We start from the raw sequence: 127,258 nt of genomic DNA on the forward strand, positions 1-127,258 counted from the left end.
GATGTGATGCTGGAGACCTACCAGCACCTGCAGACTGTGGTGAGAGGAGTGTGGGGCTGACTGTGCCTGGCCAGACCCGCATGGGCACCCAGCAACCGTGCTGGGCTGTGTGTTCTACAGATTTTGTGATTCTGACAGGCCAGGATCATTGACAGCGATGCGTATCATTGTTTCTCAAATTTGTTTCTTTTTTTCTGTTTTTGTTATTTGGCCACACTTGGCAATTGTCAGGCCTTACTCCTGAGATGCAGGGGATCTTCAGGTCAGCCATGTGCATGCCCCCTGTACCGTACTGGTCTCAGGTTCCTCTAAATAATTCCTTCCATTGTAAAATCAATTTATTTCTTGAGAGGCTGGTTCCTCTCAAGGGGTCAGGGGAGATGTCCTGAGCCCCTGTAGGGAGATGTCCAAAGCCCCTCATGGCCCAGAAAAGAGGGTGTGGACAGGCCCTGACTCCCCACCCCTGTGTGTGTCTGCTCAGGACACAGTGACCTCCTCCGATGTGTCTGTGAACTTCACCCCGGAAGAGTGGCCTTGTCTGGATGCCTCTCAGTGAAAGCTGTACAGGGATGGATGCTGGAGCCCTACCAATAACTGTGGGCCGTGGGTAAGAGCCGTGTGGGGTGCACCCTGTGGCACAGACCTCCTTGCACTCCTGGGGTGTGGCCGGGTCTGTGTGTTCAACAGGGTCTGTGATCTGAGTAGTTCTTTTCAGTGCTAAATCCATTTGCTTCTTCTATTACAGATAACTTCAGTGTGTTCGGCTTGGTTTTGGTTTTATTTTCCAGCCAAGTACACATTCTACCTGGCTATGTAAATGATTGTTTCTCAGGGTGCTCAGGGACCCGGTGGCTGCTGACGATTGGACCTGGTTGCCAGCTCCAGTGGTCGGAACATTACCTCCAGTACAGTGGCACCATGCCCTCAAGTTTATCGAATGCGAGTGAACTAGTAAGATTCGCACATTCAAAATAAGTATTTTCATGCCAGCTAGATAGCTCAGTGGAGCAAGCATAGGATTAGAAAGGTGAGGGTTCAAGCTCCATCCTGCCACCATGTTTACAATCTCTGGATATGATAGGGAGGAACTTGGAACCTAATTCTGGGAGTAAAGGGGTTGTAGCCCCACTGGGGATAAAATCAGTATGTTCAAAAAAACTAAAGAAATTCCTATTTTTCACATTGGTGAAATACTGTGGTTTGTCATTTGATAGAAATAAGCACAAGCGTCAGATTGTTTCAAAGAACTGATTGCTTGACCCCTTCATGCGGTGGGAAGGACACTTGCTTTACCCAGGGATAGAAATCTGGGTTTCCAGCACAGGTGGTCCCCGAGCCCCAGCAGCATTGGTCCCTAAGATCTGCTTGGTGTGCCCCACCCCAAAATAAATACAAACAAAACTGAAAGAACAGAAAAGTCACTGGTACAAAAAAGGAATCCTCTTGTGGCCCCTGTCCTGCATCTTGTCTGTGTGGATGCAGCGTTGCTTTCACACATGCATCCCGGGCTTCACACTGAGCTTGAAGCAAACCCAGTTTCGGATCCCTTTTATTTTCACTGGAAACTGGTGCTTCCGTTTTCTACAGAGGGTGTTAATTCCACTTAGTTTATCTGTTCATTGAGATGAAAAAAATTTACACAACTTACGACACTGCATTGGTCATATTTGCAAGTCAGCCTTGAAGAAACATTATATCGTTTAATGGAAACTTTCTCCACATGTTGGAATTTGGATTCGTGTGTCTCAAAAGTCAGGAAACACAGCTGCTGTGTTGGAGTATAGTTCTAAGCTTCTGAGGTTTCACATTGGTTTGTTTTTTCTCCCATGCAGAGTGTTTAGGTTAATTGCATTCCACATACACGGTGCTCCCCAGGCACTCCTAATTCCATCATACTTTTCTCATACTGCCACACTGTCCTCTCGTTGTTCATCGGATTTACTTGAGTGGGCACCAGTAACGTCTACATCGTGAGACTTGTTTTTACTGTTTTTGGCTTAGCGAATATGCCACAGGTAGCTTGGCAGGCTCTGCTGTGTGGTGGGATACTCTTGGTATCTTGCCAGGCTCTCTGAGAGGGATGGAGAAATCGACCCGGGTCAGCCATATGCAAGGCAAATGCCCTACTGGCTGTGCTATCGCTCCAGTCCACTTTTTTCACGTGGGAATTAATTGACCCAAAAATATTTCCTTCTGGGCATCAATCGTATATTCTTAACCTCAGTTGCTCTTAGTTTCTAACATCCCAAAAGTGTCACAGCAGTGGACTTTTATGGAGTCAGGGCAAGCCATAAGTTACCGTGGTCTTGAAAGGGGCAGCCTAAGCTCCATAAACAGTATGATAAATTAAGAGCACAGTCATGGAACAAACTATTACTTTACCCAAAAAGAAGTAACTGATTAAGGACCCTGTTGGGATTAGGGAAAATTAACCTGGCGTGAGAAGTGTAAAGTGTGAATTATAGCAAGATGAACCCAGGAAAAGCCACCCTTTCAGCTTGATCTAGGTTCTAGATAAAAGTCTATATCACTTACTGGGTTCATTCAAAATAACTAGGAATATTATAAAGAAAATTTAATACAATTTTTTAAATGTATTATTAGCAAAGGAAAGAAGAAAGCATTTTACCTTTAGATGGAATCCTGGCCTTGGGCAGATCTCCAAAGAAGAATCTAGAGTGGATTCTAGAGTTCTGGATCCCCCAGATGATATTCTGTTCTTAGATGCTTCTCTTAGAGGAACTTACCCTAATGTTTCTTTACCTGTGTGCATTGTTTATGATAATGTCCCACCACACATATGTGTAATTGCTGCCCCGTAAGCTTTCATGATTTCTCTATCATTAACGATATGATAGGAATAAATAGCCCCTGATTACCAACAAGCAGTGACCCCATTTATCCGTCTAATGGGGTGTGACAGACACTCTTCGGCCCAGAACGTATAAAGGGGCCAGGTTACTACGAGATGCTGAAACAGAGCATGATACTTCCCAGCTGAATTCTTTTAGAAATGGAGACTGATGGGATAGAGCAATAATTGGAATCCTTCTTTGCTGTTCTACAGGGAAGCAGTCAGTCCCAGTGGAATGCCTCTGATCCTGCACACTGTGACAGACTCGCAAGTGAACAATCCTGCCTTCATCCCTTTGGGGTTGCTGAGACAGACAGGATGTCTTCTGAGGGTGAACAGAAGGAAAAAAGTGACCTCATGTCAAAGAAGCCCTCCCCTGGGAGAAGCTCCTCACAGTCTGTTCTGCACAAACCTCGAACCCAAAGTCCCCCAGTGATGCAGCCCATGGACTGTGGGAGAGGAGCACTGGTTATAGTGAGTCCTTCACGCCAACAGGCCCACAAGCAAATTAACGATATCCTGAACACATCCAAGTGTAAGAATTGTGGGGGAGCCTTCCCATGTTCTCGGCACCCTGGTGTTCCTTTAGAAACCCACAGTGGGCAGAAATTCCAGGAATGTCAGCAGAGAGGACATAAGTTGAATCAAAAGTTACCCCGTCGTGACCATTCACATACATGCAGGAGACAAATCACATTTATGTGAAGAATGTGGGAAGGTCTTCTGTCGATCCTCAGACCTTATTGCACATAAGAGATTTCACACTGGAGAAAAACCTTATGTTTGTAAGGAATGTGGGAAGTCCTTTGTTTATTCTGCAAGCCTTACTACTCATACGATAATTCATACTGGAGAAGAACCGTATGTTTGTAAGGAATGTGGGAAGGCCTTTGATTATTCCTTAAACCTTACTCATCATCTAAGAATTCATACTGAAGAGAAACCTTATGTTTGTAAGGAATGTGGGGAGGTACACGCAATTGTGGTACCTTGCTAAGCACAGGGGAATTCATGGTGTAGAAAAACCTCATCAGTGTCAGACATGTGGGAAGGCCTTCACTGTATGCTCTTACCTTGTTACACATATGAGAATTCATACTGGAGAGAAACCATATGTATGTCAGGAGTGTGGGAAGTCCTTTATTAACTCCTCAAAACTTTCTCTACATAGGAGAATTCACACTGGAGAGAAACCATATATATATATATAAGGAATGTGGAAAGGGCTTCACATTCCCATCAGGCCTTAGTAAACATAGAAAAATTCATCCTGAATGACTTGATCTCCTAATGACAATCCCTATGGTCAGAACAGGACCATTCAGTATAGCAAGTTTTCTTTAGACATTGGGATCAGGGGTGCTACAAAAATGCAGCCAATAAAGACCTAATCCTGCCTCCATGGGACAGCCTTTCCATGAGGTCAATTCTATAAGAGAAAGTCACATGCTGATCTTCACGAGAGGCAGCTATGCCAGTTGCTTTGTGCTTGGACTTCCGTGTATGTTAACTTGTAAATAATGGGTCTTGGTGATGGAAGCAGGAGGAAGGTGACTAAGTAAATAGGTACAAAATGCCCCTTGCTTGGAGCTGTCACGGCTTACCACTAAATCATTGTTTGCTCTCTGGCTTGGCCAAGATGAACAGGTTTGTGGGAATGATGACAGAGATCAACCATGATGCTGCAGTGAATCCGTTGAAAGTAGAAAAAGGGCAAATCTCCATTTTCCATGGCTTCCTGTGTTAGGTTTTGGGGAGTCACAGCCTGCGATCTCAGGCCTTACTGTTGCCCTGGCTTAGGTATCCATACTTATGGGGTCATAGGCTCCAGTTCCAGTGTCTCTCCAGCTCTCTGGCTGCTTGGCCAGTTCCTCTCTCAGTCTCCAGTGCTGGCCCGGAGTCACTACTTTCACCCCATCTCGATTGATGACTTCCCAAGAAACCCATTGTCCCCTGCCCTGTCTACTCCCTACCTGCCTTTTTTACCTTGAGTCAGCCAGCAGGTGTTTTTCCTACCACTCCAGTAGCTGCCTCTACACTCCTTTATCTTAATCGAATCTTAATCGAATCCAGCTGCACCACAGATTCACCTGGTTGGTAAAAGACTCACCACCTAGAGCCTGGCCCATTGAGGAGCCTTGTAGAAAAGGAAGTGACGACACACAGGGGCCTGTGATTAACTGGCTGGAAGGAAGAGCCCCGAGACCAGGGCGAAGAGACTTTTGCAGGTGAGGGTCTGAGGGCCTTCCCTGGCTCGGGCCCTGGGCAGTGTGTGGGTCCCTCATGTGCTGCTGACCCCAGGTCCCTAGGGCTCCCGGATGCATATTTTTGCACAGCAGTCACGCTGCCCTATGCTACCCTGTGTTTCGCTTTCTTCGCTTTGCTCCATTCTTCATTTGTTGTGCATCCATGAGATTCGGGACCCTTTGTTTCTAGTCTTTGCCTTACTAGCCTGGCTGCTTGCCTACAGTGTCAGGGCGCCCTTTTCAGGAGCAGCTGAACCCCGCCTTCTCTATCACCAGGCTTGTCTTTGCCCTAACATCAGGAGCATGGTTTTGAGTATATTAATAAATTTATTTTTTCCCTATTGGTCTGGAGTTGTTTGGGGGCTATTCCTGGTAGTCCTCAGGTGTGGAGAGCCTCCAGGACCGTGCTTTGCAACAACAGTTGCACTGTGCTTGTAAATTGCACCGCTCTTCGTAAACAACACCTGTGTGCTTCGAAAACAATTCCTAATAAGGAAACAGGATGTCTTGCCACGCCCATAAGCTGTAACTAACCTATCAGATGCAGACACGTGGGCGAAAACAAGCAGCGAGAGGTATATAAGGAGGGAAGCTGCCTAGCTAGGGTTCTCCCCCTGGTTCCTTTTCCTTCGTTCGTCCTTAGTCCCTGCTTCGTTCGTCCTTTTTTCCGTTTGCATGAGAAGGTTTCTTAATAAATAGCTGGAAGAAGAATGTCCGGGTTGCGTGTTTTCTTACAGCTGGCGTCCCTGGGTGGGCCCGAACTACCGACTAAAGGTAAGAATAAGCGTTCGGTGCACCCCACTCTAGAAGGTGAGCGGGAGATCAGGATTTTTTTGTGTGTGCTGCGGTTTAGAATCCTAGCAGCAATCCCCCACTAAGATGGGACAGATTCTGGGCCTTCCCAAGATCTTTCGTATTTTCTCGAGCCAGACTGAACAGGGCAAGTCATTTATGGATTTCGTTCAGTCTCTCTCCCGCAGAATAGGAAACCCGGAACTCTACATTTCCAGAGACCAACTCCGGTCCTGCCTTAAAGTAGTTTATGAGATTAACCCATGGTTCCCAGACGAAGGAACTCTAGAAAGCAAGATTTGGAGACGAGTTAGGAAAAATGTCTATAAGGCATTTGAGAAAGGGACTAAGATCCCCTGGGAATTCTGGACTACATGGGAGATTGTTAATTCTATTCTCCTATTTTTGAATAGTGCAATTGATGTGGAGAACATTAGGAATAATACGGCCTCAGCTCCTCCCACACCTAAGTCTCGAAAGGGTTTTCATAGGAAAAATACTTCTGAGGCTGGTGAATATAGCTCTACTTCCAGTGTATTAGATGGAAGTGATGTGGGTTATGAGTCTGCTGCCACTTACTCAGATTCTGAGTCCGAGAGTGACTCAGCCAAGCGGCCTCCAGACCGCTCGGGACATGCTCCCAATCGCCCAGTCCAGGCAGAGAAGAAGCAGCATCCATCTTGTCACAGGTTAAGGATGGATTCTCTCAGTCGTTTCAAACAGGCCTGTGTCTCGTACGGGCCTACATCTCCGTACTGTAGGGAGTATCTTGCATACTGGAGTAAAAAATCCTACTGGGTACCTCAAGATTTTCACATGGTTGCTAAGACATGCTTAAGCCGTTCTCAGTACTTGGAATGGAGAATGTGGCTCTATAATGAGGCCAAGGCAAAGCTTCAAGGCCTAGGCCATGCTGGACAAAACTTTTCAGGTATTCAGTTGACTTGTGAGATGTTAACTGGTGAAGGGAAATGGCGCGACCCAGAAAGGCAAGTCGCCTTGCCTCATGCTGTTCTTGCTCATGTCCATGAAATAGCCCTGCGTGCATGGGAGAAGGTTGATGCAGAAGCAGAATTTAAGGGAAGTTTTACAAAGATTTTCCAGAGAGCCTCAGAACCTTATGTAGATTTCATAGGAAGGTTGATGAAGGCCATTGAAATGCAGGTTAAAGATAAGGCAGCTCAGGAGCTGTTGACTAAACTATTGGCCTTTGAAAATGCTAATAAGGATTGCCAGGCCATTCTGCGCCCTATTAAGGAGAAGGAAGACATATTCGGGTTTTTGGAAGCATGCAGGAATGTTGGCTCTGCTAAACATAAGGTACAGGTCTATGCCTTACAGAGACAAGCTCAGAAAAGATGTTTTAATTGTGGAAAACCAGGCCACTTTCGTAGAGATTGCTATGCGCCCCCAAGCTGTGCTACTAGAGCACGTCCTGGGCCCTGTCCCAGGTGTAAGAAGGGAAACCACTGGGCCAGAGACTGCAGAGCCAGACTTGCACCTCCCGGGCCCTGTCCCCGGTGTAAGAGGGGAAATCATTGGGCCAGAGATTGTCGCTTTAATTTTGATGTAGTGGGTGACCCCAACTCAGGACATCTGCAAGGGGGCCAGCCCCAGGCCCCGCAAAATCAGGGGATGTTCCCAGTTTCAGCCCCTTTCCCCAGTGTGGAGTTTCAGAGCTCCAATCAGTATAATCGCTGCAGCCAGGGACGGCAGGAAGCGCAGCCTATTCCCTGCCCCGATAAAGTTACTACAACCCCTTTTCAGTATAGAACACTGCGGCTTTAAGCCCATCACCTCTGCATTTTTCAGTGGATGTATGCAATGTTAAATCAAATACAAAAAGGAGGTATTTTCTCAATTGAGTGTAGCGGGAAAACTCCTCATTCGAGGAAAAGGCTATGCTTTTGTTTCAACAGATGATAACCCCGCTAAGAAACTTTGGATCCCTTTACGTCTTATCAGAAGCAGAATTCAAGCACCTGATTTGGATCTCAGACCACCAGAGTTTCCTGATTCATCGCCAAACTGATTCCACCTATACCCTTTCTGGTGGATGGCACAGCCCGGACCCCGTGTTAACCTGGGCCAGGGGTTCTGTTTTGTGTTTTCCCACAGGTCAGGGCAGAACCAGTGTGGATTCCTGAATGCCTGACACGGAAGACTGCGCCTCCAGTAGACCAAGATGTGCAAACTGGTGCTCGTGCTCAGCCTGATTCCTGTGATATGAGCTGAAGAAGCAGCTTCCTGGGCCATTGCTACAACATGGCCTGCTTTAACGCCTGTGCATAGATTTCCCCCTTCCTTACCCATCTTGATAGGCCCAGAGTAGGAGTCCCCTCCATTTATCAAAGAGTGGGCGGGGGTGGGAGCAGACTATCCTTATTGCTTCTCACTGCTTTGGTTTTTGCCTGGTGTCTATACAAAATGCAGCAAGAACAACTATTTACAAAAGCGTGATATTTACAGGCATTCGTGGCCCTGGAGGCACAGCAATCCCCGCAGCTTTGGCTTGCAACTTTGAAATAATAATCTCGCTTAGAACAATCAGGTTAGCTGGATGTAGCAAAGGTATTATGCAGCTGAGAGCCCTTAACTGCAGGGGACCTCCTGTAGTTGAGGAGTTTGAAAGGGTGCACTATACCCCACCTGACCCTTGGACCAACCTAAGACAGGGACCTACAAGCGAGAGGGCTCCCAATGACGGGTAAGGCCAAGGGGGCCGAGGTTGCTATGCAGACTGGCTGTTCTAAAACAAAAAGGGGGAACTGTGGAGAGCCTCCAGGACCGTGCTTTGCAACAACAGTTGCACTGTGCTTGTAAATTGCACCGCTCTTCGTAAACAACACCTGTGTGCTTCGAAAACAATTCCTAATAAGGAAACAGGATGTCTTGCCACGCCCATAAGCTGTAACTAACCTATCAGATGCAGACACGTGGGCGAAAACAAGCAGCGAGAGGTATATAAGGAGGGAAGCTGCCTAGCTAGGGTTCTCCCCCTGGTTCCTTTTCCTTCGTTCGTCCTTTTTTCCGTTTGCATGAGAAGGTTTCTTAATAAATAGCTGGAAGAAGAATCACCGGGTTGCGTGTTTTCTTACACTCAGGGGTTCCTTTGGGCGCTGCTCAGAGATCAGCCCCTGTCACCCTTATGTAAGGAAGATGTGTTAACTGCTGTTCTCCCATTCTTCCACCTTTATGTTAAAAAGTGAATGAGTGAGCCCATAACCAAGCTAGAAGTACAGTGGGGTGGGCGCTTGTCTCACACGTGATTGATCAGCGTTTGAGCCACAGCCTCCCATCTGCTTCCCCAAATATCACTGGGTCTGGTCAAATACAAAACACAGAAAGCAAGTTTGGGGATTGCCAGGATCTTCTGCAATCCTTCCAAAGAACCTTCCCTTTCTGTGGGCCTGTTGGCACTGTGAGAGCCATAGAGATGTCTTTCATCTGCTCTGCACATTAAACCAAGTGCCACTCAACTAATTCTTACTTTGCTTTTGTGATCAGTTCCAAAACGCAAACCACAGCTTTAGGATTTGCTGCAATTCAAATTGCATTGCTGCACATGATCACTTCATACAAGTGAGCTGGTAAGATTCGCACATTCAAAATAAATATTATGCCAGCGGGATAGCTCAGTGGAGCAAGCATGTGACTTGAAAGATGGGGACCGTGTACCATTCCTGCCACCACATCTATGGTCTGTCATCCCTGCAGGGAGCTAATCCAGAGCCTAACACTGTGAGGAGAGGGCCCTTCACATCACTGGGTGCTGACACCCAAAGAAATTCTATTATTTTTATTTTATTATTTTTCATATCAAAGAAATGCTGTCGCCTGGGATGTCAGAGTTCCCATACCATCAGATTCTGTATGGGCCCTCTAAAGTAGTGGGGTCACAATCCAAAACCACCGAGACATAAAGAGAACTACATCTGGAGGAGTGTATTCACACCAGCTGGCAGGCTGTCCTTGGAAAGAGAAACAGCCTCCCAGCAGAAGCACAGGCTTTTGGTTAGGAAAACCCGAATCCAGGCGTACCTGTCATTTTTAAGCACCTACAAATTTAGTTTACTCATCAGACCCATATACTGGCACTCAATAAGTTTATGTAATCACAGTAAAGCAAGCATTGTTACAAACGCAAAAAAAAAGTGATTACACAAAACAACTATTGATCTTTAACCACCTGATTTGGAGATCTCTAACTCATGGTTCCTATTTTCACTCTGTGGTGAGCTAAGGCCTTCATGGAGCAATTACATTAAATTCAGTATATTTATGGAACAAATTCCACTAGCTGAAAAATAAACTTCTAAACTAACCACTAATCCTCATATTTTTACTATAACACATATCAAATCATCAAATCCAAACCATAGGTCAACACATCTGAAGAAGAGACTTTCTCCCACACATCTGCAGTACATTTGTTCTTGCCCACTGATTCACATTTTGAAGAATTTCATTCTTGCTGGATAGTCTATTATTAAACTACTGAAAGACTACTCAGCTGCACAGTGTGGAAGAGACTTTCCATTCATGTGTCCAATCCATGTAGAACCCTGTTGAATAACTGCACTGGTGAACTTGAGCACTCTTTGAAGAGTTGCTGAGCATAACTCTCAAGGAGTGAGTGGAGAGCACCAATGGCTCTGAACACACATGTACAGACATCAAAAAATTTTGCTAACACATATTTTCATCACCAATTCCTGAGCCCCCTCTGGGCTACCCCGGACCCCACTCTGGTCCACGTGGTTCACTTAGTTACTTCTCACTCCTGTAATTGTGGACACGAGCAGGTGAAGCTACTCAAGAACTGGAAGTTCAGTGAGATATAAACAAACATCGGGGCTCAGATGGTCCAGCTGGGACGTTGCTGGCGGAGGTTCCATCCAGAGTACCCCAGAGGGTTCCCTGAGCCCAGTGGAGTGCTCCCTGAGCACAGAGTCAAGAGTAAGTCCTTACCACTAGTGGAGTGGGGTTCCTGAAAAGATTGAGTAACCCAAACATTATAAATATCTGAATATTATTGCCCAGTGATTTCTGAACAATATGAAGTGAGGATGGGGGGAGATTGCTGGGTCATAGCTCTGGTGACTGTTTGCAGAGGAATCTGTGAATTTAATTCCCTTAGTGAAAATCAAAACTTTCTCCTCACTCTCCATCTATCCCAGACCCCCAGATGTCTGGGTCCTGATCCTACCCCAGAAACAGGGAAAAATGAACCTTTCTGACTACAAAGAAGCTGGTCAGGAATATTGGGAGCCTGGCCTTTTAAGGCTCAGAGGCCCTGGTTTGTGGGAATTATGGGAGAAATCAATTACAATGCTGCAGTGAATTCCACTTGGAAGTGGAAAAGCAGACAACCTTCATTCTTCAGAACTTCTTGTTTTAGGTTTTGGGGAGCCAAGTCCCAACGGGCTCCGGACTTTCCGCTGGCTCTGAGCTCAGGGATCCATATGGAGGGGACACAGGTGTCTTTGTGGGGGTTTGGAATCCAGGTCAGCTGTGTGCAAGCAAGCACCTTATCTGCTGTATCATTCCTACACTCCTTATATTCATATTTTTGTTAAATATACATATGCACTGGATATTAATATTCCCCCAAGTGATCATCTTATGAAAATGGCCCTGAAAAAGGCTCTTCATAGAGTGGATTAGAGATGTTTGAAATGGACTTTACTGTGCATATAAAAACATTTGCTACTTTTTTTAAACTTTGGAAGGGGCCCCCTGAGTCCAATGTTTTCCAGATGGTGAGAACATGGAGAGCCCCCAAGTTCCCCCGTCTCCACAGGCAATTTCAGCTGTGATGACTAATAATTAAGGTGGTCACATTCCTGGGTCTCAATCTTGGATCCTACTCTTCACTTCATAGTATTAGAAAACAAAACTTTTTCATTGGGAAGCAGTTAAATCTAAACCATCTAGTAGTCACCTGAATGATAAAAATGATATATTTAGATTGCCAAAAAGGCCATATAAGGCTGAAAGTGACCGGTATGGTTTGCTGCTCTTTTGCTAAATGTATTCCTCCATTCTTCTATCTGTCCAAGTCCTGAGATTTATTTGTTACACTATATGTTTGGGGATATGTCAGACACAGTAACAATAACAGGTCTCATTCCCCTGACCTTGAAAAGAGCCTCCAATCTGGAAAAACCAGTAAGGAGACACTGCTAAAATCTCAGGGCTGGGATGAATGGAGACATTACTGGCACCTGCTCAAGTAAATCGATGAACAACGGGATGACAGTGACAGTGATATGGTGATATTTGGGCAGCAGAGCATATATCTGGCTGTGATTAGGTGTTACTCCTGGCTCTGCTCAGGCCACCCTTTGGCATACAGGGATGGGCTCTGGGTGATCAATTTCAATACAGGTGTCAATCTTCTGGACTATCCCTCCAGGTTCACATGCTGGGTTTGAAACCCTGTTTCTGAAACTGCCTCCTGGGGTTTTCCTTGTCTTTGAGAATCAGCTGCTTCTGTGTTCTTAAGGCGGACCTGACAGTTCTCTCTGAGGTTCTTCCCAGCCTTTGCTCCTGTTCCATTGTCTCCAGCTCTGAGCTGCTGCTGGGCCAGTTCTTCTCTGCGTCTCCAGGGCTGGCTTCAGTGTCACTACTTTCAGAACCATCTGGATTCATTACTTCCCCGAGAAAGTCATTGTTCTGTGCCCCAGCTGGTATCTACTTGCCTGTTTTACCTTAAATTATCCCGCCTGCAGTTTTCCTGATGGACTTGTGTGTGAAAGCATTGGTTCAATGTTTGATTTAGGATTAAGGGAGTCTCCTTAATACGCCCCCCCCGCCCCCCCCCCCCCCCGCGCCCTCTGGGTGACTGAGCACATCAGCAGCTGCCTCTCCACTCCTTTATGCGATCCCATGCCTGTCGCGGCACAGATTTACCTGGGTGGCCTTAATGGTTTTGCACACACCCGGAGTCTGGCCCTTTAAGACTGCTTGCAGAAAAGGAAGTGACTTCACACAGGGGCCTGACTTCACACAGGGGCCTGACAGGTGTCCTGGACACGGGGTCCCCTCAGTCTCAGCTCATGTGGCGCCTCTTCTACCAGAAGGGCTCTGAAGGCCAGTTTGTGGGAGGACGGGGCAGCCCCCATGAGGGCCCCCCTGGACCACCATCTCACGCTCTTCTCCGCACTATAAGCAGCAGGGCTGCGCCAGCTTGGGGGCCCTTTCGCGCCTGTTTTTCACACGTTCCCGACACCCAGGGGGACGCAGGGCTTTGCGGGCAGAGGGGGCTATAGACCCTACAGTTTTCCTTAGAGGACCGCTGCGATGTCAGAGCACTCGGAGCCTTTGCTTTCCACGTTGCAGACCCAGGTTCCATCCCGAGCACCACCAGGACTGAATCCTGAGAGCAGAGTCAGGAAGACCCGCTTAGCGTCGGCTGTGTGGCCCCCAAAGGAATAAAATAGAAGGCAGATTTATTTTGCGGGGAAGGCCGGCGGGTCTCCAAAGACAGGAACTGTGCTGCTGTTATTTATTTATTAGTTTCCTTGATGTCCGGGGGTATCCTGAGGGCGTGGTCATCACAGGTAGTTAGGGTTTGCAAATGAAAATTTACTTTAGGCCATTTTGGGTGAGTTTTTATTTGGGGGGGTTCATTCCCTTAGCACTCAGTGCTTACCCCTGGCTCTGGGCTCAGTATTATTCCTGGCGGTGCTCTGGGCTCCATAAGGGATGCAGGGTTGATCCGGGTCAGCAAGGCAAGCATCCTACCGCCTTACTGTGTGTCCTCCAGTATTGGTGCTTCTGTACCACAGGACCCTGCTCTCTCACATCAGGTTGCAAAGCCTCCCCTACTTCTTACCTTTCCTGGACCTGCGACCCAGGCTATTGGGGTGAGTACTGCGGGAAAGGTTGTTGTTGTTTTTTCTGAAGTAAGTCCTTGAGTTTGTGGGTCTTTCCAAGGGTGGGGGGCTTGGTGGCCCTGACCCTCCAACACAGGATGCCTTGGTCCCTGCCTGGAGCTTTTGGCATGGACATCACAAGGGTCGAGCCCCTAAACTCACTCTGATGGGCTTGTAAAACTAGAGACCCAGTTGTCATCCGTTCTTTCATTGGCTGCCCTGATACACATAGCCTCTGGCCAGGTGAGGGGTTTCAAAATGAAACTCAGTTTTTATGATTGTATTTTTTTGTTTTAATTTCTGTACCACATTTGAAAATGTTCAGGGCTTTCTCCTGGCTCTGCACTCAGGAATTTCTGCTAGTGGGGCTTAGAGGGCCCTAAGGGATGCCAGGGATCATCTGGGTCTACAGTGTGCAAGCAGCTTCCTACCTGCGTTACTGTCTCTTCCTCCAGCTTTCTGTCTTTTTCCCCAGTCAAAAATATCTGCTTCAGGGGCCTTAGTGAGAGTACAGTGGGTAGGATTTTTTTTTTTTTGTATGTGGCCAGCCTGGTTTCGATCTCTGGTATCGAACCCGGATTGGCCGCATGCAAGGCAAATGTGCTATCACTCCAGCCCCCCACCTGTTATTTTAATAAGCACCTACAAAATTAGTTTATCTCACCAGGCCCATATCCTGGCACCCAGGATAAATTTCTGTAAACACTGTGAAGCAAGCATTGATAAAGAAGTGAGAAAAAGTGATTACACAAAGCAATCATCTCTTGATCTCTAAGCACCTCACTTTTGTGGACCCTAAAACATTATTCCTAATTTACTCTGTGACAGGAAGGCACCCTTGTGGAGGGGTAACAAGAGATTCAGTATACTAGGATGCTTATTGAAAACATCCACTAACTCACACTAAACTTCTAAACTAAGGAAATTTTATATTTTAATGTAACAAATATCAAATCATCATAGACAAGCAATAGGGTGACATTTCTGAAAAAGAAACTATCTCCTGCACATCCACTGTACAATTGTTCTTCACCACTGGCTCAAATTTTGAAGAATTTAATTTTTTCTGCATAATTCATCTACCACTAAGTTACTAAGTGACTACTCAGCTACACAGCACTGAAGGGATTCTTTTTGCTTTTTGGATCACACCTGGCGATGCTCTGGTTTTACTCCTGGCTCCGCACTCAGGAATTACTCTCTTGGTGCTTAGAGGACCATGTGGGATGTTGGGAATTGAACCCGGGTTGGCCACATGGAAGGCAAATGCCCTACCCACTGTGCTATCGCTGCAGCCCATGAAGGGACCTTTTTGTTTGTGCAGCTGATCCACGTTAGATCCTGTTTGAATTGCTGAAGTTGAGCGCTGTTTGAAGAGATGCTGAACACAGAGAGGAATAGCTTGAGAACACCAATGGCTATGAACACACACCAATGCACACAGGAATATTGCTTACATATGTAATACTTTCCCATTCATCACCAATTCCTGAGTCCCCTTCTGCGTCATCCCAGAACCCCATTCTGGGCCAGATGATTCACTTAGTTCCTAGCTCGATACTGTAACGGAGATCGTGAACAGTTTAAGTTACTCCAGCAACTGAAAGTTCAGTGCAACGTAAACAAAAATCAGGGCTCGGACAGTCCAGCATGGAAGTAGCTGACCCAGTTTCCATCGTTAGCACCCCAGAGGGTCCCTGAGCCCAGTGTGGAGTGATCCCCGAACAGTCAGGAAAAAGTCCTCAGCACTACAGAACATGCCCCCAAAATGAATCAGTAAACACAAAGCAGCATGAATATTAACAAAATATCTGAATATTAACACCTAGTTATTTCTGAGCAATGTTTTTGGGGGTGGTGTTCGGTGGGTCAGGTCTGGGGCATAGCCCTGGTGGGCGTTTTCAAAGGAATCTTTGTGTATTTTATTCCCTTCAGGAAAACAAAGACTTTGACTCCACATGCCCTCTGTTCAGTGTGTCACTCTCCATCTATTTCAAACCTGGGACCCTCCAGAGGTCCTGGTGATCTGATTCAAGACCAGAGATGGGGGAAAAATTAACTTTCTTGACCAGAAAGTACCTGGTCAGGAACATTAGCCTGGCCCTTTAAAAGACCTCATGGAATCCAGTTCCAGTCGAAGTTTCCAGTCAGCTGCGGGGGCGGTGTGTGTGTGTGTGTGTGTGTGTGTGTGTGTGTGTGTGTGTGTGTGTGTGTGTGTGTCCAGTCAACTCTGTGTGTATGAGTGCGTTCCAAGTTTAAAGTCTCTGTGTGTGTGTATGTCAAGTCAAAGTTTCCAGTTAGCCACCGTGTGTGTGTGTGTGTGTGTGTGTGTGAGTGAAACCTTCTAGTATAGCATCCTCACATTTTATAAATACGACTGCCTTAGAGTGATGTCTAGAGTGATTTCTCCATGTCAACCAGAAGGGCACATGGAGAGAAATCGAGGCTGAGGTTAGTTCCTCCTGAGGGAAAATCCCTGAGCCCCGTTAGCGCTCTGAGGAGTCCCATCCTCACAGCCTGGGAATGGGGTGGAGATGGGCCCTGACCCCCACTCCCCTGTGTGTTGGCTCAGGGCACAGTTTCCTTCCCCGACATGGCCGTGAGATTCTTCCCGGAGGAGTGGACATGCCTGAACACTGATCAGAGAAAGCTCTACAGGGACGTGATGCTGGAGACCTACCAGCACCTGCAGGCTGTGGTGAGAGGAGTGTGGGGCTGACTGTGCCTGGCCAGACCTGCACGGGCACCCGGCAACCATGCTAGGCTGTGTGTTCTACAGACTTTGTGATTCTGACAGGCCAGGATTATTGACAACGAGTGATGTGCATCACGGTTTCTCAAATTTGTTTCTTTTTTCTGTTTTTGTTGATTGGCCACACTTGGCAGTTGTGAGGCCACAATTGATTGATGTCCTTCATTCCTGAGATGCAGGGGATCTTCAGGTTAGCCATGTGCATGGTAAAGTGCCCCATGTACTATACTGGTCTCAGGTTCCTCTAAATAATTCCTTCCATTGTTAAATCAATTTACTTCTTGTACTACCCTTCACTTCAGTATGTTTGTTTTGATTTTCCTTTGTTTTTTTTTTAGCATCTTATTTATTTAGCTTTTGGGGTAACACCCAGCAATGTTGTTCTGGCTCTGCACTCAGGAATTACTCCTGGCAGTGCATGGGGGAACAATATGGGATGCCAGGGCTCGAACCCGGGTTGGCCATGTGCAAAGTAAATGCCCTACCCGCTTACTATCACTCTGGCCCTTCTTTGGGTTTTGATTCTGTGCCACAGTCCACATTCTTCTTGGCTCTGTACTGAAGGATCACTCCTGGCAGTGCTCAGGAGCCCATGAGGGTGCTGTGGACTAAACCAGGTCGGCATCTACAGTTCAGGTGCCTTACCCGCTGTACTCCTTTATCAGGCCTGCAACTCCATTTATTATTATTTTTTGTTCAGTTGATTTGATTAGGGGATTATACCCAGTAATGCTCATGAATTTCTCCTGACAGTGCTCCTGGCCATATGGTTGCCAGGGATCAAACCATATGGCTTGATGTATGTGTCACCAGGTGCCCGCCCTGCTGGAGTATTACTCTGAACATGAATTCATTTCTTTTTAGGGCCTCACCCTATCACGTGCTATTTTAGAGCTTGGAGTCACTTCCAGTGCTTTTTGGGGGGCTACAGCATGACTCAATTTCAGACTGAAATTAAAACCTAGGACTTATGTCACTGATGATTACCAATTTAGGCATATCAAAAGTGGAGATTCTATTCAAGACTTTTGAGGAATTTGCCTGATTTTGTTAGGAACACATGGGGTTGGCTTGTTATGTTTTCCTTGTCACTAATTAGTACCCTGTTTCTCTGGTGACAGGGCTTTCCAAGATGAAGCCTGCGGTGATCTCCTGGCTGGAAGGGAAGAAGAGGCGTGTGTGGAGGTGAGTGTCTGAGGACCCTTCCTTCCTTGTGCCCTGGGCAGTGTGTGGTGCCCTGAGCGCATTTCACATGTGCTGCTGACCCCAGGGGCCTCGGGGGCATCCTCCCTGCTGACCTATCACTCAGGCCCCCATCCAAAGAGAAAGTGTCAGCACCAGAAGGAGCCTCAGTTTCCTCGGGGCATGTGTGGCTTCCTTAGGCGTGTGTTAGCTCCTTCCTTCACAAGGATGGTCACAGGAGTGGGGGCAGGGGTCATGTGGGGAGAGTCCCCCGGCCAGCCAGTTGCTGGCTGCCTTTCATTCTTTAGACTGAATCCAGAATCAGGCCTAAGGGTCACAGATACCCTTATCAAAGGTATCTGCAGAAGCGTTTTTTTCTTTTTCTTTAAAAAAAGAAATTGTTCAGGGCTAACTCCTGGCTCTGCACTCAGGGATCTCTCCTGGTGGTGCTCAGGGGATCCTAGGGGCTGCTGGCTTCAGTCTGAGCAGCATACAAGGCAAATGTCCTCTCAGTGTACTAGCCTCGTGCCCTGTGGGGGTAATGGGATGCAATTCCTCACTTGCTTGGGGCTCAATATTGTTTGGTGGATCTTTTAGACTTTCACATGCTCCCCACTCATTGGTAGGATCGGGGGTCCCACAGGAAGCTTTACAGGATGCAGACCCTGGTGGCAGAGGGCGTGGTGCATCAGGGCTGTATTGGACCTTAGGGGGTCATGCAACCTAGTGTGCATTCTTAGCAAGAGTAACATGCACACTTAAGTGGGTGCCTTGAGCTCTCCAATAGTGCAATATATAGTCACCATTGGCTCCCTCACCTTTGTCGATTTATTTCAGTTAACTCATTTTTAGTAGTTTTTTTTTTTTTTTTTTGGTGCGGGACACACATGGCTATATTTGATTACTCCTGATGGTGCTTAGGGAAACATATTGGATTCCAGTAGTCAAATCTGGTTTTACTTCTTGCAAGATCTGCTTTGGAGAATTGAATGTGGTTTCACAGCTAGAAAGAAAAACAACCTATCAACTGTATTGTCTCTGCTAACCCTATGTAATTTTTTCCACAGATAAAAAGATTTTTTTGATTCATGTGTCAAGTTTCTCAGCACAGCCCTCCCCACTGTTCATCTCTCCTAGACCAGGTGCGCTAGGCGATGGTACAGCCAGTAGGACACTTGCCTTGCATGTAGCTTGCCTGAATTCAATCCTCATCATTTCATAGGGTCCGATGAACACTGCCAGGTATGGCGCAAAACTCCGCCAGAAAAAAGTCTCACTCCAGAATTTGTCATGACAATGAGCATTATTTGAACATCTTTTCAGGGCTTTGTAAATATCTCTCCTGCCTGTTCTTTCCTTTGCTTTTATTTTTTATTTTTTTGGATCAGACCTGGCGATGCACAAGGGTATTCCTGGCTCTGCACTTAGGAATTACTCCTGGTGGTGCTTGGGGACCATATGGGGGGATGCTGGGAGTTGAACCTGGTCGGCCACATGCAAGGCAAACTCCCTACCCATTGTACTATCGCTCCAGCCCCCTGCCTATTCTTTTCTGGTTTTTCTTTTTGCTACAGACTTGGAGATGGCCAGGGACTCTGCCCCTCTGTCCAGGTGTCTCTGAGATTCCATGTCCCCCACCTTCAAGCACATGCTCTGCCCTTTGAGCTCCTCTCTCTGATTCTGTCTCATTACTAGGGGAGCCGATGAGGTGGGGTGTGGCTCCACACTTGCCAGTGCTTGAGGGCTGCTCCCTGCTATCTGCTCACAGTATCAGTGGACAGTGGGTACGAGGGAAGGCCCACCTGGGCTTCGAGCTGGCCAGCATCAGCTCTAGCCTGGTGTGCTCTCTCCTGCCCTCTGTTGATACATTTGTTGTAAGTTCTTGGATGTGAACATTCTGGAATCTTTCAACTGTTAAGCCCAGAACTATGGGTTCCCAAGCAGCGAGAAGGAAGGAGACACTAACTTAATAATGCAAAAGCAGTAGGAGTGTATTCTAGTATACTATCTCACCATCAGAGTGATTTCTTTTTTTAAAAAAATTATTAGAGAATCACTGTGATGTACAGTTACAGACTTACGAACTTTTGTGTTTGCATTTCATTCATGGGCTGGACACATGCATGGGACATCTCTACAGGAGACCAGGGTCAGCCCAAGGTACAGCCCCAGGTCTGTCCAGCTAGTACCCATCCCTTCTGGGTCCTGATTTACTCTAATCCCAATCAGCACAACTGCATGGGCCTCACCCAGCACTAATTCCTGTCTAGCAGCAATATATTTGAGAACTGCCCAAACAGTGTGTTGTATAGCATAAGTATCCTATATCTGGCTGTCTACTAAGGACCACTCCTGAATGTGAGCTCAGGAATCTCTCCTGCTGGGCTTGGGGAGACCCTATGAGGTGGCAGGGGATCAAACCAGAGTCAGCCACGTGCATGACAAATGCCCTCCCTGATATGTTGTCACTCTGCTCCCAGACCTAATTTCCATCTGTAGTACAAAATTTCTGTTTAGATATTATAAATTTCTGTTTAGATATTATATATTCAGTTAGAGTGGACCCAAGGCACCTGAGATATGGGACAGCAGCTCAGCTGCTCCTGTCTTCACCATGGGTAGCCCAGATGCCAACCCACTTCTGCATCCCCTGGATAGGAAGGAGCATCTGACAGCATCTCCCATGGGTGCGTCTGTGAGCATGTGTTGCATTAAAGCTTATAGAATTGCTCTCCTGGGGCCATCTCAATCTCAGACTACAGTGCTCAGGCCAGATCAGTCTTTCCTATCCCTGGCAGGGTCCCAGTCTCATAATTACTATTGGATCATGACAGCATTTGTCTATGATCAAGCTCTTAACTTATAGTTAAGAATTAGGCACTTTGGCCAGGCCCATCTCGATGCCAGGGTAGCACATAACTCACTGCTTGCCCTGGATCCTTCCCGTCCCACGTCGGGGACCCTACTTTGGGGTGCTAGGAACTGAGGGCAACTGAGGCTTAAGTGGAGAAAGCAGATGCCCAGGAGGGAATAATATTCGAGGCCAATTAAGTCTTAAGTTATAAAAACATAATAGTCTTCTTGTGTCTATACAAAAAAGACATAGCTTTAAAGTAAATTATTCAAAAGGCATAAAGAGGAGAGAAAGGCAATGTTATAATATTCAGTGTCCTAGGAAGTTCTGACCTTACCAATTAACAGAGTTTGATTAAGGGAAGAGCAGATAAACTGGTAGAAATGGTTACAGATAAACAAAGGAATGGGAGTGACTCGAGAGCACTTTGATGGGTGTGACTGATAAACCTAAGCTCCTAGTGGCAAGGGGGAAAGGACAAACCAATGATATCCAACAAGCATGTGCTGAAGGGTGAGGCCAGTCAGGACATTTCTGGCGCCAGGGCCAGGACTTCTGGTTAGGGCCCTGTGGTGGTTCCCTCTCTGATGCTCACAGCTCTGATTTGTCATCCAGGTTTGGATTTGGGCAGAGCTTCATGCTGATCCTCAGGAGTTAGACATTGGAGACAGTGGTAACATGTCACCCTGCTAACTGTCCCCAGGTAGGAGGAGAGTTACAGATGACAGGATGCAGTGACAGGCTTCCAGGGCCATTGGTCTCTGATTTGATTCTAGAAGGAGCACTGGGATGTGTCTGCCGGTTGGAGTGCCCCATGCTCTGCTGTTTGATGACATCTTTGTCCCTGTTTGTTTTGTTGAATTTGTGTTTGGGGGCCATACCCAGGGATACTCAAGGAGTACTTGCAGCTCAGTGCTCAAGTATTCCTCATGCCAGGTCTTGGGAACCTTTTGATGTGCTGGAATAATAGGCTGATTTGTTAAGGTTTGTTTTCTAAGGTAAGGTGAGGTGAGGTGAGGTGAGGGAGGGTCAAACTCTGTGATTCTCAGGGGTCACTTTTGGCTTAGTACTCATCATTGCACCTGCAATGCGTGGGGGACGAGATAGGAAAGTGGGGATCGCCCAACCTCCCCACTGTCCCCGAGCCTGCTGTCCTGTTTCTCCAGCCTGTTGCTGTGCTTCTTTTCTTATTTTTTTGTCCCACAGGGGAGGTGCTTACAAGTTCTTCGTGGAAATACCTGGAGGAGAAGTCAGAGCCGTGAGCACCAGAGGAGCACAATCTCCCAACCTTGACCAGAAGTCCCAACAATGGAACTGGAAATGCTCTGACCAGTGGAAATAATCTGGCACCAGATCCCTGGCCCTCCTGGGGAAGACACTGCCAGAAGCTCCTTCTTCTCCTGCAGACACAAAGTGGGTTGGGATCCGGGCTGTCTAACCAGACCGGAATGTTGGGCTCAAACTACAAGAGAGGAAACTGAGCCCTGGACTCTTCCCTGAATCCCACAGGAAGGTCCACACAGGTGGGCACCAGGGGTTGACTCTGAGCCCAGGTGCTTAAGTGCATCAGCGACCCCTGCAGGCCCGCACCAGGACTGCCCCCCCTGTCCGGCCCCCAGTGAAACCAGCCCTGAAAGTGGCTCTGCGATGGGGACAGCCAAAGGAATTCAGCATGGACAAACCTTCAGTCACCCTCTGGCAGGGTGGACAGGGATACATGCGTGGGACATCTCTACAGGAGACCAGGGTCACTTCTACGTCCAGGTCAGCCCAAGGTACAGCCCCAGGTCTGTCCAGCTAGTACCCGTCTCTTCTGGGTCCTGATTTACTCTAATCCCAATCAGCACAACTGCATGGGCCTCACCCAGCACTCACTCCTGTCTTGCAGCAATATATTTGAGAACTGCGCAAACAGCATGTTGTATAGTATAAGTATCCTATATCTGGCTGTTTACTAAGGACCATGATATGAACTGTTTCTATTATTTAACTATAAATATTCTATTCTGGGGACAGAGTGATAGTACAGAATTTATCATCTGCTCCCCCAAGACCAGTACCCAGGACACCTTATGGGCCTCTGACCCCAGCTGACAGCAGTGATCCCTGAGTTCAGAGTCAGGAGTAAGCCTGAGCACTGTAGGGGATGGCCCAGAAAAACAGCAACAACAAAATGGAAACTAACAAAGGAGAGGAAAAAAAAGAAAGAAAAATTCACATGGAAAGACAAATTCTCAAATGAAATATTTAAAGAGTCAAAGAGGGTGTCCTTAAAACCCTGTTTAATGGCTTTTTCTATGCTGCAGAAGCCTATGGTTTCTCCTGAATCCTCATTCTTCTCTGTCTCTGCTCTCACATATTGTGTGTGTGTGTGTGTGTGTGTGTGTGTGTGTGTGTGTGTGTGTTGGGCTAGAAGCGGCAGTGCTCAGGAGTGGTGATTCCAAGCTCTGCACTCAGGGATCAGTCTTGGAAGGTATGAGGAATCCTGAGATGCAGGGCTCAGGCTTTGGTTGGCAGGTCCGAGGCAAGCGCCCTAATCTCTGTACTATGGCTCTGGCCATTGCTGAGTAAAATCTTCTCCAGCACACTAGAAGTGATCCCTGAGTAAATCTCCCCATCTCCACAAAACACTATCTGCCTCCAAAAACACAACCAAGAAAAACAAAACTACCCACTGTACTCACCCAGTGGCCAGTCTCCGGGGTCCCCTGGTTAGGGAGAAGTACTAAAGCCCCTAGCCGCCCTTGAATGGATCTCCTGAAAGAGGGAATTTACATCTGTTCATTGTTTATATTAATGTTCAACCTCACCTATCTCTAATTTGCTGCCCCATACCTTTCACACTTTCTTTATAGTAATCCTGATTTATTTGAATAAAGTGTCACTGGTTACCAACCTGTGGACATGTTCCTTTGTCCTTCTGCTGGGTCATCAGCCCCTAATGCACCAGCGAACCACTGTCACTGTGGGACGGGGACAGATGGCACCCAAAGGTTTCAAACAAGACTTTATGTAAAGTTACAGGAGTAGCTCTCTATATTCAACTGACAGAGGCAAGGATAGAGCCATCTTTCCCATCTCTACATAAACCAATGAGGATTAGCAGCATGAGGGTACCATGTGGTGTATTAGTCAGTGACTTCCTTTGGTAATAGCATGATGATATTTTTTCAATATTTAAACATACAATGTTGGCTAGAAGAGAATAAGAAAACCATGGTGAGCACCAAATCTGAATTATATCTATGTAGCTTCAGTAGTCTCATTGCATATTCTTAACAAAAGTTTAGGTGACTTATATGCATAAGTATGAATGCATAAACAAAGAAAAAAACAAGAATGTGAAGTTATCAGTTATAATGTGGTACAATATATCTTGATACTGGGAAGCCCAAACAGTGCTCAGAAGCCACACATTCCTGGTTATACCCAGCCCAGCTAGATGGAGCTGAATAGTCCTTGAATCTGGCAGTATTTGTGGCCACTAAGCAGGACTCGGCATAAAATTCCCGGTCTCTGCATCTTAAGCTTATGCAATTTTGTTAGGGAGGTATATTCCTAACCAAATTACATATATATGGATAATGATAACTTTATTATGCATATTCATCAAATATATCCAACCCCTCTCAAGAAATATAATGCATAATATGCCTGAAAAGTTAATTCTATTCATCAAAAATTTATTTAATTAACAGAACCACAGATTTTCACAATGTATTTGATAGAAATATATAAAAACTTTTATTATACAAATATTGTACATACAAAATAATATATAATGCTTAATATAATAAAACAAATCCTATCTACTATCCAGATTAAGACATTACGAATGCTATCTTTTCCTTCACAGTTGGTGTGGAGGAATTTTTTTTTTATTTTATTGATTCACCGTGAGATATAGTTACAAGCGTTCATGTCTGAGTTACAATCACACAATGATCAAACGCCCATTCCTCCACAATTGCACATTCTCCACCATCAATATCCTCAGTATACCCTCCACCTTTCTCACCCTCCCACTACCTCCAAGGCAGACAATAATCCCCATAGTCTCTCTACATTTGGGCATTATGGTTTGCAATGCAGATACTGAGAGGTTATCATGTTTGGTCCTTTAATTACTTTTGGCACACATCTCCCATCCTGACCAATAATTCTAACCATCATTTTCTTAGTGATCCCTTCTCTATTCCAGCTGTCCTTTCCTGCCTACTTGTGAGGCAAGCTGGTGTGGAGGAATGCTACTGGTATTAATAAATTAACATTGAACCTGGAAACCTTGCTGTACTTTTAAATATAGTTTTAATGATTTGTTGATTCTTTTAAGTTTCTATATAATTGAAAATGTCATGCTACCGTTTCACCTTTGTAGTGTACTATAGGTTAGGGGTGACTCACAGATCTAACTACACTTCAGAAAAGGGAAATCATCACAGGTGTTAAAATCAAGAGGTATACATGATGGGAGACACATCTATATTATGGAAGATAGATATTATGCGCTTTCTTTTTTTTTTTCTTTTTGGGTCACACCCAGCGATGCTCAGGGGTTACTCCTGGCTTTGCACTCAGGAATTACTCCTGGCGGTGCTTGGGGGACCATATGGGATGCCGGGGATCGAACCCGGGTCGGCCGCGTGCAAGGCAAACGCCCTACCCGCTGTGCTATCGCTCCGGCCCCTATGCGCTTTCTTAACTACAAGTTATCTTTCCTGAAAGCTTTAGAAGCCATTGCAGTGTCTTAAGAAGTAAGGTAACAATATATAATTACTTTAGATCATTCACTGGACACAGAGTGTAATTAAATTGGAAAGAAAGTTTGAGTTATGGAAATTGATAGGATGTTGTCGGTGTAGTGGCCAGAACTAAAGTTATTCTAAGTGGAAATAAAGACAGACACATTGGAGTTAAGGAAAACAATAAATGGGGCTTAGTGATATAAACAAATGGGGAAGAGGAAAATTTGAGAATAGTTCTGGATTTTTCAAATGGGTAAGTGGGCGGTACTACTACTGAGAAAAGGGCTAGTTTAGACAAAGAGAATAAAGACAGTTTAGTGACAGGATTAAAGTCAATAACCTTTATTTTTATTGAATCACCGTGAGATACAGTTACAAAGCTTTCATGTTTGATTTTCAGTCATACAAGGATCGAACACCCATCCCTCGACCAGAGCACATTCTCCACCACCAATGTCCCCAGTATACTCCACTTTTCAAACCCTGCCCCTGTCTCTATGGCAGACAATTTCCTTCTTACTCTCTCTTTCTACTTTGAAGCATTATGGTTTGCAACATAGATACTGAAAGGCTATCATGGTTGGTCCTCTTTCTACTTTCAGCAAACATCGTCCATCCTGAATGATTTCTACAACCATAATTGACTTAGTGATCCCTTCTCTATTCCATCTGCCTTCTGCCTCAGTTCATGAGACAAGCTTCCAACTATGGAGCAATATTCCTGGCCCATGAGTCTACTGTCCTTGGCTGTCAGTCTCATATTATGTTATTTTATAGTCCACAAATGAGTGCAGTTATTCTATATCTGTCCCTCTCTTTCTGACTCATTTTACTTAGCATGATACTCTCCATCATCATACACTTATAAGCAAATTTCATAATTTCATCTTTCCTAACATCTGCATTCAATTGTGTAGATGTACCACAGTTGCTTTATCCAGTTGCCTGTCTGTTCTCAGGTATTCAGGTTGCTTCCAGATTCTGGCTATTATGAACAATGCTGCAATGAACATATAGGTGCAGATGTCATTTCTACTGTGCTTTTTGCACCCTTGGAATATATTCCCTGAAGTGGTATTGCTGGGTCATATGGAAGCTCAATTTCTAATTTTTGAAGGAATGCCCATATTGTTTTCAAGAAAGGCTGGACCAGTCAACATTCCCATCAACAGTGAAAGAGAATCCCTTTCTCCCCAAATCCATGCCAACACTGGTTACTTTTGTTCTTTTGAATGTGTGCCAGTCTGTGTGGTGTGAGATGATATCTCATTGTTATTTTTATTTGCATCTCCCTGATGATTAGGGATGTTGAGCATTTTTTTCATATACCTTTTGGTTGCCAGCTCTCACCGCTCTTTTTAATGTAGTACTGGAAGTTCTGGCCATAGGAGTTAACCAAAAAAATATATGAAGGAAATACAGATAAGGAAAGAAAGAGGTCAATATATCACTATTTGTTGATGATATGATACTATATTTAGAAAACCCTTAAGACTCTACAGAAAGCTCAAAGAAACAATAGGTTTGTATAGTAAAGTAGCAGGCTGCAAAATCAACACCCAAAAGTCCATGGCATTCCTACACACAAATGATGAAAGAGAAGAAAAAGATATTAAAAAAAAACAATCCTGTTCACAATAGTACCTCAGAAAATCAAGTACCTTGGAATCAGCTTAACTAAAGAGGTGAAGGACCTATACAAGGAAAATTACAAAACACTACCTCAAGAAATAAAAGAGGATGCTAGGAAATGGAGACACATCATCTGATCATGGACAGGAAGCATTAACATTATCAAAATGTCAATACTCCCTAAAGCTCTATACAGATTTAATGTGGTCCGTATCAGGATACCCATGACATTTTTCAAAGAAATAGACAAAACACTCCTAAAATTCATATGAAACAATAAACCATCAAAAATAGTTAAAGCAATCCTTGGGGAAAAGAAGGATGGCATCACTTTCCCCAACTTAAAATTGTATTATAAAGCAGTAGTAATTAAAACAGCATGGTATTGGACTAGAAACAGACCTGCAGATCAATGCAACAGAGCTGAATATTCTGTCGCAGACTCTCAAATATATGATCACTTAAACTTTGATAAAGGATAAAGAAATGTGAAGTGGAACAAGGAAAGCCTCTTCAACAACTTGCAAAAAAACATGAACCTCTGTCTATCATCAGCACAAAAGTCAGAACAACATAGATTAAAGACCTCAATATCAGACCTGAATCTATAACATACATGGAGGAAAAGGTAGGCAGACCCCTCCATGACAGTGACGCTAAAAGCATCTTTAAGGATGAAACACCACTGAACAAGCAAGTGGATACACACATAAGCAAATGGGACTACATTAAACTAAGATGTTTCTGCACCTCAAAAGAAACTGACCAAAATACAGAGAGCAAACGGAATGGGAAAGAATATTTACCCAATACCCATCTGATAAGGGATTAATATTCAAGATAGGACAAGACACTAGTAGAATTGTACGAGAAAACTCCTCCCACCCCATCAAAAAATGGGGAGAAAAAAATGAACAGAAACTTCCTCATAAGAAATACAAGTAAGAGTCTATGTTGATGAACAACCTCTCTTGACAAATAATTTTTATGCCTTCAAAGAGGACCACCTTGCTCATATTTGTTCAAACTGGTCAAACAAAGGTTTGCAGTGCCTTTTACACAAATATTTCAGTATTAGATGACGTCTATAGATGCACATAGGACCAAGCATACAGCCCCTAAAATTAAAACTTTCAAAGAAAACAAATAATAAGCTTGGGGAAGGTGTGTGTGTGTGTGTGTGTGTGTGTGTGTGTGTGTGTGAGTGAGAGAGAGAGAGAGAGAGAGAGAGAGAGAGAGAGAGAGAGAGAGAGAGAGACACCTTGGAGAAGGCAACTATATGAGCCTGGGAAGGTAATGTATAACACATACATTAGAATATATACACACACATATAGGCATACATAGCATATATATGGAAAAATCCATATACTCTGACAGACTTGAGTATTCTAAATTAAATGTCTCAACAGCGCCAGGGCGTTATGGGCAAAACGTATTGTCAGGCACCGTTTCAGCTGCACTAACTGCGTTGTAAGGTGTCCAGCACTAACTCGACGACCATATACTCTCCCAAGAGGAAAGGAAGTCGCCAAGTGCCAGTTCTTCCCTTCTTCCAGCTGCGCCAGAACTGCTCCCACGGAAAGAGCAGGTCGGGCCCTCCCAAGGCCTTCTGGGAGTTGTAGTCCTGGGAAGCGGGCGAGGTTCCGGCTGCGCGCATGCGCGCCTCCGAGCTGGCGCTCGTTAGTAGTCTTTGTCAGGCCGCGGTGGGAGGTGAGTGGGCAGCTAGGAGGCCGCGCCTCTTCCCGCTGCAGCCGTCCTGGCTACCGTAGGGCTCAGTCTGTGCCAGGGCGGGGCGTCGTGTGTGAAAGGGACTTGCCCGCAGGCCATGCGTCCTTGCTCCCTACGCGCCGCGCCCAGCGGGCTCTCCTCCCAGGTGCGCGGCGCGGGGCGCGGGGCCGCGGGGGCTGCGGGGGCCGCGGGGCCCGCGGGACTTTCTCCTCCCCACCTCTTGGTACCCGCAGGGACTCCGCGAGGGGGAACTGGCCCCCGAGGAGCCGGCCTCAGGGATGCGGGACGCCCCGTGAGTGGCAGCCGGGCGCAGGGTCCCCTGGAGCAGCTCCGGGAGTGCGAGGCCGCGGAGATGTCCCATCCCGTGCTCCTAAGGGACTGCGGGGTAGCAGCGTCTCATCGGGAGGAGGTGAGCACCGAGACGTCCCCGTCCGAGGGACTGCGGGGGTAGCAGCGACACTGCGGGAGGAGGTGAGCATGGAGACGGGTTTGGCCGAGATGCCCGAGCGGAGAGGTAAGATCTCTGAAGTGTCGGGCTGGAGGGATGCGTTTGCTGGAGGGGAGCTGGCTCGGGACAGAGAGCCAGAGAGCTCGGCCCCCTGGGTTCGGGTGGGTGGGGTCTGTGAGTAAGAATAGGGGGCGTTGGTGTGGACTTGCCACCTTTTTCCTCTGCAGCCTAGTGCGCCAGAGCCCTTCAAAGTCACCCCCAAATGGGAACAAAGTGTCATCTTCTAAGGCGTGAGCATACCAACAGTTACTTATTCGTCCCAAGTGACTAGACTGTCCCAGCCTCGTTAGTGGGCCTGAAAATTTAACATTTTTGTTTGGCAAAATAATTTTCCATGTTTACTATTTCACTTTGTCTGCACATGATGCTGACTTCAGCAGCCCGGCTTTCCTTTGTAGTTTGTTCTGTGATCTCCTATATAACCCCCATGCTCATCTCATCTGTGTACTTTTTAGCTTGTTTTCTCAATTGCACCCCAGATGAAACTAAAGAAAATTATTTGGAGCTGGAATTCTACAATCTACCTTTTAAATAAAATTTCAGGGTGATTTTTGGAACCATTGAGCTCCCATTTGTTTTTAAAATTAGTTTAATCTAGGTTAAGCTTAAAAGTAAACTTAATTATTCTGATTTCTAGATCAGAGAATGCCATCTTCCTGAATGTATTAGGATTTAAGTTGAAGATCTGAGTAGCTTCATTCCTGGACTTTCTCTATGATCCTGGGATTCTGGGTTGTTTGACTCTTCTTACTATCACTCTTTACTTTTGTTTTTGTGGGCATTGGTTTTGTGGGGAAGCATTTTTAAACTTGTGGATCTGAATCAGAACATGTAGGGCTCTATCATTACTGCTTTCTTGCCCTTAGCAATTTCTCCCAAGATTTCTCTCTTTTCCCAAGAGAAGAGTACAGAAGAGGAAGAAATGGCTGCTCTCTGCCTGACAGCCAGACCCCAGGTGAGTGTATGTCTGCTGATTACTGGAATCCTACTTTAATTCTGAGTATAAATGCACTTCCTTCTTTTTGATGTAACTTTTTCTATCCTCTAAAGCTCAGCTTGAAAGCTAAACTCTACTTTTTAAAAAAATTTATTTATTTTTTAATTAGTGAGTCACAGTGAGGGTACAGTTACAGATTCACACATTTTCATGCTTGTTTTTCCCTCATGCAGTGTTTAAGAGCCCATCCCTCCACCAGTGTCCATTCTCCACCACCAATGGACCCAGTATCCCTCCCACCCACCCCAGTCCCATCCCCCCACCCCACCCCACCTCTGTAGCGGAGCATTCCAATTTGATATCTCTCTTTCCTTTTGGGTGTTGTGGTTCCAAATAGGGGTATTGAGTGGTCATTCTGTTCAGTCTCTAGTCTACTTTCAACACGCATCTCCCTTCCCTCACAGGATCTCCAATCACATATTACTTGGTAGCTAAACCCTACTTTTGAGAGATCAATCAAGGAACTCATGAACTTGATAGAAAATGCTTTCTGCTTACCCATGGTATCTTCCATTTAGTATATATTTTCACTCCAGAGATATGCAAGGAGCAAAATGTCATGCTGTAAATTATGCTAATTTCTGTGTATGGTGACGTAGGAGATCATTTTAAAATCAAATTTGTGGAAACCTCTTAAGATGTAGGTTCCTCTAGGGAAGACAGTATACATGTAATTACTAAGTGTGAATTTAAGAAAGACCATAAGTACTGATGTGAATTATAAAAATAATGTGTGTCTTGGGGCCAGAGAGATAGTGAAGGAGGTAAGGCAATTGACTTGCATGTGGCTGTGGCCCTGATTCAATCCCTACTACCACATATGGGCTCCTGAGCACCCCCAAGGGTCACTCTGGAGCACAACTGGATGTAGCCCCAAACAAACAAAAATAATAATGAGTATTCAGATAGTTTAAAGGAATGTTGGAAAGGGAAAGCCAATGAATTTAAAGAGTTAGAAGCCAGCATTCCATGACAATGGATGCTAAGGTATTTTAAAGATAAACTTATATCTGCACCTTTTTTTTTAGGTCAGATATTAAGAATGGTCCATTTCAAATGGTTTCACTACAAGAGTAATTTGTCTATAGTCTTTTTACTTTTGTTAGCTGAAAAAACATTTTTTCAAGATTTGTGGTAGGAGAACTTTTCTAGCTCTCTGTGCTGTATGTGTCTATCCACATTCTAATGATTGCTCAAGGGATCTGAGAGATAGTACATAAGGTAGGGCACTTACCTTGCACTTGGCCAACCGAGATTTAATCCCTAGCACCTCATATAGTCTCTTTAGCTGTTAGGAGTGATCCCTGAGTACAGAGCCAGGAATAAGCCCTAAGCACTGCTGAGCATGACCCCAAACAAACAAAACAAGAGAAGATTGCTCAGTTAACCTTTCTCTTTTCTACTGAAGCCAAAGATAGAGCACATTTGTATTGTTTGTAAAAATAACTTAGAATCTTATATACCTCCCTGTTGGTTTCTCATCTATCTTATCTATCTAGCATTGAAGAAGTTGCAGCTAATAAAAAGCTCAAGTTTTAGTTAATAAAAGCTTAATTCAAACTGGATTAAGCAAGAGTTACTTATTAACATAACTGTTATCTCACGCAAAAACATACACACACCCTCAGTTGAAAAATTTATATCTGAATATTATAATAATTTGATTATATATAAATATTACAGCTGAATAAATAGTCATCTTTTTGATCAGTTGCTGAAAACATAAAAGATCGACTAACATGTTTTGTGTGTTACATGTCTTATTTATGTGCTATATGCTATATTTTATTTTTTTGGTTGGGGGAAAGGGTGCCGCACACAACAGTTCTCAGTATTTACTTCTAGCTGTGCACTCAGGATTCACTTCCTGTTGGGACTTGTAAAACATATTGGGTACTGGGGATCCAACCTGGGCCAGCTGTTGCAAGAACCTTGCCTTGCCTAACCTGCTGTACCATTGTTCCTATATACTGTATTCTTAGAACAAAGTAAAATAGATAAAAGAAAATGTTATTTTGAAATAAAGGGGGCCTAGGATATAGATTTACAGAAGAGCATATGTCTTGTAGCATGGGACTCTATATTTGACCCTAGCACCAAAAAAGGAATAGGAGTAAAGAAAGTACATTTGGAGTACTGTATTCTATGTTCTATCAATTCCATACATTTTTATTGTTTCTTTATAAGAAAACCTGTGTGTGTTTATACCTGTGCACCTTTTCCTATGTTATATAAGGACAGTAGAAAATTTGTTTTTATATTTATTAGTATGCTCTAGAAATTAACAACTTACTCTTCCTTACTATTATTTTTACAAAATAAAGAAGTTGATATCAGTTAATACCATAACAACCTGCTGACCTACCCAGAGAAAGAGTATAGAGATTACATCACGTGGCTTGCATACTGCTAACCAGTTCAATCCCCAGCACCTTATATGCTCCCCTGAGCACTGCCAAGAGAGACTTTTGTGCACAGAGCCAGGAGTAGTCCCTGAGAGGCACTAGGTATAACCATAAAACAGGAAACAGAAAACAAAGAAAACCTTAACTTATTGTCCTTATTTAGATTTCCTCTCTGTCCTCTAGTTTTTCTCATTTCTGCCCCCCTCCTTAATTTCTCGTTTTTCCTATAATTTTTTTCTTAGTTTTTTTGTTCTTTTTCTAATTTAATTTATATGCTTTGGGGCTGGAGTGATAGCACAGCGGGTAGGGCGTTTGCCTTGCACTCGGCCGACCTGGGTTCAAATCTCAGCATCCCATGTGGTCCCCTGAACACCGCCAGGGGTGATTCCTGAGTGCATGAGCCAGGAGTGACCCCTGTGCATTGCTGGGTGTGACCCAAAAAGAAAAAAAAAAGATTTATATGCTTTGTTCACTTAAAAATGAAATAGAATTCTATAATGCTACAACATTTTCTGAGTATAATTTTAACAATCTGTCACTACGTGTGTATTTAATTATTTTTACTTCTTTTTTTCAGTTATAAACAGCTATTGTTCAATTTCTGTTTGGAATTTATTGAAATCTGCTTTATTTTCGCAAATGCCTCATACATATTTAAGTAGAAGGTGTTGTGCCGGAGAGATAGACAGAGGGTAGAGTGATTGCTTTGCACTTGGCCAACCTGGATTTGATACCGAGCACCCTATATGGTGCCCTGAATACCACCAGGAATGATTCCTGAGTGCAGAGCCGGGAGTAACTCCTGAGCATTGCCAGGTATGACCTAAACCCAAAAGTAAGTAAATAAATAAAGAAAAGGTGTTTACTATGCCAATAGAGCATATGGTAAATTTTTTCATGATAACATGTAATTTTTTAAAATTTGCATTTTAGTAATGTTGGCAAAAAGGAATGTAGAAACAGGTCATCCCTTACTTACAGAGTTGTGTTCCAGAAGTCAATTGTTTGGAATATATTTTACATGCATATTAAATATTCTGACTAATGCACCAATGACTTTCTTATCCTCAAATTTTATTTTATTAATGCACTGTGAGTTACAAAATTATTCATAGTTGGATTTTTGACATACAGTGTTCCATCACCAATCCCAATATTAGTGCCACTTCCCTCCACCAGTGTTCCCTGGTTTTCGCTCCTCCCACCCCTCCCAACCCCACAGCTCCTAGCCTCAACCCCAACTTGCCATCTGGACAGGCATTTTTTATGTTTCATCATTAAAGTTTGGAACCAGGAGTAAGCTCTGAGCACACCAAGGTATGGCCCTAAAACCAAAAAAATCATAAACACAGAGACCTGCTCAATAGTGAAATGTATCTTTCTCCTTAAAATTTTTTAACCTTTCTTGTTTTTGCTTTGTTTATTTTGTTCTGGGGCCCACATCAGCTATCTTCGGGGTTTACTCCTGCTCTGTAATCTGACACCATTTCTGCAAGGCACAGGATTACCCGCACTCCAGCCCAACTTTTGTATCTTTGACTTAATAAATTTAATCCTGCTGAAGATTTAGCCCAGTGATGGTAAAATACATGCCTTACCTATATGAGGCCCTATCTTGAAGCCTGGTTATAAGGAAAAGAAGAAAAAAGCTTTATATAAATTTATATATAAACAAATTTTAATTATCTATACCCATAATAACTTTGCCATAATTTTCCAATATAATGCTTTTTGCCTTTAATTACTTCCATGCTTGACTACTTACTGGATTTGATATTCACTAACAGTTTTTTCATTCCATGACTTCTTCATTCACAAGTTCTGAATTTCAATTCCTTTTCTTACTGACTAGATATTTCTTCTAATTTTTATCGAGGGATTACAGGAAGATTTATGCAAAGTTGGCTTTTTTTTCCACCAGCTATATTTTATTTAGTTTACCAAGTAACATTGTTGACTCATCGATTCATGTTTTAACATTTCACTCCTCACCCAGATTATAGTTTCTCAGAGGACAAAATATGATTGTTTATATTGAATCTAATTTGGTGAATCTGTCACATAATTGATACTTTGCATGGAATATTCAGAATCTGAACACTTAACTTATCACAATCTTCCCTTTTGTATTCTATCCCAGTTCTCCATGGCCAGCTGAAACTGGGAGGTTGGGGGAAGCTAATAAATGAAAGACAGTGAATAAAAAGTTTGTTTCCTCTTGTAGACATCAGTGACTTTCAAGGATGTGGCCATGGACTTTACCCCAGAAGAATGGGGAAACCTGGACCCTGTACAAAGGGATGTGATGCTGGAGAACTATAGAAACCTGGTCTCATTTTGTAAGCATGGGTTCTCTTTGTTACTCTAAACTCTGCTTAGTAGGGGAATCATTACTTTATTGAAAGTGAAATAGCTTTAGAAAGCCTTCATTTTTGCATTACAGAGTTGTAAAGGCTTCATATTGTGGAGCCTAATGAAAGTAGATTTTTATGCTAGGTTCTTGGCAAACTGGCTTTGTTTTGTGTCAGGATTCTTCAGATCCAAATAACTAAAACCTAATTCATGCTAGTTTAAATGGGAGGAATTATTTTGAATCAGGGAATTAACTAAAATTTCAGGAATTTTTTTTAAATCATGTGGTTTGACTCCCCCCTCCCTCCCCGACTTAGCTTTGTTCTTAAGATCTGCCCATGTGATACAGATGGCCATTGGCTTCTCAAGGATTACATTCTGTTCTATTTAGAGAACTAAATTTAGTTTAGAATACTTCTACCATGGGAATTTTGGCAAATAGGATCATGTGTTCATTGGTAAAAAATTATCAGACCTGGGAAAATAGATTTTTCTCTGCCTAGTTTGAATCCTTTGTATATATAAGCTTGTATTTGTATAAAGGGAGAAAGGAGTGTGTTGACCCTTCCCAAACTTCATGTTCTCAATTTTGTAACTGAAAATTTCATCTCAAATTCGTAACTAAAGTGGGGTCAAAGAAAATACAATAGAGGAGAAAATTGTAGTTATCCCAGTAACTGCAATTGTGCTGCTACTGAATTCCAGATTTTTTTTATCCAAAATTTACCTTAATCAATGCATTAATCTGCAGTGTCTCCTTGGAACTCACTTTAACAAGGAAATAAAGAAAACAATTGTCTTTTCAAGTGCATATAAACTCTCTTACAAGTGTTTAATGCTTCAGTCAGAAGTTCATACTTCCTTTCTCCCACATCTTCCTGTCATCTTTGCAGATCAGGGTGTTAGGACTATGCTCTAGAGTAGATATTTGTGGCCACCACAATAATTAATTCTCATTTCTTATTTTCCTTTTTTTAATAAGCAGGGCTTCCAGTTTCTAAACCTGAGAAGTACAATTTGGAGGATAAAAAGGAAATATTGATACTGGAGAGAAAAATCCCACAAAACAGCTATTCAGGTAAGTTAGATACATGGGAGGTAGAAGTCACAGCCAGGCCTTAAAGTATTAGAGAACTAGATATGGTTGTAGAGAGCCCAGAAATCTTGAACAGTATCAGATGTAGAGATCACCTATAACTTTGCTTGACAAGTTCTGTTTTCATCATATTTTAAAAACCAGAGTTTTCAACTGTTCTATAAATGGTGTTTACAGAATGTTCTGGAGTAGCAGCTTTCTGGTTAGATTCTGTTTTCTCTTCTGTAAGTTGGGATTCCATGTAGTTCCATGGTTGGAACTTAGATCAATATGATAATCTGATTTTTTTAAAACAGCATATTGTATTTTTATACTGATCTATGTTGCTTGAATTGTGTTTATCTTAAATTACTATGGAGTGTAGTTACCATTTACTACACTGTGTGCTTTTACTTACTTGGCACCAGGAACAGTTCTTTTATTTCATTGACTCCCTTGTTGGGGACATATAACTTAGAATAAGAACTTCTGACTCCAAAAGTGTCACATTTATATTTTTTCAGAAGATACCAGTGTTCCACCGCTGTCTTAAATCAATTGTTGATGCTATTAGACTATATAATTTTGGTTAGTTTGGTAGGTGTGGAATATTTTATATTTAATTTAATCCTTTATAAATTTGAGTATTTCATATTTTAAAAATTTATTCTGTAAATAATCTATTGATATTATTTTTGTTTGCCTGTTGACATTCTTTTCTCATTCTTTAAAAGATTGGGTCAGGGCTGGAGCAATAGCACAGCAGGTAGGGCATTTGCCTTGCACGCGGCCGACCCGGGTTTGATTCCCAGTATCCCATATGGTCCCCTGAGCACCGCCAGGGGTAATTCCTGAGTGAAGAGCCAGGAGTAACCCCTGTGCATCGCCTGGTGTGATCCAAAAAGAAAAAAAAAAAAGATTGGGTCATTTGTCTTTTTCTTGATTTGCTAGAGTTCTTTTTTTTTTTTTTTTTTTTTGCTTTTTGGGTCACACCCAGCAATGCTCAGGGGTTACTCCTGGCTTTGCACTCAGGAATTACTCCTGGCGGTTCTTGGGGGACATTATGGGATGCCGGGGATCGAACCCGGGTCGGCCAAGTGCAAGGCAAACGCCTTACCCGCTGTGCTATCGCTCCGGCCCCTAGAGTTCTTTTTTAATTGGTGAATCACCGTGAGGGTACAGTTACAGATTTAAATATTTTCGTGCTTGTGTTTCAGTCATACAATGCTCGAGTACCCATCCCTCCAACAGTGCCCATTCCCCACCACCAATGATCCCAGTATCCCTCCCACCCACACCCCTCTGCATTCCCTTTAGCTCTCTCTCTCCTTTTGGGTGCTGTGGTTTGCAATAGAAGTATTGAGTGGCCATCGTGTTCAATCTACAGTCTACTTTCAAGCACGCATCTCCCATCCCGAGCAGGTCCTTCAACGATACTTTACTTGGTGTTCCCTTCTCTACCTGAGCTACCTTTTCCCCCAGCTTGTGAGGCCAGCTTCCAAGCCATGGAGCAAACCTTCTGGTACTTATTCCTACAATTGTTGTGTGTTAGTCTACCATTCTGTTATTTTATATTCCACATATTAGTGCTATCTTTCTATATCTGTCTCTCTCTTTCTGACTCATTTCACTTAGCATGATACTTTCCATGTTGATCCACTTATATGCAAAGGTCATGACTTCATCTTTTCTAACAGCTGCATAGTATTCCATTGTGTAGATGTACCAAAGTTTCTTTAACCAGTCATCTGTTCTCGGGTACTCGGGCTTTTTCCAGATTCTGGCTATTGTAAAAAGTGCTGCAATGAACATACAAGTGCAGATGTCATTTCGACTATACTTTTTTTTTTTTTTGCCTCTATGGGATATATTACCAGAAGTGGTATTGCTGGGTCAAATGGGAGCTCAATTTCAAATTTTTTGAGAAGCGTCCATACTGTTTTCCAAAAAGGCTGAACCAGTTGGCATTCCCACCAGCAGTGTAGGAGGGTCCCTTTCTCCCTACATCCACACCAATACCGGTTGCTTTTGTTCTTTTGGATGTGGGCCAGTCTCAGTGGTGTGAGGTGGTATTTCATAGTTGTTTTGATCTGCATCTCCCTGATGATTAGTGATGAAGAGCATTTTTTTCATGTGCCTTTTGGCCATTCGTATCTCTTCCTTGAGAAAGTTTCAGTTCATTTCTTCACCCCATTTTCTGATGTGGTTGGGTATTTTCTTCTTGTAGAATTCAACCAGTGCCTTATATACTCTTATATACCCTTATCAGATGGGTATTGGGTGAATATCCTTTCCCATTCTGTAGATTGTCTTTGTATTCTGGTCACTGTATCTTTTGCAGTGCAGAAGCTTCTTAGTTTAATATAGTCCTATTTGTTTATCTCTGTTTCCACTTGGTTGATCAGTTGTGTGTCATCTTTGAAGAACCTTTAGCTTCAATATCGTGGAGGGTTTTGCTGACCTTGTCTTCAATGTACCTTATGAATTGTGGTCTGATGTTGAGATCTTTAATTCGTTTTGATCTGACTTTTGTGCATGTGTTAGGTCGAGGTCTAAGCCCATTTTTTTGCATGTGGTTGTCCAGTTATGCCAGCACCATTTGTTAAAGAGGCTTTCCTTGCTCCTCTTCACATTTCTTGCTCCCTTATCAAAGATTAGATGATTATACATTTTGGGTTGTGTGTAGGGATATTCCACCCTGTTCCATTGGTCTGCAGCTCTGTCTTTTTTCCAGTACCATGCTGTTTTAATTTTTACCGCTTTGTGATAGAGTTTTAGGTTGGGAAGGGTGATGTCTCCCATCGTCTTTTTCCCAAGAATTGCTTTAGCTATTAGTGGATTTTTTTGTTCCATATGAATTTCAGGATTGCTTGATCCATTTCCTTGAAGAATGTCATGAGTATCCTTAAAGGGATCGCATTGAATCTGTATAATACTCTGGGAAATATTGCTATTTTGACAATGTTGATTATTCCTATCCATGAGCAGGGGATATGTTTCCATTTCCTCATGTACTCTTTTATTTCGTGGAGTAACATTTTATGGTTTTCTCTGTAGAGGTCCTTTATTTCCTTAGTTAAGCTGATTCTGAGGCACTTGATTTTCTGGGGCACAATTGTGAACAGGATTGCTTTTTTCATGTCGCTTTTCTCTGTCTCATTATTTGTGTATAGGAAGGCCATGGACTTTTGGGTATTGCCTGTGACTTTACTGTACAAGCCTCTTGTTTCTAAGAGTTTCTTGGTAGAGGCTTTAGGATTGTCTAGATATAGTACCATATCATCTTCGAATAGTGAGAATTTGATTTCTTCCTTTCCTACCTGGATGCCCTTAATATCTTTTTCTTTCCTAACCACTATTGCAGTACTATATTGAACAGAAATGGTGAGAGTGGGCATCCTTGTCTTGTTCCTGATCTCAGAGGGAAGGCCCTTAGTTTTTCTCCATTGAGGGATAATGCTTACCATGGGTTTGTGGTAGATGGCTTTGACTATCTTGAGGAAAGTTCCTTCAGAATCCGTTTTGGTGAGAGTTTTCATTATAAACGGGTGTTGGATCTTGTCAGATGTTTTCTCTGCATCTTTTGATATGATCATAGGTTTTTATCTTTCCTTTTATTGATACGATGGATTATATTGATTGATTTCCAAATGTTAAACCATCTTTGCATCCCTTGGATGAATCCCACTTGGTCATGGTGTATGATCTTTTTGATGAGTTGTTAGATTCTATTTGCTAATATTTTGTTGAGGATCTTTGCATCAGTGTTCATCAGGGATATTGGTCTATAATTTTCTTTGTTGGTGGTATCTTTGTTTGCTTTTGGTATTAGGGAGATGTGTGCCTCATAGAAACTGTTTGGGAGAGTTCTGTTTCTTCAGTTTCCTGGAAAAGCTTGAGAAGAACTGGCAACAGGTCCTCTTTAAATGTTTGGATAATTCACTAATGAGTCCATCTGGACCTGGGCTTTTGTTTTTTGGAAGACTTTGATTACAGTTTCAATTTCCTTGATATTAATGGTCTATGGGGGCTGGAGAGATAGCACAGCGGGTAGGGCGTTTGCCTTGCATGCGGCCGACCCGGGTTCAAATCCCAGCATCCCATATGGTCCCCTGAGCATGGCCAGGGGTAACTCCTGAGTGCAGAGCCAGGAGTAACCCCTGTGCATCGCCAGGTGTGACCCAAAGAGCAAAAAAAAAAAAAAAAATTAATGGGTCTATGGTCTATGGTCTCTTGGTCGCACACCTGGCTGTCTTCCTCAGGGCCCTTCAGAGGGGATGGGCTCCAGCTTCCCTCCCCACCCTGAGCAGAGCTCCTGGCAGCCGAAGACCACCAGTACCTAGCCACAGCCATGCTCACCCCTCTCCACATGTTTGGACAAGCCTCACGCATGAAGGTACCGGCAGAGGAAACCAGGTGTGTAATCCCATCAACGGCCAACATCCAGAGACTTAAAAGCAAACTCCCAGAAACAAAGTGGCCGCGTGATATCTTATAACCTACTTCTTCCTCTGGGAGAAACTAGCAAGCTACTGAGAGTTTCCTGCCCACATGAGAAAGCCTCGCAAGCTTCCCATGGTGTATCCTTATGCCAAAGCCAGTAACAAGCTGAATCTCATTCCCCTGACCCTGAAAAAGCCTCCAATGCAGCATCATTGGGAAGGCCAAGTCGAGAGAGTCTTCTAAAATCTCAGGGATAAGACGAATGAATAGGTTACTGAGACTGCTCGAGAAATTTGACGATCAACGGGATTCTGTGATTTTATGATTGTGTATGAATGGGCCTATTCAGGTATTCCAAGTCTTCTTGGTTCATTCTTGGGAGATTGTAGGAATCAAGAAATTTATCCATTCTTTTAGGTTCGCTTGTTTCGTGGCATACAGACTTTCAAAGTAGTCTCTGATGATCTTCTGAATTTCATTGGTTTCTGTTGTGATGTCCCGTTTTCATTTCTGATTTGGTTTATTAGGGTTCTCTCTCTCTCTTTCTTTGTGAGTCTTGCTAGTGGTTTATCAATCTTATTTATTTTCTCAAAGAACCAGTTCTTGGTTTCATTGACCTTTCAGATTGTTTTTTGGGTTTCCATGTCGTTAATTTCTGCTCTAAGCTTTACTATTTATTTCTTTCAGTCTGGTTTGGGTTCCTTTTGCTGATCCTTTTCTAAGATCTTGAGCTGTGAAGTCAAGCTATCTATGTAGGCCCTTTCTTCCTTCCTGAGGAATGCTTGTAGAGCTATAAATTTTCCCCTTAATAAGGCTTTAGCTGCATCCCATGCTGGGCCAGCCGACAGTCGAACCGGTCGAGAGGGAAGGTGAGGATTAAAGAGGCAATACAAGTGATGAGAGGGCTGAGTTCTGATGGAACAGCAGCATTGATCTTTATTTCAGGCAGCCTTTTATATATCTCTATCAGGAACTTGGCAGGTAAAATCATTATTCATAGTTATTCATTATTCTTACAAAGAGCATATATTTTTGATCATAACAAAAGCATTATTAACATTCTTGCAGACTTTGAGAATAGAGCTAGTAACTTCTTTACAGGCTTAGTTTGGCGACACAATGGCCACTCCACTTATTAGGGCTGGTGGGACAGAGAGCTATGCCAACTCTTGGCCCTCATAGGAGGCAGCTCCCAGGGCTATGTCCATTTTAGAACCCTGCATAGGCAGGCAGTTCCCCACAGTCTCATAGGTTCTGGTAGCTCATGTCTTCATTCTCATTTGTTTCAAGATATCTTTTGATTTCTTCCTTGATTTCCTTCCAGACCCACTCATTGATCAACATTGAGTTGTTTAATTTCCAGGTGTTTGATTTGGTTCTTCATGTCTGTGTGTCATTAGCTTCTATCTTCAGCACATAGTGGTCTGAAAAGATAGTTGATGCAAATTCTATCTTCCAATTCTATTGAGGTATGTTTTGTGAGCCAGCATGTGGCCTATTTTGGAAATGTTCCGTGTGCACTGGAAAAGAATGTGTATTCCTTCTTTTTGGGGTATAAAGCCCTGTATAGGTCTATTAGCCCTCTCCCATTTCTTCCTTCAGAACCAGTGTTTCCTTGCTGAGTTTTGTTCTTGTCATCTATCCAGAAGTGATAAGGTGGTGTTGAAGTCTACGACTACTATTGTTTTTGCTAGCGATGTCCTCCTTAAAGTCTGTTAGCTAGTCCCTCATTAGGTGCGTATATGTTTAAGAGTGTGATTTCTTCCTGTTGTACATATCTCTTGATAAATAGAAAATGACCTTTGCTGTCCCTTCTAATCTTTTTCAACCTGAAATCTATGTTGTCAGATACTAGTATGGCCACCCCAGCTTTTTTGAGGGAGTTGTTTGCTTGCAGGATTGTTTTCTATCTTTTGACTTTGAGTCTGTGTTTGCTCTGCCTGTTCAGATATGTTTCTTGTAGGCAGCAGAATGTTGAGTTTAGTTTCTGAATCCATTTTTCCACTTTGTGTCTCTTGATTAGTGCATTTTTTTTTAATTTTTATTTTTTAAAAAATTTTATCACCATGTGGAAAGTTACAGAGTTCTCAGGTTTATGTCTCAGTTATACCGTATTCAAACACCATCCCTTCACCAGTGCCCATATTCCACCACCAAAATCCCCGGTATACCCCCCGCCCCCACCCCAACTGTATAACTGATGAACCTCACTTTATTTTCTCTTCACCTTGATTACGTTCCATATTTCAACACAAAACTCACTATTGCTGTGGGAGTTATATCCCCAAACAAGATAACACTAATAAGGAGGCATTTGATAATTAGTTTTCCATTCAAAGATTGTATATTTTCAGGTTTTAGAAAAGGACCACTCAGAGTTTTGGGCTGGCGCCGCCCCACTCCAGTGGCCCCCGCGGCTCGGATCTGTCCCAGTCCCGAATCCTGGAGCCGTGTTAGTTGCTGCTCAGTGTCGCCAGGGTTCCATCTGGAGAAGGTGTGCTGGCGGCACCTCCTCCCTCCGGCCCCCCGGTGTTGCTGGCCCCGATTCGGGTCCGGAGCATTGTCTGGGCCGCGTTGCTCACCAGAATGCCTGCCGCTTCTCTGTGGATTGTGACATCAAGATGGTGCCGAGGGTGGGTCGAGGGCGTGACTTCCGGCGGCCGGGACCACTCAGAGTTTTGGGCTGGCGCCGCCCCACTCCAGTAGCCCCCGCGGCTCGGATCTGTCCCAGTCCCGAATCCTGGAGCCGTGTTAGTTGCTGCTCAGTGTCGCCAGGGTTCCATCTGGAGAAGGTGTTGATTAGTGCATTTTGACCATTGACATTGAGAGAGATTATTGTCATGGGGTTTTGTGCCGTCTTTCTGTAGGGTTTATTATTCTTATAGGGTTTTTCCTTGTCTTACAATAGCCTCTCTAGTCCTTCTTTTAAATTTTGTTTTGAGTCTACAAAGTTCCTGAGCTGTTGTTTATCCATGAAATAGTGTATGGTTCCTTCAAGTTTGAGTGAGAGTTTAGCCGGATAAAGTATTCTTGGTGAGGCATTCATTTCATTGAGTGTTTTTCACTATATCCTACTATTGTCTTCGGGCTTGGAGGGTTCCCTCTGATAGGTGTGCTGTAAATCTAAGGGATGCTCCTTTGTATGTGATTTCCTTCTTTGACCTTGCTGCTTGCAGTATTGTGTCTCTATTTACAGCATCCATTATTCTGACTATGATATGACTTGGAGTCTTTTTTTTTTAAATTTATTTTATTGAATCACCATGTGGAAAGTTGCAAAGTTCTCAGGCTTATGTCTCAATTATACAATGCTCAAACACCGTCCTTTCATCAGTGCCCATATTCCACCACCAAAAAACCCCAGTATACCTCCAACCCCCCGACCCCCACTCCCACCTGCATAACTGATAAATTTCACTTCATTTTCTCTTTACCTTGATTACATTCCGTATTTGAACACAAAACTCACTATTGTTGTTGGAGTTTACCCCCCAAAAATACAGCCCTACTGACAAGGAAGCATTTGATAATTAGTTTTCCATTGATGAGAATGAAGAGACATGAAGTCGTGCGGCCACGGTAGCAGCAGCGTGGTTTAGGATTTCTGTATTTTAGTAATTAAGTCCAGGGAGATTTATGTTGGAAATTGCATCATTTCCCTTCCTGGGGCAGCATGGGGCTGAGGCATAGTTCACAGTCTAGAGACATGGCTGCAAGCACTTGCTGGGACCAGAAGTAGTGTAGCTGGCCTCTGGATCTTGGTTGTTCAGCAGCAAAGCGGCCATGCAAAAGCATGGCCACCCGGGTCGAATCTTGGCAGAGCATGAGCCGATATCGGCCCTAGCCCGAGACTGCCCAAGCATCCCACTGTTTCAAGTTTTTTTTTTTAAACACATTTTTTTTTCCCTCCTTCCTGCGCCACCAAGTTCATACCTGCTTAAAAGTCCCATAATATGGCGGACACCACGCTGCTTCTTCCCACAAAGGGAAGAAAAACCAAGGAAGAAGGATATTTCCCCTCCTCAGCCAGCATGGGGCAAAGGCTTGGTTCACAGTCTAGAGACATGGCTGCAAGCACTTGCTGGGACCAGAAGTAGTGTAGCTGGCCTCTGGATCTTGGTCGTTCAGCAGCAAAGTGGCTGTGCAAAAGCATGGCTTGGAGTCTTTTTATTAGGGTCTCTTTTAGCTGGCACCCTTCTGGCTCCTTGGATCTGGATGCCTGCATTCTCCAGCTCTGGGAATTTCTTAGCAATGATGTCTTTAACTGTGGTTTTTTCATTGGGGTTATTTCCCTGTCCTTCTGGTACTCCAATGATTTTTATATTGTTCCCCTTGAGGTCATCCCCAGGACTCTGATTCGCCCTAGAGCTATATTGAGGTCTTTTGCCATTTTTTGATGTTGCCTGTAAGCTTTCTGCAGCTCGTCTTTAAACTCACTGATTCTCTTTGGCTGTAGCCATTCTACTGTTGAGGGCACTTACTGAGTTTTTTATTTCATCTGCTGATTCCTTTCTTTATGTCACTTCTGTTTGTAGCTTTGAAATTTCTGCTCCCATTTCTCCCTGTATTTTCTTAGTGGACCACTCCATTGTTTCTTTCATATCCTCCCTTAATTTATTGGATGTCTGTTCCATGGTTACTTTGAGTTCGTTGAACATCTTCAATATTTCCTCTCTGAATTCTTTACCTGAGAGATTGTATTATGGGTAACCCCTGTTGGAACTTCTGGAATCTTTTCTTCGTTCTCTCCTCGTGGTGGGGATTTTTGCTGTTTCTTCATATTGTTATGGAACTATAGAGGTGGAACCTTCCAGTTCTCTATCCCTATTCCCTCTTGCTGCAAGAGGGGATTCTGGATGAGCTAAATCGATAATGGTAGCCTTTTTCCCCTTCTAGAATACTTCCTTACTCTCAGGTGCTCCTCCTGGTTTATGTAGGGCCTCTAGTGAAGACTTGAGGCTAAGCTCTCTTTATAAAGGGCTTTGTACAGCTTCTTGTGTTTACTAACAGTTTTTGTGAAATTAGAATAGGCTAATGGACTATTGCCATATAGTGATCAGGGTGTTCATCAAAGGAATAGGTTATACAAATTGTGACCTAAGTCCACAGAGCTGGGAAGGCGGGAAAATAACTGCGGCTGTGCCGGCCCCTACAGGAGGCCATGCCCCTTTGTTGAGGTCACACCCCCTGACATAGAAGTCACACTCCCCGCAACTTGTTAGCGGGGAGCAGGGCCTGGAGCCGGAAACCGGGGTCCTGAGGGGCTGCAGGGATACTGCGCCGGCCCGGCAGGACAGCTCCGTCCGGCTGGGCAGGGCTGAGAGGGTCCCACGCACCTCTTCTTCTTTTTACGTATCTTAGATACTAATATTATAGTTAACATTAAAAATAAGTGAGAGCAGCAATGGGACGCGAGGGTGCTCTCGGGAAGGTGGGCAGCACCCGCTCTCCACCGAGATGTGATCCTGGGGGCTGTACGTGTGCAGCCTCACCACAGCTGCACAAGCATGATTTCAGAGGCCAGCTAAACTACTTTTGATAGTTTAGCTATCAAAACTATCAAAAGTAGGTTTTTTTTTTTGGACTAAAAATGGACTATTTGCCAATAGTCCATTCGGCAGCTCCTTGCAGAATGTCTCCAGACTGAGAACTAAGCCACGGCCCCATGCCTGCCCAGGAGGGGAAAGGTTTTTCTCTCTTGCCTTTTCTTTGTCGGGGGGAGGACATGGTGACCTCCATATCATGAGGACCACAAATGAGAGATACAAGATTGCAGTGATCCAATTTCTGGAAGAAATTTCCCTGGACTTAGTTGCTAAAATACAGAAATCCAAAACCTATCTCTTCACAGCAGGTCTGACTCTAGTGGGGAACTCCTAACAATAATAGTTTTTTGTTGAAATATTGAATGTAACCAAAGTAAAGAGAAAGTAAAGTGAAGTTTATCAGTTACACAGGCGGGGAGGGGGGTGGGCGGAGGGATGGGAGGTATACTGGGGTTTTTTGGTGGTGGAATATGTGCACTGGTGAAGGGATGGTTGTTTCAGCATTGTATAACTGAGACTTAAGCCTGAAAGCATTGTAATTTTCCACATGGTGATTCAATAAAAAACATATATATATATATATTTAAAAAAGAAAGAAAATAAGTGAGAAAAATTGATTCTTTCAACCTCCACATTTTTGTTAATTTTTTTTTATTCTTATGAAGAAGATAATATGTACTTTATTCTGTTCCAGTTTTGTCTCACATTTAGGCTTTTGTTTGCAATCTGTGAAATAGAGAATTTGTTTTATATTTATCCGTGCTTAAAGCTCAGCATCTATTGAAGAAAATCTTATATTACTGATTTATAGTGCTGACTCTGATAAATCTAGGTGTCATTTGCTCTTGGGTTAGTTCAATAACTTTTCGGTTTACTTGTCTTATCTGTGTTCAAGTACAGTAGTGTTTTAATGACTGCATTCCTCCCCTCTGTTTTGTGTATATTCTTCCTTTTAATTGGTCCTTTTTTAATATTACAGAAATATTTGCTTCTCTTTAGTATAGTTGTCCTTTAATTTTTCCTTTAACTTTTTTTGTGTGTATGGGATTATATGTTGAAACTAGAGCCTCACAGTGCAAGGCACTAGCACTGAGTTAAATTCGCATCACTTTCTTAATTCACTTAGAGTTGTCTTAGAGATTCAGAAACATTGATAAATGGTATAACCAAAAAAAAATGTACTTAAGATTTGAAATTTAATAGAACGATGTTTACTGTTTCTTCATCCTTCTGTTTTGAGGCAGGCAACCTCCGATGCTGCTCCCAGATCGGTGCTCAGGGGACTCTGAGTCCTAGATCAAACTGATCTCCAGCATGAAAGCATGTACTCCAGACCTTTGAGCTATACCCCAGTCCAATTTCCTCATTTACATTTTTTTGCCCTTGCCCTCCTTAGACTATGGAGTTTTTAGCATCACTATGGCACATGTGGTACACCCTGGTTCGAACTAAACTTTGGTATGCCAAACGAATGCTTAAGCTACAGAACCATCTTCTGGGCTCCTTTAGGCTTTTGTTTGTTTTTGTGCCACACCCAGTGGTGCTCAGAACTTAAACTTGGTTTTGTTCTCAGGGATCACTTGTGGTGGGACTTGGAGATCCCAGGGATGCCAGGGATCAAACCCAGGTCAGTCATGTGCAAGAAATGCACTCTACCTGCTATACTTTCTTATTGTGTGCTCCACCACTACCCTTCCCAACCCCCCCTTTTTTTAATAGTACATGATTGGGCCAGGGATATACATAGGTAAGGTGTTTTCCTTATGCACAGCTGACCTGGGTTTGATCCTTGTCACCACATATTATCTCCTGAGCCCTACCAGAAGTGATCCCTAAGTGAAGAGTATAAGCCCTGAGTACCACCAGGTGACCCAAAAAACAAAAAAAAAACCAAAAAAATGGGTAAGAATAAAATGCAAACCTTGATTTATGCTCTCATAAGCAGTTTAATCACTATTATATTTATAAAACCACTAGAAATATTAAGGTAATGAAAAGGGTGAGGATAGAAAATATTTAAATTTATGGATTTCTAGGGAACCATGGGCTGCCTGCCATACTAAACTTAAATAAATTTAGCTTGTATTTCTTTAACAAACACTTATGTAGTTCTTATGCTGTGTCAATGTTTTAATTACTATACCAATAATCTCACTAAATGCTCATGGGGCCAGAGAGGTATTGCAGGGATAAAGGTGCTTGCCTTGTGCATGGCTGACTCTACAGTTTGATCCTAACACCATTTGTGGTCTCAAGTGCCCGCTGGGGAAATCACAAAGATGGAATGAAGAATAAGCCCTAATCACTGGTGTATGTGGCATAAATACAGAAACCAAAATGCTTATTATAGTTGTTATTCTTACCCTTCATGATATAGATCTGTAATTACATCTTACACAGTAAGACACTGAAGGAAAAAGATTAAATAACTTATCCCAAGTTACACAGCTAAAGAGATAGGATTAAATTCACATACTGATACTTCAAGTCCTCTATGCTTTTTTAAAAATTTTATTTATTTATTTTTTTATTAGTGAATCACTGTGAGGTACAATTACAGACTTACAAACTTCTGTGCTTGCAATTCAGTCATATAATGGTCAAGCATCCATCCCTCCACCAGTGTCCATTTTCCACCACCAATGGTCCCAGCAACCCGCCCACCATCCCCACCCTGTTCCCCCTCCCACCACCCTGCTTTTGTGGCAGGGTATTCCCTTTTGCTCTCTCACTCCTTTTGGGTGTTGTGGTTTGCAATAGAGGTATTAAGTGGCCATAAGGTTCAGTCTATAGTCTGCTTTCAGAGTGTGTCTGCCATCCCGAGCAGATCCTCCTAGCACCATTTACTAGGTGATCCCTTCTCTAAGTGAACTGCCTTTTCCTCCACTATGTGAAGCCAGCTTCTAAACTGTGGAGTAACCCTCCCAGTACTTATCTTTAATAATCGTGGGTGTTAGTCTCCCATTCTGTTACTTTATGTTCCACAAATGAGTGGTTTTTCTATATTTGTCCCACTCTTTCTTTAGCCAGTCATCTGTTCGCAGGCACTTGGGTTTTTTCTAGATTCTGGCTATTGTAAACTGTGCTGCGATGAACATACAAGTGCAGATGTCATTTTGACTATACTTTTTTTCCTCTTCAGGATATATTCCCAGAAGTGGTATTGGTGGGTCAAATGGGAGCTTGATTTCTAATCTTTTGAGATTTGTCCATATTGTTTTCCAAAACGGCTGAACCAGTCGGCATTCCCATCAGCAGTGAAGGAGAGTCCCTTTATTCCCACATCCACGCCAACACTGGTTGCTTTTGTTCTTTTAGATGTGGGCCAGTCTTTAGGTGTGAGGTAATATCTCATTGTTGTTTTGATCTGCATCTCCCTGATGACTAGTGATGAAGAGCATTTTTTCATCTGACTTTTGGCCATCAGATTTCTACTTTGAGAAAGTTCCTGTTCATTTCATCGCCCCATTTTCTGATGAGGTTCAATGTTTCCTTTTTGTAGAGTTCAACCAGTGCTTTGTAAATCCTTGATATCAGCCCCTTATCAGATGGGTATTAGGTGAATATCCTTTCCCATTCTTTGAATTCTGTTCATTTTTGAGGTGCAGAGGCTTCTAAGTTTAAGGTATCTTAAACTCCCATCTGTTTATCTCTGTTTCCACTTGGCCAGTGGACTGTCCTTTTTAAAGATAGCCTCGATGTCGTAGAGGGTCTTGGTGACCATGTTTTCAATGTACTTGATGGACTCTGGTCTGATGTTGAGGTCTTTTATCCATTTTGATCTGACTTTTGTGCATGGTGTTAGGTAGAGGTCTGAGCCCATTTTTTTTTGCATGTAGCAGTCCAGTTTTGCCAGCACCATTTGTTAAAAGAGACTTTCTTTGCTCCACTTCACATTTCTTGCTCCCTTATCGAAGATTAGGTGATCATATATTTGAGGCTATGTGTAAGGATATTCCACCCTGTTCCATTGGTCTGCAGCTCTGTTTTTGTTCCAGTACCATGATGTTTTAATTATAACCGCTTTATAGTAAAGTTTAAGGTTGGGAAAGGTGATTCCTCCCATCTTCTTTTCCCAAGAATTGCTTAAGCTATTCATGGTGGGTTTTGTTCCATATGAATTTCAGGATTGCTTGATCCATTTCTTTGAAGAATGTCATGGGTATCCTTAAAGGGATCACATTGAATCTATATAATGCTTTGGGGAGTATTGCCATTTTGACAATGTTAATTCTCCCAATCCATGAGCAGGGAATATGTTTCCATTTCCTCGTGTCCTTTTATATTTCGTGTAGTAGTGTTTTATAATTTTCATTGTATAGATTCTTTGCTCTATTTCCTTGTGTCCTCTTCTATTTCATGTAGTAACGTTTTATAATTTTCATGTATAGGTCCTTTACCCAAGGTACTTGATTTTCTGAAGCATTTAACAGGATTGCTTTTTTGAAGTAACTTTCTACTTTCTCATTATTTGTGTATAGGAAAGGCATGGACTTTTGGGTATTGATTTTATAGCCTGCGACTTTTCTATACAAGTCTATTGTTTCTGTGAGCTTCTTGGTAGAGGCTTTAAGGTTCTCTAAATATAGTATCATATCATCTGCAAATAGTGAGAGCTTAACTTCTTCCTTTTCTATCTGGATGCCCCTAATATCTTTTTCTTGCCTAACTGCTATTGCAAGTACTTCCAGTACTATATTGAATAGAAGTGGTGAGAGTGGGCATCCATGTTTTGTTCCTGGTCTTAGAGGGAAGGCCCTTAGTTTTTCCCCATTGAGGATAATGCTTGCCATGGGTTTGTGGTAGATGGCTTTGACTATATCGAGGAAAGTTACTTCAAAACCCATTTTGGCGAAAGTTTTCATCATACACGGATGCTGGATTTTGTCAAATGCTTTCTCTGCATCTATTGATATGATCATATGATTTTTTAATTTTCTTTTATTGATATGATGGATTATGTTGATTGATTTCTGAATGTTAAACCATCCTTGCATCCCCAGGATGAATCCCACTTGGTTGTGGTGTATGATCTTATTCATGAGTTGTTTGTTGGATTCTATTTGCTAATATTTTGTGGAGATTCTTTGCATCTGTGTTCATCAGGGATATCGGCCTCTAGTTTCCTTTTTTGTGGTGTCTTTGTTTGCTTTTGGTATTAGGGAGATAATGTGCCTCATAGAAACTGTTTGGAAGAGTTTCTGTGTGTTCACTTTCCTGGAAAAGCTTGAGAAGAACTGGCAATAGGTCCTTTTTACATGTTTGGAAGAATTTGCTAGTGAATCCATCAGGACCTGGTCTTTTGTTTTTGGAAAGACTTTTGATTACAGTTTCAACATCCTTGATACTAATAGGTCTAGTCAGGTATTCCAGATCTCCTTGGTTCAACTTTTGGAGATGATAGGAATCTAGGAATTTATCCATTTTTTTCAAGGTTCTCTTGCATACAGACTTTTTAAAAAAAATTTATTGAATCACTGTGAGATAGTTACAAGCTTTTATGTTTGGGTTGCAATCACACAATGATCTAACACCTATCCCTCCACCAGTGCACATTCCCTACCACCAGTATCCCCCGATTTCCCACCCTCCCCCTTCCTCCATGGCAGACAATATTCCCCATACTCTCTCTCTACTTTGGGGCATTATGGCTTGCAACACAGACACTGAGAGGTCATCATGTTTGGTCCATTATCTACCTTCGGCATGCATCTCCCATCCCGACTGATTCTTCCAGCCACCATTTTCTTAGTGATCCCTTCTCTATTCCAGCTGCCTTCTCCCCTCTTCTTAGGAAGCAGGCTTCCAGCTATGGGGCAATCCTTCTGTCCCTTGTATCTACTATTATTGGGTATCGTGTCAGCCTCATGTGATGGTATTCAATACTTCACAAATGAGTGCAGTCCTTCTATGTCTGTCCCTCTCCAACTCATTTCACTTAGTGTGATACTCTCCATGTCTATCCATTATAAGCAAATTTCATGACTTCATCTCTCCTAACAGCTGCACAGTATAGATTGTGTAGATCTACCAAAGTTTCTTTAACCAGTCATCTGTTCTAGAGCACTTGGATTGTTTCCAGATTTGAGCTATTGTGAACAGTGCTGCGATGAGCATATAGGTACAGATGTCATTTCTACTGTGCTTTTTTTGTACCGTCGGGATATATTCCCAGAAGTGGTATTGCGAGGTCATATGGAAGCTCAATTTCTAGTTTTTGAAGGACTCAGTATTGTTTTCCAGAAAGGCTGGACCAGTCGGCATTCCCACCAACAGTGAGGGAGCGTCCCTTTTTCCCCACATCCACTCCAGCACTGGTTGCTTTTGTTCTTTTGAATGTGTGCCAGTCTCTGTGGTGTGAGATGATATCTCATTGTTGTTTTGATTTGTATCTCCGTGATGACTAGCTATGTGGAGCATTTTTTCATGTGCCTTTTGGCCATTTGTATTTCTTTTTTGAGGAAACTTCTGTTCATTTCTTCTCACCATTTTTTGATGGGGTTGGAGGTTTTTTCTTATACAATTTTACTAGTGTCTTGTATATCCTGGATATTAATCCTTTATCAGATGGGCATTGGGTAAATATTATTTCCCATTCTGTGGGCTCTTTCTGTATTTTGCTCACTGTTTCTTTTGAAGTGCAGAGGCTTCTTAGTTTAATGTAGTCCTATTTGTTTGTTTGCTTCTACTTGCATGGTCAGTGCTGTTTCATCCTTAAAGATCCTTTCAGCTTCAATGTCATGGAGAGTTCTGGCTGCATTTTCCTCTATGTACCTTATAGATTCATGTCTGATATTGAGGTCTTTAATCCACTTTGATGTGACTTTTGTGCCTGGCCTTAGACAGAGGTCAAAGTTTATTTTTTTGCAGGTAGCTATCCAGTTTTCCCAGCACCACTTGTTGAAGAGGCTTTCTTTGTTCCACTTCATATTTCTTGCTCGTTTTTTTTTTTAAAAAATTAAGTGACTGTGACAGGATATTCAGTTCTGTTCCATTGGTCTGCAGCTTCGGCATACAGACTTTCAAAGTAGTCTCTGATGATCTTCTGAATTTCTTTGGTTTCTTTTGTAATGTCCCCCTTTTCATTTCTGATTTGGTTTATTACAGTTCTCTCTCTCTTTTTCTTTGTGAGTCTTGCTAGTGATTTATCAATCTTGTTTATTTTCTCGAAGAACCAGCTCTTGGTTTCATTGACCTTTCAGATTGTTTTCATGTGGTTAATTTCTGCTCTAAGTTTCGTTATTTCTTTCCTTCTGCCTGGTTTGAGCTCCTTTTGTTGCTCTTTTTCTGAGATCTTGAGCTGTGAAGTCAAATTATCTATGTGTGCTCTTTCTTCTTTCTGGAGGAATGCTTGCAGGGCTATAAATTTTACCTTAACACTGCTTTAACTGCATTCCATAAGTTTTGGTAGTCGTGTCTTCATTCTCATTTATTTCCAGGTATGTTTTGATTTCTTCCTTGATTTCCTTCCTGACCCACGCATTGTTCAACATTGAGTTGTTTTACTTCAGGTGTTTAGTTTGCTTCTCTGCATCTGACTATGGTTAACTTCTATTTTCAGTGCATCGTGGTCTGAGAAAATAGTTGATACAATTTCTATACTCCTGATTCTATTAAGGTATGTTTTGTGACCCAGCACATGGTCTATTTTGGAAAATGTTCCGTGAGCACTGAAAAAGAATGTGTATTCTTTCTTTTTGGGATGCAATGCCCTGTATAGGTCTATTAGCTCTCTCTCTCTCTTCTATTTCTTCTTTTAAAGCCCATGTTTCCCTGCTGAGTTTCTTGTTGATCTACCTAGAGGTGATAAGGCAGTATTGAAGTCCCCAACTACTATTGTGTTTCTAGCAATGTCCTCCTTAAGATCTGTTAGAAGTTGTTTTAAGTATTTAGCTGGTCCCTCATTTGGTGCGTATATATTTAGGAGTGTAATTTCTTCCTGCTGTACATATCCTTTGATTAGTGAAAAATGGCCTTCACTGTTCCTTCTAATCTTTTTCAACCTGAAATCTATGTTGTCGGCTACTAGTGTGGCCAACCCGGCTCTTTTGAGGGAGTTGTTTGCTTGCAGGATTGTTTTCTATCCTTTGACTTTGAGTCTGTTTGCTCTGACCCTTCAGATGTGTTTATTGTAGGCAGCAGAATGTTGGGTTCAGTTTCCAAATCCATTTTGCCACTTGATTGGTGCATTTAGACCATTGACATTGAGAGAAATTATTATCATAGAGATTATTATCACAGGGTTTTGTGCCATCTTTCTGTAGGGGTTTGGTGTGCTTGTAGGGGTTTTTCTTATCTTACAGAAGTCCCCTTAGTCTTTCTTTGGTTTTGAGCCTATGAAGTTCTTAAGCTCTTGTTTGCCCATGAAACAGTGTACAGGTCCTTCGAGTTTGAGTGAGAGTTTAGCTGGATAGAGTATTCTTGGTGAGGTGTTCATTTCATTGAGTTTTTTCACAATATCCCCCCATTGTCTTCGGGCCTGGAGGGTCTCCTCAGATAAGTCTGCTGTAAAGCTAAGGGGTGCTCCTTTGTATGTGATTTCCTTCTTCAGCCTTGCTGCTTGCAGTATTGTGTCTCTATCCATGTCATCCATCATTCTGCCTATGATATGTCTTGAAGTCTTTTTATTAGGGTCTGTTTTAGCTGGCACCCCTCAGGCTCCTTGTACCTGGATGCCTGCAGTCTCCAGCTCTTGTAACTTTCCAGCAATGGTGTCTTTAACTGTGACTTTTTCATTGGTGTTGCCTCCCTGTCCTTTTGGAACTCCGATGATTCTTATATTGTTCCTCTTGGATTTATCCCCTAGACTCTGATTTGCTCTAGGGCTATTTTGAGGTCTTTCCCCATGGTTTGTTCTTGTCTGTAGGCTTTCTGCTGCATATCTTCAAGCTTACTGATTCTGTCTTCGGCCCTAGCCATTCTGCTGTTGAGGGCACCCATTGAGTTTTTTATTTCATCTATAGAATCCTTTATTCATGACATTTCTGTTTGTCGCTTTTCTATTTCTGCTCTCATTTCTTCCTGTATTTTGTTCACTTTCCGTTCTACTGTTTCATTCAAGTCCTCTTTTAATTTTCTGAATGTCTGTTCCACTGTTTCTTTGAGTTCATTAAACATCCTCAACATTTCGATTCTGAATTCCTTATCAAAGATATTGTATTTGTGAATAGCCCCTGTTGCTGCTTCTGGACCTTTTTCTTCATCTTCGCCTTGTGCTGGGGATTTGCGCTGTTTCTTCATATTGTGCTGTTAGTATGGAGGTGGTACCTTCAGGTTCACTGTCAGTTTTTCCTCTTGGTGCGATTAGGGACTCTGGGTGAATTCTGTCAATGGTGGTCACCTTTTTCCCCTTCAAGAGTTGCAGCTTCTTCTCATATGCTCCTCTGTGGCTTATGTGAGGCCTCTGGTGAAGCTTCAGGGGATATATTCTTTTACATTGGAATTGTACAGGTTCTTGTGTCTACGGGTATTATGGTGCAGTTGGGATAAGCTAGTGGACTATTGGCCTAATGTATTTGAGATGGCCAGGATATTCTCCCCAAAATTACGTGATGGAGGTCAAGATCACTGTCACTGTCACTATCACTGTCATACCATTGCTCATCGATTTGCTCAAGCAGGCAACAGTAACATCTCCATTTTGAGACTTGTTGTTACTGTTTTTGGCATATTGAATATGCCATGGGTAGCTTGCCAGCCTCTGCCATGCGGGCGAGATACTCTCGGTAGCTTGCCAGGCTCTCCAAGAGGGGTGGAGGAATCGAACCCAGGTTGGCCCCATGCAAGGCAAATGTGCTATAACTCCAGCCTGGCGGTCAAGGTAGGAGTCCAATGTGCTGGGAAAGGAGAAAATAACTGCAGCCCCACAGGAGGCCATGCCCCCTGGCTCAGAGACCACACCCCTTGTTTGGAGAACATGCCCCCAGCTCCTGGAGCTCTTTTTCTGAGGGACTAGGGGAGCTGGAAGCGGTCACGGGCTGTGGGGGTGTTGCTGGAAGAGGCTGGAGACCAGTGGGGGCTGCAGGCGTGAGTGCGCACTTATTCTGGGGTCTGCTCCCTGGACCCACCCACGGGACAAGCTGGTGCACTGGTTCCGAGGGACTAGGGGAGTCGGAAGTGGTTGCAGGGGCTGGAAGGTGATGGGGGCTGCTGGGCCCAAGTGTGTACTTGTTCCGGGGTCTGCTCCTCAGACCCAGCTCGGACAATCCAGCGCTGATTCCAAGGGTCTAGGGGAGGCAGAAGCGGTGTGCGGGGTGGGGGGGCTGGAAGATGCTGGGGACTGGTAGGGGTTGTGGGGCACAAATGTGCACTTATTGGAGGGGGTGGCTATGCTTTTTTTTTTTTTTAAGTCCGTCTCGTATGAAAACTTTTGTACATCAGTCTGTACCAAAATATTCCTCTATGATCTTATATTTGTTAACCTGGAAATTCAATTTCATATTACCTCACAGGCTTACTTCCTTGGGAAGCCTCTCTTAATCTCCCTGGATTCCCCTTTTATAGAACCAGATTCCCCTTTTATAGAACCATTTGCTTTTTATTATTACTTATTAAAACAGTTATATTTGAATATGTATTTGTGACTGCTAGACCATGTTCTCTTCCTTGGTGCGTAAGATCTGCGTGTTTATCCCCAGTGCCTACTACAGAGACATGGTAGTTATTTAATAATTCTTGAATGTGATCAATAGGATAAATGAAATAAAAGGCAAACTTAAGGGGATTTTCTCCTAAATGCTTAATCAATTCTTATGTCATCATTTGCTGGGAAGAGATTGATCTTGTATTCACTAACTAAAGTATTTTTCACTGCCTTTAATTCTTAGAGCTACTTGTCTTTATTTCTGTATTGCTCTTTATACATCATCTGTACATTCTTTTAACCACACTTTTACCTTTTTAAAGTAATTTTAAATTCTAAAATAATCTACAAGTTCTAACATTATATATACTTACAGAGATTTAAATTTCAGCCTGACCTTCTTAACTCTTTTAATACTTTTTTTGTAGGTAACCATTTTTATTAATCTCTTTGATTTTTTTTTTTGGCCTTGAATGAAACTTTATGTATACACCATGATTTACAAAGTTGTTCACAATAGTTATTTCTGGTATTCAATATTCTAACACCAGGCCCACCACCAGCATGCCCTTCCCTCCTTTAGTATCCCCAGCTTCTCATCACCCCAGTCTGCTCCCTTAGCCAACATAAAATAATTTACTTTTATTGCTTGTTACAAAATATAACTAGCAAGAATATTGCTAAAGTCCTGGCCTGAGAATTTACTGAGCTTTTAAGTGCAAGGTGAACCTTCTGTGTTTCTGTTTTCACTCATTGAGCTAAGTGGGCTTCTACTCAACTTTCCCATCAAGTTCTCTGTTCTTCCACTGAGCTGATAGCTCTGTGATATTTGAAAGTGTTGCATGGCTGCACATGTCAAGAGCATTGGAGTGAGATGATCAGTTACAGGTGTCTCTGGCATCTCTCTGAGATAAGTCATGAAGATGTGCCATTTCTCTGGCAGCTGTGGGAGCCTGATGTGGTTGGGTGGAATGCTGGGACTTTGACGGGGTGAGGACTCAGTCTGCCTCACTAAGACTCCAGAGATGTGGGTTCAGTGGCAACTGTACCCACCCAGGATCCAATATATCTTTGACTTGGAAATTGGATATATGAATGTGTATATACTTTTGTGTCACCCCTGTACACTCAAAAATGATTGGGAACTTATTGAGCTTATTTAATATATCTGATAGTCAGAGCAAAGCGGCAGCGCGATATCTTGTAGCCGACTTCTCCCTCTGGGAGAAACTAGCAAGCTTCTGAGAGTTTCCTGCCCACATGGGACAGCCTTGCAAGCTTCCCATGGTGTATTCATATGCAAAATCCAGTAACAAGCTGGATATCATTCCCCTGACCCTGAAAGAGCCTCCAGTGCAACATCGTTGGGAGGGCCGAGTCGAGAGAGATTTCTAAAATGTCAGGGAAAGGATGAATGAAGAGGTTACTAAGCCCGCTCGAGAAATTGACGATTAACGGGATTTTGTGATTCGTGTGATTCGTGATATTCAGAGCAGTAGATAATTGTTCTCATTTCATTGCACAGTATTTTATTGTATGTATGCACCAATAACTAATCATTTTCTATAATAGAATATTTGAGGTGTTGCCAGTCTTTTGCTACTTAAGTCAGTATTGTAATGAATAATTTTGTGGATGCATCATTTCCAATATCTGCTATATCTTTCAGAGATTATATATTTTTAAAATCAGGGATATATTATGAAAGCATTGTAAAGAAAGAGTAAGATGGTAATGCTATACTTATGTGGACAGGAGTAGGATTGGACAGTTGAAAACCTTATAGTCAAAAACAGTCTACACTAGAGCAATGAATATTTAACAGTAGATATTCTAAAATAAATTGTTTCTCTCCTATCCTGATCTCATGTGCTCATTACTCTCTATTCAGTATATTTCTTCATTTATATTCATGTTTTCTCCTATATTATCATATTTTCCTATTCTGACTCTTACTGGGCCTACTCATTATAATAAATTACTATATGTTATCTCTGCATATTTTTTTCCTCCACTTCCTTCTCTTTGCAAATCATGAATCTGATTTACTTAGTCCTGGAAGTCATGCTTTTCACTTTCATTAACATGTGTTACAGAACATTTTGGTAAAATTGAGACAAGTTTGCCTTTCTGTTTTCTTTCAGACCTGGAGACTAGAACTGAGAGGAAAGATTCAACTTCAGTGCAAGGTTTTTCCAAAGAAGAATCATGCCATGTTGCAGTCATAGACAGATTGAGAAGGAATAGTTTCTGTGACTCCAAATTAGAAGAAACTCCTCACTGTGAAAATTGGTTAGAAAATTGGCAAGAAAATAAAGAGAGACATTTAAGCAAAGTTTTCACACACATACAGTCACCACTACCTGAAGAAAGAGCTCCTGAGCATGATGTATGTTGGAAAAGTTTTGGTGAGAAATCTATCTATCTCACTCAAGCTAGAGTTCCCAAAGGATCATATGCCTTTCACATGTTTGGACAAAGATTGAAACAGAAGTCAAACTTAGTGAAAAAACAGAGAGCCTGTAAAGAGAAAAAACCTCATAAATGTAATGACTGTGGTGAACTTTTTACTTACCATTCAGTGCTTGTTCGACACCAGAGAGTTCACACTGGAGAGAAGCCCTATAGCTGTGATGATTGTGGAAAATCTTTTAGCCACAAAGCTAATTTAACTAAACATCAGAGGGCTCATACCAGAATTCTTTTTGAATGCCATGAATGCAAGAAATCCTTCACAGAAAGTGCAGCTCTTGAAATGCATCAGAGAATCCACATTGGAGAGAGACCTTATGAATGCAATGAATGTGGAAAAGGTTTTAATCGAAGTACACATCTCGTGCAGCATCAGTTGATTCATACTGGGGTAAAGCCTTATGAATGTAATGAATGTGAAAAAGCTTTCATTCATTCATCAGCACTTATCAAACATCAAAGAACTCATACTGGAGAAAAACCTTATAAATGTCAGGATTGTGGGAAATCCTTTAGCCATTGCTCATCCCTTACAAAACATCAGAGAGTTCATACTGGAGAAAAGCCATATGAATGTAGTGAATGTGGGAAGACCTTTAGCCAGAGCACACATCTTGTTCAACATCAGAGAATTCATACTGGAGAGAAACCCTATGAGTGTACTGATTGTGGTAAAACCTTCAGTCGAAGCTCAAATTTTGCTAAACATCAAAGAATCCACCTTGGAAAGAAACCATACAAATGTTGTGAATGTGGGAAAGCCTTTATTCATTCATCAGCTCTTATTCAACACCAGAGAACTCATACTGGAGAGAAACCCTATAAATGTAATGAATGTGGCAAAAGCTTTAAGTGTAGTTCATCCCTCATCAGACATAAAAAAATTCACAATGAAGAGCATACCTGAAAAATTCCTGAATACGAAGACATATGTAAGTTGTTTTTTTCACTATATTATGTACCAGAGTGTTTAAAAGACCCATAAAGTGCTGCTTGATGCCTAATTCCTTATGCATCTGTTACTTTTTAAATAGTTTTGAGCCATGCATAAATGGTTTATTAATTATAAATACATTTAACTTCTTAATACATGCCTCAGGTTTTATCTTCAGCTCTCCTAAGTACTTTTTGGTGGATATTCAAGAAATCCTTAGGAATATAGTTAATAATTACTATTAAATCCAAGTTTCCCTGTTTTTTCACATAAAACCCTATTTCTTGCTTTTTACTTTATAAGGAAGTTCTTTTCTGGTAAGTTGGATGAAGAATTTCTATCCTTGTCAGGAAGATATAATCTGAGTCTTTACACTTTGGTGTTATTCTGAACTAGAAAATGGGTCCAAGTGTTAACTGTGATTTTTTGGTTGTTGTTTTGGTTTTTGGACCACACCAGCAATGCTAAGGGGCTATTCCTGAGTCTGCACTCAAGAATAACTCCTGGAGGTGCTTGGGAGACATCTGGGATGCAGAAGATATAAGCCAGTTGGCCTCATGCAAAGCAAGCACTCTACCTGCTGTGCCAACCCCCACTGTAACTTTTTTTTTTATGTCCTTTATTCTTTGCATTGGACAAATCCTTGGTTTTCTCTAGTGTCAGGGAGACTCCATTTCTTTATACTATTCAGCTCTCTAAGCTGTGCTTTTCCAGTTTTGAGGAAAAAAATCCCTAGGATATTTAGGGTCTGAAAAGCTAATGAGCTCAATGTGTTATATTTAGAATCACAGAAAAGAAGAACTGAAAGAACTGTGTGACAGAAGGACATACCTTCTTGTCACATGAAAGAAGGTTTATGGGACAAGGACTCACTTAAGGATAGTTTCTTTCCACAAAGAAATTGCCATTTCTCTGGCCTTTGTGTATACCTACATTTATTATTGTTATTGTTCTGTATATACTGTTTGGTCTTTGCTATATCTAAGATCCTTAAAGGAAATAAAAAAAGCTTAAACCCCATTTATATATTGATATAAATTACATGGGTAACCAAAGATCAGTAATGGTATTAAAATAAGGAAGCAAATGTTCAATAAATATTTATTAAAACACTATACAAATATCAGCTTTTATTGTTACTCTGTTACATAGTATATGGAAAGGTTATAGAAAAGATAGAAATAGTATAAATTCCGTTCCTAAATCCTGTCCCTTATGAACATACAGAAACCAGTCCATGCTCTTGTTCCCTCCATACTATCCGTGTTACTTATTATAAATGCATCTGTGTAAATTTCAGTTCTGTTGTTGCAGAAAAGTAGAGAAATAGAGCTTTAATAAGTGGTGACAATGGAAGTAAGGTCATTAAGGATGAATTTAGTATAAATTGTCAATAATGGGAATCAAAGAAAACAGTTGGTGGGCTGAAGCTATAGCACAGCAGGTAGGGCGTTTGTCTTGCACGCGGAAAACCTGTGATCGATTCCCAGCATCCCATATGGTCCCCCAAGCACAGCCAGGAGTAATTCCTGAGTGCATGAGCCAGGAGTAACCCCTGTGCCTCACCGAGTGTGACCCAAAAAAAAAAAACAAAAGAGAAAACAGGGAATGAAACTGAAGGGATTGTGAAGTTATTTTGAAAATATGTTTAAAAACATGAAAGGGCTAGAGTACATACTTTTCATGCAGAAGACCTGGTCTCTTCCTGTTTTCCTTAGCACAGTATGCCAGAACTAGCCCATGAGTACCTCCAGATGTGACAAAAAAAAATTCTAAATGATAGACATTAAAGGAGTGGAAGTACATAGAAAGCTGCAAGTTCAAAGACAGTTTAGGAGAATGACTGACAGAAACAACCCTTTTCATTACCTTAATAGTCAGATTAATGGTCTAAAACAAAAATTGACAAAATAACCCGGACCCATGGACCAAGTTCAGTTTGCTGCATTTTCTCTCTATTTTATTGGAGCTCACCTACACTTATTCACCAATATATTGTCTGACTTTTTTTGTGCTACAATTAGCAGGCAGGGTTAAGTAGTTTCATTTGAGATTTTATGTTGTAAAAAGCCATATAATCTCTATGAAAACAAAAAAACAACCTGTGAAAAGAAATTTTTTGGAGACCAATATTTGACTAACAAAGTAAAGATAGATTTTGGTTTTAATCCAGCTTTAATCAATACTTTAATTCTACAACCTCCAATAAACTATGGTATTTTGAAATACTTAACTCTATGAGCCTAGTTTCTCTTTGGAATGAGAATAAATTAACCTTCTAACAAGATTGTAATAGGGTTAAATTAAAATTGGGTTGTTTTTTTTTTTTGGCTTTTTGGGTCACAACTGGTGATGCACAGGGATTCCTCCTGGCTCTGCACTCAGGAATTACTCCTGGCAGTGCTCAGTGGGCCCTATGGGATGCTGGGAATCAAACACAGGTCGGTGGCATGCAAGGCAAATGCCCTACCCGCTGTGCTATTGCTCCAGCCTCAAATAAAAGTATTTTTAAAAATTGGCAGAGTAAGTATCTATATAGAAAGCCTTATCCTTGAATGAAGAGATGACTTGTCTATTTGACCTGTTAAAGCAGTGCTACAAACTGAGTGGTTAAACAACAAATATTTTTTGAAGTTTGGAGTTTGGAAGTCAAGATCAAGTCTGGCAGATCTGATTTCTGGTGAGAGTGCTTCCTGGTTTGTTGACAGCCTCCTCTTAGCTGTGCCCTCACATGGTGAAACAGCAAGAGCTCTCTAAAACTACTTTTGTGAGGTCACTAATCTTATACTCTACTCACATGAACTAATCACTTCCCAAAAGCCCCATCTCCTAATAGTACTATGTTGAAAATCAGGTCTGAACATGAATTTGGGATTAACACAAACATTCCATGCATAGCAAGTATCTAATCATCACTCAGTATAAATGCTTAAGATGAATGCATCTATCATAACTTTTGTTTTAATTATGAAACCAATTATTCTGCTTTCTGTGTCAGAGAAGGTTTTAGTTTTTTTTCCCTCATGGTTTGTAATATAATTGCAGTATAAAATAATATTAAGCAAACCTGGGATTTCTCTAAGTGGTACTGAAAACTGGACCTTTGCATTTCATTTTTATGTTTTTATATACATTTATATTCTTTTTAGTTTTGAATCTGACTTTTGTACTCCTTTATAAATCTTGGGAATTTTAATGTTCTGCTATTCAAACATTTTTGGTTATCTATAAACTAAATTTTACTGCTCTCATTGACACACTGTCAATAAAAAATACTTGCATGTTGTTAGAAATGTATATAGTATGGTTTTAATTTCCAATTTAAGTATATTTTACAAGGTTTGTAATAGCTGTACATTTTACAAGGTTTGTAATAGCTGGAACCGTAGCACAGCGGCTAGGGCATTTGCCTTGCTCTCTGCTGACCGGGTTTGATTCCTCCATTCCTCTTCGAGAACCCGGCAAGTTACCGAGAGTATCCCGCCTGCACGGTAGAGTCTGGCAAGTTCCCCGTGGCGTGTCCAATATGCCAAAAACAGTAACAACAACTCTCACAATGGAGACGTTACTGGTGCCTGCTGAGCAAATTGATAAACAATGGGACAGAGAGAGAGTGCTACAGTTACAAGGTTTAAAGATTAGAGCCACCCATAAAAATATTTCAGTCATTCAAAAAAAATAATATTTTTCATTACTCATTTAAATTTCACAACTTCTGGACAAATGGACTGGGGAAAATCTTCCACAGCTCATATATGAACGAGATATTTAAAAGAATAGAGGAACATTGTTTTTGCCAAGTGGCACTGAGTTCTCTAAGTTCAGGTACTACTTAGTAAGCATTATGGAAGAAAAGAAGAACTTCATGTAAGAAGTACAGCTACACAGTTAAAAGCAGGATGCCTATGTTGACATCCATAACTCTAACAAAAGCAGCTAGTCTGCCTTTGAAGGAACAGATAAAGTGACACCTCCTTGAGAGGGTAAAAAGGGTATTGCTGATCCTGACCCTTTGGCAGTTCCTTCTCCTCCTTGCTTATATAAGAATAGGGAAGAGGTATTTCTGTGTTGATGGCCCTTTTCCAAAAGGAACAGCAGGATTGATCTTAGGGAGAAGCAGTATGACTTTGCAAGGTGTTAATGTAAAAGTGGGACTCATTGACAGTGATTTTGTGAATGAAATCTCAATTATAGTCACTGTTCAAGCGGATATCAGAATATTTAAAGGGGAACCTATTGCTCAACTGCTTTTGCTCCATGCATACTAGGAAAAAATACAGGCATGAAAAGAAAAGGTAATTTTGGAAGCACTAATGCAGAAATATTTTGGGCAAAAAAGATTACTGATGATAAGACTACCTTTGAGGATGGGACAAAACTGGAGGGTGTGTTGGATTCAGGTGCTGATGTTACTGTTGTTGCCTCTCATCATCGGCCTATGGTTTGGCAAAAGCGTTGTGTGAACGTTACTTTTTCTGGTATGGGAGTGGTCACTGATGTTCAACAGAGTGTGCAACCTCTTCATTATAGTGATCCTGATGGAGACATGGCAATCATCAAGCCATTTATTGCTCCAATAGCTATCACCCTATGGGGACAAGATTAGTTGCAAAAACTTGGTGTGAAATATATTAAAGAGGTGTCTCAGCAATCGCCTTTTTAATTTGGGCCGCAGCTCAAAGAAAAGCTCTCCCAATAGATGGAAAAAGGTTCAGCCTGATTGGGTTGAGCAGTGGCCCTTAACAAAAGAAAAACTTAAGGCTTTATATGAATTAGTTATAGAACAGTTTGAATTGGGACATATTGCTTTCCGCTCTAGTCCCTGGAATTCACCAGTATTTCTTATCAAGAAAAAGACTGGTAAATGGCGAATGTTAAGTGATCTAAGAAAAGTTAATGACTGCATGGAACCAATGGGCCCTTTGCAAATGGGCCTACCTAATTTGGCCATTATTCCAAAACAGTGGAATATTATTATAATTGATCTGAAAGATTGTTTCTATACTATCCCTTTGAGAGAAAAGGATAGAGAAAAGATTTAAAAATTAGATTGTGGCACTTACAGAGAAATTGATATTCTCAATCTAAAATATTTTATTGAAATATGCTGCTATGAAGGAAGAAATGTAAAATTAGAGCATGAACTAAGATGAAAATTGTTAAAGATTGGTGTAAAAAGTTCATGATTTGAAATATCTAAGATATAAAAACTATTAAAATTAATTAAAAATATGTTTTCCTTATGCTTTGTAAAAATGGTACAAGTTTTTGTTATGTTGGTACATTTTTCTCTAAATATATTATAATTTTTGTTTGTATCTGCATTATAATGAGTTGTTCAAAAGAGAATTGAAATAATTGTATATAAAAACAGGTTCAAAAGGTACTGGTTTTGGTTCAAAACATAAGTTTTAAGAGATAACAGATTTATTGTATAAGACTGGATAATATTCCATGCATATTTTATTGGAACATCTTTGAAGTTTGAGAAGGAGGAAGTTTCTATTTTTAATTATGGATGCCGGTTATTCTTCTTTGGCTGTGAGAGAAGAATCTGATAATGGGAGTAACACAATCAGTTACTGATTGTGGAAAAACCTGGACTGTGGATTTCATCCAGAAATGGCATGAAAGTGTTGTTTTTGTTTAGAGACTAATTGATCTTCGTTGACAAATATGTCTGAACCAGGACTGGAACTGGAATACTACTTAATATGTGTAAACTTTGTATATGTAAACTCTGTATTGTAAATGAAAAAGAATTTCGTAGAATAAGGTTAGATTTTCTTAAAACATTGAGGTATTGCTGGAAAGTTTTGTGAGAATGTTTGTATTGTTTGTTACTGGTCATTTTAAACAAAAAAGGGGGAAATGTTGGTGTACAACATCTCACATATCTTAAGTCTAGCTAGGCTTGGATGTAAAAATTGTTTTTCCATTACTGTAACTGACTATGTTTCCGTTTATGTAACTGACTTTGATTCTGTTTGTTGACTAAGTTAATTTGCATATTCTGCCTTTGTGGCTAAATATCATTGGTTAGGATATTAAGCTAGTTAATAAAAAGGGGCTGAACAGGCTGCTCTGGGTCACAATGCCAGAGATAGTTTGTGATCCTCTGTAAATTATTTCTTTTGCGTGCATATCTCAATGCCTTAGACTGCCTAACCAAACCTTAGTGCAACTGATGTTTTAATTGAACTATTCTTTATAATTCTCACAATGTAAAATCATTTTATCATTGAAAAATCTTGTTTTACCTCCTTTTCCATAAAAAAGCCATCTCTCCTTGATTGAATTAACTATTAACCTCTCTTTAGATTGAATTAAATGTTCTTATCAATGAGAGTGCTCTCATTGATCAAGCCTGCATTTCTGGTAGCCCTGGATTTTGAACAGTGAAATCCATCCTATTCAAGAGATTTGCAAGCTGCTTTTCTAAGAAAGATATCCTGGGCAGGTAAACAGACATTACCATTGCAGTTGAACAGCATATTTCAGCATAAAAAAGTTTATGAGTTCTCCTCTTTGCCATCAATCCCTCAAAAGATCAGTGACAAACCAATAAAGAGGCCACAACCTAAAAACTAGCCACAACATTAACTTAATAAAATTCTGTAAGGATTTTGTGAAATAATGTGAATATGTTTTATAAACTATAAATTATGCTGCAGTTCTATTATTGGATAATTTTTATGCCACCCACATATAAAGAGAGCTTGTGCCATTCACCAGAATCTCACTAATTTATGTAGCAGTCTGTTGTGGCTTAGTAGGGAGATTTTGCTCAACAATAGTTATATTACTGATGAGATACACCGCAGTTATCAGCTAAAATGTTACTTTTGCCATGCCAGAATCTTTTATGCATAGTTGACTCAATTCCCAGCCTTATGGCCTTTAATATTTTGTAATGACATAAACCTATTGAGTTGCCTAGAATTCTGGTCTCCCTTTTCAAGTAAGTTTAAGCCAAAGGACCATAGTTAGATAATTTAAGGCTTATACCTGGCATCACATAGGACCACATTTACGTGTTAAACAGTAAGCGGACCATGCTATTCCAGTGGCTCTTCTCCAGGTTGGTTTCATTCTCGGGCAGGCAGAATAGCAGAAGTGATCATTGGTAACTTCTGGCTTGAATAATTCTTTCAGTTGTTGTTTGTAGAGATTACACAGTATCTCATTTTCTTTAGTCATTAAAAGTTGCAAGTACCAGACTGGAAAGAGAGTACAGCTGGCAGAGAACTTGCCTTGCACTCAGCTGACTCTGGCTCAGTCCCTGACACCCCATACATTCTCCTGATTACTGAGCACTTCTGGATGTGGCCCCAAGACAACAGCAAAAAAGTTGCAAGTAGATTCTGATAAAAATGGTATGGATCACATTCTCATGCATAAACTAATCACTGTGGCAAACAAACTTAATGTTCTGACACAGGTCTTGGTAGGATGGAATATAGCCTTATGCAAGCATGTAGTGTGGATATTCCACAAGATTTTGTTTACCAGAAGAGAATTAAAAGTGGGGAGCAGAAAAGTATATACTTATGTCCATGTATTTCCTAGTTCAGTTCACTGAAAGAGACTTAAAGCAATAAGAGACAGGTAACAATGAATCTTCCTTGCTGATATCATTATCTCCTGAAAGAACAAGGACTCCTTAGAGTGAAATGACTGATTCCATGTCTTAGGACTTATACCTCCTATCAGTGGTTGAGAACCAGTAAAAAAGAAAAGAACAATACTCAACCTAATCCCTCAGAGAGCTACTACAGGGGCAACCTACAAAGATTCCCCTTCAGAGCACCCAGGAACCCCCATAGAAGCACCAGTTCAGTGAGTGAGGATAATAGCATAGAAGACTACCAGCACCAACCAGCTCTCAAATAATTATGAAAGACGTCAGATATCACTGTGTCACTATCTCATTGCTCATCAATTTGCAAGAGCGGATGCCAGTAATGTCTCTGTCCCTGTCTCGTTCAGGGTCAGGGGAATGAGGCTCATTATTGTTACTGTTTTTGGCATATCGAGTACGCCACATGTAGCTTGCCAGGCTCTGCTATGCAAGATTCTAACATCAAATATGGTGATCTATAATGAGCGCAAAGAAACAATGGTACTGTTAGTTAAGCACAGGAAAGTATGAGAGCAGAAATAAGAAAACTGCAATCAGGAGTGACAGAAGGGAAGAGTATGGTAGGTTGAAAAAAAGTTTTTTTAATAGAAGGCTTCAGCAACAGAGGAACAGCAGCTGAGATCAGTAAGCTCCAACTGAGTTGTGGGAAACCTCTAGAAAACAGAAGATGGAAAAATCTAAAAAAGAAATGAATAGGTATGAGTTTAAGAGGAACAATATAAGAATGTTGGCGTCCCTGAGGAATAGAAAGGCAAAACCACTAGTTAAACAACTCATATTTTTCCTTTATAACTTTAAAATTCCGTGTTTGATTCCTCCACCCCTCTTGGAGAGCCTGGCAAGCTACCGAGAGTATCCCACCCGCACAGCAGAGCCTGACAGGCTACCTGTGGCATATTCGATATACCAAAAACAGTAACAACAAGTCTCACAATGGATACGTTACTGGTACCCACTCCAGATGAGCAACGATGACAGTGATACAGTGATACACTATTGTTAAATTTTATATTTGTAGTATGTATCTATTTTATGTAAGTTTTAATTACCATAGAATTATTCACATTTATATAATCTAAACAGTTTGAAAAAAACTATCAACTTATTTACAATTTTGTGGGATTTTAGGAATATAACTTTATTAATCTATAATTGTTATGACCTCCACACTCCAGAAAAAAGTCTCTTTTGTGTGTGGGACATAAAGAAACACAATGAGAGCACAACAGCCAGATGTATCAGAACTATAGGTATATTGCTGTCTACAGAACTGAGCTCACAGGGGTTGTGATGTGTGAAAAGTGGGAGCAGGGGCATATGGGGACATTGTTGGAGAGAAGCAGACACTCTGGTGTGGTATGACATTGGAATGATGCATTCATGGGACTGTCATTAACAGTAAATCCTGGTTTCAATAAAATAAAACAGTAAATCATGGTACCTCAATAAAAATGGGGGGAAATAAAGGATGGCCAAGATATATAAACAAAAAGTCATAAAATTAAAAAAAAATCAAAACATGTAAAAGAGTCAAACACACTTCTCCAGACATACAGATGTCCATAAGGCACATTTTTTAAAAATGCTAATTATCACTTTCATCTGTTAATTAAAATTATAAGATATCACCACACCTAAAAGAATAGCCTATGCTTTTTTTTTTTAAGATAAAGGTTTACTTTTATTTATTTATTTATTTATTTATTTTTGCTTTTTGGGTCACACCCAGCGATGCTCAGGTGTTACTCCTGGCTTTGCACTCAGGAATTACTCCTGGCGGTGCTTGGGGGACCATATGGGATGCCGGGGATCGAACCCGGGTCGGCCGCGTGCAAGGCAAACGCCGTACCCGCTGAGCTATCGCTCCGGCCCCAGCCTATGCTTTTTAAATATTAAAAACTAATTGTTGGCAAGCATATGGGAGGAAAAGGATCCCTCATTTTTGTGTACTATTCACATGCAGTTGGTGAAAACATAAACTCATGCAAGCTCAATAGAGCAGAAAACATTATTGACGTTTCTGAAAACGTAACAAAGAGATGTACTGTTTGATCCAGTAATTCCACTCTTGCTTATCTATTTAAATAAGTTTTTTTAAAAAACTAAGTTTAAAAGATATATGTGTTAAAAAGTGTGAAAATAATTTTGGAGGGGTTTTGATGAGAAAGGAACCTTCATCCACTGTTGCTGCAAAAGTCATCGGTTTAGCGTCTATGGAAAGCAATATGGATATCTATTTAAAAAATAGGATACTATTTCTTGACATCTATCACTTCTTTGTATCTGTCCCCAAGACACAAAAACACTGATTAAAAAAATATGTATGTACACCTATATACATTGCCGCATTTAGTTACAGTAGTTAAGATGTGGAAACAACCCAAATGCCCAAATAAAAATGAATGGATTATATACAAATTAAATAGTATGCAGCTCAAAGAAAACAAAAACATTCACTTTGCATCAGCATGAATGGAACTAGAGGATATCGTATTGAGTGAAGTCAATCAGAAGGAAAAGGATTGAGATAATTTCTCTCCTACGTGGAACTTAAAGAATCACACAGCAAGGGCCAAGTTGATAATATAGCAGATAAGATGCTTGCTTTGCACACCACTGACCTGGGTTTGATCCCTGGTACCCCATATGTTCCCCTGAATCCTCCAAGAGTGATATTTGAGCTCAGAGCCAGGAGTAAACCCTGAGAACAGCTTGGTGTGGCTCCAGGCCCACTAGGAGTGATCACTGAACACTAGAACCATGAGTAATCCCTGAACACAGCTGGGTGTGCCCAATAAAAAAAACCCTGCATCTCCAAAACATAAGTATTTTCAGTCTTAGATGAACAGGGATATGGTTCAATGGTAAATCACATGACTCATGTGCTGAGCCCTGGGTTTAATCCAAGCACTGTAAAAAATAGGTGGTGGTGGTGAAGTTTCTTATGATCTAATAAGGTCACTTTTGTCTCCAAAAATAAATAATAGTCTCCTCAGTCCCCAGATCTTCTCACCCATGTTCTGAAAAAGTTCCAGCTCTGGTGCAGCGGTGGCAGAATCCTGCATGCATGTACAGTCCTGCAGATGAAACACATGAGAGTGACCATTGAATAGTTCCAGAAGAATCTCCATATTGGAAAAAAAGAGCTGGGAAGAAAATAGACTATGAGTGTGATCACATGGAGGGGATGGACAAAAGAGATGTAGTGTAGGCATAGAAAAAGGCCCTAGGCCTTTCCGGCCCCGCGCGAGATCGACCCCGGAGGCAACTAAACCACTTTGGACACGAGCGGCGCCCCCAAAATGCATCCAAACTGTGTGCTCGGAGCTTCTGGCCCAGGCGCTGCTGGCAGGGTATGGTCTTTTCTCTCTCAACTCTTTCTTTTTGAACGCAGCGAGGCAATAGGCGGTTTTTAGACTATGCAGGAAGCCCGGGAAAGCCAATGGGGCGGGACTTCCGGATCCGCCCTGTGCCGGCCGACATTTAAGCGCAGAGCCATGTGGGGACGCTCCTTTCCGGCCCCGCGCGAGATCGACCCCGGAGGCAACTGAACCACTTTGGACACGAGCGGCGCCCCCAAAATGCCTCCAAACTGTGTGCTTGGAGCTTCTGGCCCAGGCGCTGCCAGCGAGTGATGCAATTACCAAAAGAATTTTCCCTGGACTTCATATAGAAATCCAAAACCTAATATCTCTTGATTGTCAGCAGCGTGTAAATGTTCCTTTTTGGCAGGGCTTACCGTGGGGGGAAACTCCAAACAATAGTACTGAGTTTTTTGTTGAAGGGTAAAAGATTGTAGTGATAGAACTTTAGGCAGAATTTTCCCTGGGCTTTATATAGAAACCCAAAACCGTGCGGCCGCGGCAGCCTAATGTCATCTAATCATCAGCAATATGAAATGGTTCCTTTGTAATGGGTTGGACTTTGGGGGGACCATAATAGGGTTGAAGTTTGTAGCGACGTGTAATTTCTGGCTGTACTTTCCCTGGACTTTATACAGAAATTCAAAGCCGCGAGGCCGCTGCCATGGCCGCGCAACCTATTGTCATTTAATCATCACCAATATGAAATGGTTCCCTTTTAATGGGTCGGACTTTGGTGGGAAATCCTAACAAGAATAGTAAGTCTTTTGCTGAAATATTGAAGGCCACCAAAGTGGTAGCCATCTCTATAGACTGAACTAAGCCATATCCCCACGCCGGCTGAGAAGAAATATCCTTCTTTCTCGGGAAGAAACGCGGCATGGCGTTAACCATAGTATGATGCCCATTAAGCTGACACGGACCTGGTGGCGTGGGAATGGGATACAAGGGAATAAGTTATTATGTACTTGGAACAGCGGGACGCTGGTGGAATCTCGAGCCGGGGCTAATACCAGCGTATTACTTTTGGTTCCAGAAACTGCTTGCAGACATTCTACCAGACTATCAACTAAGCCAGAGCCCCACGCCGGCTGATGACGGGAAATAACCATCTTTTTTGGTTTGTTTTCCCTTTGTCAGGCAGCGTGGTGATTACTAAAGAGGCGTGATCTTGGTGGCGCGGGACGAGGGGGGAAAAAATAGAAAAGTTATGTAACAAACAGCGGGACTTAATATCTCTACATTCTCAGCAATGGAGAGCCATCAAATGCTTCCTTGACAGTAGGACTGTCTTCTCTTTTTTGGGGGGAAACCCTAGCAACAATAGTGAATTATGTGTTGAAACATGGACTGTAACCAAGATAAAGCGTAAACGAAGTGAAACTTACCACGTACAAGGGCGGGGACGGAGAGGGGGCGGGAGGTATAATGGGGTGGTTGGTGATGGAATATGGGCACGGGTGAAAGGAAGGGTGTTTGAGTATTGTATAACTGACATAATCCTGAGAACTATGTAACCCTCCACAAGGTGATTCAATAAAATTTAAATTTAAAAAAAAAAAGAAAAAGGCCCTAGGAATATCAAAGATATACAAGGCACTGGTTGAATTCTACAAGAGAACATTCAATCCCATCAGAAAATGGGGTGATGAAATGAACAGAAACTTTCTCAAAGGAGTAACCCGAATGGCCAAAAGGCATATGAGAAAATACTCTACATCACTAATCATCAGGGAGATGCAGATCAAAACAACAATGAGATATCATCTCACACCACAGAATAAGAACAAAAGCAACTGGTGTTGATGTGGATGTGGGGAGAAAGAAACGCTCCTTCACTGCTGGTGGGAATGCCGACTGGTTCAGCCCTATTGGAAAACAGTATGGATGATTATCAAAAAACTAGAAATTGAGCTCCCGTTTGATCCAGCAATACGACTCCTGGGAATATATCCCGGTGAGGCAAAAAGGTTTAGTAGAAATGACATGTGCACTTGTATGTTCATTGCAACACTGCTTACAATAGCCAAAATCTGGGGGGGGGAGAACCCGAAAGCCCAAGAACAGATGACTGGTTAAAGAAACTTTGGCACATCTACACAACGGGATACTATGCAGCTGTTAGAAAAGATGAAGTCATGAAATTTTCATATAAGGGGATCAACATGGAAAGTATCATGTTAAGTGAAATGAGTCAGAAAGGGGATAGACATAGAAAGATTGCACTCATCTGAGGAATATAAAGTAACAAAATGGGAGAGTAACACCCAAGAGTAGTAGAGATAAGAACCAGGAGGTCTGCTCCACAGCTTGGAAACCGGCCTCACAAGCTGGGGGGAAAGGCAGCTCAGGTAGATGAGACCACCAAGTAAAGGATGTTGGGAGGACCCACTCGGGTTGAAAGATGTGTGCCGTCTGACCATGCAAGTGGAAGCAAACATAAACAACTGGTACTACATCAAACTAAGCTTCTGCACTTCAAAAGGAACAGTGACCAAAATACAGAAAGAGCCCACAGAATGGGAAAGAATATTTACCCAATATCCATCTGATAAGGGATTAATATCCAGGATATACAAGACACTCGTAGAACTGTATAAGAAAAAAAACCTCCGACCCCTTCAATAAATGGGGAGAAGAAATTAACAGAAATTTCCTCAAAAAAAGAAATATAAATGGCCAAAAGGCACATGAAAAAATGCTCCACATCGCTAGTCATCAGGGAGATGCAAATCACATGAAAAAAATATCATCTCACACCACAGAGACTGGCACACATTCAAAATCTAATCAGTGCTCGTGTGGATGTGGGGAAAAATGGACGCTCTTTCACTGTTGGTGGGAATGTCGACTGATCCAGTCTTTCTGGAAAGCAATATGGACAGTCCTTCAAAAACTAGAAATTGAGCTTCCATATGACTCCGCAATACCACTTCTGGGATTATATCCCAAGGATGCAAAAAAGCACAGTAGAAATGACATCTGTATCTATATACTCATCGCAGCGCTGTACACAATAGCCAAAATCTGGAAACAACCTGAGTGCCCTAAAACAGATGACTGGTTAAAGAAACTTTGGTACATCTACACATTGGAATACTATGCAGCTGTTAGGAGAGAAATTTGCTTATAAATTGATAGACATGGAGAGTATTGTGCTAAGTGAAATGAGTCAGAAAGATAGGGACAGACATAGAAGGTCTGCAGTCATTTGTGGAGTATAGAATAACATCACGTAAGGCTGACATCCAAGGACAGTAGATACAAGGGCCAGGAGGATTGCCCCATAGCTGGAAGACTGTTTAATGAGTGGAGGGGAGAAGACAGATGGAATAGAGAAGGGATCACTAAGAAAATGATAGCTGGAGGAACAAGTTGGGATGGGAGATGCATGCCGAAAGTAGATAATAGAACAAACATGATGACCTCTCAGTGTCTGTGTTGCAAGCCATAATGCCCCAAAGTAGAGAGAGAGTATAGGGAATATTGCCTGCCATGGAGGCAGTGGAAGGGTGGGAAAGGGCGGATATACCCGGGATATCAGTGGTGGGGAATGTGCACTGGTGGAGGGATGGTTGTTTGATCATTGTGAGATTGTAACCCAAACAAGAAAGCTTGTAACTATCTCACAGCAATTCAATAAAATAAAAAAAAGAAAGATGCGTGCCGAAAGTAGACTATAGACCAAACATGACGGGCACTCAATACCTCTATTGCAAACCACAACACCCAAAAGGAGAGAGAAAGAAGGGAATGCTCTGCCACAGAGGCGGAGTGGAGTCAGGGGATGGAGTGGGGGTGGTGGGAGGGATACTGGGAACATTGGTGGAGGAGAATGGGCACTGGTGGAGGGATGGGTGAACAATCATTGTATGACTGAAATGCAAACACAAAAGTTCATAAGTTTGTAACTGTACCTCACAGTGATTCACTAATAAAAAATAAATAAATAAAGAGAAAAAGGCCCCAGGAACAAAAAGGGGGGATGGAAGAGGGAGATAAAGCAATAATACAAGAATTAAGGCACTTATCTTGGACACTGCCTACCCAAATTTGATCTCCCAGCACCACATATGGTCCCCCAAGCACAACTAAGAGTAATTGCTGTGCACAGATCCAGGAATGCACAGAGCTGTGCACAGCGCCAGAGTGTGGCACAATTCCATCCCTCCCCAATAAAGAGGTTTGGGATGAAAATCTATTCCCCAATTTTCTAAGTGTCCAGCCTCACAAAGCCTGGTTGGGAGGCTAGATATGGGCCAGACAAGGTCCCTGGGCTGGCACTTATAATGGATATGTATCAGTGGCACCATGCATGGGAGCAACCTTTAGTATTCCAATTCAAGATGGAGCTTGAACAGATAACCGCCTGTTCCAAATGAACACAATAGCTGCTTCATCTTCCATGACATCCTCTGTTGTCAAATGTGATATTATTGTCAGAAAGGAGACTTCTCCAGACTAAGAAAGTCTAGTTCTATTGTTCATGGAAACCATGCTTAAAGACTGACAACCAAACCAGAGTAAAGTGTTGGAATCACGCTGGTACTGTTCCCAAACCACCTGGCTGGTGCCCTCCTATTGAGCAATCCTAGAGTATTCTCCTGGAGGTCTGAGGACTTCAGAGACAGCACTTCAGAAATGGGGAAGGATGGCACCAAAAGGGGCATCATCTCCCCATAATTTATAGTTGCTGTAGCCCAGTTAATAGGTTTTGCTAAATTATTTATCCTTTGTCCTTCCATAGTTCCAAGCAGCTTAGGCTTGACTTTGGGTTGTCCTTTCTCCCTCGCAGAGAGTTTATGTTAATTGAGTTAATTATCAATTAACAAAGTTGCTACAATTGTTACACCCATTGCAGTGCTTCTGTGGCACACCCATTTCCACAGGGGCACTCCCAATTCCCAATGTTTATGTTTCTCTCCATGTTGCTTTACTTACCCCTGTCTGTTAATCCTTTGTTGTATTGTTTTCCATTATGTCCTTGTCCTCCCTCTGCATAGAGCAGTTTCTCTTTTCCTATATTAGCAATGGTTGGTTTCAATAAAGTCATCACTGGCTATCAACTTGTCAATTCGTTCTTCTGTCAATCAGCCAGGGGTGAATGGTTAGCCCCCCAAACTCCAAGGGACACAGACACCACAGGATGGTAACAGTAAGACATCAGGGACTGTGAACACTGTAGGTTTGAAACCACTTTGGAAAACTAGCTTTTCTTCAAAGGTTCAATATCCAGTTACCATATGGCACTGCACTGGCTCTCCTGGGTATATTCATTCATACAGTGAACCAATGTTTAGGGCTAATTATTTAAAACTCAATCGAAAGTGGGACCAGAGGGATAGTTCAGCAAGTAAGGCTCTTACTTTGCATCCATTGACCTGAGTTCCATTCCTAGTACCCCATATTGACCCCCAAAGCACCTCCAGGAATGAGCCCTGGGTGCATAGACAAGAATAAGTCCTGCACATAGCTGGGCATGACCTGAAACCATAAAAGTAAAAATGTCTCAAGTGATCAGCAACAGAGCAATGCCTAAAGAAAATGTGATGTACGTATATAATAAAATATTCTCCAGGGCCAGAGAGATAATACAAGTGATTAAGGTGTTTACCTTGCACACTTTCAATCCAGGTGTGATCCCAGCACTATAAATGGTCCCCAGTCCTGCCAGGAGTAAGACCTGAGCACTGCTGCATATGTCCTCCCAAGAAAGAAAACAGTATTCTTCAATGATCACGGCAATAGACTGTGTAAACTCCAGGCGACTAGAGGACCCCAGACCCCAGCATCTCTCTCTCTCTCTGTCTCTCTGTCTCTCTCTCTGAACCTTTGAAGAAAAGCTAGTTTTCCAAAGTGGTTTCAGACCTCTCTCTCTCTATCTCTCTCTGTCTCTGTCTGTCTCTGTCTCTGTCTCTCTCTCGCCGCCTGCATTCCATGGTCTCAGGCCACTCCCCCACCCCAGACGTCCTACACCATGGGCGAACGAAGGAGGAAAGGAGAGCTAGGCTGGTTAGTGATCAGTTGCCATTTATTCCATTCTCCCCATGCACCTGTTCCAGTCTCACTGAGCCCCTCATTCTAGTCTCACACTGCCTCTCATTCCTGTCTCCTCTTGTCTCTCCTGCTCATCTCTCCATGCTCCATCTTGCAGCCTGGTCTCTCTAGTCTCTCTCCAATTCCACGCATTGGGGGTAGACATCACACCCCATCTTGTTGCACAATCAACATATCAAAGGTCCTTCCTGATCACCAATCAGGCTCAAGGGTGGAAATAGCACCTAGGTGTTTCTCCTCTCCTTAGTCCAATAACTTAATTTACATCGTAATTCTACTTTTTAATATTAGTTATTTTGTATGGATACAGTAAGGATATGGATACATACATCCATACACAGTATGCATACATAAAGCTTGTAGGGCGACTCTCCTGGGGAAATCTCACTATAGACCTCAGAGTACAGTGCTCAGGCCAGATTTAGCTTTCCTAACCCTAGCAGGGGCCTAATCCAGTTATTACTTTTTGGATAATGGCAGAATTTGTCCATAACCATACTCTTAATTTATAATTAAGTGTTATGGCGCTTTGACCTTGCCCATTTTGATGCCAGAGTAGCTCACAGCTTGCCCTAGGTCCACCCAGGCCCTCGTCAGGACCCTGCTTTTGGGATGCTAGGAAATAAGAGCAACTGAGGCTTAAGTTGAGAGAACAGATGCCCAGGAGTGAGTATCATTCAGAGCCAATTAACTCCCAAGTTACAAAAGCCTGTGTCTATACAAAAAGGATGTCTTCCTGTGTCTATACAAAAAGGATGTTGCTCTGAATTAACTATGCAAAGAACTTAAAGAGAAGAGAAAAGCAATATTTACAAGTTAACAGAGTCTGATTAGGAAATAAAGGTAATTGACTGGTTGAGGAAGTAGTGTACAAAGAAAGAGGTTACAAATAAACACAAAGGAATGAGAGCACTGTGATGGGGGTAATCGAATAAACCTAAGCTCCCTGTGGCAAGGCAGAAAGGATAAATCAATGTTATCCTACAATGGACTAATGATATGTAAATTATTTTTGGAAACTTTATGCTAACATAAGACCATTTATGTATGACTCCTTTTATGTAAAATTACCAGCCCAGGGCAGTCCTTACAGACAGAAAGTAGGTTAATGTTTGCCTAGGCCTTTTTTGAAGATAGGGGAGGGGGACATGGGGAGTAAATGTGTTTAGGTTTTGTTTGTTGGTTTTGTTTTAATTTTTTTGGGGGGATGGGGGTAATACTAAAGTGATTGAGGCAATGGTTGTACAACTCTGGGAATATGCTAACTGAAAGGTCCAGGAACAGGCTCACAGAAATGAGAAACAGTCCAACAGGAGAATAAGGCTGAAATGGGTTTCTTGAAAGCACGTACAGAGGAAGTTCAGAGGCCTTTAAAGAAGTCAGTGTAAGTCGCCTCGACCTGCATTTTAGGGTGGATTTACAGGGGGCTGGTAATGCATTATTAGCTTGGAACCAGGTCCTGTTTACTCCTGATAAGGGTTAGTTGCCTTGCACCATGACCTGTCAGAAGAAGTCTTTGTTGTGAATCCCAGGACTTCCCTGGGGTACCCCTTAAGAACTCTAATCTCAGACGAAGTCTTCAAAATACAATGATAAGAATATCACTGAATTGAGGAAAGCAATAGAAGAAACCTCCAAAAATAGAAAGCATGAGAAAGCTATAATCAGAAGTCACTGAACTGGCACATAAGCTGCCTGAACCCATATGCTGCCTGTATTGCTACTGAGCATGTTTTCTTGCCCACATCGTGACATGGACATGTGTACCTTCATACTTTAACACTGGGGTGTGTAGCGGGGCTCTGTTTCACACCTCTTCTGAAGAAGGCCAGATTTTTTCTGTCCTCTCTCTCTCTCTCTCTCTCTCTCTCTCTCTCTCTCTCTCTCTCTCTCTCTCTCTCTCAACTTCCAAATAAAATCTGTCATACACTGCTTGTATTCTCCTGAAATTCTCTTCCGTGAGAGAAAGGCAAGAATCAAAAGGCCTGGTTAAGGTCAAAGACTGACTTTACCATATGGGGTGCCAGGAATCAAACTCAAGTCAGCTGTATGCAAGGCAAATGCCCTACCCACTATATTATCGTTCCAGTCCCATCCACAGTAGACTCTTATTAGTCCTATATTTCCTCAAAGTTCCCTGGGTAGCAGAGGTGTATAGAGAGAAAGTGACAGATTCTCTTCTAGAGGCTGCCACCTCTCTCTCTCCCACTTCACATAAGTCACCAGGAAATCCACAAAACAATGAGATGGCATCTCATTGTTGTTTTGATATGCATCTCCCTGATGATTAGTGATGAGGAGCAATTTTTCATGTGTCTTTTAGCCATTCTGATTTCTTCCTTGAGAAATTTTCTGTTCATTTTATCTCCCCATTTTCTGATGGAGTTGGATATTTTCTTCTTGTGGTGTTTAACCAGTGCCTTGTAAATCCTTGATATCAACCCCTTATCCGATGGGTATTCGGTGAATATCCTTTCCCATTCTGTAGACTGTCTTTGTATTCTGGTAGCTGTATCTTTTGAGGTACAGAAGCTTCTCAGTTTAAGATAGTCCCATTTGTTTATCTCTGTTTCCACTTGCCTGGTCAGTGGCGAGTTATCTTTGAAGATACCTGTAGCTTCAATGTCATGGAGGGTTTTGCTGACCTTGTCTTCAATGTACCTTATGGATTCTGGTCTAATGTTGAGGTCTTTAATCCATTTTGATCTGACTTTTGTGCATGGTGTTAGGTATAAGTTTGAGCCCATTTTTTTTGCATGTAGCTGTCCAGTGTTGCCAGTACATTTGTTAAAGAGGCTTTCCTTGCTCCCTTATCAAAGATTAGATGATCATATATTTGAGGTTGTGTGTAAGGGTATTCTACCCTGTTCCATTGGTCTGCAGCTCTGCCTTTGTTCCAGTACCATGCAGTTTTAATTACTACTGCTTTGTAGTTGAGGTTGGAGAAGGTGATGCCTCCTATCTTCTTTTTCCCCAAAATTGCTTTAGCTATTCATGGGGTTTTGTTGTTCCATATGAATTTTAGGAGTGTTTGGTCCACTTCCTTGAAGAATGTCATGGGTATCCTTCTAGGGATCGCATTGAACCTGTATAATGCTTTGGGAAGTATTGCCATTTTGACAATATTAATTCTCCCAGTCCATGAACAGGGGATGTGCTTCCATTTCCTTGTGTCCTCTTTTATTTTGTGACGTAACGTTTTGTAATTTTCTCTGTACAGGTCCTTCACCTCCTTAGTTAAGTTGATTCCGAGGTACTTGATTTTCTGAGGCATGATTGTGAACGGGGTTGCTTTTTTCATATCACTTTCTTCTCTCTCATTATTCACATATAGGAAAGCCATGGACTTTGGGGTATTGATTTTATAGCCTGCGACTTTACTATATGAGTCTATTGTTTTGAGGAGTTTCTCAGTAGAGGCTTTGGGGTTCTCTAAATATAATATTATATCATCTGCGAATAGTGAGAGCTTGATTTCTTCCTTTCCTATCTGGATGCCCTTAATGTCTTTTTCTTGCCTAATCGCTGTTGCAAGTACTTCCAGTACTATCTTGAACAGAAGTGGTGAGAGTGGGCATCCTTGCCTTGTCCCTGATCTTAGAGGGAAGGCCCTTAGTTTTTTGCCATTGAGGATAATGCTTGCTATAGGCTTGTGGTAGATGGCTTTGACTATATTGAAGAAGTACCCTTCTATGCCCATTTTGGTGAGAATTTTCATCATGAATGGGTGCTGGATCCTGTCAAATGCTTTCTCTGCATCTATTGATATGATCATATGGTTTTTATCTTTTCTTTTGTTGATATGGTGAATTATGTGATTGACTTCCAAATGTTGAAACATCCTTGCATCCCCGGGATGAATCCCACTTGATCGTGGTGTATGATCTTTTTGATGAGTTGCTGGTTTCTATTCACTAATATTTCGTTGATGATCTTTGCATCCATGTTCATCAGAGATATCGGCCTGTAGTTTTCTTTTTTTTTGTGGTGTCTCTGTTTGCTTTTGGTATTAGGGTGATATGTGCCTCATAGAAACTAGGGTGTTTCCGTTTCCTCGATTTCCTGGAAGAGCTTGAGAAGAATTGGCAACAGGTCCTCTTTAAGTGTTTGGAAGAATTCACTAGTGAATCCATATGGATCTGGACTTTTGTTTCTGGGAAGACTTTTGATTACAGTTTCAATTTCCTTGATAGTAATGGGTCTATTCAGGTATTCCAAATCATCTTGGTTCAGCCTTGGGAGGCTATAGGAATCCAGGAATTTATCCATTTCTTCTAGATTCTCATGTTTCGTGGTGTACAGACTTTCGAAGTAGTCTCTGATGATCTTTTGAATTTTTTTGGTTTCTGTTGTGATGTCCCCCCTTTCATTTCTAATTCGGTTTATTAGAGTTCTTTCTCTCTCTTTGTGAGTCTTGTTAATGGTTTATCAATCCTATTTATTTTCTCAAAGAACCAGATCTTAGATTCATTGATCTTTTAGATTGTTTTTTTGGGTTTCATATCATTAATCTCTGCTGTAAGTTTTATAATTTCTTTCCTTCTGCCTGGTTTGGGCTCCTTTTGTTGGTCCTTTTCTAAGGTCTTGAGCTGTGAGGTCAGGTTATTTATATGGGTCCTTTCTTCCTTCCTGAGATATACTTGCAGAGCTATAAAATTTCCCCTTAACACAGCTTTAGCTGTGTCCCACAGGTTCTGGTAGCTCCTGTCTTCATTCTCATTTGTTTCCAGGTACCTTTTGATTTCTTCCTGATTTCCTCCCTGACCCATTCATTGTTCAACAATGAGTTGTTTAATTTCCAGGTGTATGGTTTGGTCCTCAGCGTCTGTGCATGATTAATTTCTATCTTCAGTGCATCATGGTTGATACAAGAAGATAGATGATAAAATTTCTATCTTGTTGATTCTATGGAGGTAATCTTTGTGGCCCAGCTCATGATCTATTTTGGAGAATGTTCCGTGTGCACTGGGAAAGAATGTGTATTCTTTTTTATGGGGATGCAAAGCCCTGTATAGATCTATTATTAGCCCTCTCTCTTCTATTTCTTCCTTGAAGGCCAGTGTTTCCTTGCTGAATTTTGATCTTGTTGATCTATCTAGAGGTAATAAGGCAGTGTTGAAGTCTCCAACTACTATTGCGTTGCTAGCGATGTCATCTCTAAAATATGTTAGCAGTTGTTTTAAGTATTTCGTTGGTCCCTCATTAGGCGAATATACGTTTAGGAGTGTGAGTTCTTCCTGCTGTATGTATCCCTTGATTAGTAAGAAATGGCCTTAGCTGTCCCTTCTAATCTTTTTCAACCTGAAATCTATATTGTCCGATACTAGTGTGGCCACCCCGGCGTTTTTGAGGGAGTTGTTTGCTTGAAGGATTGTTTTCCATCCTTTGACTTTGAGTCTGTGTTTGCTCTGACCAATACAGATTGTGTTTCTTGTAGGCAGCAGAATGCTGGGTTCAGTTTCTGAATCCATTTTGCCACTCTGTGTTTCTTGATGGGTGCATTTAGACCATTGACATTGAGAGAGATTATTGTCGTGGAGTTTTGTGCTATCTTTCTGTAGGAGTTTGTTGTGCTGTAGGGGTTTTTCTTTTCTTACAGTAGCCCCTTTAGTCCTTCTTTTAAGTTTGGTTTTGAGTCTATGAAGTTCCTGAGCTGTTGTTTATTCATGAAATTGTGTATGGTTCCTTCAAGTTTGAGTAAGAGCTTAGCTGTATATGTATTCGTGGTGAGGCGTTCATTTCATTGAGTTTTTTCACTATATCCCACCACTGTCTTCTGGCTTGGAGGGTTTCCTTTGATAAGTCTGCTGTGAATCTAAGGGGTGCTCCTTTGTATGTGATTTCTTTTTTTTTAACCTTGCTGCTTGCAGTATTGAGTCCCTATCTGTGGCATCCATCATTCTGACTATGATATGACTTGAAGTCTTTTTATTAGGTTCTCTTCTAGCTGGCACCCTTTGGGTTCCTAGGATCTGGACATCTGCAGTATCCAGCTCTGGGAACTTTTCAGCAATGATTTCTTTAACTGTGGCTTTCTCATTAGGGTTGCCTCCCCGTCGTTCCGGAACTCCAATGATTCTTATGTTATTCCTCTTGGCATCATCCCCTAGGTCTCTGATTCGCCCTAGAGCTATTTTGAGGTCTTTTCCAATTGTTTGTTGTAGATAAACAACAGCTTTCTGCTGCTCATCTTCAAGCTCACTAATTCTATCTTAAGCTGTAGCCATTCTACTGTTGAGGGCTCCCACTGTGTTTTTTATTTTGTCTACAGTTTCTTTTATTCGTGACATTTCTGAATGTAACTTTCCTATTTCTGCTCTCATTTCTTCCTGTAATTTCTTCACTGACTGCTCCACTGTTTCTTTAAGTTCGATGAACATTCTCAGAATTTCTTCTCTGAATTCTTTATCGGAGAGATCATATTTGTGGGAAACCCCTGCTGAGGCTTCTGGACTCTTTTCTTCATCCTCTCCTTGCTGTGGGGATTTGCACTGTTTCTTCATGCTGTCACGGTTGTATGGAGATGAGACCTTCCAGTTCACTAGAGCCAATCTCTCTTTTTGTGAGGTTTCGATATTTTGGAGCAATTGGAGTAGGCTAGTGGCTTATTTGTCTTTTGTGTTTGAGGTAGCTGGGGAGATATCCACAAAGTTAGTTTTTTGGGGATTAAGAAGTCTGTCAAGTATACTAGAAGTCTGTCAAGTATACTAGAACAGGGGAAAATAACTGTTTTCAGCAGCTTATGTGGCCACTGTCCCCGGAGACCACACCCCATGCAGCGGAGGCCACGCCCACTACCATAGAGGCCATGCCCCTTCTGGCCACTCGACACTGGGTTGAGATTGGGTTCTGGGGCCGTGCACACAGGGCGCAGGCACGGAGGGCTGGGATGCTCAGTGAGGGGAGTGGGTGCACCTGAATGAGGAAACAGGAAGCATGGGTTAGTGGCAGCGAGGGGCGGAGGTCTCTGTCCGCTGGACACTGTGATCGGATACTGGGGCCGCGTGCCAGGTTGAGGGACTTCTAAGTAAACCCTAAGATGGTTCTAAATATGCTTTTAATAGTTTTATGTGTCCATACAGTTTTTTGGAAAGACTGAAGATATTTGACAGTTAAAACTCTCCAATAAAGCATGGGAAAGAAATCATAAACTATTGGAGGCAGTGAGAACCCCCAAGGAAACAGTTGTATGCTGCTGTATGGCATGCCCTTTCAAACCACAGATTTCCTATTGAAGTAGAAATGTTTCAAACTAATTGTGTTGTGAATCTGACCCAAGTGTAGCAGATAATTCAGGAATATGGGAATGCTATTTTGCTTCACCCAAATATAGAATTACATCCAAACAAAATTTACCCTGGTAGTTGAGTCTTACTAGAAACCAGGAAGGCTGGATTCCCTTCAGAATAACTGTCATCTAAATGCAAGGGACCTTACCAAGTAATCCGGAGCATTCCTACAGCTGTGACACATAATGGGATTTCTAGCTAGCTTCATCTTTCTAGAATAAAATAAGTTCAAACAACACCAATCAGTGTCATGACTCTAACAGAGAAAAAGGAAACCTACTCCTGTAAACCCATCGAGGATTTAAAGACATCTTTTTTAAAAAAACTAGAGAACACTCCTCATTACAATCTATTTATCATGTCTAGCTAAAAATGCTCTTAATAATTATTGATATACAGTCAACAGAAACAGAGCCTAACAGATTTTGGCAGTGAGCCTACCAATATGCAAAAGAAATAAATCAAAACACATATTAGGTATGTGGGCTTATGTCCCTATATAGCATCTTGGGGTACCCCAGTGGCTGTCCCACCAGGTACAGAGGAACAGACTGGTCAGCTATTCAGGAACTATTTTCTTGATGAACTATTTTCTATTTATAAATATCTCTACTGCTGTAGGATAACACTGGGTTTGTCCTTTTGGCCTTGCCACAGGGATTTAGTTTACCTTAAAGTAATGTCCTTTCTGTATGGACACAGGAAGACAGTTAATATTATGATTTGTAACTTGGGAGCTGATTGACTCCACTAATATTTATTCTTGGGCATCTGCTTTCTCAACTCTGTTGCCCTTAGTTCCTAGCACCCCAAAAGCAGGGTCCCGACAAGGGACAGAATGGACCCAGGGCAAGCTGTGAGCTACCCTGGCATCAAAATGGGCCAGGCCAAAGCACCACAATACTCAACTATAAGTTGAGAGCATGGTCATAGACAAACGCTGTCATGATCCTAAAGTAACGACGAGACTAGGACCCTGCTGGGGTTAGGAAGACTAACCTAACTTGAGGACTATGGTCTGGAATATAGTGAGATGTCCTCAAGAAGAACCAAACTGTAAGTTTGGTATATCTCTTACTGTGCTCATACAGAATGACATTGCTAGAAATATTAGAAGTAGATTTACTACAACTAATTAAGTGGATTACTAGCTGAGGAAAGAAGAAAGCAACACACCCTGGATGAGAGCCCACCTTTAAGTGGATCTCCTAGTAATCTGGAGTAATCTCCTTAGATGAGATTTTGTTAATCTCCTGGAGGTGTGGTCTTACCCCTCTTTGTTGATTTGTTAATGTTCGACCCACCTTTGGTCACAACCCTATGTGATGTGATTGCTATATAAACTAAGACTGTAGGAGAAAGGAGAGAAAACACAGAAGGGAGAAGACACAGAAAGGAAGACACAGAAGCAAGATAGAAGACACAGAAGCAAGGAGAAGACACAGAAGTGGAGAGAGAAGACATAGAAGAAAAGAGGACACAAAATCAGGAAAGAAGACAGAATGGAGAAGACACAGAAGCAGGAGAGAAGGCACAAAAAAAGAGAAGACACAGAAGCAGAGACAGAAAGGTTGGAAGAGAGCAGAGGAGAGACTACAGAGACAGAGATAGAGAAACAGACAAAAGAGAGCACCACAGCACACACAGAGGCAGAGCACAAAGAGGAGCCATCCCGATCCGGTCCATACACAGTGACTCGAGAGCGCCGAACGTGAGTGGTGAGAAAGCGAGAGAAAGGGAGCCGCCCTGAGAGCCCTCAAACAACACACATCACATCACCCCCTACCATGCGCATGCCCTTATATTTTTTACACATTACCATGTCCAATGTAAGGTAATGACCTGGTGTTTCTGTGTCCATACAAATACCTGGACACAGTAAGTCGTTCTTTTTATCACTAAATTTATGAATGAAGAAATTATTACTTTTTGTCCTTAAAAACATAGAAATAGGTATAGAACTATGTTACTTTGATTTTTTATGTCTCATCACTCCATAGAGAGTGTTTCCTAAAGCATCAAACCAACACTATCTTCCCAAGAACAGAGAAATAAAGGCTTTTAATTCCTCCAGAGCTAATCATGTTCTTCTCTCTCTCTCCAGACCTTCAGGCTGACAACCCAATACATTATTGCCTGGGCCCCATTAAAACTGAGGTAGCATGATATTTTACCCCTTCTGCAGGCAGGGTCTACGGTACCTTTTGTCAGCATGAAGAAGCTCCAAAAGACAGACCTTCATCCATTATCCCCTTAAAGATTTTTTTAAAGATCAGCAAATATATTTCAGTAACTTACTTACATGTCAGTGCCATGTGTGCTTCCTCTCATTCCTCTTGCACTACAAATGGATTTTAATAGTTAATTCAAGAGTTGGTGCAAAACAACCTTAAATATAATAGCAAAAATCTCTTAAATATAAAATCTCTAAAACTGAAAGAATTAAGGCATTAATTTAATTTCTTGGTGTAAATTAAATAACATGCCACATGGCATAGCACAAAAATTCAATTAAATATAACTCTCTGTAATCTTTTAATTTTTAAACACAAAGGGCAGTTTCTTTTATTTGTTTTTTATGCTTATTTATTGAATCACCGTGAGAACAGTTACAAAGATTTAATGTTTAAGTCTATGTCATACAATGATCAAACACCTATCCCTTCACCAGTTCACATTTTCCACCACCAAAAACCCCAGTATACCCGCCATCCCACCCCTACCCCTGCCTGTGTGGCAGATAATTTCCATATTACTCTCTCTCTACTTTGATTACATTCAATATTTCAACACCATCCCACCATTATTATTTAGAATTTGCCCCCAACACTCAGACCTGCCAAAAAGACAACATTAGACATTTTTTTTGTATTGCTGATTATGAGTAACATATGATGTCACAGTGTCACATGGCTTCTCTTGCAGCCGCATGGTCTTGAAATTCTAAAATTTTAATAATTAGGGTCTGGAGAGATTTTTACCAAGAGTCACTCGGTCCCGAGATTCATTTGTGTGTCTCTGGGATCATGGCCGTTAAGGAGCTTAATAAGTAGCGGGTGGCGGTGGGGGGTGCTCATTTGTGGGCATCATCTCAGGGTCCCATTGGGGTGGGGAAGGAGAAGGACCAGCTCCTTTCCTATCCCATGAGGCCTGACGTATGCCATGACTGCTGGCCTGTACCTGGGTTTTCCAATGAGTTCTGGGAGATGGTGGCCGTCGGGATTCCCAGGCAGAGCGATGGCACCTGTTCCCATATGGAGTGTCCTGGAGAAGGTGGTCTAATGCAAAGTCCAGAGGCATTTCTGCCAAGAGCCATTTGGTAAGAGATTCATTTGTGTGTCTCTTCCCCTTAAAGATTTAAAGTGGTAAAATCTCTATGGGGGAATATGAAGCAGGCTGGGAGGTAGAGAAGGGACCTACATAGCAATGAGTAATAAAATCAGTAGTCCTAAGGCTCCTAAAAACCCACCTTGTGGACAAAGGAAGTAAGGCTTGATAAGCCCTTAACCTGGCACCAGTCAGAGAAAGCTGGATCCCCCTCCAAAAGAAGCTCTGGCAGGAACAAAGGCCAGGAAATTAGGAGATCATCAACTACTCCCAACTCTATCCTTTAGCAACCACCCTAGTGATGAACTCTTACCTACGTAGAAAGTCCCATATATGGATGCTTGGGAGAAAGCCTATAAAAGTCAACTTGAACAAAGGAAGCATGCATATACGATGCCCGAGCCCATGTGCTGCCTGTTCTCATATATTGCTGCTAAGCACATGTGGTATTCAGTACATGTGTTGCTTTCATCTCTCTTGTTGAGATGTGTACTTTCATATCTAATGCTGAGATGTGTAGTGGAGCTCCCTCTCCACTCTGGAGAAGCCCAGATTCTCTCTTGAATGTGATATTCTCTCCCGTTCTCTCTCTCACAGTCAAAAATTCCAAATAAATCCTGTTTTAACTTTTTTAATAAAGAAGTAGCTAACCTGAAAAGCATGGTAGGTGAACTCAAATAGACAATAGAAAGAATCAGCAGCACAATGATAAGAACTGAGGAATAAGTCAGTATACTTGGGATAAAATACATGAAATCATCAATGAAGAACAGAAAGGGAAAAGAATTAAGAAAACTAAGAAAGCATCAGGAAAATATGTAATATACCCAAGAGAAATAACATTACAATTATATGAATTTTTGATGGAGAGGAAAAAGAGAATAGGAAAGAATTATTCATTGAAGAAATAGCTGAGAGCTTTCTCAACATGAGGATTGTCCTATACTCATATCAAAGAAGTTCAGAGTTCCAAAAAAAATCAACACAAATGTAAGGACACCAAGATATGTTGTAATGGCAAATGGCAAAATCCAAAGATAGAGAGCATCAATATCCAAAAATGTATATGCAAGGCAACCCCTATAACGTTTCTATCAATGAAACTCTATAGGCAGAAGGAAAAAGCCAATTTTTGATAAAGCAAATATTAGATGAAATAAACATCAAAAAATAGCATAACTAGTTTATTCAAATACAAGGAAGTACATAAAGCTTTTTAAAAAAATAGCTTATGTTCATGCCATTAATCCAGCTGTGCAAGAAGCACTTAGTGGCCTCCTCTATGGTCAAAAAATTACTTTAATGGAGTAAAATACTCAAAATACAAAATTAAAGGAAACACAAGAATAATAATTTAGTGTTATATAATGTACTTGAGGATCACTTGCTTTGAATTTGAAACTTAGAACTTCAGAGGTAGAGCTCATGGTAGTCTCAAGGCATACATACTTAGAAGACACATTAAGAGGATTAGAACCTTACTGATACATAAAAGGTAGATGCAAAAATATAAAAGGAGAAAGTAAAACAGTGCCAAAGAAGCTAAGACATCACACAAAATTAAAAGACAATGACAAATTATTTCACTTCAGTAATGTCACTTAACTCCATGGCCTGAAGTTACCATTCAAAAAGCATAGAGGATTAGAAGGAGGATGAGGGACTTTGGAACTTTGGGGCTTTGGGTTTGTGAGGACTAGAAGGAGAACTAGATGATGACTCTGACTGAAAGTAGAGGGCTATAATGAAATGAGGAAGATACAACTAGATGAGAACAAAGGAGAGGATTTTGAGGCCTACGAGGAGACAAGGATGATGGAACTATGATGACTGGGACTATGACCAAAACTACGACTATCATTGTGCTGTGAGGGAGAGATCGAACTATGCTGGGGAGACTTCATTGCCTCCTGGGCCTATAGAAATGTCTCCTGAAAATAGTGAACTATTTAAAGGATTTCTACACATTTGGGAACAAGTGACTAAGACAAGGAGTAAGAGCACTGAGAATCATCCAGTATAAAAAGCTACAAAGCCCATTTAAATGGCGTGGTCTTACGTGAAGATACTATTTGTAAAGTTACCAACAGTCCAACATGCTCGATGACTATCCATCCATCAGAAACTAGAACTTTGATGGCAGCTGGGTTCATAAATGGGCAAGTTGGACTTTGGGATCTGGAACCCAAAAAAGATGGAGTTTATGTTTACCAACTCCATAGCCAGAAAGTGTTTACTTCTCACCTGCCAATCCGGCCCATCTCTGAGCTATGATGGCACATTATGGTGTGGGGATTTTTCAAGAGCTGTTTTTGAAGAGGTGTATCAAGATGAAAGAAACAGTTTTTCGTACAAATTATCAAATGCTTCCTTTTCAGCAGGTCTGATTTTGGGGGGAGAAACTCCAAACAATAATAGTGAGTTTTTTGTTGAAATATTGAATGTAATCAAAGTCAAGTGAAAGTAAAGTGAAATTTATCAGTTACACAGGCGGGGTGAGGGAGTGGGGGGTGAGGGGGTGGGGGGAGGTATACTGTTATTCTTGGTGGTGGAATATGTGCACTAGTGAAGGGATGGGTGTTTGAGCGTTGTATAACTGAGACTTAAACCTGAAAGCTTTGTAACTTTCCACATGGTGATTCAATAAAAGAATAATTTTTTAAAAAAAGAAATAGTTTTTCATCATTTGACTTTTTTTTGCTTTTTGGGTCACACCCAGCGATGCACAGGGGTTACTCCTGGCTTTTCACTCAGGAATTACTCCTGGCAGTGCTTGGGGGACCATATGGGATGCCGGGGATCGAACCCGGGTCGGCCACGTGCAAGGCAAACGCCCTACCCGCTGTGCTATCGCTCCGGTCCCCATTTGACTTCTTGACATAAAATGCTTCCACTTTAATAGTAGGACACTGGGATGGAAGACTGTCACTGGTGGATAGATGAACACCTGGAACTTCTTATGAGAAACTTTTCAGTACTTCTTTGGGTAAAATCAGAACTGTTAATGTCCACCCAATACATAGAGAGTATTTCATTGCTACAGGATGGTCAGGCATTAATATCTATGATGCAAGGTACCTAAATTCAGAGAAAAAGTCAGCCTTTGACTTTTGACCGGGCGTAAGAAGAGCCCTTCTTCTGCCTACTTTTCACCTCTTACTGGTAACAGAGTAGTGACCACATGTGTTGATTGTTCACTGAGAATCTTTGATAGCAGCTTTATGTCCTCTAGTATTCCTCTTCTTACAAGGCCCCATCTGATGACAAAGCGATGGCTGATTAGGTTCCAGGCCATGTGAGACCCTAAACAAGAAGACTGCATCATAGTTGGCAACATGGCTTATCAACGCCAGGTGGAAATCTTCCACGAGACAGGAGACCTGGTGCACACTTTTACTGATAAACTCCTGGCCTCTGTGTGTTCCGTCATTGTTATGCACCCAACTCGGTATATTTTGGCTGGAGGTAATGCTAGTGGGAGGATACATATTTTAATAAAATGAGAAACCTAGGATTTTGGTATAACACCACCAATTTGTTCAAACTATTCAGTATCTAAGGAATCTGCTAATTCATGTGCTTTATCATTTCACCTGGTAATTGTTCTTATTAGTAAAGAACCAAGAGCAGAATGGTTTTTTTTTGTTGTTTGGTTTTTGATTTTTTGGACTACAACTGACTGTGCTTAGGGGTTACTCCTGACTTGACACTCAGGGATCATTCCTCACGAACTCAGGGAACCACCTGAGGTACTAGAAATTGAACCTCGTTGGTCAAGGGGTGCTTGCCTAGCTAACATGCCATACTAACTCTGGCCCTGTGTGGGAAGTATATATTTTTAGTTGGAGAGAAGACTTAGAAGGTATGTTTTTAGGTTTGTAGGAGGTTGTGAGGCCTTTTGCATTTATAATCAAGCAGAATATTGAGAAATTTGAACAAATTATAAAGCTTTGAAGATCAATATTAAAGGTTTTATGGCATTTAAAAAAACATAGAGTGAAAAGATAGATCAGAAACTGAATCCAGCCTTCTGGTGGTTGCAAGAAATAGATTTGCATTGTCATGATAGACACAAGCTCGAGAAAAAGTCTAGAAAGAAATCTTACAGGAAAATAGCAGCCTAAAAATCTGGAATGATCATACTTATATAAGATAAAGTAGAATTCAATTGTAAAAGGTTAAAAGAAATACAGATGGACATGAAATAATGTTCAAGGGATCTATGCATCCCTTGACAACACTCATTAACATCTGTGATCCAAATAAAGTCTCATCAAAAATAAGGATATTGTGAACATTCTGGGCACCCTCTACTCGTCCCATTCAGGTATCCGGCCCTTGTCAGGGCTCCTTCCCGGAGCCGCCATTTTATCCAGTGCCCAGGAAAGTCGGTTTTCATCCTTGGTCTGCAGGGGACGGGAATTGAGGCACACCGTGCACGCACCCCAAGATGCAACGCTCCAGGAACCCTCTACTCATCCCATTCAGGTATCTGGCCCTTCTCAGGGCTCCTTCCCGGAGCCGCGATTCTAACCGGTCTCCAGGAAAGCCAGTTTTCACCCTTGGTCTTCGGGTGATGGGAATTGAGGCACACCGCGTGCACCCCAAGCTGCAACATTCCAGGCGCCCTCTGTTCATCCCATTCATGTATCCGGCCCTTGTCAGGGCTCCTTTCCGAAGTCTTGACCATAGTGGGGCCGCGAGTTATTCTCCCCACTCCATGTCCCATAAGAGCCATAAGTTACTCTCTTACTTGGAAATTTCACCAATTTAGCTTAATCAACAGAAAAACATTAGCCATTAACTCATTAAGACCACCTCAATTAATTCTGCGTCATAAGTGGAATAGTAACAGTGAGTGTGAAGGGCTAAGCCATGTAGGTCACAATGGTAAAGCAAAGCAGAACCTCTCCAAGCTTACTTATTGAAGAGGCTAGCCCAGAAGACCTCAACAGCAATGAAGTGCTAGACACACATCTCTGACAAGAAATTAAGAAGAGAGCTACTGAGGATGCTCAGGGAACTAAGAGAAACAATGGAAAGCAATGCCAATAAAATACAAGAGGATTTGAAAGTAGAAATACGGAAACTGCAAACAAAATCACAAACTGAAATGTCAGACATGAAAAACCTGGTAGGTGAATTAAAACACTCAGTGGAAGGCCTCAGAAACAGAGCAACAGCTGCTGAGGACAGAATCAGTGAGCTCAAAGATAAAGTCTAGAGACTCTCTAGAAAAGAACATAAAATGGAAAAGAGACCAACAATCCAGGAACAGATGGCAAGAGAAGATTGTGATGAAACCAAGAGGAGTAATATAAGAATTATTGGAGTCCCAGAGAGGCAAAAAAAACCCTGATGAAGAAAAAACTGTCAAAGACATCATTGCTACGATGTTCCCAGAGCTGAAGAAAACACGCGACCACATTCAAAAGGCCCTAAGAGTACCAGCTATAAGAAATCCAAATAAAAATCCCCCAAGATACATCCTAATCAAAATGACCAAAACCTTAGATAGAGACAAAATCCTGAAAACAGCATGATAAAAGAAAGAAATTGCATATGAAGGCACATCCTTAAGATTCACAGCCAACTGGGGCTGGAAGAATAGCACAGCAGGTAGGGCGTATGCCTTGCACACGGCCGACCCAGGTTCGAATCCAAGCATCCCATATGGTCCCCTGAGCACCACCAGGGGTGATTCCTGAGTGCAGAGCCAGGAGTAACCCCTGTGCATTGCCGGGTGTGACCCAAAAAGCAAAAAAAAAAAAAAAAAGATTCACAGCCAACTTGTCGGATGAAACCCTCATGGCCTGAAAACAGTCGTGGGATATAGTGAAAAAACTCAATGAAATAAATGCCTCACCAGAAATACTTTACCAAGCTAGACTCTCATTCATAACAGAAGGAACAACACACAGTTTCACAGATAAACAACAGCTCAGGAACTTCATAGATTCACAACCATGGTTACAAGAACAACTGAATGGGCTACTTTAAGACAAGACAGGCCCCTCAAACACACCAAATTTCAGCAGAAAAATGGGACAAAACCCCATAACACTAATCTCTCTCAATTTCAATGGGCAAAATGGACAATTTAAAGACACAGAGTGGCAGTATGGATTAGAAAATTGAACACAACATTCTGTTGCCTGCAAGAAACACATCTCAACAGCCAGAGCAAGCACAGCTCAAAGTCAAAGGCTGGAAAACAATCCAACAGGCGAACAACTCTCATAAAAAAGATGGGGTAGCCATCTTAGTATCAGACCACATTGATTTCAGACTGAAGAAGGTCACAAGAGACAGTGAAGGTCATTTCTTATTGATAAAGGGATCTGTACAACAGGAAGAACTAACAATTCTAAATATATATGCACCTTATGATGGGCCAGCAAAGTACTTAAAACAACTTCTCATAGACTTGAAGAAAGACATCGATAGAAACACAATACTAGTGGGAGACTTCAACCGCTTTATCACCTCTTGATAGATCAACAAGACTCAAGCTTAGCAAGGACATACTTCATCTGAGGGAAGAAATGGAAGAAAGGGACTTAGTAGATATATACAGGACACTTCATCCTCAAAAATCTAAATATACATTCTTCTCAAGTGTGCATGGGACATTCTCCAAGATAGAACAGATGCTGAGCCACAAAATATACATACCTCCATAAAACTAAGAAGAGAGAGATTGTATCAACGATTTTCTCAGACCACGATGATCTGAAATTAGAAATAAATCACACACAAACAGAAAACAAAATCAAACACCTGGAAATTAAACAGCTCACTATTGGACAATGAGTGGCTTATGAAGGAAATCAAAAGATTCCTGGAAATGAACGAAAGTGAGGATATGAGTTACCAAAACTTATGTGACACAGCAAAAGCTGTGTTAAGAGGAAAGTTTATAGCTCTACAAGCATTCCTCAGGAAGGAGGAGTGAGCCCACATTAGCAACCTAACCTCACAGCTTAAGAGCTTGGAGATGACCAACAAAAAGAGCCTAATCCAAACAGGAGGAAGGAAATAATAATACTCAGAGCAGAAATTAGTGAGATGGAAACCAAAAACACAATCGGAAAGATCAATGAAACCAAGAGCTGGTTCTTTGAGAAAATAAACAAGATCAATAAACTTCTACCAAAACTCATTAAAAAAGGGAGAGCGAAAACCCTAATAAACCGAATCAGAAATTAAAAGGGGGACATTACAACAGAAATTACAGAAATTCAAAGGCTCCTCAGAGATAGCTTTGAGACTCTTTATGCCATGAAACACGAAAACCTCGAGGAAATGGATAAATTCCTAGACTCCTATAGCTTCCCAAAACTGAACCAAGAAGACCTGGAATACCTGAACAGACCTATTACCATCAAGAAAATTGAAATGGTAATAAAAAGTCTCCCCAAGCACAAAAATCCTGGTCCAGACGGATTTACTAGTGAATTCTTCCAAACCTTTAAAGAGGACTTATTCCCAATCCTCCTTAAGCTTTTCCAGGAAATTGAAGTATCAAAAACACTTCCAAACAGTTTCTATGAAACAAATATCACCCTGATACCAAAAGCAAACAAAGATACCAAAAAGAAAGATAATTACAGACCAATATCCCTGATGGACACAGACGCAAAGATCCTCAACAAAATATTAGAAAATAGAATCCAACGACTCATCAAAAAGATCATACACCATGACCAAGTAGGATTCATCCCAGGGATGCAAGGATGGTTTAACATTCGCAAGTCAATCAACATAATTCGTCATATCAATAAAAGAAATAATAAAATCCATATGATAATATCAATAGATGCAGAGAAAGCATTTGACAAGATTCAGCACCCGTTTATGATGAAAACTCTCAGCAGAATGGGCATCGAAGGAACTTTCCTTAATATAGTCAAAGCCATCTACCACAAGCCCATGGCAATTATCATTCTCAATGGGGAAAAACTGAAAGCCTTCCCTCTAAGATTGGGCACAAGAAAGGGTGGCCCACTTTCGCCATTCCTATTCAATATAGTACTGGCCATAGCAGTTAGACAAGAAAAAGATATCAAGGGCACACAGATAGGAAAGGAAGAGGTCAAGTTATCACTATTTGCAGACAATATGTTACTATACTTGTAAAACTCTAAAGACTCTACAGAAAAGCTCCTAGAAACAATAAGTCGATATACTAAAGTGGCAGGCTAGAAAATCAAAACCCCAAAAGTCCATGGCTTTTTATATACAAATAATGAAAGAGAAGAAAGAGATATTAAAAAAACAATCCCGTTCACAATAGTACCTCAGAAAATCAAGTACCTTGGAATCAGCTTAACCAAAGAGGTGAAGGACCTATACAAGGATAATTACAAAACACTACTTCAAGAAATAAAGGAGGACACTAGGAAATGGAGACATGGATAGGGAGAATTAACATTATCAAAATGGCAATACTGCCCAAAGTACTATACAAATTTAATGTAGTCCCTATCAGGATACCCATGACATTTTTCAAAGAAATAGACAAAACACTCCTAAAATTTATATGGAACAATAAACCCCCACGAATAGCTAAAGCAATCCTTGGAAAAAAGAAGATAGGTGGCATCACCTTCCCCAACTTCAAACTCTACTACAAAGCAGTAGTAATTAAAACAGCATGGTATTGGGATAAAAACAGACTTGCAGACCAATGGAATAGCGTTGAATATCCTGTCACAGACCCCCAAATATATGCCACTTAATCTTTGACGAAGGAGCAAGAAATGCAAAGTGGAACAAGGAAAGTCTCTTCAACAAGTGGTCCTAGGAAAACTGGATAGCTACCAGCAAAAGAATAAGCTGACCTCTGTCTAATGCTAGGCACAAAAGACAGATCAAAGTGAATTAAAGACCTCATTATCAGACATGAATTTATAAGGTACATAGAAGAAAATGTAGGCAGAACTCTCCATGACATTGAAGCTAAAAGCATCTTTAAGGACGAAACAGCACTGACCATGCAAGTAGAAGCAAACATAAAAAAATGGGACTACGGCTTTTTCTGCCGCCGCGCGAGCTCGACCCCGGAGACAACTGAACTCCTTTGGACACGAGCAGGGCCCCAAAAATGCCTCCAAACTGTGTGATCAGAACTTCTGGCCCCTGGGCCTCCAGCGGGGCACGGTCTTTTCTCTCTCAACTCTCTCTTATTGAACGCAGCGAGGTGATTGCCGGTTTTTAGAGTATGCAGATACCCACGGAAGTCCGGGAAAGCCGAGGGGGCGGGATTTCCGGATCCGCCCTGCGCCAATATTTAAGCACAGCGCCATGTGGGTACGTTCTTTTCTGCCACCGCTCGAGCTCGACCCCGGAGGCAACTGAACTCCTTTGGACACGAGCAGCGCCCCCAAAATGCCTCCAAACTGTGTGATCAGAGCTTCTGGCCCCTGGGCCTCCAGCGGGGCACAGTTCTTCTCTCCAGGCTTCTCCATCATATGAGCACCACGAAAGGGAAGTAAAAGATTGCAGTGATGCAATTACCAAAAGAATTTTCCCTGGACTTCATATGGAAATCTCAAACCACGCAGCTGCAACAGCAGCCGCACGATCTAATATCTCCTGATTATCAGCAATGTGAAAAGGTTCCTTTTTAGCAGGTCTTACTATGGGGGGGAAACTCCAAATAATAGTACCGTGTTTTTTGTTGAAAAATTGAAGGTAATCAAAGTAGCAGCTATTTCTTTAGACTGTGAAGTAAGCCAAAGCCCCACACCAGCCGAGGTGAGTAAATATCCTTCTTACTTGGTTCTTTTCCCTTTTCTGGGAGAAACGTGGTGTGGTGTCCACCATATTATGAAGTCTATTAAGCAGGCACGAACTTAGAGGCGCGGGAATGGGAGGGGGAAAAAAACAAAACTATATACTTTGAACAGCGGGATGCTTGGGAAGTCTCGGGCCAATACCAGCGCATGTTCCACTGAGACTCGACCCGGGTGGCCACACTTTGAGTGGCCGCGATGTTGCTGATCAACCAGAATCTGGAGCCTAACTAGACTACTTCCGGTCCCAGAAACTACTTGTAACCATGTCTCTAGACTGAACTAAGCTATAGCCCCATGCCGGCAGAGGACTGGAAATATCCTTTTTTCTTGTAGGGCGGCGTGGTGTCAGCCATAAGATGAGGACTATTCATTAAGCAGTCACGAACTTGGTGGCGTGGGAAGGAGGGGGGAAAAACTCTATGTACTTGAAACAACGGGACTTCATATCTCTCCAGTTTCAGCAATGGAAAACTAATTATCAAATGCTGCGTGGGCAGTAGGGCTATCTTTCTTGGGGTAAAACCCCAACAGTAGTGAATGTTGTGTTGAAATATGGAATGTAACAAGGTAAAGTGTAAATGAAGTGAAATTTATCAACTAAGCAGGCAGGGATGGGGGGTGGGGGGTGGCGGGCGGGGGGTGGGAGGTATACTGGGGTCTTTGGTGGTGGAATATGGGCACAGGTGAAGGGATGGGTGTTTGAGCATTGTATAACAGAGACATAAACCTGAGAACTTTGTAACTTTCCACATAGTGATTCAATAAAAAATAAATTTAAAAAAAATGGGACTACATCAAACTAAGAAGTTTCTGCACTTCGAAAGAAACAGTGACCAAAATACAGAAAGAGCCCACAGAATGGGAAAGAATATTTACCCAATACTCATCTGATAAGGGATTAATATCCAGGATATGCAAGACACTAGTAGAACTGTATAAGAAAAAAATCTCCAACCCCATCAAAAAATGGGGAGAAAAAATGAACAGAAGTTTCTTCAAAAAAGAGATACAAATGGCCAAAAGGCACATGAAAAAATGCTCCACATCGCTAGTCATCAGGGAGATGCAAATCAAAACAACAATGAGATATCATCTCACACCACAGAGACTGGCACACATTCAAAAGAACAAAAGCAACCAGTGCTGGAGTGGATGTGGGGAAAAAGGGACGCTCCTTCACTGTTGGTGGGAATGCCGACTGGTCCAGGCTTTCTGAAAAACAATATGAGCAGTCCTTCAAAAACTAGAAATTGAGCTTCCATATGATCCCGCAATAGCACTTCTGGGAATGTATCCCGAGGATGCAGAAAAGCACAGTAGAAATGACATCTGTACCTATATATTCATTGCAGCACTGTTCACAATAGCCAAAATCTGGAAACAACGCGAGCGCCCTAGTACAGATGATTGGTTAAAGAAACTTTGGTACATCTACATAATGGAATACTGTGCAGCTGTTAGGAAAGATGAAGTCATGAAATTTGCTTACAAATGGATAGACATGGAGATTATCATGCTAAGTGAAATTTCAGAGTCGGAAAGAGAGGGACAGACATAGAAGGACTGCACTCCTTTGTGGAGTATAAAATAACATCACATGAGGCTGACACCCAAGGACAGTAGATACAAGGACCAGGAGGATTGCCCCATAGCTGGAAGACTGTTTCATGAGAGGAGGGGAGAAGGCAGATAGAATAGAGAAGGGATCACTAAGAAAACAATGGCTGGAGGAATCAGTCGGGATGGGAGATGTGTGCCGAAAGTAGATAATGATGACATCTCAGTGTCTGTGTTGCAAGTCTAATGTCCAAAAGTAGAGAGAGAATGTGGGGAATATTGTCTGCCATGGAGGCAGGGGAGGGTGGGAAAGGGGGGCTATCACTTGTATCACTTGTTGTCCCGTTGATCTTCGATTTGCTCGAGTGGGTGCCAGTAACGTCTCCATTTGTCCCTGTCACGTTCTAGTGCAGCCCAATGATACCTGCTTCCTCCAGGAACAAAAAGAGCCTCAAATCGGTCATTCAGGGATTTGACGAAGAAATCTGACCATCTAGTCGGTGGGTAGCCACGAGGTCTTCTCACATCCTGTGGAATCCAGTCAATAACAGTTCTAGTCCAGCGGTCATCTCTGAATTGCATTACATGACCGGCCCATCTGATTTTTGATACCTTGGCAAATGAGACAGCATCCCTGATTCTTGACCGTCGACAGAGGTCAGAACTCCGGATTCCTTCTCTGACTTGAGTGAGTCGTGATACTCATAGAATAGCTCTTTCAATTCCTCTTTGGGATACCCTAATAGCGTTCTCATTCTGTTTGCGTAGGTCCCGGGTCTCTGAGGCATGTTAGTGCAGGAAGAACAGTGGAATCGAAAAGCCTGGAGTCAGAGGTTCTTCATTCTCTTAACCACTTCTGTGATGCTGTTGAAGGCATTCCACGCTGCTCTCTTCCTCCTGCGCAGTTCTGGGACCAAGTCGTTCCCCATGTTGATTTCTCGACCCAGGTACACATAGCTGCTGCATTCGGAGATGTTCGTTCCATTGAGAGCAAATGGAGCTTCAGGGACCAGTTTGTTTTTCATGAACATCATCTTGTTGAGATTCAGCTGCAATCCGACCTTTCCACACTCGTTTCGAAGTCCTCCAGCATTTGTGCCACTTGGCTAATGTTTGGTGTTATGAGAACAATGTCATCAGCGAAGTGGAAGTGGTGTAATTGCCACATTCACGTAGGGAAATACCTCCTTTTTTGTCTTTGATTTAACATGCCATATATCCACTAAATATGGAGAGGTAGTGGGCTTAAAGCCGCAATGTTCCCTTAATAGTCATACTGTTTTCCCTAAGAGTAGGCCCATTGTGCCTTGTGGGATTGGTCCCTTTACACCAGAATTTAGTTTGTAGGGACACTGGGCAGGGGTTATAGTAACCATATCAGGACAGGAAATATTCAAAACTGCGCTTGTGCCATCACTGGCTGCAGAGAATCTACTGATTGGAGCTCTGAAACTCCACATTGGGGATAGGGGCTGAAACTGGAAACATCCCGATTTTGCGGGGCCAGGGCTGACCCCCTTGCAGGTTACCCAAATTGAGATCAACAGCTGCTTCAAACATGAAGTGGCAATCTCTGGCCCAGTGGTTTCCCTTACGGCATCGTGGACAAGGTCCAGGTTGTGTTCTCACAGTAGCACGTTTGGGATGCACCTTGCAATCTTTACGAAAGGGGCCTAGTTTTCCACAATTAAAACATTTGCCCTTATCTTGCCTCTGTATGGCATAGGCCTCAACAGCATTAATATGGGCCTGATTTTTGATAGAACCAACATTCTGACATGCCTTCAAGTATAATGTCCTCCTTCTCCTTAATGGGGCGCAGAATGGCCTAGCAATCCTCGTTAGCATTTTCAAAGGCCAAATATTTCAATAAATGCCCCTGAGTTTCCTTACCCTTAACCTGCTTTTCAATGGCTTTCATCAACCTTCTTATGAAGTCTGCATAAGGTTCTGTGGCTCTCTGAACAATCTTTGTAAAACTTCCCTTAAATTTGGCATTTGTTGGACCATGTCTCAAGCGGCCAGGGGACGGCTTGGCCAAAGAGTAGCAGCACCTTTGAGAAGCCTCCTCTACTGAGCCTTTCTTAGACTCAGAATCTGAGGAAGTGGTAGCTGGCTCATCATACCCATCACTTTCCTCTGATGAACTGGAAGTGGAGTCATAGCTAGGAAGTGGAGGTCTCTCTGGCTTGACATCAGTAGAGAACGTTAATTCACCAGAATCAGAGAGATTCTTACTTTGGGATGAGCTTCTTTCTGGGCTTGGGTACGGGAGTAGTCAAGCATTGAACATCGGGCTTCTTCCTAGGCTTAGGTATGGGAGGAGCCGAGGGTATGGCTCTCTCAGTAGTAGGAACTTTCTTCATTTCATCCTCAAATTTAAGACCTTCTCTGTTTAACTCCTGAGGAAAGCCTCCCATAGTATATCTAACGACCATTCCTCAGAGGTAACTTCCAAAGCCTTAAGAATGGAGTTAAAAATTTCCCAAGTTAACCAGAATTGTTGCGGGATCTGAGCCCCTTCTTTAAATTCCCTGAAGACATTTTCTTTAATCCTTTCCCAAACGTTAGGCTCCAAAGTACCCTTATCGGGAAACCAAGGATGAAATTTATAGACAGTTTTTAGGCAGGACCAGAGTTGGTCCTGAGAAACACGATGTCCAGTTTTCTGCGCAAAATGCTTAATCAAATCAATAAAAAAAAAAACTTGCCACGTTCAGTTTGGCGTGATAGATTTTGATAAGGCTTGACAAGGCACAGTTTTTGTCCCATCTTAGTGGGGGAGTACAGTTGGTATTCTAATTCACAGCACCACAAAATCCCGTTCTCTCACTCACTTTCTAGAGTGGGAGAGTACCAAACGCTATTCTTACCTTTAGTTGCACGCCGTTTGGAGGTTCGTGCCCACCCAGGAATGCCAGTTGTGTAATCAAACAAAATAAAGGGGGCACACCGCACCGGGCACAGGGCAGCGGCACTCTATCTCTCCTGCCACCCGCGTTCAGTAGTCTCCAGCCTCTTCCCCCACCCCAGTGAAGTTGATGGCGGTGATGAGGCAGGCGAAGGAAAGAACGGAGCCAGGCTGGTTGTTCTCAGTTGCAGTTTATTCCAATCTCCGTTCCTGTTCTGCTTCTCTCTTTCTTTCTTTCTCTCACCCTTGCTCTCTCTCTCTTCTGTCTCTTCTCTCTACTTCTGTGTCTTCCCCCTGCTTCTGTGTCTTCTCCCGTGTTTCTCTGTGTTCTCTCTACTTCTGTGTCTTCCCCGCTTCTGTCTCTTCCCTTACTTCTGTATCTTCTTGCTTCTGTCTCTTCCCCTGTGCTTCTGTCTCTTCCTCCGTGCTTCTGTCCTGTCCTCTCATGTGTCTCCTTCTCTGTCTCTTCTGTCTTCTTCCTCTGTCTCCTCTGTCTTCTTCCTCTGTCTCTCCTATCTTCTTCTTCTGTCTCTCTTCAGTGCCCATGGTCTTAGTTTATATAGCAAATTACATAGGGTGGTGACACAAAGGTGGGTTGAACATTAACAAATCAACAAAGAATGGTAAGACCATTTCTCGAGGAGATTAACAAAATCTCATCTAAGGAAATCTCATCTAAGGAGATCTGCTCAAGGGTGGGGATCCAAACAAGGGTGTGTCAGGGTGTGAGCTAGTAATCTGCTTAGTTATAGTAAATCTATTTCTAATATTTCTAGCAATGTCATTCTGTATGAGCACAGTAAGAGATATATCAGACCTGGGGGCTGGAGTGATAGCACAGTGGGTAGGGCGTTTGCCTTGCATGCGGCCGACCCGAGTTCGAATCCCAGCATCCCATATGGTCCCCTGAGCACCGCCAGGAGTAATTCCTGAGTGTAGAACCAGGAGTAACCCCTGTGCATCGCTGAGTGTGACCCAAAAAGAAAAAAAAAGAGATATATCAGACTTAAAGTTTGGTTCTTCCTGAGGACATTCACTACATATTCCAGACCACAGTCCTCAGGCCTTGTTAGTCTTCCTAACCCCAGTAGGGTCCTAGTCTCGTCTTTACCTTTGAATCATGACAGCATTGTCCATGATCATGCCCTCAACTTATAGTTGAGTATTGTGGTGCTTTGGCCTGCCCATTTTGATGCCAGGGTAGCTCACAGCTTGCCCTAGGTCCATTCCATCCCTCGTCAGGACCCTGCTCTTGGGGTGCTAGGAACTAAGGGCAACAGAGTTAAGAAAGCAGATACCCAAGAGTAAATATTATTGGAGTCAATCAACTCCCAAGTTATAAGTATAATATTGACTGTCTTCCTGTGTCCATACAGAAAGGACATTGCTTTAAGGTAAACTATGCAAAAGACACTAACTTATAGTACAAGTTCAGAGTCCTTAGAAGGATCTGATCTTACAAGATAACAGAATCTGATTAGGGAAAAGGTGATTAACTGGTTGGGAAGGAGGGTGCAGAGAAGAGTTTACAGATTAAAAAAAGGAAAGGGAGTGTCTCCAGGAGTGTCTAAACCTAAGCTCTCTGTGTCAAGGGAAGAAGGACAAATCCATGTTATCCTACAACCCACCTCTGTCCTGAGATCCCCCAGGAGGTCTCAGCTGGGACTGGATAACCAAGATATTTTTGCAGCTAATTGATCTCTTTTAAGATTTTTTTTTGGCTTTTTGGGTCACACCCAGCGATGCACAGGTGTTACTCCTGGCTTTGCATTCAGGAATTATTCTTGGCAATGCTCAGGGATGCTGGGAATCGAACCGGGTCGGCCGCATGCAAGGCAAACGCCCTACCTGCTATACTATCGCTTCAGCCCCATTTTTGAGATTTTTTTAAATTTTATTTTTATAAAGTTGTTCATGATCATTATATTCAATATTTCAACACCAGTTCCACCATCATTACACCTTCCAACCACCATTATTTTGATTTTTACCATCACCACCCAACCCAAGCATGCCCCAAACGCAGATGCTAAATAATGTATTTTGTGTTGCTTATTATGGATAATCTAGTAAAAATTATCCAAAAAGTTTTCCTTAGAGGAAAGCCTGTGGGAGTTGCTGTATCTCACCTTGGAGCAATTAAGCCCCTGTACAAGAGATTACAAACATGGGCATATATACATGTACATATATATTTTTATCAAGATCTGTTGCCTTCTACTTTACATCAAATGTGATGTGCTACTCTTGGTATATCAGTGGCACAAAGTATAAGGTGTCGCTCCAGGATGTTGGTGTACAATATCCCATAATCTCAGGCCTAGCCAGGCTTGGATGTAAACATTGTTTTTCTGTTACTGTTACTTTAACGGACTATACTTCCTGTTATGTAACTGACTTTGATACTGTTTCCGTTGACTAAGTTAATTTGCATATTCTGCCTATGTGGCTGAATATCATTGGTTAAAACATCAAGCTAGTTAATAAAAGGGGGCTGAACAGGCTGCTCTCCAAGAGGCCACAGAACAAAAAACTCTGGAGACAGTTATGTGATCCTCCCAGAAAACGTATATTTCTTTCATGTGCATATCTTAAATGCCTCAGACTGTCTAACCAAACCTTACTGCAACATATGTTGCAACATATGGCACCCAACACGGGGCTCGAGATAAAGGCCTGGTATGGAAGAAATAGAGATAGGGAGAGATCAAGAAAAGGAGGAAAGAAAGAAAGAGAGAAAGAAAGAAAGAAAGAAAGAAAGAAAGAAAGAAAGAAAGAAAGAAAGAAAGAAAGAAAGAAAGAAAGAAAGAAAGAAAGAAAAGAAAGAAAGAAAGAAAGAAAGAAAGAAAGAAAGAAAGAAAGAAGAAAGAAAGAGTAAGAGAGAGAAAGAGAGAGAGAAAGGAAGAAAGAAAGAAAGAAAGAAAGAAAGAAAGAAAGAAAGAAAGAAAGAAAGGAAGGAAGGAAGGAAGGAAGGAAGGAAGGAAGGAAGGAAGGAAGGAAGGAAGAAAGAAAAGAAAGGGAAAAGAAGAAAAGGAGAAAGAGAGAAAGAAATAAAGAATAAATGAAGGAAGAAAAAAGGGCAATGGGTAATTTTGTAACATCACAGCAGGATACCTATGTGACACCCTGAACTCTAACAAAAGCAGTTGATCTGCCTTTAAAGGAACAGATATAGCTATGCCTCCTTGACAATATTAAAAGGTATTGTCATTGGTTTAAGCAAAAAGATAGAGAACAATTTAATTTAAAACTATGGGAAAAAGTAGGGGGAAAGTTGCATCATGCACACGTTTTCAAATCAACTTACAGAGAGGCTCCTGTGTTAGAGGAGAAGAGTGGGGAAGAATCTTTGATATTGCCAAAATTTTGTGCTAAGCCAACAGCATCTGTATTATCTGGTGATTCATATCAAATTGATGATTCACCTGCCTGGTCTGAGTCTGACAGCGTCAAGTCAGACACAGAGAAATCAGTTTCAAAAGAGGTTGTAAGTGCCCAAGAGTTGAGAAAAGTTAATAAAAAATTAGATAAATTAATTAGTCAAAGGAAGTACCTTGAGATGCACCACCCTTCTGAAAGAAGGATATGCCTGCTGTACAGGGTATCACTGATCCTGACCCTTTGGCAGTTCCTTCTCCTCGCTTATATAAGAATAGGGAAGAGGAATCTGTGTGTTGCCGTTTTAAGCTTACTCCTGAGTTGCATTCTCTGATGCAAAAATATGAAGCTCCTTTATATAAGGCAAAATTGAGCCAACAGCCTGCTCAGTTTATGGCTTTCCCAGTCGTTTGTAATCCTGATGTGCAAAGAAAAAGACAGGCAGGGGAATATGAGCCTGTTCCTTTTAAGTTTCTTTCCTCGCTTAAGCAAGATGTGACCACCTGTGGTGTTACTTCTAACTATGTGCTGGCCCTTAAAATTTTTGCAGAAGCTAATACTGTAATTCCGCTTGATTGGCAAACTCTTGCAAAGGCAGTGTTAGAAAATTCTCAATATGTACAATTTAAATGTTGGTGGAGAGAAGAGGCTGAGAAATTTGCTAGAATTGAAACACCAAAACAAGTTGATAACACTGTGAACCAGATTTTAGGCACTGGCAAGTGGGCTTTAGCAGAAGAACAAGTCCATTTACAGGCAAACATTTTAGAAGCTGTTAATAAGACCTGTTTAAAGTCGTGGCGTTATTTTGAGACCTCTGCAAAACATACTATGTCATTCACAAAAATCTTTCAGGAAGCAAATGAACTTTACACAGATTGTATTGCCAGACTCCAAGACTCTCTTGAAAAGGCTATACCTGATGAAGGCTTCGTGAAATACTTATGCTAACTTTAGTGGTGGAAAATGCTACAGCAGATTGCCAAAAGGCAATTCAAACTGCTAAGCTAATGGGAAAAAACTCCCTGGATGATTTTATTAAAGTATGTAGGGAAGTGGGAACACCAACCCATCAGGCGCAAATAATAGCCACTGCTTTTAAAAGAGTAAACCAGATCAAATGTTATGGCTGTGGAGCTTTGGGACATCTCAGGCAAAAGTGTACTAGTATTAGCCCTGGGATGAGAAAAGAACCAGGCATCTGTAGACGATGTAGGAAGGGGAAGCATTGGGCCAATGAATGTCATTACAAAAGAGAAAAAATTAGAAAAGCTAATGAGCCATCAGGAAATGGGAGTCAGGGCTTCCCTTCAACAATATGGGAAATCTTCAATAAAATCTAAAATTAAAGAGTCGGGGCTGGAGTGATAGCACAGCGGGTAGGGCGTTTGCCTTGCATGCGGCCAACCCGGGTTCGAATCCCAGCATCCCATATGGTCCCCTGAGCACCGCCAGGTGTAATTCCTGAGTGCAGATCCAGGAGTAACCCCTGTGCATCGCCAGGTGTGACCCAAAAAGCAAAATAAAATAAAATAAAATAAAATTAAAGAGTCTTTCATCCCCTACCATGATAGCAATCAATAAACCAAAGAGCATTAGCAAGAAACTGTCCTATATTGACCTTGTGAGAGCAACGGAGGGAAGTGTAGTCGCTGATATTTCAGTTTTACAGGATTTGTTTCTGACTCCTAATAAAATTTATAAAATTCCAACTAATGTTTATGGCCCCCTTCCAAAAGGAACAGCAGGATTGATCTTAGGGAGAAGTAGTATGACTCTGCGAGGTGTTAACATAAAAGTGGGACTCATTGACAGTGATTTTGTGAATAAAATCTCAATTATAGTCATTGTTGAAGCGAATATCAGAATATTTAAAGGGGAATGTATTGCTCAACTGCCTTTGCTTCTGTGTATACTAGGAAAAAACACAGGCATGAAAAGAAAGGGTGATTTTGGAAGCACTAGTGCAGAAATATTTTGAACAAACAAGATTACTGATGATAAGCCTACCTTGGCTATGACCTTTGAGGATGGGACAAAACTGCAGGGTATGTTGGATTCAGGTACTGGTGTTACTGTTGTTGCCTCTCATCATTGGCCTATGCTTTGGCAAAAGCATTGTGTGGACATTACTTTTTTCTGGTATGGGAGTAGTCACTGATGTTCAACAGAGTGTGCAACCTCTTCATTATAGTGATCCTGATGGAAACACGGCAGTCATCCAGCCATATATTGCTCCAATAGCTATCACCCTATGGGGACGAGATTTGTTGCAAAAGCTTGGTGTGAAATATATTAAAGAAAATGAGGTGTCTCAGCAATCACCTTTTTAATCTGGGCTGCTGCTCGAAGAACAGCTCTCCCAATAGTCTGGGAAAAGGTTCTGCCTGTTTGGGTTAGCAGTGGCCCTTAACAAAAGAAAACTTAAGGCTTTAAATGAATTAGTTATAGAACAGTTTGAATTGGGACATACTGTTTTCTGCTCTAGTCCCTGGAATTCACCAGTATTTCTTATCAAGAAAAAGACTGGTAAATGGCGAATGTTAAGTGATCTAAGAAAAGTTAATGACTGCTTGGAACCAATGGGCCCTTTGCAAATGGGCCTATCTACTTTGGCCATTATTCCAAAAGAATGGAATATTATTATAATTGATCTAAATGATTGTTTCTATACCATCCCTTTGAGAGGATAGAGAAAAAATTGGCTTTACTGTGCCTTCCTTAAATAGTGAAACTCCTACTAAAAGATATCACTGGACTGTTTTCCCTCAAGGGATGATGAATAGTCCCACAATGTGTCAATATTTTGTTAATCAACCATTGGATATAATTAGGGCACAGTACCCTGACGTCAAAATTATTCACTATATGGATGATAGTCCAATCACTGTTCCACCTCTAATAAATTTGCAGAAAGTTTATGAAGCTATAACTTACGAACTAGAGTCATGGGGGTTAAATATTGCACAGGACAAATTTCAACATCAGGTTCCTTGGGAATTTTGGGGACAAATAATATGGGAGAGTAAAATTACACCTCAAAAGGTCCAAATTCAGAGAGATAAATTAAGAACTTTAAGTAACTTTCAAAAACTATTAGGAAATATAAATTGGCTATGGCCTTCTTTGGGTATTCCAACCTATGCCCTACAAAATTTGTTTCAAACATTGGAAGGTGATCCCTCTTTAAATAGTCCAAGGCAACTTAGCCCACCAGCTGAAAAAGAATTAGAAATACTTGAGGAAATTGTTAATAAGGCTCAGCTGGATAGAATCGACTCTTCAGAAAGTTTAAATCTGATAGTGTTGCGCACTTCACATTCACCTACTGGGATTTTGGTACAAGGAACTAATATTGTGGAATGGAGTTTTTATGTAACAAATCTAGTAAAACATTGGTTACTTATGTAATTAAAATATCTCAAATAATTTTCAAAGGAAGAAGAAGAACTAAACAATTAATAGGGAGCAATCCTACTGAAATTGTTGTACCATTGACTAGTGAGCAAATTCAAGAGCTATGGGAAATTGATGAAGATTGGCAAATTGCTTGCACTAATTATCTGGACAAAATTCAACTTTCCAAAGCAAAATATATTTCAATTTCTTAAATTTACTAATTGGATTTGGCCTAATACTATAAAAGCTGAACCTATTGAGTCCGCTATTACATTCTTCACAGATGCTAGTAAAGAAGGAAAAGCTGCGTATACTGATATGCAAAATGACAGTTTTACAAACTCCAGATAAATCAGTTAAGAATAAATAAGTTCTAATAGAATTAAAAATGATAAAACTAATCAGAGACGTAAGGTCCTTTACAGGGACCCAGTCTCGGGGAGTTGGATGCTAGGCCAGGTGGAAAGGTGGGGACGAGGTTTTGCTTTTATTTCAGCAAACGGAAACCACTTTTGGTGTCCTACTAAAAGACTAAAGCTTCTCAGTGAATATGGGATAGCAAATGAAAAAACTGCAGTATGGATTCCTTTTTCATAAATTTCTGCCGGCTTTGTAAAAAGAAAAGCGCTTCTCTTCTTTTTGGATCCAATTTTAACAAGCAGGAGACAGGCTAGTTGGACTGAGAAAAGGGAGATAATCCCAATCAGTCGACATGGAATTTTTACCCTGGGGACTGCCCTTCCTTTCTCTGTCCATCAGTTTTTCTTCCCTGGTTTTCTGAGGGTCAGATCGATCAATCAGATATTTATGAATGCACATGCATGTGATTTTGTTGTCTTTCTGTATGTCTGTCTGTGTTAAGTGTTTAAATATTGAAGTCAGATTGAAATCAGAAGTGGAAATCCTTGTAACTGGGCAAACAGCCCCATCAAAAAGGTTAGTAATATGTGCTCCAAAAAAATTTAAAAGTTTGAGTGTTTTTTGGAGCTTATTAAGAGTTGTAGGGGGCTCGCCCTGACGCCCCCACCCCGCCTGGCACCTTTCGGCCGCCGCACCATCAGTTCCTGACCACTCCCCACTCTGCAGGTAAATAGGAAATCCCTTGGAGACCCAGCCCAGCACAGAGAAACCCTCTCCCCGCCCCCTGCCCGAGGTTTGGGGCTCGCTGGTTCCTGACCACTCCCCACTCTGCTGGTAAGGGGCGTGTCTCAAAAGTGGGCGTGACTCCTTTCTGGAGCGCCGCAGTTGTTTTTTTTACCATTTCATGCATTGTCCTTTGGCCACAATTGATAGAACCCACTTCTCTGAAGAATTCCCTGGTCATCTTAGTCATTATATGTTAATAGTCAAGTAACCTAGCCTATCCTAATTTCACAAACACTGTCAGTGAACACATCAAGTTGCACATAAAAGTTTTTTGTAAAAAGAGCATAGCCCCACATCTTCAGTTGAGGCCCCTCCCAAACTAAGGAGAGCACCGGATAGTAAAGCCCATAACAACATGAAGAAACAGCGAAAATCCCCACCACCAGGAGAGATACAAGTAAATATCTCACTAACTTCAGCAGCGACTTCCCAGAAATACAACCTCCTCTCGGATAAAGAATTCAGAGAGGAAATTGTGAGGATGGTTCACGAACTCAAATAAACTATGGAACGAACATCCAATAAATTAAGGGAGAATATGGATGCAGCATTGAAATGCTCCACCAAGATAATCCAGGAAGAAATGAGAGCAGAAATTTCAAAGCTACCAACAGAAGTCACACAACTAAAAGAATCAGTAGATGAAATAAAAAACTCGATAGGAGCCCTCAATAGTAGAATGACTACAGCCGAAGACAGAATCAGTGAGCTTGAAGATGAGCTGCACAAAGCATATAGGGAACAACAAATAATGGCAAAAGACCTCAAAATGGCTCTAGAGCGAATTAGAGTCCTAGGGGATGACCTCAGGAGAAACAAATAAGAATCATGGGAGTGCCGGAACCACACGGAACCAATCCCAATGAAAAAAACACCATTAAAGACATCATTGCTAAAAAATTCCCAGATCCAAGGAGTTCGAAGGGTGCCAGCTAAAAGGGACCCAAATAGAAAATCCCCAAGGCATATCATAGTCAGAATGATGGATGCCGTGGATAGACACACAATACTGCAAGCAGCAAGATCAAAGAAGGAGATCATATACAAAGGAGCACCCCTTAGATTCACAGCAGACCTATCAGAAGAAACCCTCCAAGCCCGAAGACAATGGTAGGATATAGTGAAAAAACTTAATGAAATGAATGCCTCACCAAGAATAAATACTCTATCCAGCTAAACTCTCAGTTAAACTTGAAGGAACCATACACTATTTCACGGAAAAGCAACAGCTCAGGAACTTCATAGACTCGAGAACAAATTTAAAAGAAGGACTCAAAGGGCTACTATAAGACAAGGAAAAAACCTACAAGAACAACAAACCCTACAGAAAAATGACACAAAATCCCATGATAATAATTTCTCTTAATGTTAACGGTCTAAATGCACCAATCAAGAGGCACAGAGTGGCAAAATGGATTCGGAAACTAAACCCAACTTTATGCTGCCTTCAAGAAACACATCTGAATAGTCAGAACAAACACAGACTCAAAATCAAAGGATGGAAAACAATCCTGCAAGCAAACAGCTCCCTCAAAAAAAAGCGCGGGTTAACTGCGGCCCGCCCTCGCAGGAAGACACTGGGGGCGTGTCCTGTATGTTAGTGGGCGTGGTCTAAAAGTGGGCGTGGCCTCCTCTCAGAGCGGCCAACGCTAACGCGGCCGCAGTTATTCTTTGTTACCTCAGCTCAATCAGTACTTGTATGTTTTTGAAAATTCACTTTTGCAATCTCTAACACACAAAATAGCCATTAGCTTAGTCTGACACTATAAAAGCTCTCAGTTAATAAGGGAAGTTTAGCATGATCAGAAAACCTTCTTTCCACAAGAAGGAAAAAGGAACAAATAACTACAGAGCTCCAACTCTATACTTCCGGAACAATATGAAGAAGCAGCGAAAATCCCCTCCACCAAGAGAGGGAGAAGAAAAAATTCCAGAAACATCAATGGGGGCTACTCACATCTATGACCTCTCAGATAAACAATTTAGAGAGCAGATCTGGAGGAGAGTCGACCTACTCCAAGCAACCATGGAACAGACATCCAATAAACTAAGAGAGGAGATGAATGAAGCGCTGGAACGGTCTACCAAGAAAATTCAGGAAGAAATGAGAGCAGAAATGAGAGCAGAAATTTCAAATCTTCGAACGGAAATCTCACAAATAAAGGAATCGGTAGATGAAATAAAAATCTCACTAGATGCCCTCAACAGTAGAATGACTACAGCTGAAGAAAGAATCAGCGACCTGGAAGATGAGCTGCAGAAAGCTTATAGACAACAACAAATCATGGCCAAAGACCTCAAAATGGCTATAGAGCGAATCAGAGCCCTGGGGGATGACTTCAAGAGAAACAACATAAGAATCATTGGAGTACCAGAACCACAGGGAAGGAACCCCAATGAAAAAAACACAGTCAAAGACATCATTGCTAAGAAATTCCCAGAGCTGGAGAAGGCAGGCATCCAGATACAAGGAGTCCGAAGAGTACCAGCAAAAAGAGACCCGAATAAAAAGACTCCAAGGCATATCATAGTCAGAATGACGGATGCTATGGATAGAGACACAATTCTGCAAGCAGCAAGGTCAAAGAAGGAAATTACATACAAAGGAGCACCCCTCAGATTTACAGCAGACCTGTCAGAGGAAACCCTCCGAGCCCGAAGACAATGGTGGGACATAGTGAAAAGACTCAACGAAATGAATGCCTCACCAAGAATACTTTATCCGGCTAAACTCTCACTCAAACTCGAAGGAACCATACACTACTTCTCGGATAAACAACAGCTCAGGTCCTTCATAGACTCAAAACCAAACTTGAAAGAAGGTCTCAAGGGGCTACTGTAAGACAAGGTGGAGCCACATAAAAACAACAAATACCACAGAAATATGACACAAAATCCTATCACAATAATCTCTCTCAACGTCAACGGCCTAAATGCACCCATCAAGAGACACAGAGTGGCAAAATGGATCCAGAAATTAAACCCATCATTCTGCTGCCTGCAAGAAACACACCTGAACAAACAGAGTAAACATAGACTCAAAGTCAAAGGATGGAAAACAATCCTGCAAGCAAACAACCCCCGTAAAAAAGCTGGAGTGGCCATCCTAATATCCGACAACATAGATTTCAGGTTGAAAAAGATTAAAAGGGACAGCGAAGGTCATTTTCTGTTTATCAAGGGATATGTTCAACAGGAAGAAATCACACTCTTAAACATATATGCACCTAATGAGCGACCAGCTAAATATTTAAAACAACTCCTAGCAGACTTCAAAGAGGACATCACTAACAGCACAATAGTAGTCGGAGACTTCAATATGGCCTTATCGCCTCTAGATAGATCGACAAGAACAAAACTCAACAAGGAAACACTGACTCTGAAAGAAGAAATTGAAGAGAGAGGCCTAATAGACCTATACAGGGCCTTACACCCCCAAAAGAAAGAATACACATTCTTTTCCAGTGCACACGGAACATTTTCTAAAATAGACCATGTACTGGGCCCCAGAACATACCTCAATAGAATCGGAAAAATAGAAATTGTATCAACCATCTTTTCAGACCACGATGCGCTGAAGATAGAAGCTAACCACTCACTGACACGGAGAATCAAGTCAAACACTTGGAAATTAAACAATTCAATGTTGAACAATGAGTGGGTCAGGAAGGAAATCAAGGAAGAAATCAAAAAATACTTAGAAACAAATGAGAATGAAGACACGAGCTGCCAAAACCTATGGGACGCAGCTAAAGGGGAAAATTTATAGCTCTCCAAGCATTCCTCAGGAAGGAAGAAAGGGCCCACATAGACAGCTTGACTTCACGACTCAAGACCTTAGAAAAGGACCAGAAAAGGGAACCCAAACCAGATCGAAGGAAAGAAATAATAAAAATTAGAGCAGAAATTAATGACATGGAAACCAAAAAGACAATCCGAAAGATCAATGAAACAAAGAGCTGGTTCTTCGAGAAAATAAACAAGATTGATAAACCGCTAGCAAGACTCACAAAGAAAGAAAGAGAAAGAACCCTAATAAATCGAATCAGAAATGAAAAGGGGGACATCATAACAGAAACCAGTGAGATTCAAAAGATCATTAGAGACTACTTCGAAAGTCTATATGCCACAAAACAGGAGAACCTAAAAGAAATGGATGGATTCCTCGATTCTTACAATCTCCCAAGACTGAACAAAGAAGACTTGGAATACCTGAATAGACCCATCAATGTTAAGGAAATTGAAGCTGTGATCAAAAACCTCCCCAAAAACAAAAGCCCAGGCCCAGATGGCTTCACTGGCGAATTCTTCCAAACATTTAAAGAAGACCTGCTGCCTGTTTTCCTCAAACTTTTCCAGGAAATTGAAAAAACAGGAACTCTCCCAAACAGTTTCTATGAAGCACATATCTCCCTAATACCAAAAGCAAACAAAGACACCACTAAGAAAGAAAATTACAGACCAATTTCCCTGATGAACACCGATGCTAAGATCCTCAACAAAATACTAGCAAATAGGATCCAACAACTCATCAAAAAGATTATACATCACGACCAAGTGGGATTCATCCCAGGGATGCAAGGATGGTTTAACATTCGGAAATCAATCAACATAATCCAGCATATCAACAAAAGTAAAGATAAAAACCATATGATCATATCAATAGATGCAGAGAAAGCATTTGACAAGATCCAACATCCTTTCATGATGAAAACCCTCGCCAAAATGGGGTTTGGAGGAACTTTCCTCAAGATAGTCGAAGCCATCTATCACAAGCCTACGGCAAGCATTATCCTCAACGGGGAAAAACTAAGGGCCTTTCCTCTGAGATCAGGCACAAGACAAGGATGCCCACTCTCACCACTCCTCTTCAATATAGTACTGGAAGTACTTGCGATAGCTATTAGACAAGAAAAAGAGATTAAGGGCATCCAGATAGGAAGGGAAGAAATCAAACTCTCACTATTTGCAGACGACATGATACTATATCTAGAGAAGCCTAAAACCTCTACTAAGAAACTCTTAGAAACAATAGACTTATACAGTAAAGTTGCAGGCTACAAAATCAATACCCAAAAATCCATGGCCTTCATATATGCAAACAATGAGGCAGAGGAAAGGGACATGAAAAAAGCAATCCCATTCACAATCGTGCCCCAGAAAATCAAGTACCTCGGAATCAGCTTAACCAAGGAAGTAAAAGACCTTTACAAAGAAAACTACATAACGCTACTCCATGAAATCAAAGAGGACATGAGGAAATGGAAACATATACCCTGCTCGTGGATAGGGAGAATCAATGTTGTCAAAATGGCAATACTCCCTAAAGCATTATACAGATTCAATGCGATCCCTATAAATATACCCATGACACTCTTCAAAGAAATGGATCAAGCAATCCTAAAATTCATATGGAATAACAAACATCCAAGGATAGCTAAAACAATTCTTGGGAAAAAGATGATGGGAGGCATCACCATCCCCAACCTCAAACTTTACTACAAAGCAGTAACAATTAAAACAGCATGGTACTGGAACAAAGGCAGAGCCGTAGACCAATGGAACAGGGTGGAATATCCCTACACACAACCCCAAATGTATGACCATCTAATCTTTGATAAGGGAGCAAGAGATGTGAAGTGGAGCAAGGAAAGCCTCTTTAACAAATGGTGCTGGCACAACTGGACAACCACATGCAAAAAAATGGGTTTAGACCTTGACCTGACACCATGCACAAAAGTCAGATCAAAATGGATTAAAGACCTCAACATTAGACCACAAACCATAAGGTACATTGAAGACAAGGTCGGCGAAACCCTCCACGATATTGAAGATAAAGGTATCTTCAAAGGTGGCACGGAACTAAGCAATCTAGTAAAAACAGAGATCAACAGTTGGGACTACATTAAACTAAAAAGCTTCTGCACCGCAAAAGATACATTGACCAGAATCCAAAGACTATCCACAGAATGGGAAAGGATATTTACACAATACCCATCAGATAAGGGGTTGATATCAATGGTATATAAAGCACTGGTTGAACTCTACAAGAAGAAAACATCCAACCCCATCAAAAAATGGGGCGAAGAAATGAACAGAAACTTTACCAAGGAAGAAATACGAATGGCCAAAAGGCACATGAAAAAGTGCTCTGCATCACTAATCATCAGAGAGATGCAGATCAAAACAACCATGAGATACCACCTCACACCACAGAGACTAGCACACATCCAAAAGAACAAAAGCAACCGCTGTTGGAGAGGATGTGGGGAGAAAGGGACCCTTCTTCACTGCTGGTGGGAATGCCGACTGGTTCAGCCCTTCTGGAAAACAATTTGGACGATTCTCAAAAAATTAGATATTGAATTCCCATTTGACCCAGCAATACCACTGCTGGGAATATATCCCAGAGAGGCAAAAAAGTACAATCGAAACAACATCTGCACATGTATGTTTATCGCAGCACTGTTTACAATAGCCAGAATCTGGAAAAAACCCGAATGCCCCAGAACGGATGACTGGTTGAGGAAACTTTGGTACATCTATACAATGGAATACTATGCAGCTGTTAGAAAAAAGGAAGTCAAGAATTTTGTAGTTAAGTGGATGGGCATGAAAAGTTTCATGCTGAGTGAAATGAGTCAGGAAGAGAGAGACAGACATAGAAAGATTGCACTCATCTATGGTATATAGAATAACAGAGTGGGAGACTATCACCCAAGAACTGTAGAAATAAGTACCAGGAGGTTGACTCCATGGCTTCGAGGCTGGCCTCACGTTCCGGGGAAAGGTCAACTCAGAGAAGCGATCACCAACTACATTGTAGTCGAAGGCCATGTGGGGGAAGGGAGTTGCGGGCTGAATGAGGGCTAGAGACTGAGCACAGCGGCCACTCAACACCTTTATTGCAAACCACAACAGCTAATTAGAGAGAGAGAACAGAAGGGAATGCCTTGCCATAGTGGCAGGGTGGGGTGGGGGGGAGATGCGATTGGGGAGGGTGGGAGGGACGCTGGGTTTACGGGTGGTGGAGAATGGGCACTGGTAAAGGGATGGGTTCCCGAACTTTGTATGAGGGAAGTATAAGCACAAAAGTGTATAAATCTGTAACTGTACCCTCACGGTGATTCTCTAATTAAAAATAAATAAAATTAAAAAAAAAAAAGCGGGGGTGGCCATTCATCAAGGGGTATGTACAACAGGAAGAAATCACACTCTTAAACGTATACGCACCTAATGAACGACCAGCTAAATACTTAAAAGAACTCCTAACAGAATTTAAGGAGGACATAACTAGCACCATAATAGTAGATGGAGAATTCAACACTGCCTTATCACCTCTGGATAGATCGACAAGAACAACACTCAGCAAGGAAACAATGGCCCTGAAGGAAGAAATGGAGGAGACAGGGCTAATAGACCTATACAGGGCTATACACCCCAAAAAGAAAGAATACACATTCTTTTCCAGCGCACACGGAACGTTTTCCAAAATAGACCACGTTCTGGGCCACAAATTATACCTTAATAGAATCGGGAAGATATAAATGTATCAACTATCTTTTCAGACCATGATGCACTGAAGATGGAAGTTAATCACGCACAGATGCGGAGAACCAAATCAAACACTTGGAAATTAAACAACTCACTATTGAACAATGAGTGGGTCACGAAGAAAATCAAGGAAGAAATCAAGAGATACCTCGAAACAAAAGAGAATGAAGACACAAGCTACCAGAACCTATGGGACGCAGCTAAAGCTGTGTTAAGGGGAAAATTTATAGCTCTGCAAGCCTTCCTCAGAAAGGAAGAAAGGGCCTATACAGATAGCTTGACTTCGCAGTTCAAGATCTTAGAAGAGGACCAGCAAAAGGAACCCAAACCAGATCGAAGGAAAGAAATAATAAAACTTAGATCAGAAATTAATGATATGGAAACCCAAAAAACAATCCGTAAGATCAATGAAACAAAGAACTGGTTCTTCGAGAAAATAAATAAGATTGATAAACCGCTAACAAGACTCACAAAGAAAGAAAGAGAGAAAACCCTAATAAATCGAATGAGAAATGAAAAGGGGGACATCACAACAGAAACCAAGGAGATTCAAAGGATCATCAGAGACTACTTTGAAAGTCTGTATGCCACGAAACAAAAGAACCTAAAAGAAATGGACGAATTCCTTGACTCCTATAATCTCCCAAGACTAAACCAAGAAGACTTGAAATACCTGGATAGGCCCATAAATATCAAGGAAATCGAAACTGTAATAAAAAGTCTCCTTAAAAACAAAAGCCCAGGTCCAGACGAATTCTTCCAAACATTTAAAGAAGACTTGTTGCCAGTTCTCCTCAAGCTTTTCCAGGAAATCGAAAAGACAGGAACCCTTCCGAACAGTTTCTATGAGGCACATATCTCCCTAATACCAAAAGCAAACAAAGACACCACTAACAAAGAAAACTATAGACCAATATCCTTGATGAACACCGATGCAAAGATCCTCAACAAAATACTAGAAAATAGGATCCAACAACTCATCGAAAAGATCATACACCATGACCAAGTGGGATTCATCCCGGGGATGCAATGATGGTTTAACATTTGGAAAGCAATCAACATAATCCATCATATCAACAAAAGTAAAGATAAAAACCATATGATCATATCAATAGATGCAGAGAAAGCATTTGACAAGATCCAATACCCATTCATGATAAAAACTCTCACCAAAATGGGTTTTGAAGGAACTTTTCTGAAGATAGTCAAAGCCATCTACCACGAACCTATGGCAAGCATTATTATCGATGGAGAAAAACTAAGGGCCTTTCCTCTAAGATCGGGGACAAGACAAGGATGCCCACTCTCACCACTTCTCTTTAATATAGTACTGGAATTATTAGCAATAGCCATCAGGCAAGAAAAAGATATTAAGGGGATTCAGATTGGAAAGGAAGAAATCAAGCTCTCACTCTTTACAGACGATATGATACTATACCTAGAGAAGCCTAAAAGCTCTAGTAAGAAACTCTTAGAAACAATTGACCTATACAGTAAAGTCGCAGGCTATAAAATCAATACCCAAAAATCCATGGCCTTCCTATATGCAAACAATGAGACAGAGAAAAGGGACATGAAAAAAGCAATCCCGTTCACAATTGTGCCCCAGAAAATCAAGTACCTTGGAATCAGCTTAACTAAAGAGGTAAAGGACCTCTACAAAGAAAACTATAAAACGCTACTCCATGAAATAAAAGAGGACAGGAAGAAATGGAAACATATCCCCTGCTCATGGATAGGGAGAATCAACATTGTCAAAATGGCAATACTCCCCAAAGCATTATACAGATTTAACGTGATCCCTATAAGGATACACATGACATTCTTCAAAGAAATGGATCAAGCAATCCTGAAATTTATATGGAACAATAAACGCCCACGGATAGCTAAAACAATTCTTGGGGAAAAGATGATGGGAGGCATCACCCTTCCCAACCTTAAACGCTACTACAAAGCGGTAACAATTAAAACAGCATGTTACTGGAACAAAGGCAGAGCTGAAGACCAATGGAACAGGGTGGAATATCCCTACACACAACCCCAAATGTATGATCATCTAATATTTGATAAGGGAGAAAGAGATGTGAAGTGGAGCAAGGAAAGCCTCTTTAACAAATGGTGCTGGCACAACTGGACAACCACGTGCAAAAGAATGGGCTTAGACCTCGACCTGACACCATGCACAAAAGTCAGATCAAAATGGATTAAAGCCCTTAACATCAGACCACAAACCATAAGGTACACTGAAGACAAGGTCGGCAAAACCCTCCACGATATTGAAGATAAAGGTATCTTCAAAGATGACATGGAACTAAGCAATCTAGTAGAAACAGAGATCAACAGTTGGGACTACATTAAACTAAAAAGCTTCTGCACCGCAAAAGATACAGTGACCAGAATACAAAGACTTTCTACAGAATGGGAAAGTATATTCACACAATACCCATCAGATAAGGGGTTGATATCAATGGTATATAAAACACTGGTTGAACTCTACAAGAAAAAAACATCCAACCCCATCAAAAAATGGGGAGAAGAAATGAACAGAAACTTTACCAAGGAAGAGATATGAATGGCCAAAAGGCACATGAAAAAGTGCTCTACATCACTAATCATCAAAGAGATGCAGATCAAAACAACCATGAGATACCACCTCACACCCCAGAGACTAGCACACATCCAAAAGAACAAAAGCAACCACTGTTGGAGAGGATGTGGGGAGAAAGGGACCCTTCTACACTGCTGGTGGGAATGCCAACTAGTTCATCCCTTTTGGAAAACAATATGGACGATTCTCAAAAAACTAGAGGTTGAGCTCCCATTTGACCCAGCAACACCACTGCTGGGAATATATCCCAGAGGAGCAAAAAAGTATAGTCGAAATGACATCTGCACTTGTGTATTTATCGCAGCACTGTTTACAATAGCCAGAATCTGGAAAAAACCCGAGTGCCCTAGAACAGATGACTGGTTGAAGAAACTCTGGTACATCTATCCAATGGAATACTATGCAGCTGTTAGAAAGAATGAGGTCATGAAGTTTGCATATAAGTGGATCAGCATGGAAAGTATTATGCTAAGTGAAATGAGTCAGAAAGAGAGAGACAGACATAGAAAGATTGCACTCACCTGTGGAATATAGAATAATAGACTAGGAGTCTAACACCCAAGAATAATAGAAATAAGTACTAGGAGGTTGATTCCATGGCTTGGAGGCTGGTTTCTCATTCTGGGCAACTCAGAGAAGGGAACACCAAGTAAAATGTGGTCGGAGGTCATGCGGGGGAAGGGTGACACGTGCCGAATGTAGACTAGAGACTGAACACAATGGCCGCTCAACACCTTTATTGCAAACCACAACATCTAATCAGAGAGAGAGAATGAAAGGGAATACCCTGCTATAGTGGCAGTTTGGGGTGGGGGGTGACGGGACTAGGGAGGGTGGGAGGGACACTGGGTTTACTGGTGGTCGAGAATGGGCACTGGTGAAAGGATGGGTTCTCGAACTTTGTATGGGGGAAACATGAGCACAAAAAGTGTATAAATCTGTAACTGTACCCTCACATTGATTCACTAATTAAAAATAAATAAATTTAAAAAATTTTAAAAAATTAAAAAAAAAAGAGTTGTTAATTAGAGGATGAAACCAAGGTGAAAACTGTTAAAGATTGGTATAATAGGCTCATGATTTAAAATATCTAAAGTATAAGAACTATTAAAATTAATTAAAAAGATGTTTTCCTCATGCTTTGTAAAAGTGATACAAGTTTTTAATATGTTAGTACATTTTTCTCTCTATTTATAATTTTTATTTGTATCTGCATTATATTAAGTTGTTAAAAAGAGAATTGAAATAATTGTATATAAAAGTAGGTTCAAAAGGTACTGGTTTAATTCAAAACATAAGTTTTAAGAGATAACTGGTTTGTTATATAACACCGGATAATATTACATGCATATTTTATCGGGACATCTATGAAGTTTGAGAAGGAGGAGGTTTCTAATTTTACTTACAGATGCCAGTGATTCTTCTTTGTCCATGAGAGAAGAATCTGATAATGGGAATGCTTCGGCAGTCAGTTACTGATTATGGAAAAACCTGGACTGTGAAGTTCATCCAGAAATGGCATGAAACTATTCTTTTTGTTTAGAGACTAATTGGTCTTTGTTGACAAATGTCTCTGAATCAGGACTGGAACTGAAATATTAGTTAATGTGTGTAAACTCTGTGTATGTAAACTCTGTATTGTAAAATGAAAAACAATTCCTGTAGAATAAGGTTATATTTTCTTAAGATTTTCTTGAGGTATTACTGGAAAGATTTGTGAAAATGTTTATATTGTTTATTACTGGTCATTTTTAACAAAAAAGGGGGAAATGTTGGTGTACAATGTCCCATAATCTCAGGCCTAGCCAGGCTTGGATGTAAACATTGTTTTTCTGTTACAGTTACTTTAATGGACTATACTTCCAGTTATGTAACTGACTTTGATACTGTTTCCGTTGACTAAGTTAATTTGCATATTCTGCCTATGTGGCTGAATATCGTTGGTTAAAACATCAAGCTAGTTAATAAAAATAGGCTGAACAGGCTGCTCTCTGGCAGGCCACAGCACAAAAAATGCCGGAGACAGTTATGTGATCCTCCCAGAAAACGTATATTTCTTTCATGGGCATATCTTAAATGGCTCCGACTGTCTAACCAAACCTTACTGCAACATATGTTGTTACACCAGGAATTCTAAAATTGTAAGTAGTATGCTAGAGCCGGAGTCAAATTTTTAACTGGATGGTAATTTGGGGGTCTGAAGTCATTTGGATGGTAAAGTCAACTGGATGGTGGTTTGGGGGTTTGAAGCCATCTCTGCAGTGTGTTGATTTATCCTGAGATTTATTTTTGATTCTCTGGATCATGACTATTAATGAGTTATATGGCACCCAGAGGCAGTTTGTGGGTCAGGCACCAGGAAGCAAAGGGAAATAGTGGGAGGGCACCCATTTCTGACTCTGTGCAAGCCTGGAGATTTCAGTCACAAAACCTGTATACCTGGGTTTTTCAGTGGATTCATTCTCATGCATGAGGGGCTCACCCAAAACCTGTGAAGATCAACTATAAGTATGGCAGTGATAGGGTTCCGGAGGTTTGCAGCTGCCAGGGTTTTGTTGGGGCATGTAGAGAGGCACACCCACCCATCCCATGGTACCCCGGATGAGGTCAGCCTGGCACAGAATGAGGAGGTATCTCTGCAGCATGTTGCTCTCTTCAGATACTTATTTGTGAGTCCTCTTTTGAGATTTATTTATGAATATCTGTAACACAGTCTGTAGATGAACTTACATGGGAGTGACAGTGAGACATGTGTATGGCTCTACAATTTTCTTTTGTAGTAATACATTCATCTGCCTTTGGTGTTGGGTGATTTTGGCTTCTTAGAAGATGTTAGTAAGGCTTACCATTTCTTCTAATATTCTAAAATAATTCAATGAGTGTAGGTAATAAGTCCTTTTGAAGCTTTGGTTAAACTCAGCAGTGAACCTATATGCATCTCAACTTTTGTTCTTGAGATTTTTTTATTATTATTTCAATTTCCCTTCTCATTATTGGTATCTTCAGACTTCTATTTCCTCCTGATTCAATCCTAGAAAATTGTATGATTCTAAAAATACATCTATTTCTTCTAGGTACTTCAGCTTAGTGACTAAGTCTTAAGATTACCTCATGAGCTATTGTATTTCTAATGTATATACTATAATTTCTCTCCTTTATCTTTGAACACATTTATTTGGATTTTCCTAGTTTTCACTCATGAGTCTAGCTATGGGTTTATTAGTATTGTTAAATATTTTTTAAAAACCAGCTCCTTGTTTCATTTACCCTTTGAATTCCTGCACTAACATATGCCTCAGAGACCTGGGCCCTACGAAAACAAGACGAGAATGCTATTCAGGTATCCCAAAGAGGAATCGAAAGAGCTATGCTTAGAATATCACATTTCACTCAAGTAAGAGAAGGAATCCGGAGTTCTGACCTCTGTCGATGGTCAAGAATCAAGAATGCTGTCTCTTTGCCAAGGCGTCGAAAATCAGATGGGCCAGACATGTAATGCAATTTAGAGACGACCGCTGGACTGGAGCTGTTACTGACTGGATTCCACAAGACGTCAAAAGACCACGTGGCCGCCCACCTACGAGATGATCAGACTTCTTCGTCAAAACCCTGAATGAACGGTTTGAGGCTCTTCGTGTTCCTGGAGTGAGCAGATGCCACTGGGCTACACTAGCACGTGACAGGGACAGATGGAGATGTATGTTACTGGCGTCCGCTAGAGCAAATCAAAGATCAACGGGATGACAAGTGACAAGTGACACTTTGAATTATTTTTTTGATTTGTGTATTATTCATTTCCCCTCAAGCTTCTATTCTTTCCTTTCTTTCCACTCTGTACCTTCCTTTCTTAGGGTGACATTTTAAGTCTGGTATCAACTTGTTCCTTTTCTCTTTCACTCCCTGCTTCTCCCCTTACCTTACTTACAAAAGGGTGCTCCTTCCCTCTGAAAATCTCTGTAGTTCTGATTTATACAATGTTGAAACTCCTCCAAGCAATGGCTGTGTTTTCCAGTGAATTTTTCTTCAGGGAAACCCTTTGTGGGATTCTATGTTCTTGTGTATTTGTGTTCTCTGTGTTGATGTGTCAGGAGCTTTCATAGAACTGCTCCTTTTAGATATCTTGGTCCACTTCCCTATTCCTCCATTTATTTCCTAGCTCCCACGTTCCTCCATTCTTACATAGAGGTCATCCCGCTTCAAATCCCTAAGGACAGCCTTGAAATCTGCAGTGCGCTTTTTTCAATGTAGCTGAGTAAACAGTCAGATTTTTCTTGTAGGTGGTGAAGGGCAAAGGTTAATCATTATCATAAATGATGAGATGTTGCGGGATCCTTCGTTTCAGCAATTTGATTTCTTTAGTCAATACTTTGTAGGTTTAAAAATGAACTAGAGTTTGAAAATGCAACAAAACATTTTGACATTAACCTCATCCTCCTGATCACCCAAACTTTATTCATTTGATTGCCCATGTCATGCTATAAAGTCACCATTTTCTATTATGTTCATGAAGTTCTGAGGATAAACTATTCCATCCACTCTCACACTTTCCCCCTTCCACTTTGATCTTACTATTTACCAATGCTGAGTTCCACCTTGCTTCCTAAGAAAGCCCAAGTCTGTAACAAATATCCTACTCTTGAACTCAGCCTGCAAAGACACTCTCAACACCCCATACATCAGCACACTCAGTATCCCAATGAAGTAACTTTTTTTTTTGAAGTTCATTTTTTTTTTAAAAAAAAATTTATTTATTTTTAATTAGAGAATCACCGTGAGGGTACAGTTACAGATTTATACACTTTTGTGCTTATACTTCCCTCATACAAAGTTTGGGAACCCATCCCTTCACCAGTGCCCATTCTCCACCACCCGTAAACCCAGTGTCCCTCCCACCCTCCCCAATCCCATCTCCCCCCCACCCCACTCTGCCACTGTGGCAAGGCATTCCCTTCTGTTTTCTCTCTCTAATTAGCTGTTGTGATTTGCAATAAAGGTGTTGAGTGGCCGCTGTGCTCAGTCTCTAGCCCTCATTCAGCCCGCAACTCCCTTCCCCCACATGGCCTTCGACTACAATGTAGTTGGTGATCGCTTCTCTGAGTTGACCTTTCCCCGGAACGTGAGGCCAGCCTCGAAGCCATGGAGTCAACCTCCTGGTACTTATTTCTACAGTTCTTGGGTGTTAGTCTCCCACTCTGTTATTCTATATACCATAGATGAGTGCAATCTTTCTATGTCTGTCTCTCTCTTTCTGACTCATTTCACTCAGCATGAAACTTTACAATGAAGTAACTTTTAGGCTTTCCAATGAAATACAGTCATCAGGTACATTTACAGCCTATAAAACTCTCCATTTCCTGGTATATTCAAATCTCTCGACTCTCTTATGCTTTGCTAATCAATTCTGGCACCTTCTTAATGCAGTAATCTAGTTCTCTAAGCCCCTAGAAGTCCTTATACTAGTGTGTTCACACCATTTCCCACCATTTTGCCACATAATTAACCCTGTATCACATCAGTTTACACCTATTTAATAGATTTCCAAAATTCAACTCTATTTTCCAGTAAAATTTGAAAAACATGTCTATTCTAATTTTCTTCTCTTTCCTTTCATGCTGACCACTAGCTCAATAAGTTCCATCATTCTTGAAATTCAAACCCATATAATTTCCTATTTCATGCAAATACATATAAGCAAGGCCTGCAGCGACATAAGGAAGTACACTTTCTTCCATTTATCAGGCCCAGCATTTTCCTATTGCTTTGTTGTAATCTGACCCTTTTACTGGTCTATTGATCATAATGGGAGAAAAGAGAAGATACTTAGGGTAGAATATTTTTCAGACACAATGGAGGAAAGATACAAACCCACTGCTCCCTTTGTAATTTTTTATTTACAGCATTCATAATCATAATTGCTGTTCATTTGGGAGGAAGCCACACACAGCAGTGCTCTCGTACTAATTCCCATGAAGTATTCAAAGGGGTCAAACCTGGTTCTCCTCTAGGGGCTGGATCAATAGCACAGCGGGTAGGGCGTTTGCCTTGCACGCGGCCGACCCGGGTTCGATTCCCAGCATCCCATATGGTCCCCTGAGCACCGCCAGGAGTAATTCCTGAGTGCATGAGCCAGGAGTAACCCCTGTGCATCGCCGGGTGTGACCCAACCCCCCCCCCAAAAAAAAGCCTGGTTCTCCTCTCTAAAAAGTATGGACTTCAGCCTTTGGAGTCATATGATCTCTGATCCCTAAAATATTCTTTAAAACCATTATATTTGGGGGGATGAAGAGAGAATATAGGGGGCTAGAGCGATAGCACAGCGGGTAGGACGTTTGCCTTGCACGCGGTCGACCCGAGTTCGATTCCCAGCATCCCATATGGTCCCCTGAGCACTGCCAGGAGTGATTCCTGAGTGCAGATCCAGGAGTAACCTCTGTGCATCGCCAGGTGTGACCCAAAAAACAAAAAAAAAAAAGAGAGAGAATATAGGAGTTGAGGTGCCTTGTCGGGGAAGTTTTTCCCCTAGGTGCCCAGACAAGTTTCGCACCGGGTCCTAGAAGACATGGGGCAAAGGATGATAGGAGTGCGGAGAAACACCCTCTGGGAGCAGCTGATGGCTGTTCACTTTATTGCCAAATACACACATATTTTATAGAGGGCCTGGCTTACTGCAAGGTTCAATCACATAAAGTTTAGCATTATTAGCCTATTACCTTTTCTTCTCGCTTTACCCCGGTCCAATCCCATTCAAGGCTAGGTGCTGCGGTTAGGATGACTTGCTAAGATAAGTGACAGTTTCTGTGTCTTTAGCGCAGGTGATTAGAGGTTGAGTGAGGCTCAAGGCCGGACTCCTGGTGCTGACACACTTTGCCCAGACACTCCCTTCAATGAGGCCTTGCTTCAGGACCGTTTTACAAGGTTGGATCTTATCTGCTCCAGTGCCATGCTCCACAGTTCTTGCCTTGTTTGTCTCATCTGTCAGGAAGGACCTCTAGACAGAGCCAGAAGTAGCCTCTTAACAAAAACAAAAAGGGGAGAATATGCGGTTGTGCGGTTGTTCGTCTACAGAGCAATAGATAACACTAGGATGGCCTCTATTTTGAAGCACTTTGTGTATTTTTATCTTGTGTCTCTTATAGACATGCTGTTGAGTGTGCTGTTTTACAATATTAAAAATTTGGGTTATATACCTAGTATTTCCTTCATCCCTCTTGGAGAGTCCAGCAAGCTACCGAGGGTATCCCACCCA

The 127,258-nt window shown here is 41.7% G+C and overlaps 1 protein-coding gene and 1 pseudogene across 10 annotated transcripts; both read left to right on the forward strand.

Annotated features, from left to right (window-relative positions):
* Positions 1-28,658: 28,658 nt before the first annotated feature.
* ZNF286A (zinc finger protein 286A) lies at positions 28,659-99,549 on the forward strand. Of its 10 annotated transcripts, none has more exons than XM_055138458.1 (6): positions 28,659-29,077; positions 30,081-30,131; positions 34,803-34,917; positions 35,913-36,008; positions 58,721-59,980; positions 99,425-99,549. In XM_055138458.1, the coding sequence occupies exons 1-5, from the start codon at positions 28,766-28,768 to the stop codon at positions 59,953-59,955; spliced, it is 1,809 nt and encodes a 602-aa protein (XP_054994433.1). In that variant the 5' UTR covers positions 28,659-28,765; the 3' UTR covers positions 59,956-59,980; positions 99,425-99,549. The 10 variants fall into 10 exon arrangements, with proteins under 10 accessions (XP_054994433.1, XP_054994432.1, XP_054994431.1 ...); XM_055138457.1 differs by lacking the exon at positions 99,425-99,549 and adding an exon at positions 70,621-75,913; XM_055138462.1 differs by lacking the exons at positions 28,659-29,077; positions 99,425-99,549 and adding exons at positions 29,123-29,182; positions 33,156-33,394 and having other exon boundaries at positions 30,076-30,131; positions 58,721-66,112.
* LOC101553101 (WD repeat-containing protein 76-like) lies at positions 89,494-91,162 on the forward strand (annotated as a pseudogene).
* Positions 99,550-127,258: the final 27,709 nt, after the last annotated feature.

Source organism: Sorex araneus, chromosome 5 (assembly GCF_027595985.1).
Source record: "Sorex araneus isolate mSorAra2 chromosome 5, mSorAra2.pri, whole genome shotgun sequence".
In the NCBI taxonomy this organism is placed as follows: domain Eukaryota; kingdom Metazoa; phylum Chordata; class Mammalia; order Eulipotyphla; family Soricidae; genus Sorex; species Sorex araneus.

Coding starts and splice junctions, on each gene's coding strand:
- ZNF286A (XM_055138458.1), top strand. CDS start 28,766: ATGCGTCCTTGCTCCCTACGCGCCGCGCCCAGCGGGCTCTCCTCCCAG. Junction 30,132..34,802: donor GCCTGACAGCCAGACCCCAG/GTGAGTGTATGT, acceptor TTCCTCTTGTAG/ACATCAGTGACTTTCAAGGA. Junction 36,009..58,720: donor CCCACAAAACAGCTATTCAG/GTAAGTTAGATA, acceptor GTTTTCTTTCAG/ACCTGGAGACTAGAACTGAG.